The 144,179-nt window shown below is 29.7% G+C and overlaps 12 protein-coding genes across 14 annotated transcripts in view; 5 read left to right on the top strand and 7 right to left on the bottom strand.

Annotated features, from left to right (window-relative positions):
- The window catches only part of gry (trafficking protein particle complex subunit 11 gry), a 35,760-nt gene extending 12,263 nt beyond the window's left edge, over positions 1-23,497 (top strand). Inside the window, exons 12-15 of the mRNA XM_065504079.1 lie at positions 20,350-20,882; positions 20,949-21,818; positions 22,691-22,885; positions 23,013-23,497. Of these exons, the coding sequence (XP_065360151.1) occupies positions 20,350-20,882; positions 20,949-21,818; positions 22,691-22,885; positions 23,013-23,039 (1,625 nt within the window). The 3' untranslated portion in view covers positions 23,040-23,497. The remainder of the gene's footprint in view (positions 1-20,349; positions 20,883-20,948; positions 21,819-22,690; positions 22,886-23,012) is intronic.
- LOC135953751 (seminase-like) lies at positions 202-975 on the bottom strand. Its single transcript, XM_065503736.1, has one exon. The coding sequence runs from the start codon at positions 973-975 to the stop codon at positions 202-204; it is 774 nt and encodes a 257-aa protein (XP_065359808.1).
- On the bottom strand, positions 4,848-6,919 carry LOC135953750 (trypsin Tyr p 3.0101-like). Its single transcript, XM_065503735.1, has 2 exons — positions 6,214-6,919; positions 4,848-5,566 (listed from the first exon to the last, which is right to left on the bottom strand). Exons 1-2 carry the CDS (start codon positions 6,917-6,919, stop codon positions 4,848-4,850), a joined length of 1,425 nt encoding a protein of 474 aa, XP_065359807.1.
- LOC135953748 (trypsin alpha-3-like) lies at positions 9,949-15,331 on the top strand. The gene is made up of 2 exons (XM_065503732.1): positions 9,949-10,042; positions 14,634-15,331. The coding sequence occupies exons 1-2, from the start codon at positions 9,949-9,951 to the stop codon at positions 15,329-15,331; spliced, it is 792 nt and encodes a 263-aa protein (XP_065359804.1).
- Positions 10,477-11,298, bottom strand: LOC135954499 (trypsin beta-like). Its single transcript, XM_065504679.1, has one exon. It carries the CDS (start codon positions 11,263-11,265, stop codon positions 10,477-10,479), a length of 789 nt encoding a protein of 262 aa, XP_065360751.1. The 5' UTR covers positions 11,266-11,298.
- Positions 11,456-12,262, bottom strand: LOC135953749 (trypsin-like). The gene has a single exon (XM_065503734.1). The coding sequence runs from the start codon at positions 12,260-12,262 to the stop codon at positions 11,456-11,458; it is 807 nt and encodes a 268-aa protein (XP_065359806.1).
- A 209-nt stretch (positions 23,498-23,706) lies between the features above and the next one.
- hob (hobbit) lies at positions 23,707-35,808 on the bottom strand. The gene is made up of 11 exons (XM_065504078.1): positions 35,698-35,808; positions 35,441-35,567; positions 34,437-34,832; positions 34,231-34,368; positions 33,835-34,158; positions 32,658-32,801; positions 31,100-32,590; positions 30,895-31,038; positions 28,856-30,821; positions 26,571-28,648; positions 23,707-24,015 (listed from the first exon to the last, which is right to left on the bottom strand). The coding sequence occupies exons 1-11, from the start codon at positions 35,748-35,750 to the stop codon at positions 23,959-23,961; spliced, it is 6,918 nt and encodes a 2,305-aa protein (XP_065360150.1). The 5' UTR covers positions 35,751-35,808; the 3' UTR covers positions 23,707-23,958.
- Positions 35,809-36,119: 311 nt separating this feature from the next.
- Positions 36,120-42,659, top strand: Cdc27 (cell division cycle protein 27). 2 transcript variants are annotated; one of them, XM_065506531.1, is made up of 4 exons: positions 36,120-36,734; positions 36,799-36,874; positions 38,767-40,035; positions 40,106-42,659. In XM_065506531.1, exons 1-4 carry the CDS (start codon positions 36,711-36,713, stop codon positions 41,584-41,586), a joined length of 2,850 nt encoding a protein of 949 aa, XP_065362603.1. In that variant the 5' UTR covers positions 36,120-36,710; the 3' UTR covers positions 41,587-42,659. The 2 variants fall into 2 exon arrangements, with proteins under 2 accessions (XP_065362603.1, XP_065362604.1); XM_065506532.1 differs by lacking the exon at positions 36,799-36,874.
- Positions 42,660-54,945: 12,286 nt separating this feature from the next.
- Positions 54,946-129,784, bottom strand: skd (mediator complex subunit skuld). Of its 2 annotated transcripts, none has more exons than XM_065506528.1 (13): positions 128,626-129,784; positions 118,329-119,040; positions 104,152-104,464; positions 82,480-82,573; positions 82,329-82,412; positions 77,378-77,874; positions 76,526-77,297; positions 69,283-69,487; positions 68,482-69,152; positions 63,432-68,211; positions 63,185-63,335; positions 62,777-62,886; positions 54,946-61,971 (listed from the first exon to the last, which is right to left on the bottom strand). In XM_065506528.1, exons 2-13 carry the CDS (start codon positions 118,395-118,397, stop codon positions 61,588-61,590), a joined length of 8,130 nt encoding a protein of 2,709 aa, XP_065362600.1. In that variant the 5' UTR covers positions 118,398-119,040; positions 128,626-129,784; the 3' UTR covers positions 54,946-61,587. The 2 variants fall into 2 exon arrangements, with proteins under 2 accessions (XP_065362600.1, XP_065362602.1); XM_065506530.1 differs by having other exon boundaries at positions 128,660-129,784.
- A 1,753-nt stretch (positions 129,785-131,537) lies between these two features.
- On the top strand, positions 131,538-132,407 carry mRpL50 (mitochondrial ribosomal protein L50). The gene is made up of 4 exons (XM_065504879.1): positions 131,538-131,662; positions 131,729-131,811; positions 131,873-132,075; positions 132,145-132,407. Exons 1-4 carry the CDS (start codon positions 131,615-131,617, stop codon positions 132,378-132,380), a joined length of 570 nt encoding a protein of 189 aa, XP_065360951.1. The 5' UTR covers positions 131,538-131,614; the 3' UTR covers positions 132,381-132,407.
- Neos (Neosin) lies at positions 132,399-134,233 on the bottom strand. Its single transcript, XM_065504878.1, has 3 exons — positions 133,747-134,233; positions 133,591-133,684; positions 132,399-133,184 (listed from the first exon to the last, which is right to left on the bottom strand). Exons 1-3 carry the CDS (start codon positions 134,172-134,174, stop codon positions 132,480-132,482), a joined length of 1,227 nt encoding a protein of 408 aa, XP_065360950.1. The 5' UTR covers positions 134,175-134,233; the 3' UTR covers positions 132,399-132,479.
- Positions 134,234-141,107: 6,874 nt separating this feature from the next.
- On the top strand, positions 141,108-143,670 carry LOC135955117 (uncharacterized). Its single transcript, XM_065505421.1, has 5 exons — positions 141,108-141,307; positions 141,364-142,378; positions 142,892-143,106; positions 143,176-143,462; positions 143,519-143,670. The coding sequence occupies exons 1-5, from the start codon at positions 141,189-141,191 to the stop codon at positions 143,572-143,574; spliced, it is 1,692 nt and encodes a 563-aa protein (XP_065361493.1). The 5' UTR covers positions 141,108-141,188; the 3' UTR covers positions 143,575-143,670.
- The last annotated feature ends 509 nt before the right edge of the window (positions 143,671-144,179 follow it).

Genomic DNA, 144,179 nt, shown 5'->3' with positions numbered 1-144,179 from the left:
TTGAAATGTAATATATCATTTTCAGTTTGTTTTTTTCTGAATTACTTTTGCAACTGGTGTAGTCAAGCGAAAACCCTCTTTCAAATCTATTTCAAATTTAATTTTACCTAAAGATTTTTGAGTTTTAATAAAAGGCAAAGTGGTATATGATTTTTCATAAATTGAAGTGTTTTTTTTATTATTTACAATATAATTATACACTCAACTCCTTAGAGCTTTATTTATAAAACTCCAAACTTGTTTATCTCGTATAACCGTATAAATACCGGGATATTCTTTGCTAGCACAACCCATACCCAGTGATACAATGCCACACAATTGCTTACGATATACTAAAGGCCCACCAGAATCTCCAGAACAAGCATCTCTCCGACCCGGCACTGAGGCACACATCATAGTAGAAGACATTTTAAATTTACCACGATAATTTCTATGACATTTTTCTTTCGATATAATGCGAACATTAACTGTACGTAATTGCTGTGAAGGACCATAACTTGATTCATTAATGAAACCCCAACCGGATACGGTAACCCAATTGTTGGTCAACACTATACGCGAACATAATGGTATGGTAGCAATATTGCTTCCTTTCAAGGGTTTGTTTAATTTTAATACTGCTACATCCATAGTTCCATTTTTAATACTAAATGTTTTTGGTATCATGATTTTTGTAACAGATCTTTTGACACCGGTTTGTTTTAAATATGTTACACCTCCATGAATGTATAAATCACGGGTTGTTAAACCTTTCACGCAATGGGCTGCTGTTATAACATAACGTGCTTTAACCAAAGATCCCGCACAAAAAAATTTACCAGTTTTGAGTCTTAATGACACTATATATTTGTGGTTAGTAATACTTGTTGTTGAACCACCAACAATACGAAATTTGTCAGAGCTTACTGGAGAGACTAGATTGTGAATTAGTATGAGTATAAATAGTTTAGCAAAGGGTATCCAAATTAGAGCCATTTTCTTAATTTTTAATTTCCGTTAAAAGTAACAAATATTGGGTGGAAGTTTTTATTTTTAAATATTCTTAGTTGTATGACTTTAGTAACATATATACAAATAATAGTTTTTTGTGAATTTTTCTTTATTTAAACAGTTGTTAGTTACAATCAAACTTAAATTTATGTTTTATTATAACCTTGACCAAGAAATGTAAAGTTTATGGAACCTTTTTATGTCAGTTATAATAATTTCAATGTTTTTATAAATTTTATATTACAGCTGACATGTGTAGCTACCAGTGTTTAGTGTTTTTTATACCTACCATCAAAAAATTTGAGGGTATATTGATTTTGTCATTCTGTTTGTAACATATTGAAATATTGCTCGTAAACCAAAAAGTATATATATCAGTATCATCATAAAATTCTAAGACGATCTAGCCATGTCCCTCCGTCTGTCTGTCTGTCTGTCTGTTGAAAACACGAAAAGAGCTAGCTGGCTGAAATTTTCTACAAATACTCTCTGTTAATAAGGTTTGTTTGGTATTTGGTAATGATTTCACCTATGGGGCAATTCTGATAAAAATGTTCAGAAATTATATACTCTGAAATTCCTAGTCCACATACAAGGTCCCCCTCAGAACATGAATTGAACATTCATAATTGTTTTATAATAATTAATATCTTGATGAAATTGTGCATAGCAAAGTTGTATATTAACATAAATCTTTCACCAACTTTTGTATCAGCGATAATACTTTGGAAAATATTTAAAACTTGTTCCAAAATCACTAGTTCTAGAACGACTATTACCAGAACCACTTCAGAATATTTGATAGCATCAATAGAACTATGTATTTAGAACTAGTTCCGAAAGAATTCTTTAATGAAAATTAATAATAACAAGTCAGAGAGCAATATTCGGCTGTGCCGAATCTTATATACCCTTCACCAAATTATACTTCAAAATAAAAATTTTAAATATTTTTAGGTAAACCAAAAATATTTTTTTTTTCAAAGTTGTTTTTTTCATTTTTTGGAAAAAAAAAATTTTCGAATTGTTTTTTTTCAATTTTTTTTTTAATATTTAGCGAAAAAAAACATTTTTTGGAAAAAAATTCGGGTTAAAAAATATTTTTTCCCATTTTGACCCATTGTAAGTCCAACTTACTAGGTCTTATATACGTTGTTGCTATGGTCTTTGAAATATCTATCATTAGATATCCATATTGTCTATATTAATGACTTAGTAATCCAGATATAGGTCAAAAATAGAGGTTGTCCTGGATTTTTGGTTTTATATCTCAGCCATTTGTGGACCGATTTTAAATAGCAACCGAGCCGGAAGAATTCCGGAGATATTGATGTATGAATCGTGTATGTAATTTGTTTGGGGGCTTCGAAAGTTGATTTCAACAGACAGACAGACGGACAGGATCCAGAATATATATACTTTATAGGGTCGGATAATTATATTGTGGAAATTATAAACGGAGTGACAAACTTATATATACCCTTCTCACGAAGGTGAAGGGTAAAAAATGGAAAATATCGTTAGCTTAGTCAACAAACGTGCTAAGTCCACTTGTTATGAAAATTGAGATTTTTATACATAACGTTAGAAAAATACACTGTTGCAATTGTTTATTTGTGGAAAGTGACTTATCACGTTTGCACACTAAGCTAACTATATAATAGTTTTGATCGGATTTGTAATGGATTAATCTAATTCATCCGGTGTTTATCCATACATTTATTAACAGGATGTTATGATGGGCAATTATAAAACCGAATGTAACAAACTCTAAATGGAGTTACGAATCGTTTATCAAGAATGTTTCAATTAATGATTTATATCACTTTGTATGTAATATAATAATAGAAACATTAAAATTTCAATAACTGTTTTTCGGAACATTGATGGAAGAACTACACCATTTCCAATTGTATTTCAGAAGTTTCTAATTGAATTTCAGAAATTTCTAATTATATTTCAGAAAATTCCAATTCAAATTCAGAAATTTCGATTTATATTTCAGAAATTTCCAATTATATTTCAGAAATTTCTAATTATATTTCAGAATTTTCTAATTATATTTCAGAATTTTCCATTTATATTTCAGAAATTTCTAATTGTATTTCAGAAATTTCCAATTGTATTTCAGAATTTTCCAATTGTATTTCAGAAATTTCCATTTGTATTTCAGAATTTTTATTTTATACTTAAAAAGTTTCCAATTGTATTTCAGAATTTTCCAATTGTATTTCAGAAATATCCATTTGTATTTCAGAAAATTCTAATAGCAATACCAATGGATATTTCTGAAATACAAATAGAAAATTCTGAAATACAATTGGAAAATTCTGAAATACAATTAGAAACATTTCAAATATAAATTAAAAATTCTGAAATACAATTGGAAAATTCTGAAATACAATTAGAAACATTTCAAATATAAATTAAAAATTCTGAAATACAAATGGAAACTTCTGAAATACAATTGGAAAATTCTGAAATACAATTAGAAAATTCTGAAATACAATTAGAAAGTTCTGAAATATAATTGGAATATTCTGAAATATAAATGGAAATTTGTGAAATATAAATGGAAATTTCTGAAATATAAATGGAAATTTGTGAAATATAAATGGAAATTTCTGAAATTCAATTGGAAATTTCTGAAATACAATTAGAAACTTCTGAAATACAATTGGAAATGGTGTAGTTATAGAAACGTTCAGAAGGTGAACATTTTAAGGTAAAATCATAGATTAAAGAACTGGTTCGTAACACTGCCTTATTCCGAAGGTGAAAAATTCAAACAAAAATCATTGGTTTCAACGCCAAACTAGAATGATTACTGGATATATAAAATTTTTCCTGGGATAGAAACAAAACATGCATTTTTAATTTAAATTTTAATTTAAGTTAAATTTTTGGCTTTAATCTATACAACTATTAATTTTGAAGATTACACTATGCGACAGATAGTAGGGTCAGTGATCGGCGGGGGTTCTGCCCACTATTTATATGACTTGAAAAGGCCTTAGAGATAGTGACATTTTCTGTAACCAATTTAAATGACTTCTTTCGAAACAAATTTTAAGAAATTCATACGCGTTATGGTTTTGAATTATTTTAGAAGGAACTTTATCAATGCAATGCTACTAGATTGTTAAAATAAAATTGGAGATGTCTTTTATTCCTTTGGTTCCGGAATGAATTACACTAAAGGCAGGTTTTTTATTTGAAGGCCAATTGCCAATTAATAATCAGATCAGTTAATCTAAAAATAAAACTAATCTAACGTTGATCCACTTCCATGCTTTTGGGTTCTTGTTTAAAATTAGTACCTAGTATTGCCACATACAACGTCAGAAAATATCACATTTTCTTATCAAAACAGTGAGTAATTTATGAATTAGAACAAGAAATTTGTAGCTGGCTGTGTGTATTTAGAAAATAAATTGGAATGTATTTTCAAGTTTCTTAAATTTTCCTTAGAATTGGAATGTCCATTTTTTATGTTTTCCATCACAAATATTTTTTCATCAGCTGTTTGTACTTTCGACGACCCAAAGCCAATCAGAAATAACTCTTATTTTCCATAAAACTCGTTTTTTTAATCCCTAAATATTCTAAATTTAAATCAATCACTAATAAAAACATTTTATTTGCATTTTATAATTTAATTTATATTTTATAATTACAGTTAATTATGGTTCACATTACAAATATTTATTTAAACAAAATTTTTTATTCATTTCTCATAATTCAGCTCAACCAGGGGAAAATAAATTAAAATTTATTTTACACTTTTCTTTTTTTCCTTTTTAATGATATTAAAACTTTTTGGTTTTGGGTCTGCTCATGATAGAAACATCAGTTTCTCATAGTTTCATAGCACGATCAATAAAATTTCGAACAGTCTTAACACTTGTATAGACGCCAGGAAAATTAGTTCTCGCACAACCAACACCCCACGAGACAACTCCACACAATTGATTCTGAAATACAGCCGGACCACCGGAATCACCAAAGCAAGCATCTTTTCCTTTTAAGTCTCCAGCACAGAACATTGTCTGAGTTATTCTACTGCCATCAACTTTATACATATCCGAACATTTTTTACGAGTTACTAAGGGAACTCTTACTGTACGTAATTGATTCGATTCACGATTATTGTTTTCGCTCAGTGCACCCCAGCCATAAACATCAATAGAATCTCCTAGTTTCCAATTAGATTTGCACAGTTCAATGGTAGCAATATTATTGCCACTCATATTGCCTGATAATTTGAGTACCGCTATATCCGAATGATAAGTTCTAGGATTATATTCCTTGGGTGTTATAATTTTCTCGACACTACGGCGTACTCCCGATTCTGAAAGGTAGGTGACACCGCCCACCACCGTTAATCGAGCTGGACTAACGTTTTTAACACAATGAGCTGCTGTGACAACAATTTTTGGTGTGACCAAAGAACCGCCACATATAAATTTGCCATTAACTCGTAAATTGACCGTAAATTTGGCTCTGCTTATATTTGTTGTAGAACCACTAACTATGCGGGCACTACTTTCATTTCCCTTAACGTATATTAATGAGACTTTATACGATATTTCACATAGTATTAAAATTGAGAATAACAAGTGTATGGCAGTTGGGGCAAATAAATATTTCGTCATTTATTATGCGATAAACTTTTTTTCTTAAACATTCGAAATTTTGTTTTAACTTTAAGTTTTATATTTTCATGTGAAATTCTTGTATGTCCTTTAATTTTCATATCATTTGCTGAAATATTTATCGTAAAGCGTTTAAATTTATCCGCCGTAGTTGCACAAACGAAGCGTTATTTTTAATTATTTATTTAAACATGGAAATGATTCAGGTTTTCCCGTTAAATGCAATATTTATATACAAACTTGTAAAAATGACAAATACAATTTTCAAGATATTTATCTTTATTTAAAAAAAAAACTATTCACTGTTATTAAAAATATGGAGCATGTGTAAATTAATTAAAATATTTTTTTATATTTATTGTATTTTGTTTGTTATTATGCATTTGAATATTTTTGTTTATTTATTTTATAATATTTTTGCTAAACTATTAAATAAATCAGGTTGTTACAAAACTTATTTGTTTCCACCATTTGAAATGCATTATTTAATGGGATCCTCTCTTATTCATTGTCTTATCAATAAAATTTCTTACAAACACAATATTTGTATAAACCCCTGGGTATTTACTGCGAGCACAACCAATACCCCACGATACCACACCACATAATTGATTTTTAAATACGGCTGGTCCCCCAGAATCGCCAGTACAAGCATCTTTGCCCCTCAAGTTGCCCGCACAAAACATTGAACGTGTTATTTTGCCCTGGCCTTTATACATATCGCTGCATTTGTTCTGCTCTATTACAGGCACACTCACCGTCCTCAATTGATTTGAGCTTTTGTCATTGGTTTCGGTAATTTGACCCCAACCATAAACCGTTATGAAGTCATTAGTATTCCATTTCGATTTACACAATTCAATAGTTGAAATATTGGCTCCTTTCAGGGCACTGGATAATTCCAGTACCGCTATATCCATATCCATATTTCGGTTATTGTATTCTTTTGGTATAATTACTTTTGAGACAGTGCTTTTTACGCCCTTATCCGAAAGATAAGTAGCTCCACCTATTATAGACAGATCCGAGGCTCTTAATCCTTCCACACAATGGGCGGCAGTGATTACAGTTTTTGGTGCCACCAAAGTACCGCCACAAATAAATTTACCATTTTTACGAAGATTCACCACAAATTTAGCTCTGCCAATGTTAGTTACAGTGCCACCCACAATACGGGAACTTTCCTTGGTTTCATTTAAAAGGGAAGCATTTGTTTGTTTTGTGGCCAGGAATAATGCCAAAAGCAAAATGTACAATAGAGCCAAAGTTGCCATTCTTATTGTAACACCGATATTTTCACACTGAACTTTCCTAAGCTGGCTTTATTGTATAAATAATATTTATACCATTTGGAATACAATTGAAAGTATTTTTGCAATACTTTAGACATTTGATAACTTAAAACCTTCAATGAAGGTTTAAAAAGCTTTCGCATACAATTTATTTTAAGGGAAATTTTAACAAATATTGTATTAATACATTTAATATTTTATTAATATTTATTGCATTTGTTATCTGGTATTTAGTAAATGTAAAGCGGTTTATTTTATTTTGACATATGTGGAATGGAATGTCATGCAGGCAACTAGTTTTTTTTTCATTACCAAAATAATTGTGTCAATTTTGCTGTTGAAAAGAGAACAGTCAGAGCAAGGTTTTGTAGAGGCTGAGTTTAGTAGCTTCCAAAACGAATCAAACACAGTAAAGTGCTAAGTAGAACCGTAAATGTTGAAATCGGTGCTCGGCAAGGATGTGTTTTATCACCACTTCTGTTTACTATAGTCCTAGACACAATTCTACGAAGTGCTCTCCAAAACAGCTAGGGAATTACATGGGGACTGCAAGGTCGTCTTAAAGATCTTGACTAAGCAGATGACATTTGCCTTTCGGCTCACAGCTTCTCAGACCTTGCATCAAAACTGCGAAACATAACAACAAAAACAGGTGCGGCTGTTCTTAAGATAAATAGTGCTTAAACAAAAACCTTCCGAGTTAATGCGACATCTCAAGAGAACTTAGCAATACTCAAATAGAAGATGTCAGCCATTTTTGCTACCTTGGAAGCATAATTTCAATAAACGGAGGATCGGGTGAATCCATTGACAAGCGTGTACAAAAAGCGCGACAAACTTCCGGTCGTTTAAGACCTATTTGGAATTCGTCTTCCATTTCCCAGAGTACAAAGCTAACCATTTTTAACACGAATGTAAAATCCACTCTTTTTACGGTTGTGAGAAGTCCCCCTCGAGACATGCCAAAGATCCAGGTGTTTGTGAACCAATCTCCCCTATCGCGAATCAATATTTCACATGAAATATGTTCCCATTTCCCATTTTTCGTTCATAAACTTTGTTCACGTGAAAAATTCCCCATGTTGTGAAATTTTTAGATGGAATTTTGTAAACAATAAACAGCTGTTACGAACAAAATCAACTATTGTGAATGAAAAGTTTAGGGGAATATCACGATATCAATTTTCCCTTCGAGGGAAATGGATATTTCATGGGAACATAAATTTCACAAGTTTTTCACGATAGGGGTGAATGTCTTCGAAGGATCTTGCGAATATTCTGGCCGATGGTAATATCCAATATTATGCTCTAGGAACAATCCAATCAACAGCTCATAGCCTAAGAAATAAAAAGACGTAAATGGTGATGGATTGGACATACATTGAGAAGGCCATGGAATGACTTAGGCTGGGTCGATTTGTATGGACGATCAAAAAGTAAAAAATTGTATAGCAGAAACGTACTTCTACGAAAATTCTAAGAAATTTTCCTCAAGAAACCATAGGTCTAAAATGAAATCCTATCTTGCGCATTTCGTCTTTTATCCAATAAAAAAACTATTAAAAACAAGTAAGAGAGCTATATTCGGCTGTGCCGAATCTTATATACCCTTCACCAAATTCTACTTCAAAATACAAATTTTAAATATTTTTAGGTAAACAAAATTTATTACCTTTTTCCAAAGTATTTTTTTATTTTTTTTTTAAATTTTAAATTTAAAATTTTTTTTTTTTTGGTGAAAAAAAAAATTCGGATTAAAAATATTTTTTCCGAGTATGACCCATTGTAGGTCCAACTTACTATGGTTTTATATACGTCGTTTGAAAGTTCTTTGAAATATCTATCATTAGATATCCATATTGTCTATATTAATGACTTAGTAATCCAGATATAGGTCAAAAATCGAGGTTGTCCTGGTTTTTTCCTCATATCTCAGCCATTTGTGGGCCAATTTTGCTGATTTTAAATAGGAAATTTCTCGAAAGCATGTCTGACAGAATTATTGAAGATTTGGATCCCGAAGATATCTGGGGTCTTCAGAAAATTGATTTCAACAGACAGACCGACAGACAGACAGACGGACATGGCTTAATCGACTCCGCTATCTATCCAGGATCCAGAATATATATACTTTATAAGGTAACGGAATGACAAACTTATATATACCCTTCTCACGAAGGTGAAGGGTATAAAAATATATACTGAAATATCATTGGATAAAAGACGAAATGCGCAAGATAGAATTTGATTTTAGACCTATGGTTTCTTGGGGAAAATTTCTTAGAATTTTTCGTAGAATGCGTTTCTGCTATACGATTTTTTATGAAAAAAACCGATCCACCCTGGGCAAATTCGGTTTAGTAGAAAAATGTTTTGAACCAACATGTTTGATATACATATTTTTCCAAAACAATTTTCAACATTGAAATAAATCTGTCATTTATAATTGGCTAATGCGATTTGCATGAAATTTCACATAGGCGTAGCGAAGGAGTATTCGAGTTTATTGTTGACTGAGATCCCTTGTCCCCTCAGGAGCGGCGCTGTGGGGTTTCAAAGTGGATATATATTCTTAAAGCCCTTAATTAAGCATATAAATTTAATTCAAATTTCATAATTTTACAATACCTTGGCCCAGTTATAATACAATTTTTGAATTTTTCTGAAATTTCAAAAGCTATCGCAAAATCGATGGCACAATATCGACAATTATTTTTCCATACAAATCGGTCCACCCTAATATATATTCAGTATCGCTATAGATAGCGGAGTCGATGTAGTCATATATCCGTTTGTCCGTCTGTGTATTAAAATTAACATTCCGAAGCCCTTAACTTTAATACACAATTGATACGTCTATCATGTATCCGCTATAGTTCAACTTTTGTTACTATTTAAAATCGAGAAAATCGGCTGAGATATAAGCACAAAACAGCGACTACCTCGATTTGTTCAAAAAAATTTATATTTTTTTATAAAAAAAATACACTTGTTGTGTGATGATAAAACTAATGTACTGGCAGACTTTTCACAACCCAAAACAAACAAAATTCCCCAAGAAGTTTCTTGTGTGGCAAGCCATTTGCAGTTGTGGCAAAATAAGCCCAATCATTTGTGACGGAAAAATTGCGGAAACTAGAAAAAAGTCAAATCAAAAAAATACGCAAAATAATCAGTGTTGTTTTTGTATAATTATTGTTTATTTCACTAATACTTTGAGGTTTTGACAACTGAGTTAGTTCTATGACAGCAGAGTTTCCGATCTAGTGACAAATAAATATCACACTCCTTGCTAATAGAAAATTTAATTGTTTCTCTCACTCTGCAAACCACAGCCATTGAAAAGTGGTTGTAGAACGTCAATACAACCATAAGGTTCGATAATACTTTTGTTATTTGTTTCGTATCTGTATAATCTGTGGTTTTTATATATTGAATGGTTTAAGTTCTTTTCTCATTATTTCTAAGGATTTAGGGGGTTTTAAAATGTATATTTATTTAAATAATTTATTTCTATAATAACTTATTTTCCATTCAAGCTACATACAATGCTGGATAACTGTTGTTCTCACAAATGCATTTATTCTAGAACTTGCTACATTTGTATATACTCCAGGAAATTCTCGTCTGCCACAACCAAATCCCCACGAAACAATGCCACAAACTTGACCATTGTAGACCACAGGACCTCCCGAATCGCCAGAACAAGAATCGCGTTCACCTGGCACAGATGCACAAAACATTGTACTTGATATTAATGCCTTACCGGCATATTGGTTTTGGCAATTTTCTCTTGAAATTACTTGCACTCTAACAGTGCGCACTTGATTCGGAGGTATTAGACTGCTTTCACTTGTTACACCCCAACCAGAAACACGTACAAATTGATTGCTGTCTGGACGTTTGGAGCAGAGTGGTATTGTGGCAATGTTAGGACCCATTACAGGTTCATTTAACTTCAGAACAGCTACATCCATGTCAAGTGTGTTGGGGGAATAAGCTGATGATACAAACGATTCCTCCACCTGACGCATTTCTCCGGGATCTGTTAGTTTGGAAGTTCCAGCATTGATGGTTAAACTTGATGCAGGTACTCCATTAACACAGTGGGCAGCTGTAAGAACACATTTTCTGGTGATCAATGAACCGCCACAAGAAAATAGTCCATCTCGTCGTAGATTTATTAAATACGGTACATGACCAATGGTTGTTTCAACACCGCCGACTATACGAGGATCACTAGAGCGACGTGAATTTGCCTCTGGTAGGCATGCTAGAAGTATTGATATTATTACAATCAGATATTTGCAATTCGTGATAACCAACATCTTTGAATTACCAGCGTTAAACTAATACTATCAGTAGATTTTTTTTATAAAATGATCATGTAGTTTTTTGTTAATAAAATCATTAACGCAATTATTATCGTTGCACTCTACTTAGTAAAGGGAAGTAATTTTAAATTAACATTTCAAATGTAAACACGCATAATTTTTAAAATAGATGCATGATTTTATTTCAACAATTATTGTATATTACATATGTTACAAATCTCATTACATTGGCACTACTTAATTTTGTGTATACTCCCGGATATTCGGGAGAGCCACAACGATAACCCCATGAAACAATACCCACCTGCTTGCCCCTACGTATAGCCGGTCCACCACTATCACCCTGGCACGCATCACTGCCCCAACTACCAATAGCACAAAACATATTTTGCGTAATATTATTATGTGGCAGATAGGCTTTTAAACACTCCTCGTAGGAAGTCAAAGAAACTTTCACAGCTTGCAGTTCATTTGAGAGTTTTGCCAAAGGATATTCACTCTTAAGACCCCAACCAGCAATAACTACTTCTTCACTTTCCTGCAGCGGACTATAATCAATCTCTATCGGTCGTACACTTCGGGAATATAATGGTCTATCTAGTTCTACTATGGCCACATCCATATCAACGGTAAAGAAATTAAATTCTAAGGGCACCATCCATTTACGCACTTTTCTTATTAAACCTTTCGTTTCGATATACGTTGTTCCAGCATGAATTTCCCAACTTCCCGGTGATTCCAATATCGAACAGTGTGCCGCGGTTAGCATACATTTTTGTGAAATCATTGTACCGCCACATATAAAATGCTCTTTGTATCGGATACTAACCATGTAAGGATGTTCAGCTATTGAGGTGTTATGGCCACCTACGATACGCATTGTTCTGGCCAGTGGTGAACCATTAATAGTGGATTGGTAATTGCCTCCATTAAAACATTTAACAAATACAAATATTTGTATAAAATAAACGAGCAAATTGCTATTTGTCATTGTTATTTATGTTTTTTTTTTATATTTTTATGAATAAAATGTCACATGAAAAGAAATATACAGGCCTGTCACAGAATTTCATTCCGATCGAAAGTGGAATTAATTCCGTAATTTGCTTCTTCACAAAAAGTAAAACGAAAATTTATTTCGGAATGAAACCACTTACAGTTTTCAAAGTGGAATTGATATTTGTTTGTAATTATTTGTTATCAATTTCTGTATCAAAAACTTCACTTTTGTTTTAATACAAAAACCGCATTCAAATTAAAATCAGAAATACAGAATTATTAAATATTTTTGGAATTAATAAATTACACGGAATCTGAAGAACCTAAAACGAAATCGATCGGAATAAAAACTACGGAATTGAAACCATTCCGAACGAAATGTGTGACAAGCCTGGGGATACGGCGTAACTCAATCCGAAAACGAAAATGTTCGAAAATGTGTGCTAAATACATTGTAATTCGAAAAGATTTCCTTTCGAATCGAATTAGGGAGTAACCCCCCTGATAAACTTTAGTGTTCGGTACATACACAACAACACCAAAAAAAAATCACACGATCGCTGTTTAGGTTTTTACTAATACATCACAGATTATTACAGATATGCAACAAATGACAGTTGTCAAAAAAGTTTTCAATGGTTGTGATTTGCAGAGCGAGACAAAAAATACAATTTTCAATAGGCAACGAGTGTGAAATATATTTGTCCCTCTTTTAAAACCACAACCATTTTGAAATTTTTTAGCAATTTAGTAGATGTGACTATAACATAGGGTTCCTAATTTCCCAGTAAAATATTTCCAAATAAATCTGTAAAATTAGATAATGCATATTTATTGAAAGATTTAAGAGGTTCGAATTATTGTCATTATTTTCTCTAAATATGAATATTCTTAGAAGTATAAATGTTGCACATCTTAGGTTAGGTTGAGAGTAGAGGAGCTCTTAAATAGCCCATAGTCATTCTGGGTATTTCCGCATGTTGTGCGCTCTCAGGAAAGTGTTATTCTCCATATCTATAAGCCTATTGTGAAATAGGAGTCGGCTAGGTCAAAAACTAAGCCCCCTCGATATAGTTTCTCAGTGATTTCCAATTTGTATTCCTAAAATATTACATATGAAAGTTATCGTTTCTAATTCGACTAAATGCAAGACATTGGCACATATAACGTTCCAACGTTTCATCCTCCTCTTCACATGGAAACAACTCCCGCGAATTTTTTATTCATGATTGGACTGTATATAAACAGCCCAATTATGAAAAAAAATTCCCCGGGAATTTTTCCCTTTTTGTTTTTTTAACATAGAATTTGAATAGGAAAAATTAGAAAAAAAAACTCCCGGGGAATTTTTTTTCATAATTGGGTTAAAAGGTACCAATTTCTCTTTTCCCACTTGAAATGTTAAAATAGTCGATTTTGCGGAAAATTTTTGTACCAAACTGTACACCCGGATTAGGCCCACTCTACATCTTCACATTCAAGTTTCAAATGACATCTTGTTAGGTAATTTGGATTTGACTGGATTTTCCCCTTATTGGTACTTTTTTGTTCCCATTGTGGTAATAAAATATTCAAAGTACCAAATAAATACAATTGTTACCCCTTAAGGGTTCGAATTCACAAAAAGTACCAAATTTGGTATTTTTTGATAAATAAAATATTAATTTCTATGTTTATTGATTTATAAGGTGCCAAAAAAATCCAATTATCTGTTTTTTTTCTAATGGAGTATTATTTTAAAAGATGTAAACATTCGAATTTCCAAAAATCCCTTCATAGTGGATCTATATGGGAAGTGAGGAAAATGCGGTTCATATTCCATGCTTCTAGCTTGAGGCGTTGGGGCTGTGCGTTGATAAATCAGTCAGTTAGTAACTTTAAAAAATCTAATCCGGATGTGTTTATAGTATGGAATTCCGTTTGATTCTTTTTTTGACAGCTTATGAAAACTGCCAGGACCGAATGAAGTAATCTCAAAAGCATTATTTTAAAAAAGAATTTCTCTTGGTAAAACATTATACCCAGTTTGAGAACACACCAATAATTATATCCAATCTGAAAATCTACACAAAATATTTATTTTCACTACTAAATGCTTACAACAAACACTTAATCGATATCTTTTAACAATTAACCTTAAAAACACACCTGTTCTTTTCAAATTTAAAGGTCACATCAAAAACCCTAACCTTCTCACAAGATCAAGAATAAGTAACAGAATAAAAAATCTAAGATCTCACACATTTATAAATAAAATACTTCATACTTCTAGTATTCAGTAACAAATATTGTGTCAATAATGATAGTACCAGTTCTATTAATTAGCTCAATTTTCTTACAATTTCGCGGCAGTGTGGTTGAAACACGAACTGCTCGTATTGTAGGAGGCCGAGCGGCGCATGTCCAACACATACCTTATATAGTAAATTTGCGTAAAAAGGGTTCATTTTACTGTGGTGGATCTTTAATAACGCCAAAATGTGTTTTAACGGCTGCCCACTGTGTTCGCAATACTAAACCGCATGATATAACCGTACGAGCCGGCGTTACCTACTTGGATGAGAACTACAATAAAAGAACTGTTAAAAAGATTTTCATGCCAAAATCTTATAATAAGAAAACTTTAGACAACGATGTGGCCATATTCAAATTAAATTCACCTCTTAGTGGTAAATTTATACAAACTATTGAATTATCGAATGAGACACCTCAGGAAGGTGATTTAGTTAAAGTATCCGGTTGGGGTTTAACCCAAGAAAATGGCTCTGTGTCCCAGCAATTAAGATCGGTGTATGTAGAAGTTTTGTCGTATCAAGAATGTCGCGATTCATATCATAACTATCGTAATGTCACGAAAAGTATGTTTTGTGCCTCGATACCAGGCGTAAAGGATGCTTGTGCAGCCGATTCTGGCGGTCCGGCTGTGCTTGATGGTCAATTAGTAGGTATTGTTTCGTGGGGCAGAGGTCGTGAATGTGCGCGGCAAAAATCACCTGGAGTTTATGTAAATATTCAAGCTCTTAGACCGTGGATTGATAAAATTATGCATGATTATTGTTGAAGTAATTGATACATGAAAAATTTTGAATTCACTACTTGTACTGAATAAACTATTGAATTTTAAATATTAATATATTACTAATTTATGAAATTAAAATAATAAAATAAGTTATGATTACGTAGGTTATTGTTAGGTTTTAAGAACAATTTAAAAAATTAAAAGAAATCCAATGATATCTTTAGAGAAATTGAATGAATCATCCGGATCTAAAAACCTATTATACACTGTTAGGTCTGCTTTTTCCATACAAATACTTTATAATACACGGGTGGGTCAATAATTCCGTTACTTTTTGAATTTCCCGCCTCTTAACTGAAAGGGGAACACTGCTCCTGTTAGCAGGCATCTGTCAGTCAAATGAGGATTTGAGAAAAAACGATATCATTTAGCCAAGCAAAAAGTTCTTTTTCACCGGGACAATGCAAGGGAGCAAAAATCCAAACCAACATCAAACTCGAATGTATATGTTATGGAAACTTAGGCCCTCATTTTATAAAACGAAACGACAAACGTTAAACAAATTTTGTATGGAAAATATTCAAGTTTCAAACCCTTTTCCCAGTATTCTTCATAGAAATTGCTTACCTTTCTGAACGCTTCGTTTTATAAAATGAAGCCCTTAATTGAAATCAAAAACTTTCTTTGGTTGAAATTTTGTAATTTTTCATTAAAAAAGTTACTTTGACACAAAATTTTCCTTTGAACACCGTGAGATTGAAGATTTATATCTTCGTATTGTACTTATTGGCTTATTTTAATCAATAATAAGCGGATCAAGAGCCGAAGAATTCACCTCATCGAATTGCTACCTCAAATTACCTCCAATAACAAGTCAACCGAAAGCCAAAGCATTTATCTCGTAGGATTGTATTTATTAGCTTACATTAGTCGATAACCCGAAATTTTACAAAGTGAGCTGAAGAGTTCATCTCGTCAGATTGATAACCGTTTATAATTGCAGACTAAGAACCGACAGACTGTATTCGAATAGGAAATCTGTATTTCCCATTTTTTCCTATTCAAATTTAATGTTAACAAGTAAAAGAGCTATGTATATTCGGCTGCGCCGAATCTTATAAACCCTTCACCAATTATACTTCAAAATAAAAATTTTAAATATTTTTAGATAAACAAAATTTATTTTTTTTGCAGTTTTTTAATTTTTTTAAATTTTACCAATTTTTTTTTTTAATTTAAATTTTTTTTTTTTGTTTCTTAAATTTTTTTTTAATATTTAGCGAAAAAAAAATCGGGTTAAAATTTTTTAAATATCTATCATTAGACATCCATATTGTCTATATTAATGACTTAGTAATCCAGATATAGGTCAAAAATCGAGGTTGTCCTGGCTTTTTCCTCATATCTCAGCCATATGTTGACCGATTTTGTTGATTTAAATAGGAAACTTCTCGAAAGCATGTCTGACAGAATTATTGAAGATTTGGATCCCGAAGATACCTGGGGTCTTCAGAAAAATGATTTCGACTCCGCTATCTATAAGGATCCAGAATATATGTATATACAGTATCGGCCATAACTAAAGCACCCCCTCAGTTAATTTTTTTCATATTATATTTTCTTTTATAAAAACAAAGTTTTAAATTTCGAATATGTATTATTTTCATTTGTTAATATGTTTATTATTGATAAACAAATACTTTTAAAGTTAATCTTTCCATAAGTGGTAACATAAGATCAAAAAATATTTTAAGGTAGAAAATGAAACGGACAAAACTAAAGCACCCCTTGATGGATATAATATAACACTAATTTTAATTACTATTTTTTGCAAATCCTTTGCATTGGATGACACAAGCACATCACTTAGGCATAGAAGATATTAAGTTTTTTATCTTGTCTTGCAATATTCCTTCCCAGGCTATTTTAACGGCTTGGAATAAATCATGAAAATTTCAGATCCTTATTTCGGCAATTTTCACGTTTTATTTTCATATTAACAATATCCCTCAAGTTCTCAATAGGATTGTTATTGGGAGATTCAGGAGTTCAATGAATAACTAGAATTTTAATGCTCTGTAGCCAAGTTTTACAAATTTTGGAGGTGTGTTTAGGATCTTTATCCTGTTGGAAGCTCCCTTTAAGTGGCATCTCTTCACTGCCATAAGGCAACATTACATCTTTCATTATATCACGGTACATGAAATGATCCATAATCCCATTAATTTTATGAATTGGCCCAATTCCTTGACCAGAAAAGACACCCCAGACCATTACATTGCCTCCTCCAAGTTTAGTTGTTCCTTTGCAATACTTAGGATTCAGTCTTTCTCCTTTTGGTCTGCGTACACGCCTTATTCCATCGGAACTTTTTAAGTTGTATTTGGATTAATCAGTGAACAGTACTGTCTTCCATTTTTGGACACTGTAGTCGATGTGCGCTTTGGCAAACTTCAGTCTAGCTTTCTTGTTCTTAGCTGATATAATGGGTTTTTTTTGCTGGTCGTCAACTGAATAATCCGACTTCTACTGCTTTTCAACGGATTGTTCTTTCGCTAACGCATAATCATAAACTTGTTCATACTTGACTAGATTATGCTGTAGGATATTTTTGAATTGCTCTTTTGATCAAGGAATCATAATATCGTGTTTTATTTCGCGGACGTCCTCCAGAATGCACCGTTGATATGCGACCAGTCTGCAAAAACTTTGAAATGAGCTTGAAAAAAACTGATCTGTTAATTGAATATTATTTAATCACTTCATGTCGTGATAAATCCGTCTTCCGGTCTTCAATACCTTTAATCTTAAATTCACTGGAGTACTTTTTCCATCCCATTGTTTTTATTGCAATAAACTGTATAAAACTTAAATTATACACACTACGTCTTTCTTTATTTTCATCTTCTGGAATTTTTAAATCCATTCGTTGTCAGTCCCGTCAATTCACAATGCAAATATACAGTAGCGTAGTCAAATTTTTAAACATCTTATAAGGGGGTGCTTTTGTTTTGTCCGTTGCGTTTTGTGTTTTTATATGATTTATCATTTTAAATTAATTGTTCATAAAATTATCTTTTACTAAATGAATGTTATATGAATATTAACAATATAAGTTAATAAAATATATACAAATCAGAATTCAAAAAAGCATTTTTTATTAAAAAAAATTATGTTTTGAAAAATTCTATTGAGGGGGTGCTTTAGTTATGGCCAATACTGTATGTACTTTATAGGGTCGAAATAAAAAATGTAGAAATTACAAACGGAATGACAAACTTATATATACACTTCTCACGAAGGGAAAAAACTCCCGGAAAAGTTTTTTTCATAATCAGTACCGCAATTCTGTAACTTTTTAACGACAAAATTTTGTTTTTAAGTAATCAAAATTCGTTAGTTGACAATATTTATCGTTAAGAGATATTCCGAATTAAATTTTACTGATTATTTTCGTTAAAAATAGTCGGTAGATAACGAAATTTGTCGGTAGGTTAACGACAAATAAAATGTTCTAGTTAAGCCATAACGATAATTGTTTAGGAGTTAGTTTTGTAACATAAATATTCGAAATACGTTGATTTTTGAAAGCACGGTTGGTCAACTTTTTTGTGTTTGTTAGATATGGACTGATTTGGGTTTTTAATATAAAAATTAACATGCTTTAATTATCTTTTTAAGATAAATTTGGACATATATTTGGTCAATTCACAAGGTCTCTTATCAGTCATATTGTCATAATGTCCTAACATATCTCGTCTCGGCGGCTCGGCTTAACCGACTCTTAGGCATTCGGCGCAGGTCTCTGCTGGCTGGTTACGATAACACAATAAACATAGCATATATAGTAGTATTATTTTAGGACTTTTTTAGCTTGAAAAGCAATAAAAACCACGGAGAAATATTAGGACATTATTGAAAAGCAATACAAAACACAGTGAAATATTAGGACAATATGACATGATAAGATACGTTGTGAATTCACCAATTATATTAATTTTAGAAAATAATATTCGAATTTTAAGAGCAACTTTTATTTGGGGCATAATATCCATAATTAACACATTTCTGGAGTGCATAATGTTTATCCCTATATTCAATTTCCATTTTTGGCGATGTGATACGATTATAAACTTATATAAATGTTATAAAATCGTTTTTAAGACAGTATTCTAAGAAGGAAATTCATCTGAATTTGTCGACTGTCGTTATAACAACACATATCTAAATTCTGAATTAATGATCACTTGTGGTGGCATAGACATATGTATTACACTGGGTTACTTTTATTTTTAGAAAAAAACTCTTGTTCTTTTGTTTTCAGTATGTTTCGCGAACATATTTGGGTGAGCTGATGCTTGATTTTTATATATAAATGCGATTTTTTATTCACACGACTACGAATTTATCTGCAAACACGAAAAAATAGTAAATATTTTTATGATTTTTTAATTTTAAAAATATTTACATTTATATATTTAACTATATTCGTCGTTAAAATTTATTACCGAGAGATATCGTTAACTTCAAATAGTGAATATTAAATTCGTTAAAGCAACCGATAGTTTTCGTTACTTAACGACATCGGTAGGAAAGTATAAAAAGTTACAGAATTGCGGTACAGATCATAATTTAAACTCTCTTGAGATATTTCACTCAAACTCAATTAAGACAAGGCTTCGAAAATCCGATCAAATAATTTTAATTTTATTTACAAGTTTAACACTTGTTAGACAATAGTCAGTCAGAAACTGGCTGGCTTAAATCCGGTTCAAGTTGTGCAACGAATTAAATTTCTTATAATTGAAAATTAACAATATATTGAGAATCGATTGTTTTCAGGATAAAATCAATAAGAGTATTAGGAACTATTAAAACACAGGCTATTATCACTAAATTTTAAGCTGTTTTACCTTGAATATAAACGAAACTAAATATGTACGTACAGTGAAACTCCAAACCATTAAATCCATATCTCAAAAACATGCCTAAACAAAACTCTGTGTAGCTAAGGGAAAATATTTCTTATACATTTATCTTTTCTATTTCTATAATTACAGTATTCCTTACCACAGATATATCTCCAAATAAGCAAAAACTCCACTCTAGTATACAGATCGACATTGGAGAATTATCCATGCAAAGTTCAAACACCGCCTCATTTTACGTATTCAGCCTAATCGAGACAGCGATAACGTTGCAACAAAAAATCTGCTATACAACCGATGTGCTGAAACCGAAAGTAACCACAGCAATAGTGATAAATGATACAACAACACCCAACAGTACGGATGAATCTCCGGAAGCGGCATTAGCAGCCAAAAATATAACATCCAATCAAGCAATTCTAACACCGCTGCCCATAATAACACCAATACATCTCGAATTTTTGGATGAAAATAGTTTGCGTAAAACTCAAGACACCGTGCTAAGTGTAAGATGTGAGGCGGAATTTAAATTTAAAGGACAGTTTTATACGCTTAATAGAATGCCTCTAACGAAAATCTATCGGGGAGAGAATTTCCTATTTCGTGGCGGTATAGTAGTAGAGACCGATGTGGAAGTGGATATATTGGAGACCTATTTTATATGTGTAAGTAGCTAAATTAAATTTACAATATAATTAAATAATTTATGTTATTTTACCTAAATTCAAAAGGATCATAATCTAGTGCAATCAACTTATAGTTTTAAACGTAAAAAATTCACCAACTCTTACCAGCGTGGAGAAAAACTGGAAGATGTTATAGTTTTACGCACGAATAACACCAGCGAAGAATGGATTACGTCTAAAGATTACGAGCGCACTAAGAACGAGCAACAACCCAACATTTTCAATCGCCTGCGAACATCTAGAAGACATTTAATGAAACCAACTGATGTGACGACCCTGAATGCCTTGTCGTCTAATCACATGAATAAAAGTCTAATGGGTAAATTACCAACGAATATGACAATAATAAATAATACTGCCTCTTCGAATGCTCTCATGGTGTCTAGCCAAAATTCCAATATGAGCTCATCCACTATATCCGATGATGGTAAAATGGCCAATGTTTTAGCAGCCAATAATAATAACTATAGTAATACTACGGATGAAAATGTGGCGCTGGCGCCCAAACAACATTTACACACTCGTCTAATATACAACAAAACATTGGATGCTATACAGGCCACGGGCCACTTAAGAGGCTTCCTTAAGGCTTCACTGCTAATGGATACAACAAATCAAAATCTGCAGCCATCATCATCGCCTTTGCCTAGTAATCAAATTGTTTTTGGTTTCTATTGTATAAAATGGCGTCGTTCGGGGTGCAAGGAGGAAAATGAATCTAAATTTATAATAAGCGGTTTGCCAATTGTTGAGCCACCCTTAAATATCTACTGTTCGATCGAGGAGAAAATGTTTGTTAAAATGCCAATGACATTTAAAGTGGTTTTAAAAAATCCTACGCCAAAAGTGGTTCATCTAATAGCTATGCTGAGTATTAGCAATACGGATAATTTTATATGTTCGGGTCATAAACAGGTAAGGGGATTTTTAGATTAATTGTGGAGGGTTTTATAAGAGAGAGACATGGGAATAATGCTGCCATTCGTAGTATAACTGGAGCTATAAATTGAATGGTCGAACTGTCCCTTGTTTTCAAAAAAAATTGGCTATCGTGTTGATCGGCTCCGAAGTAAAAGTTTTCCATTCTAGAAAAATATTTAAAAAATCGGTATATTTCCGGGAATTCCCTAAAAAAAATTAATACAAAATGAGCCAAAATATGTAAAATTTGTCCGACTAGGGTCCGACTAATGGCGCTTTCTTTTCTGGCATAAATGATGTCTTTATTCTACCTTTTACCCTTCTTTGTATTATTTTCTTAAATTTGCCTTAAAGAAATACAGACTTTCTTTTGATCTGATAGTAATATTCTGGATTTGTTTTATTCAAATTGATTAACGGTAAAAAATGCTTTTGATCCGAAATTAAAATCACAGATACGGGATGGTAGGGACAATAATTATATCCTTAACAAACTTTTCTATGACAGAAACACTTAGGTTAGGTTATGAAGGCAGCTAGTATTAACCAGCTCACTTGGGTCCATAAATTGGTCCCTTTGTGATACCCTAAGGATAGGTCCTTCACATGTCAGAATTTGGTTTAGTGCCGAACCAACCTGCCACACGAATGAACAAATCTATATTCCTGACATTCACAGTAGATAGAACAGCTAGGCCGTGCAAAAGGACTGCCTATCGTCGCAATCCGAACCCCCGATAGAGCAGGGCAAAGACAGAGGAGATGTTCAACAAACAGACAGAAATACAGAAATACTTGAGTCAAGAAATCAATTATGTCCTTGTTAGGTAAATTTCAACACATTTTCCTTACTTTTTTCTATGTAGCTCGATATATCCATATTTGCTTTTGGTGAAAAGGAGCTGGTCTACAATTTGTATCCACTGTATGTGGGTTGGCAAAGTTTACCTGAATTAACACTGTCTTACAATACCCAGGCGGATCCCTCGAAAGATGAAACACAAAATAATCTGCTGGGAGAACTAGTACAGCGTTCAATACCCAAAAAAGTATTTGTTTTGGTAAGTTTTCATTTATTTATTTCTACATATATATAAATTTATATTATTTTTAAAATCATGTCTATATTAAATTTGAATTTAAAAACTATTTTCACTTTAATTTATGTTAATTTTTTTTAACTTTTAGCCACCATTAAAGCAACAAATTAAATGAAATGTTTTACAACTTAAAACAACCACAAAGAAATCATCCTGGAAGCTATATTAAAACTAAATTAGCAGCAATATTTGACTTTGTTTTTTAAGGTTTTGTTCATATATAAACACAAATTGTGTAAATTTAAAGATGAAAATTGTTTTTTATTATTAATAACTTAATAAGATAATAATTATCTTGAACAAAAACAAAAATATTTAGCAAGTTTTTACTTCTAAATTAATTTTAGTCTTTAGCTATTAAATTGATTAATTGAATTATATAACTTGTATTGTATATATAATTCATAATTAGAGGCATGTGTTAATTTAGAGCAGTTTTTCCGAAAATTTACTTAAACAATTTTGATTAACATTTGAATTTGTTTTCTAATTTATCTTAATATGTTTGTAGCTAAAAATTATTTACTAATTAAAAAAATTTGTTCGGATTTTATTTAAAAGTTTAAAGCAACTTTCTTTTATTAATTTAAAGTTATTTTTTTTTTTTAGCTAGAATCCATAATTTAGAAATTTTTGTTTTATTTAAGTGTGTTTTCTTCTTCTCATTTATTTTTTTCTTCTTCCTGGTGATTTATTTTTTAACATTTATATTATTATTATTATTGAATTAAATATTTAATTAAGTAGTGTAATAATTAATAACATTGTATGTATTTTAACAAAAAAAAAAACAAAATTATATAGAGAAAAAAGTATAGAGTAATAAATTCAATTTTTATTTCAACTCTTAACACATTAATTAATACACAGCAGAAAGAAACACAAGAAATTGTATTTTTAAATAAAAATTAAAAACAGTTAAGAAAGAGAAATAATAGTTGATAAATAAATGGAAATTAATTTAATAAATTAATATTTTATGTTTGTGTTTATTTACTAACATAATACTATTGCGTGAAATATAACGAATTAAATCATTTGTTGCTTGAAGAAAACTTAAACACACCTTTGCGTTGACTGCGATTTTCACCCTGTAAAGAAAATTTTATTAAAGAAATAATTATTATGATAACTGGTGCTAGTGTTTCAAATTGTATGCAAAAATATCTCTGGGCCAAATTCTTCCAAAATCTACATTTTTCGGAAATTCTCAGAACGAATTCATCAAATTATTCTCTCAGATATCCATAATTAAATCTCAAAAGCAAAGCCTTACACATAGAATAAACGCATATAACGGAAGGAGAGAGTAAATAAAAGCACTGTTTTTAGTGCTTTTAAAAATATTCGACGCGAAAATTTTTCGAGTTAGTGCCTAGTGCTATTTTTAGTGCCTTTTGAAAATCTTTGGTGTCACTAAACTTAACATCGAAACTGTAACTTTTTAATTTTATAATTTTCTAGAAGTTATTAAAACATTTATATACATATATCAGAAATTATCTTATCAATACGTATAATACATTGTCTGTTCCTTAATCTTGAATTTATCGTTTTTTTGTGATGAAAAATTGTTTGGTTTCAATTTTATTTACTTAAGTCTAGTTTGGATGTCTAGTTCGATGTTCTTTAATCGATGATTTTGGTTCAAAATTGTCACATTCGAAACTGCTTCTACGGAAGTTTTAGAGAACACATAAAAGAATTCTTGAACTATGTGATTTTAATTAGAAAACTTAAAGAAAAAATCGTTATACTTGAATGATTAAAAAGAAAAGAAATTTATTAAATTTTTGATTGATTTTTATTTTTTTAAACCGGTTCCAAAAAGTTGTTCCGAAGCTATATATACTATGTGTCCTTGTTATTGATGTAGTGAGGAACTAATGTATAACTATTACCAAAAAACTAGTTCCTTAAAAACTCTTTATTATAAATATTATAGAATCACAACAATATTTCTTGAAAAGGTTCCAGAAGTAATGGATATCACTAGTTCAAGAATCTAAACTGTATCTGATAGTACCGGATCTAGATTTACTTAATTTAGAACAAATTCTTAAATTTTTCCTGGAACGCATTTTCTTTGAAAATTGGAAACTATTTTTCTTAGTGCTTTTTTACGAGAAATACGCGTTTTTTCATGAATTTGGTGCTTTTTGAAATTTTAAAGTATCAATTAGGTTTTTACAACAGACTTAGGTTTTGGGTCTCAGTTACCTATCTATATGTTGTCTATGGCCTTACATTTTTAAATTTCATTTAGCCAAATATACAATAACTTTAATAGAAAGTGGTTTAGAAAACAATACAATTGTAAGGTCATGTTAAGGATCTTGTTTCATAAAAGTTTTGCAAAACATGTCAAAATTTTATTAAAAAAGTAAGAGAGCTGTGCCGAATCTTATATCCCTTTCACCAAAATATACTTTAAGATAAGTATAAAAATCAGTGTTTAAAAAACTAGACTACAAGTAGCAGTAGCAACGAAAAAATACAAGTAGTCTAGTTAAAAAATTTATAAAAACTCGGAGTCAATCAATTACTACTACTACTGCTACCTACACATTTAGCAGTAGCAGTAGTTGTAGTAGTACCAATAAAAGAAAAATTTTAAAGTAGCAGAGTAATTTATTTTCTATTGCTACCTTAAAAAAGAAAAAGTTTTGATGTAGCAGAGTCATTAGTTTTATTTTATTAATTCTGCTACTTTTAAAATTAGGAGTAATAGAAGTAGCAGTTGAGGTAGTAGAAGAAGTAGCAGTTAAGTAGCAGTTGAAGTAGCAGCTAAGTAGCAGTTGAGGTAGCAATAAAATAAGTCATGGTCGTGTTGTAAACAAAAGTTCGGCTTTTTTGTTATACACACAGACAACACCATCTTTCTGTTAGCAACACGAACTACAGTGTTTAATTCTGTCAATTTTGGTGTTATGACTGAAGATTTTCTTTTTTGACTACTTTTATTGCTACCTTAACTGCTGCATCAACTGCTACTTAACTGCTACCTTATTTCTAAATAATAAAAATTAAAACTCGATATAGAGCAATAGCAATGATTTGTATTTTTATGCTACTACTTCATTTACAATTCATGTTTTATTACTACTGCTCTGTTAAGAGTTTTATATTTTGAAGGTAGCAGTAGTTTTAAAAAAAAACAAGAAAACGAAACAAGACAAATGCTACTGCTACCGCTACATACACTATTTTGAAGCAGTAATTGTAGCAACAGTTAAAAATTTGTTAGTTATCGTAGCTTTTTAAACACTGATAAAAATTGTGAAATCAAATTTTTATGAAAAAAAATATTTTGATAAAAAAAAAAATTGTGAAAAAAATATTTTGGGGGTTTTTATGAAAAAAAAATTACATGAAATTTTTTTTTTATGAAAACAAAAGATTTCTTTATGTAAAAAATTTTTGGATGAAAAAAATATTTTGATAAAAAAAATATTGGTGAAAAAAATATTTTGGGGAAAAAAAATGTTTTTATGAACATTTTTTTTATGAAAACAAAAGATTTATTTTTTGTAAAAAAATTTTAGTTGAAAAAAATTCTGATAGAGTTCCTGGCCATAGCTTAAAGATTTTTTTGTTTCCATACAAATATTAAAACACTTAAATAAAGCATAAGAAATCCACTTACCGCTAAACGATTTCCGAACAACATTATCGCTTTGTCCTCTTCGGGCGGTGAAGAAAATTCACTTTGATTTGTGGTTGGTGGCCGCCGGTGTATTTGTAACTTTTGTTTGATCGCTTGAGACAAAATCACCTTACGACTCACCGATTTCATGGCCAACAGCAAATCCAACCAGGTCCAGGTGACATTGTGATATTCCAGTGTGGGTATAACTAAAGAAAAGTCTGTAATATCTTCCAAATTCTTCTCCTTATTACCCTTGTAGCTGACACGCACCGGGACCTCGGGAATTTTAATGTAAATAAATAGTTTATTCTTTTCGGCACGTTCTTTCATTTTCTCCACATCATCCTTTTCGATTTTCACATAGAATTCAGAATCTTTGGAGGATTTTTTCGATTTGGAAGGTTTTTTCGAAGATTTTGCCTGCAAATTAGAGGAAGACGATGAACTGGAAGAGTTTTCTTCAATATCATCAACAGCTTCGGTTTCGGAGGCATCACGATCGGGGAAACAGAATTTCAGCATAGTGGAATAGAATTTCTTAGTAATTGCAATGGTTATGGGGGCCACGTTGATTTCGAAATGTTCTTTAACCGATATGCCACCCACGGGTGGTTTTTCGCGGCAAAACACTCTCAACACACGCTTGTGAGTGTCGACAGGCATGTCCTTTTGTATTTCAGTGGGCACCAAAACTTCTCTATATATTTCACGCGGTATTAAGTTATTCATGCGTATATTGCCCAACTCCAAGAGATGTTCTACGGAGTCATCGCTTTTTGATTTTTTGGTATACAAGAAGCCGCTTAGCACCAAATCTGCTATACCAATTTGACCATCCGTTTCGGTTAGACGCCATTGGGCACGTTTGAAACAAATCTCATTGGCCCTTACAATGCTGACCGTCTTGTCCGAACGCACATTGGAGATTTTACTCAATTGTGAGAGTTGCGTTTCCTTGTAGCACAACAACATCATGTCGAGTTCTTCACTGAGAGTGTTTAACTCTTCTTTGCTTTCTCTTATGTGTTTTTGCACACGATCATATTCCAATTTCCATTCCATGGTGTCACTTTCATCGGCTCTCTGACTTATGAAGTGTATATCTTTCTCCAGTGAACGTATTTTCATGAGTAAACTTCGTATTAGCGTTTGTTTCTGTTGTATGGGACGTTTTTGATCTTCAGTCGAGTGCAACTGCAGTTGGAAACGCATTCTGGCCAATTTCTCCAAAGCCTGTTTTCTTTGTGGCTCCACAAACAGCAATAGATTGTTGACAATATCCAAAATCATGGCATATTGCAGGGAATTAGTGCACACATCTAAATCATGATGCATTAAGGTAAAGGCATCAACCGGATCATCTTGTCTTTCCCAGGGCGATAGAGTTTCTTCGGATGGAGGTGGTGGCATATCGGTTATAGTATTGGGATCTATAGTGTCGCCATAACTAACATAGAAGAACTCACATTTACAGCGAGAAACAATACGTTGCAATTGTATGGGCTGATTTTCACCAGCATTTTCACTTGATGAGGCACCCACCGTTTCGGACACTACACCACCCACACTGCGACCACTGCCCACCAAATGCGGTATATCGGGTAGGTCATGTATAACCGCATCATCTTTGTCTTGTATATTGTCTACAGTTAACCACATTATTTCACGTTCCAATAGAGAATCATGTTCTCCAGCACTAACAGTGGCATAGTACTGCATGCATTCGAGCAAACCTTTCCAAGTAGTTTTCGATACCAAGGAACGATCTCGCCAAACGGGACGATGTACTCGCTGTAATATTTCAGCCTTGGCCGCACTTATAATGACATAACCCGACGTTTCGGAGCCCTTAAGTAAGACTTGCGAGTTTACCAAAGAAATGGACCAATTCTCATGTATAACATCATGAGCCGAACAGGCTTGCAAGCCTTGCAATTGCAGTTCTCTTGACTGAGTATTCTGATCATCGCTGTACACATTGAATTTATGATCTGCTTCGGCTATAAGTTGCTGTAACATGGCGGTAGCATGACTAGCAGGTTGTGGTTTCTTTATTGTTGCATTGGTGTTAGCAACTGAAAGAAAACCAGAAATATTTTCGATATAAATATAATTTTAATGTTTGCTTCCATTTTAATTAATTTTAAAACAATAAATACTGAAAATTGTTGCTTAACTAATCAATTGCAAAAAAATTTGATTAACAATTTTTCCACAAAAAACACATCTAATAATTCTCATTTTAAACACCTACAAATAGTTAAATTTTTCATTTCACTTACGTGGTAACACTTCTCCGGAATTGCTTGTTAGCGCTATTGCACTATCACTGCGTTTATGCTTCATAATATTAGAATTACCCTCCTTGCGATAACTTTTCACAGCCTCAGTGGACAGATTATTTTTCAGCTTTTGTGATTTCATAAACGAATCAAATAAGGCAAAGGCCACATCACGATTATTCTTCGTCCAAGCACCTTTCAAATCATACACAACCAATTTGTGAGTGGGGGTGGTAGATTTCGTTTTATTCGTCTCCTCCTCATTGCCAGTTTGTATGAGAGCCTCACGACCATACGAAACCCGACCAACACTCAAGAAATAAAAACGCACCTTATTGCAGTTGTCAGCATTGGCGATATTCTCCGATGAACTATCGAATTTTTCCGTTTCAACACTTTTTAACCAGATCTCAGCATCATTTAGTTCACAATTCATATAAATGGTGGACCAATCGGCTCGTGGACGATGTATAAGACCATCATCTATGTGTGACAGAGACAGTAGATACTCGGAGCAGAATGACACACGTCCGCCATTAAGTTGAAAACCTTTGTGTCTGGCATGGGACATCCAGTAGAGAACTTGAAAACGATGTAAACTCATTTGTAGATTGGCCTTTTTATAGTGGCGACTTAATTGCTTTTTACGCGGCCTCACATTATTAAATACCGGACCTCTACGTGTGGGTCTTGTCACGCCGGACAGTATTAGTTTTAAACTTTCAAACCATCTCAAAGTACTGCCATACAACACCAAACTTGGTATATCACTTTCAATTTCCATACCCGGTTTGGATTTAGTTTCAAATGATATCCATATATTAAGGTTGATAGAACGAAAAGCTCTAAAGGAATCATGCACCTGATTCGAAGAGTATTCGGGTAATTTGTCTGGAGCACAGGGCATAGCAGCATGATGATCATTTGGATTGGCCAAACACACCCAATTCAATTTAAAGGTTAATTTCAAATGAGGAAAATGTAACAAACGACAATCGTCGTAACGTGATGCCGTACGTACGGTGACATTTAATTCTCCCTTAAACATAATTTTAGCATTTGTCCATACAATGCCGGCATTATTCCAAGTTAATTCCATTTCTTCGGTGGTATTGTAGGGATCTAATGAGGCATGCAATAGCACCGTGAATTGTTTAACAATCATTGTCAAGCGTCCGTGGAATAGAAGACGCATTTTATCCCAGAATGGTAGCGGAGGACTGGGATCTTTGGAGGGGGCTGATATTTTTTCAAAACTCAAATTACATTGAGCCATCACTGGCTCCCAACAGGGTCCAAAGGCATAACTACAAAATTCTAAATCACAGTTGAAATCGTGGTAGAATTTCAAGGCGGTCATACTGCGCTGCACCACATCTGTGCCAAATGGTTCTCCCACCTCTATGAAAACATCACGTTTTGCCCTCTTAGATGCAGCCTGCTCAGCACCACATAGTATGCCAAATAAACTCATCGTCTTCACATAAAACATGGGCTGAGGAAAATCTCTAAGCATAAATTTCCACTCCGAACAGCTGACATGAACATTACGACACCACAGTGTTGTAAATTCCAAATTCTCCTCCGGCCAAGGACTTTCTGAGTCAATTTCTCTCATAATGCGCGTAACATTGTTGGTGCCATGTATTGAGGGATCAGCCATGGCCATGATTTCTACATCAGTCATAATCCAAGCCAACAAACGAGTGCGCACTGGTCCACTTTCACGTATTTTCTTGGAACGTTGTATATAAATTTCCGAATTCTTTTTCACCAATGTGGCATGTAGAGTTTCAATGGTGCCAGCTGGCACCAGCAGAGTTTTCGAACATATTTCGGCAATCTTTTTATCAAAGAGTGTCTTACGCTTAAGGCCCTCCAGATATTCATCCACCAACAGCACATAATTATCACGCAGTTTAACTTCAAAAGGATCATCACTGATTTCCAAAAGAAATTCTTTGATCTGAAATACAAAATTGAAATTAGATTGTTTTTTAGTAAAAAAATCGACAATCTTATATATAAAAAATACTTGCCTGTATTACAATATCACTAGGCAGCGGAGAACTGGCTGTAAAAGGTTTCTTTTTATAATTGTGCACCACTTTCAGCCATTTAAAATGTGACACAAATTGATTTTGCACTGCATCATAAAAGTCATGATCGTAAGGGAATATAGCCTGTAATTAAAACAAAAATATGATAAAACAAGACCACATGTCAAATATCATCTTCACCAACCTTAAATGCCCCAATAGTTGTTACCCACACTTTATTTGTGGGCAAGAGGAAACCCTCGCAATTGGCTCTTTCATGCGTTAACATATCCAGTTTGGCCAACGAATGCACATCTACATCTTTTAGGGTAAATATGTGTTCATCATCTATTTTTATGAAAATATTTTCGGCCGAAATGAAATTTCCCTCTTTGTGACTGAAGAAAAGATTTTCCACAAACCACTGCATGGAATGACGATCGGATAATTTTATCTCAAACACGGTACTACGTTCAGCCGACAATTCTATAATTAATTTCTTGCTATTCGGATCTGTGTGTTGGGAAACGGGCGAAGGTGATTTCTCTTTTTGTGGCAAAGCCAAAGCACATTTTAGTTCTTGCATATCACGGGCCAATGTCAGTATGTGCATATGTAAATTTGAATTCCATATGGCCTCTGTATTGCCCGGTATATATACCGATAATTTAGGTCTTTTATTCTCCAACTTTTCATATTCCAAACGTATCAATTTACAGTTTGCAAATATATCGGTAAAGTCATTCAGACACAAAGATGAAGCCGTCATAGAACGCATTATAGCCATTTGAAATTCTTCCAATTTTAAATGGGAAATTTGATGAGTACGGGTTAGAGTTATTTCGGAGAAACTTAACAGCAAACACGCCCTATGATGATTAACAAAGTAGGCGGTAATGTCTTTGATTTTAGCTGATATCAATAGATTAACCGGTGGTTCCACAGTTTGCAAGGCTTTTTGTTTAACCATATTGCCTTCTGTTTTAAGGCCACCATATTGTTTAATACAATTAACTGTTTTAACAACAAAATTTGCCAAAGTCATACTGTACTCAGTACGTAATGTATGTATAGATACCTCTAGTTTAGTGGCATTTGAATAGGAACTTAATTTCACTAAACTAACACCCAAAAAGAAAGGGGAACCCGGCGAATGGGATTTCTTTAGGTTGTTAGTATCATTTATTGAATTACCCAGCGACCACCATAGTGACTCGATCATAAGTTCCACACTCCAGTGCCGTTGATTCAATAGCAAATTAAATATTTTGGTTTTATAGATAGAACTTCGTTTCTCATCAATTTGTTCGAGCACCAAACGTGTATGACTAACACTCATGCCAGCATGTTCATCGTCATCCAATTTCATTAGCATCGAGACATTAAACAATTCAGCACAACCCTTAACTACAATATGTTTCATTATCGATTCCAGGAAAGTGTTTTTATTTTCACCATTTACACTTTCAGCTGATGCGGCTGTGGCATCACTATATTGTCGGGAACATTGTTTTTGTAAGTTGCCTAAATGATCGGGCAATGATTTTTGTTTGTATTGCAGCAACATTGGTTGCTGTTGTTTTTGTCGTTTACTTGAGAGGAAGTTGTTGTGAACCCAGTCGTAAATCTCACAATGATTGTAGATTATTTGGAAAGTCTTCAATTTAACGTACAAATTTAAAATATCGTCTTGTAGCTGCAATATATTACATATATTTTAAATACCTAATGATTTTTTGCAAAAAATTCAAATATGAACTTACCATTGAGTCTATAGTGAACTGTTCAATAAATAATAATTTTTCATATTTGGTATCAATATCCAAATGCTGTAGTGTCAGTTTAGTACATACTGTGGGCAAATGAGCATTTTCATTAAATGATTTGGAATTAAATTCTCCAGTTATCTGAAACAAATAATAAATTTATATAAAAACAAGTAAGAAAGCTATATTCGTCTGTACCGAACATTATATATCCTTCACCAAAGTATATTTTAAGAGAAAAATTTAAAACAATTTATGTGGAAAACATAAATCGGCTGTGCCGAAAATACTTAAAAATACAAATTTTAAATATAACAAAACAATTTTTTTTTCATTTTTGGGAAACATTTTTTTGAATTGTTATTTTAAAATTAGTTTTTAAATTTAAAATTTTTTTTTTTGGGGAAAAAAAAAATCGGGTTAAAAAATTGATATTGAAAAATATTTATGTGGTCTTCAGAAAATTGATTTCAACAGACAGACAGACAGACGAACGGACAGATGGATATGGCTTAATCGACTCCGCTATCTATAAGGATCCAGAATATATATACTTTATAGGGTCGGAAAATTATATTGTGGAAATTACAAACGGAATGACAAACATATATACCCTTCTCACGAAGGTGAAGGATATAAAAATCGGGTTAAACAGTATTTTTGCCGATTTTGACTTATTGTCGGTCCGAATTTCTGTGGCGTAATTATGCCGTAGAAAGGTAGTTATAATTTTATGAAAAAAAAAAAATTTAATGAAAATAATTTTTTTTTGGCGAAACATTTTATATGGTTCAAAAAAAGGTTTTTGGTCTTAAAAAAATATGAAAAAAATGGTGAACAAAGATAGGGTTCAAAATAGTTTTCCCAATTTTAACCCATTGTCGGTCCGAACTTCTAAGGTGAATTGTTTATCATTAGATATTCATATTGTATATGTTAATGAATCAATATGTTAAATATCAAGGAATACTGTACTTTTGCTTATTTTCCCGAGACTAAAGCGGATATCATATATGAAACTTAGTTGGAGGCTTCAAAAAGTTTATTTCAACATACAGACGGACATGGCTTTATCGACTCCGCTATCTATAACGATCCAGAACAAATACATTATGGGGTCGCAAATGGTGAAGGTTATAAAAATATCATAAAAGCATTTAAAAACCAAACATACGCTAAATAGTTGCATTTTTGCACTGAAATCATTTTGTGAATTCTCTTTAACCGCTGAGAATGTGGCTGCTTGTATTATAAAATTAAAATTCTTTGGTATTATAGGAGCAATTTTTTGATATGATTCGTTATTGTAATTTGGACGAGTGGGCCGTTGAAACGACGGCGTTGAGGATGTATTACATGATGTTGATAACGGATTAAATGTATAAGTATCTTCTTTGGTAGATTCCTGGGGAAGTGTACGTTTTTTAGCTTCTCTTAGAAAATCATAGAGGCCACCATGTATCGTAGATTTGGCATTATTCATGGCCAAAGATAATTTCTGCAAAATATTAAATATATTATATTAGTAGTACATATTTTTATAAATTAAATATAATTAAAAATCTCTTACATCCACTGATAAAGGACCCTGTGCAAATAATGTGGCATCTAGGGCAATATCAAAACTAATTTCTCCCAAACAAGGACGTATTTTATTTAAGTTTTCCAAAGATTGACGTCTTGTTGGGCAATGTCTTAACATTTTTGCCTAAAAATAAAATCAATAATATTGCAAATATACATTTTATAGGTTTTTTTAAAAATATTTAATCCTACCTGAGCCTCATTTAATGCCGCATTTACCAGCAATGTTTTAGCATTGTGCACAATACTACCATCCAAATGTAGTTCTTTGGCCACAGCATGTATATACCAACCAGGATCAAAATCATTATACATTACAAGCACCGATATGTTATTGATATGCACGGCCATAAATTGTGCAAATGTCAAAATACTTGGCGGCACTTTTGCCTGCCTAAAATCCGGTACATTTTCCACACTCGCCTCACGAGATATGCGTGCATAACGCTCTTGTTCTTCCTTGGGTGTTCCTCCATCAGTTTTTGATTTAATATCTTTATTGATTTGTATATCTCGTATGTAAATCGATAATAATTTGGTTACTTCAGTGTTAAAGAAACTGCTACGCAGACATATTTCTTCAATTTGCTAAAATATTGAAAAATTTAGTTTTATTCGTAATGTTTAAGGACATAGAGACGAGATAATTCCTTTTTTCATATTTGATACAACAACAAAATACATACATTGACTAACATGTATTTTGTTGTTGCAAGATAATGATTTTTGACAACATAGATAGGTTTTTGATAATTACGTCTCGTATCTTTGTTACTCTATTTTTAAGGGCCTGATCATAGAAATATTCTCATAGCTTTTTTTACTAATGCATTCTTAGATTTTTGACACACGGGTTATACAGGAGAGTTTCCACTCCATGGATAAATTTTATCCATGCCCTGTTTCAAAGACACGATCGAAAAAATATTTTCAAATTTTTAGATGAAAATCACTGATTTTAAATAATTTTTGAGTTTTTTTATATTAGAATATTTTTGCTAAACTTTGTCTATTTTTTAACACATCGCTATTAGACAATATAAGTTGCATCGATTATAGGTATTATTTTCATTTTTCAAATTGATAAATTAAATTTTAATATCAGTATTTTGAGAAAATGCACGCAACTATGACTAACACTGATTCATTTAAATATAACTAGATATAAAAATTATGTAGCCACAATTCCAACTTACCACCGAAAATCCACTTTTGCTGACGTTCACATTTTTCAAGGCCAAATACGGTAGATTAATACGTCCAATACGTACTTTAACTTTAAACTTCTTAACCAAAATCCAACTAATTGCTTTAGGCAAAATCCTAAATTTTAAATAAAAAAACAATCATGAACACACACAAATAATATTAATCATTATTGACAAACCACAAATCACTAATAGAATGAAAACAACACCCAATTTTCATTAATTATTTATAAATGTTTACTCACCAATAAATTAATACAAAGAGTATTAAACCAAATATAAACAATTTTAGAAACATTTCTATAATAATTTTGTAACCAGTTTAAGGACCAAACATTTTTTTTTTATTTGTTTTTTGTAAAACTTTTATAAAATTTAGCAAATGAAACCAACACAAAAATGAAAAATTAATGAATGGTCTGCTTTCGTACAATATTCTTGAGAAAAACAAGATCAAAACAAAACCAATAAAGTAATTAATGAAAACGAAAATTAACAGTACTTTGGTAATGCCACATTTTTAAATATTGCCACACACTACAACAACAACTACTTCAAATATGCGAGACTCGTTTCAGGGAATTGCCAAATGCAAAACAAAACTTGTCCAATTTGTCAATTTTTTCCAACTGTAAATCATACGCGAATTTGCAACTGTGTACCCCAAACGAAGAAAATATTTTACTTTTTCTCATCAATTAGAGATTTTTTCCATTTTGCCTAAATTTTAAAACATAAATTCTCTAATTAAATGCTTGCGTTTTTATAAAAAACCAAGAAAAATGCCTAAAACAATTGTTAGTAATTAATAAGAAATCAAATTCGGTGTGAAATAATCAAGAAAATTGATCGAAAAATTCGATTAATTAAAGGTGAAATTTTTTCAAAGAGTGGCCTTAGTGCTCACTAAGGTATCACAAAAAAATTGTGTGTAGCAGGCAGCAGTATAGCTTGTTTGTTAATTTTGGTTATTGTTGGTGGCGGTGGTGGTGGTCGTCATCATCATCAGCAGCACAAGCATTGCAAGTCTATTTAATATTACGACCAAAATACAAGAGACGTGCATTGGCTTCGTACATGTACATGTGTGGGGTGTTAAAAAGTTTTTTAATACAATAAAAGTTTAAATTGAAATTAAAAAGGATACGTTTGTTTGCATAAGCAAATAAACACTTACAACAAAGTATAAAAAGACGTGATAAGGGACGAAAAGTTCATACAAACTATTTGCAACATTAACAATATTGTTTAAACAGAAATGATTCTACAAGAACCAGTACAGGTAAGTAATGCCTCGCAATCTTGTGGTTGTTGTTATTGGTACAAAAGGGTTTATTTCTTTTTAGGCTGCCATATGGCATTGTCTCAATCACTATGATCACAAGGATGCGGTATTTCTGGCGGAGCGTTTATGTTCCGAAGGTAAAAAAAAAATATTTTAAAAAAATCGATAATTTGCTATTTATTAATTTTATGATGAGATTTTGGAATTATGTCTTAAGACAACTATAGTTTATAAACAACAATTTTGTCTATCATGTGCAAAGTTCGGTATAAAGTCGTCAATTTTAATATATTATGGTTTAACTTTGAATAATATGTGTTAGGGAATAAAAAAGGAAAAAGTTTTTGGATACAAGCAGGATTAAATTCAGTGCCTTTTTCAAAATGAGAATTAATCTGCTAAAAAATTGGGTTGAAAGAGCTTATTGGGAACAGCCCAAACCTACTTATACTCTACACTTGTAAAATAAAAAAGATCTCACCAAATTTAGAACAAGTTTTGATGATTTAAGTAAGTTAATCATAGAATGTGGTTTTTGGAGTTTCTTAAGGTCAATGCTGTCGTGCTAAACATGTGTTAGAATAAAAAGCATTAGCTAAATACAATTAAAAATATTTGCTAATTTATTTGAATGCGATTTAAAAAAAGTTCTTAGCGAAATTCTTTACATTACAATCGAACAAGGAAAATAATGAATACCGGTTTTAATTAACTTCATACGAAAATCCATGTTTATATTGAACAGACTTTGGAACACTTTATGCAAACAAAATACATATAAGTTTTGTAATTAAAAATATTAGGAAAATTTGCAAAATTGTGAAAGCTCCAACATCTATTTTGTCGATATGCTTCATTCGGAAAGGTATACTAATTTAAATTTGTCGGCCCCTTCGAATTCAATTCAAAGGTCACAATTAGGGTTATATATTAAAAATTATTCGAATAATATTTTATTCGAATGAATAACATTTTTCAATTTAGAATAAAAAATTATTCGATTAATCGACTACTCGAATAAAATTTATTTAAAAAAAAAACAAGTACGAGTGCTATATTCGGAGGTATAGCATGGCTATAGCAGATTTGATATAGCCATGTATGTCTGTTCGTCTATATGTTGAAATCAACTATCCGTAGCCCCCAAATAACTTACATACATGATTCATACATCAACATAATTCTCCCGGCTCGGTTCCTTTAGAGACAATCGGCCTGAGATGTAAGGAAAAAACCACGACAACCTCGATTATTTTTTTTATCTGTATCTGGATTACTAAGTTATTAATATAGACAATATGGATATCCAATAATAGATATTTCAAAGACCTTTGCAACGGCGTATATAAGGCCATAGTAAGTCGTACCTACAATAGGTCAAAATCGGGAAAAATATTTTTTAGCCGAATTTTTTTTTCACCAAAAAAAATTGTTTTTATAAACATTTTTTCACTAATAAATTAAAAAAAAAAACAATTTTTAAATTAAAAAAATTGGTAATTTTTTTAAAAATTTTATTTACCTAAAAATATTTTAAAGTAAATTTTTGTTGAAGGGTACATACATATAGCTCTCTTACTTATTAATTATAAAGGGACATAATTATCTTTCAAATTCACCTTATATCAATTAAATCCAAAATCGACTTCATAAAAAACGTTGTAAATTTTCTTGAATTAAAAAAAAAAATAATTTTTTGTAATTTAATAGTATGCAAATTTTAAAGGATTGTAAAGGGAATGTGTTTACCGAATATTATCAAAATCAGAAGACAAGGCCAAAAACTTATGTTTGCTCTGAGTTGTTTGGAGGAATTTATGATATATTTTCATATATCATGAAATGGTTCTTTGGAACACATACTACTTATTATGTACAAATGGTTTACTATGGGAGTCAACGTGAAAAATTACTTTTCGCAAAAACTATTTTTTTGTTAAAAAAAAATGTGAAAATTATCAGTTTTTATAGAATATATCTAAAATAATTAAATTTATCATTTTTTGTATATATTTTTCTTTATTTCTAGTGGAGACTGATGAAACCATCTTTATCTTAGCCACCAGCTATTATCGTTCAAATCTAATACATCAAACCTATTGGCTGTTACGAGAGAAATCTCGTCGTTCACCACAGTGTCGTTTCTTGCAGGCGAAATGTGCCTACCAACTTAAGAAATATTCCGAGGCTGAATGTGCCCTAACCATCAATGGTTTTGGTGATATGAAGAATTGCTTTGACGACATTGTCAAGGAATTCGGCGAAGTTGCATGTTTTGTACTGCAGTTGATAGCACAAATTTGTGTGAAGACGGAACGTAATAAAATTGCCACCATGGCATTGCGCAAGGCGTTAAAATTAAATCCCTTTATGTGGCAAGCATTTGCCGATCTCTGTCAGTTGGGCGAATATCCCGATGCAAATAATATTTTTCAAATTCCCAATACCGATATATTCAATACATGCCAAGGTAATGTGAATACAAATTCGATGATACTGTTTGGTGGTGGCGGCTGCGCGGCAGGAAATCTTGGCAGCCTAAACGAAAGCGGCTCTATAAATTATTCAAATTTTGGCACAACAAATTCAAATGCTTCTGTGGATGGTGGTTTTATTAGTCAATTGAGTAATAGTTCAAATTATATACTCTCCACACCCATAGAACAGCAAATACAGCCGCCTTCCAATAACAATGGCCTGGGAGCGTTACAAGCATTAACCACACCAAATAATAACAATAACAATTTAAATAGTTCCATATCAATGCTAAGGGGTACGAATGTTGGACAGAGTGTGGGTAGCGGTGGCGTTGTTGGTCAAGGAGTGGGGCAGCAAAACACCAGTATGATGATGTTGGACGACACTCCAGTGGGTTATACAACCAATTCCGAACAAACTAGCATTACGGCACAAGGACAACAACAATTTGATGGTGGTGCTGGTACACCATTTCGCAAACAATTCAAATATCTGTCTGCAATGTCACCCACAACACCCAGTTTCGGTGTACTGCCTATAAACAGTCCGTGTGGTGGAGATTCTTCATTTTTGGGCAGTCTAGGTGCTGGTCACACACAAACTAATCTCAATGTTACGAATTCCCCATTGCCCCAAACACTGGCCGAAGTCAATCAAGAACAAAAAGTAATAGGAAAAAAGATGAAGGGCCACGTTAGTTCCCTAATAAATCGCAAAGAAACATCAACAAATGCTGGCGGCGGCAGTAAACCGTCCGTGTTTACACAAACCGGTAATATAACACCACGTACACCCAACAATAGTGGCAATGTTTCAAATGGTAAGTGAAATGAACCAATCCATTATATTTTAAATGTACTCAGATGATCATTTTTTTTATATTTAAATAGTTCCTAATATTCCTAATGCTGCTGTGAGACGAAGTTCCCGTCTCTTTAGCCACAGTGCTTATTCAGTCAAGGAAAACAACAAGTCGCCCAATATATCAAATAAGTTCGTTCAGCCTCGGTCACCGCCACGTAAAACTAAAACTCGTATGGGCAAAATCTGTCTAAACAATGAACTCATCGAAGACAAATCGAATGCCAATCAAACAAATGCCGACAAGGTTAGCGAAAAGAATATACGCAAAGATAAGGAAAAAGTGGAAACAATCACTTCGGCACAGACTGGCATTAATCGCTCAAACGAGGATGCCAAAGTACAGCTGAACAACAGTTTAAATAGTGCCCAAACTATGACCCATCACCTGCTCGCCCTCAAAAAACAATCGGCCGATGGTCTGATGACCTTAATGCGTGATCTAGGCGAAGGCTTTAAGCAATTAGCACATTTTCAATGTAAAGGCGCCATCAAACACTTAGAGGCTACAATACCAAAACATCATTTTTCTTCCAGTTGGGTGCAGTCATTAATCGGCATGTGCCACTACGAACTGAGAGAATACGAGAATGCGGTGGCGATATTTAAACGTATACATGAACAAGAGCCCTATCGTTTAGATTATATGGAAATATATTCCTCGTCTTTGTGGCACTTGCAAAAAGAGGTAAGTCTGTCGGCCTTGGCCCAGGATCTGATCAATCAAGATAAAACCTCACCCATAACATGGTGTGTAGCGGGCAATTGTTTTTCACTGCATAAAGAGCATGAAACAGCTATAAAGTTCTTTAAGCGGGCCGTACAAGTAGATCCAGAATTTGTATATAGTTACACGCTATTGGGCCATGAGCTCGTACTCACCGAAGAACTAGACCGAGCCATGGACTATTTCCGTTCGGCTGTTGTCAGAGATCCACGCCACTACAATGCCTGGTTTGGCATCGGCACCATCTACTCAAAACAGGAAAAATACGAACTGGCCGAATTGCACTACATTAAGGCGCTGAAAATCAATCCTCAGAATTCCGTTATTCTTGTGCATATTGGTGCTATGCAATACTTTATGCAAAAGAAAGAGCAAGCCCTGCAGACCCTTAATACCGCCGCAACATTAGATCCTAAAAATCCATTGGCACGTTTCCATCGTGGTTCGATATACTTCTCATTGGGTAAACATCAAGAGGCTTTGAAAGAACTTGAAGAGCTCAAGGAAATTGTACCTAAGGAATCGGTCGTGTTCTATTTAATAGGCAAAATTCATAAAACTTTAGGCAATGTTGACTCGGCTCTCATGCACTTTAGTTGGGCCACCGATTTGGATCCCAAGGGTGCCAACAATCAAATAAAAGATGCCTTCGATTCTATGTCACATCCCTGCTGTCCAACCTCAATGAATGATCCAGGTCTAGATGCTGACCTAGAACCCATATCCGAGCGATCGGATGAATCAACACAAGCCCAAGATGTCAACTACGATAGTGACTTTTAAGCTACCACCTATTTGTTTGTGTTTGTCCATTATTTCGACTGATATTAAAACGAAGGTGGTCCAATTCTTATCTTAAATGGCAGTAGAGTGGTAGTAAATTTATAACATTTTGTAATATTTTGTTTATCTTCTTTAGTTTATATTGATTTTTTACTTTTACATTGCTCCATATACCTTTCTACCTACCTCCCTTTCTCCCTCTCTTTCTTCAATTTATGTTTGTAAAGCTGCAAGCTACATAATGTTATTTGTAAACATACAACATTTGGAGTTACATACATACGTTGTTTTTATTTTATTATTATTTTTTCAAATGCTTTAGGGGCGTGTGTGTTTTTGTGTGTGAGTGAGTGTATGTGGTAAATCATTAAAATAAAATAGCTGGAAGAAAAACTTAATAAAAACCACCGATTTTTTATATTGTTTATTAAAAAAAATAAAATTTATTTTTATTTTTTCTTTTGTAATCTTTTTAATAAATAAATTGCTATCATAACAATATTAAATTGCAAAGGAAACGGCAAACTTTTACTTGAGATCGGTAGATTTTTTAAAATTTAATTTCGTTAATAACAGTCATCACAGGCATGTAACTCCATCATCATAATTATTATTTAATTTTAATTTATTTCTCTAAAAAGAAAACATTAATGTTACTATGTTAAACATCAATTAATAAAAAAAAAACTAGAATCATTGAAACAAAATGAATTTACCTTCTCTGCTTGTTGTTCTCTCTCCTCTCTAAATATTACAAATAAAATCATCAAATACAGAATGCAGCCAAAACACTTTAATGTTAAGGACTGTTTATAAAAACAAAACCAACCAACAATAACAAAACATAAATACATAATTTAAGCTTAAATGGACATTTTTTAATTTTAATTTGCAAATAATACACAACAAAATAAGCATAAACATAAAATACAATTTGAATTAGTAGTACGTATAACTTTAAAATTAATGAATGATAAAAGAAGAAACAAACAAAAAAGAAATAATTATTATTATTAGTAATATAAATGCAAAACCTGATGTTTTATTTAATAAAAAGAAAATATGTTTTGAAATGTTTGGAAAACGTTTATTTTTCTTCTTATTTTTTTCAGTATTCGTTCGTTAAAAGGATATTTTTTTTAAATACGAAACCGGAAATAATCTCATGGTTTCAAAATCTGGCAGAAATACTTTTTAGAATATCCATCAATTCAGTCCTTGTAAGGCTAGAAGCAAACCCGTAGATTTGATTACAAGGGATAAGTACTACTCGAAGACCCATAGGATCCATTGACCTAGATGTGAAGAGATGAAAAGATAAGAAACACTTGAGGTGAAATGAAATAATATTACGATCTGAAGGACATAAGTATAGACCGGGGTTCTTCAAAGACTGTCAGTTGAAACAGCCTGCATATTCCCCTAATAAAGCCTAAAAGATTGCCTAGCTCATATCTAGATATATTCCCTAGTTCGTCTATCTTCTAGCCATTTTTGCCCGAGACCCTGTAATCTAGGACAATTACACAAAATGTTTTCTTCTACTTCTAACTCATCAATATCCTCGCACATCCAAGAAAAGTCCTGTATGTCACTATCTCATTTACCAATGAAGACTTCATTGGAGCAGTGACCGATTATCACTCCTACTAAAGACCTGAGACTTCTCCTATCCAATCCAATTAGTATTTTTGTTACTTTTGCATCCAACATATGTACTACTGTTGCAGAGTTGGTTTACAGAGTCACAGACTCTTTCGAAGATCAACCTATAGTAATGACATATGAGGACCCCCGATATCTATTAATAAGTTCCAGATCCGAACGCTGTCTGGCCAGTCCATCTGCTAGCTCATTACCCTGTATGCTCCAGTGCCCTGGTACCAAACACAAAGCGACTCTAGAACTCTCGCAGTCCATCACTATTCTCGAATGTACTAAGTATATGACATTTCAAAGCCTTAAAGCCTGAAGACTACATTTTGACGTACCCTTATCGAGTCCGTGACTTTCCAAATCGCTAAGATCTCTGCCTGTATTAATGTCTATATACTACATAAACTTCGCCCCAATGCCAGGTTCCAACTTGGACCCATTAGTAAAAACTGCACACAATTCAAACAGCTGTCCAGATCCAATCCACTCGTCCCTACTTGGGAACACACAAATCAAACCAAAGAAGACTCAAAGATTCCAAACAAGCCGCCACACTTGCCACATAATTTTTTAATGTGTAGTAAGTTTAGGATAATATTCGAATCCACTTTACCATGCCTGTCGTAGTTCCCAATTCTTACCAATGGAATTCCTGCAAGAACACTTTTTAGCCCTTCCTGAGTATTTTTCTTTCATGATACGAGTAATTAGTTATCATGGAAGGTGCCTAGATACATGGCTCCCTCTGATAAAATCAGCTCAACGTCGTCTATTTTCGTCAAATTAAAACTCTCTACCCTATATTTCCTCGTGAAGAATAGTAACTCTGTTTTCGTTGTGTTTACACTTAACTCATTAGGCTAGGCCCAGATTCAGAGATCACCTATCATGATTGCACTGGTTGTTGAATGAAACTTCCCCTTGATTAGAATCGCATAGGCAAATATATTCCTATCCTTAGATTCAAAGATCCTGAGAATATAATTAACCGATAGTAACCATAACAAGGAGACAACACTACACCATGCGGTGTAGCCCTGATAACTCGTCCTCTAATCCTATCATCCACTAGGGTCCTGCTACCAAGCATTGAAACTATCCAATTTACCAGGAAGTCCTGAACCCAGAGTTCAACTATCGAATCTCTTATTGGCAAACCCGTAAAATCAACAAATTCGCCTTATTCTATTTGGCGCCGTCGATATCGTCGTCAATATTCAGTCAAAAAATGGTACATATATGTTAAGCCGATATCGATAACAATTGGTAACTTTTGACGGCGTTTTGTACTTTAACCCGACTTATAAAAGTATACAATTCTGTCAAAAGTTTCCAATTGTTATCGATATCGGAGAAACATACCATTTTTTGACTCAATATTGAAGACGATCTCGACGACGCCAAATAGAATAAGGGTGATTATTTTCATTTATTTTTCCGGTTAATTTTGGTATTTAAATAAACAAATACACCTCGTCACAAAAATTGAATGCAAATAGCATCAGAAATAACGGTTTTACAAGCAATTGTATAATCAAAAGTTAAATTTTGATAATGCCGTTTCAATTATGTTTTTACCATCCCCTGTAAATTTAAAATTGATTGAGTTAGGGCCTTTATACATGAGAAAAATGATTTAATCAAAATTTTTGAATTTAAAGATATTAATAATACCAAATACTTGGACATAATATTTTTACCTACCGTTAACGTGATTCACAAACCTTGTATTGTTTTGAAATTTCTAACTTTCTACTTAATTATTTACAAAATAAAATATTTTTAAATCACTGTACAATAGTTTAGAAGTTACATATTTATTACCATTTATTTTGCGAACAACTTCATTGTGCAACGGTTTCAAATAATTGATAAACAGTTTTCCAATAATCTTAATATATTTACAAAAAAATGGACTGATTTAAAGCAACGCATTATTTAGAACATTTTTAACATCAGCCTATCAGTCGAAACTTATCACAGATGAAGTCCATGTATACCTCGCATGCTTGCTATAATAATCAATATTAATCATACGCTGAGATGATCAATGCAAAAAAAAACACCATTAGAAGAAAGAAAAAGTACCATTAGTTCTTCCTATGTTTGATTCTAAATTCACTCTGCTGCATATCAGCCAACTTTTATGTCGAAAAGTTTAATAATTTATAATATTAACAAGTAAGAGAGCTATATTCGAATGTGCCGAATCTTATATTAATTATAAATATTTTTAGGTAAACAAAATTTATTGTATACCCTTCACCACCACATGTGGTGGATGAGGGTATATATAAGTTTGTCATTCCGTGTGTAACATTGAGAAATATTCATCTGAGACCCAACAAAGTATATATTTTCTTGATTCTTATAAAATTCTAAGTCGATTGAGCCATGTCCGTCTGTGTATTGTTGTCCTAAGCAGTTTGGTATTGAAAATCAGCAAAATCGGTTCAGTAGAACCAGAGCTATGAACCAAAATGTGAGACAACCTAAAAAAAATTTACAATTTTCACATATTTTTGGTTATTTGTGTAAATATATTGCAATAATACCATAAAACTTTACACACGTTATTTTTATAATAAAAGGACGAACTCTGGTCAAAATTATAAGAATCGGTTCATGATTTCTCCTAGCCCCCATACAAATTTCTTCCCGAAATATGGTTCTATGGTCTATAAATGCCTTCAGAATTGCAGTATCCATACAAAATTCATAAGTTTCGTGCTAAAAGAAATCACAACACTAAATTTTTTGTGGATCGGCAAATATTTGACCACTTCCGAAAATAACTTAAATTAGCATAAATATCTTATAAACATCACTATTAAGTTGAAATTCGTCATAAATAATCCCCATATATACCAAAATCGCTATACCTAATTCTATGATGATCGGCCTATAATTGGTTATAGCTCCCATATATATCAACCTAAAAAATACATATGTATGCAGGTGGAGGATATTTAAGATTCGGCAAAGTCGAATATACCGTTCTAACTTATTTTTTCCAAAGTTTTTTTTTCATTTTTTGTAAAAAAAATGTTTCCGAATTGTTTTTTTTTTTAATTTTACAATTTCTTTTTCATTTTTAGCGAAAAAAAAACTATTGGTGAAAAAAAAATTCGGGTTAATGTATGTCCAACTTACTATGGTGTTATATACGTCGTTGCAAAGGCCTTTGAAATATCTATCATTAGATATCCATATTGTCTATATTAATGACTTAATAATCCAGATATAGGTAAAAAATATAGGTATAAAAGGCTATAAAAAGTACCATTAGGAAAAAAAGTTCCAATTTCCCTTTTCAATGTTGAAGTTCAAGTATGAATTTTCAAAATACTAAATTTTGCGGACATTTTTTGTGATACAAATATAGGCCCAACTATAATATGCATACACTAGCTTAAGTCAGCTTAAGCAAATGTGCGAATACATATAAAACGTATGTGACAAACTATAATGTACTTAAGAGAGTTTCGTCAAGTTTCGTCGAATTTTATTTGCTTAAGCAAAGTGCGAAGCTGGTCGCACATTCCGTACGGAATCAGCTGTTTATTTTATACAAAGAAAATAAAGAAATAAATGAAAAGGATGAAGAAAATTTATATATTTTGATAAAATAATAAGAAATACGTATTTTTTTAATTGCAAGTTGCACATAAATGTTCAAACGGGGCTAAATAGTTTTGAATGCACGTAAGTACATTATAGCCACCTAAAAGTTTCTTTGAATTTCCTTAAGCATTTGACAGACTTTTCGTTCGGTTTTGACATTACCTTAAGCTAGCTTATGCATATTATAGTTGGGCCTTATATCTTAAACGATTTAAATCAGCATTCATATTTTAAATAGCGACCAAGCCGGAAGAATTTCGGAGATATTGATGTATGAATCTTGTATGTAAGTTATTTGGGTATGTAAGTATTCCGGCTTGGTCGCTATTTAAAATCGAGAAAATCGGTTCACAAATGGCTGAGATATAATGAAAAAACCAGGACAACCATATCTGGATTACTAAATCATTAATATAGGCAATATGGATATCTAATGATAGATATTTCAAAGACCTGTGCAACGACGTATATAAGACCATAAGTTGGACCTACAATGGGTCAAAATCAGAAAAAATATTTTTTTATTTTTTTTTATTTTATTTGGTGTCGATGATTTAATACTCAAACCGTAACATGATCAAATTCTCTTACATGTTTTGTTTCAAAATTACCCGAATCAAACAGCAGTTGAAATGTTGGAAAATGTTACTTTTTTTTATTTTCATTTATTCGCTTTCAAAAAATGCTAGCTTAAAACTAAATTTACAATGAAATTATACATATTTTTTTTGCATTTCCTTGTATTGAATATATTTTAATACCATAATTTAAATTAGAATCTTAAATTTATGTAAATGTATGTATGTATGTATGTATAATTTACTAAAACAACATTTTACTTAAATGGGAGTTATTTTCTGTGTCTATTCCTTAATGATGGCAGATGTCATTTTCATTTTTTAAAATTCTATAATTTCAATATAGAGTGTGTTAAGTGAAATGTATATAGTTTATATGGATTTGTCTGTATGTATTTCTGTTTGTTTAAAATACCGATTTTATTACCATTATTTTGATGAAATTTGTTTTATTATGAGCTAATTCTGGTTATTTTGGTAATGACAGTTTTAAATAATTTGGCCTACATAATGAATAAATATGGGGATGTTTATGTATACTTTTTAAAATTAATAGTTATTCATTTATCAATGTTTATGTTACAGTTATTTTATCAGCTTACATATTAATTTTCTTTCTTGATGATAATTTTTATTAAAATTAGAAATTGATTTTTTCCCATTTTTTTTTAATACATTCAAATTAACAATTAAGGTATTTTCAAAACAGTAAATAATCGAATTTTGAATGTTTGTTTTTACTGAAGCCAGGCTTCTTTTTATATACTATTAATGTTAAACAAGATAATATTTTTAATCTGTCATCTCAAAATTAGATGTTTTAATTTATAATTTTAGATTTTTGTGTTTGTTAATTATTACTAAAGTTGTATGTAAGTAAAACCTTGTTTTTTTCTAATATATTATTTTATTTATGTACATTTTTATATTTTTCCTCATTTTTTATAAAAAATTAAAAAAAAATCTGTTCCCTTTTTTATAAATACATATTTATTTTAATTTTATTTTACATTTTAATATACAAACAACACCTCAAAAGATTTGAAAAGTTTAAATTGACCATAAATTATTCAATGTAATCCGTTTTCGTATTAAAAACGAATTCACATATTTTCGTATTTTGGAAATCGAAACCTCATGATTTACTCGTTTTACTTTTGTGTAAAACAAACCAGTTTCAATGTACAAAATCGTGCAATTTTCAAAATATAAATTTTTCCTTTTTGAAAATCAACCGTTTTTGAAACAGCTTTAATTGACAAAAAAAAAGTTTTTATGGTGGGGGTGTCACATCTATTTGTTTCATAGTTATTTGATCTTGTTTGAATTTTTAATACAAATTTAAATGATCTTAACTAGCTCATTAAACTTACTTTAATTTAAATTCCTACACGAATGTCAGTTAACATACAAACCTAATAATTTAGTCGAATCTCAGTAAATGCACCAACTTAGAAAGATGTGATATTTGTTCTATGAGCCCATAATAGTTAGTGAACATGGCCGAAAAACAAAGAGGAACTATTTCTATTTCGATCATTTCTTAAATGTAAAATATAAAACCTATTTACTATATAAACATTGAGGTCGTCTTAAAAAGTATGTTAATAAGTGACCACAAAACAGGAACGAATAATTTTAAAATTAAATTGAATTAATTTTATGATGTTGATCACATTAGTCCACATTGATCCACATGGTCAGCCCATTTCCATAAAATATTAATAAGATAATAGTAAACTTGATAATCCACACGGATTTAAAAATTTGCCTTATATTTTATTTGGAATGGTTTCAGTTCCGTAAATATTATTCCGACCGATTTTGTTCACTGAGAGAAACATTTGCCGAACGAATAATTTCAAGAAATGGACCTGTTAACTGGCCACCATTAGATTGTTTTCTCTAGGGAGATGCAGATAAACCAGAAACGACCAAGCACTTGGAACCGATATTTATTTATTTGCAATAAAACGTTATTTTTTAAACTAAGCTCACTTATGGAATAAATTCCAAAATTATTTTCTGACCGGATTTTCAAATAGCAAATGCTGTAACTTAGGTTTCCAAAAAAAACAAATTTTTAACATTAAAACAATTTAAACCAGAAATGTGATAAAAAAATAAAATTAAGTATTAAACATAAACTTAATAAGTACATTACATGCTTTTACGTTTTCAAATCATTTTGGAAATCGATTTTCATCACAAAATTAATAGATAAGAATGTTGATATATCGATGTCTGTCTGTTGGTTGAAGTCAACTTACCGAAGGCCACAAATATATTACGCGACTCGGAGCGACTCTAAAAAGTCCAATATTGTTGTCAAATTGAGGTTCTGCAAATCGCACGATTTTGTATATTGAAAAAGATTTGGTTACTCGAAACTAAAACGAGTAAAACAAGTGTATTTGATTTACTGAACACTAAAATATGTGAACCCGTTTAAAAACGAAAACGTTACTCGGATTCGATTTACAGAACAGGAAGTGTATGTATATCAAAAGGTCTTTCAAATGCTATTGACATTTTCCACCAAGATATAAGATTCGACCATCACATCCACTCGGAGACTCCTAGGGTCCATTGTGATTCCATTCGAGAATGATATGAAAAATTAAGAGAAAAAGCTCCCACAAAATCACATTCGCTACTGTCAGTAAGGCACCTTATTCCCCTAACGAACAAGAGGATATTTCACAGTTTACAACCAATAATGTCCTCCAGTCAATAGGTCAATGACAGATGATATGTTCCATCATCTCAATCTCCTCGACATCCTACAAAAATCCGGAGTGCTATTGTCCCATTTACTAATTCTAGCTTTTATCGAATCGTTTGGATCCTCAAACTACCCCTATCTAACACTCAATAGTTCGTTCTGTTCCTCCAGGATTAGTTGATGATATTCAAGAGGTTTTACCTCCATTTAACCCACTTCCAAACCAAGTCTAGAGCCGTGTCTGGCAAGTTCATCCGTGACCCCATTACAGTGCCCCGGTACCCAGCACAACCAACAGCATACACACCCAGCCACCCACTATCTTGGATTTGACCAAATGGCCTTGAATGGCTTGACTGTTAACAATTCCAATATTTCAATATTTTATACAAGGCTTTTTCGTGAACCACCAAAAAGATGATTTTGTCATTCCGTTTGTAACATATCGAAATATTGGTCGTAAAACCAAAATGTATACATATTTTGGGTCCTTATAAAAGTTTGAGACGCTCTAGTTATATCCATCCGTCTGTTGATGGCACCATTGGACCTAGACTGAATGATATAGGGGAATACAATTTTCCTCAAATATTCTTTCTTGATCAGAAAAGTTTAATAATGGGAATAATTGGTAAAGTTGAACCAGAGTTATAGATCAAAATATGAGATAACCTCAAAAAAAAAGTTAATATTTTTCAAAAATGTTTTGTTATTTTCTATAAAAATATTGCAGAAAATACCATAATACACGTTGTTCCTATGATGAAAGACGTAGCTCTAATGAAAATGGTAACAATCGGTGCGTGATTTCTCTCAGCCCGCATACAAATTTCTTCCCGGAATATGGCTCTATGGTACCTAAATGTCTATATAATACCAGTATCCATACAAAATTCAGCAAAAATAAGTTCCATGTAAAAAGATCGGATCGGTACCTATTTGACCATAGCTTCCATAGAAAGTCCACTTCCGATAATCAATTAAATATGTATAAATCTCTTAAAAATATCGTTCATAGGTTGAAATTCGATATATATATATAGCTCCCATAGAAGTACCAGATTCTAAAAACAAATTAATATACATAAGTATCAATTTCGATCCAAAATTTTACACAGATAAGTAATATTAATGAAAAATCAAATTTCTGGATTTGGTGAATATCGGTTCATATTTGATTATAGCCACCATATTAGGTCCCCTTTCTAAAATCATTTAAATAAGGTGAAATTTACCACTAATATTTTCTAGTAATATAAAATATTAAACTAAAAAAAAATTATATTTAAAATATAATAAAAAAATATCGTAGTACGCACCAAATCCACTTTAGGAACCACTTCCGATGCTTGTCACGATGAGGTAGCATAGACTCTGTCATTTTGTTTGTTGAAAAACTCCTCCACTGTAGAAACGTTTTCATTTGTAAACGGAATTCTCCTATGGGCGTTACTTGCGTACTGGATAAGCAGTGCTTCTGATTTTTACTTGTGTTTCCGCTTCAGTGTCGCCGCAAGTAGATGTACGGTATGTCTCTGACATCGCATCAAATAATATTTAATGAAGCTAAAAATGGATACCTTTGCTATATTCATTTCCCGCGACATTATTTGCTAATTTCGGTTCCCCGCAGCTTTAATTGTTTGGAGGTTCGCAAGCTACGCTGACGACATAGTCTAGGACGGTCAACCACTTTTCCAGGGGGGTTATTATGTAACATCTTTCGAAAAGAAATTCGTTCGAATTTATATGCTTTATACATTCATACCAATTATGAATAAAAATTCCCGGGAGTTTTTCCAATTTTTTTTACATAATACCAGTCTTCAAACAATTTAACAGCACGATTCACAAAAGTACGTGTAACACCGTTCGCAAAATGTCGCCTGTTTCCGTTCCACATTTTTATAAAACAAAAATAACAATACGGTTTTGTAAATCAGCCCAATTATGAAAAAAATCCCCGAGAGTTTTTTCCCTTTCTTTTTTTAACATAGAATTTGAATAGGAACAAGTAAACATTTTTTTTCGAATTGTTATTTTAAAATTATTTTTTTTTTAAATTTTTTAATTTTTTTTTTTTTTTTTTGAAATTTTTTTTAATTTAAAAAATAAAATTTTGAGGTTAAAATTTTCTATCATTAGATATCCATATTGTATATATTAATGACTTAGTAATCCAGATATAGATCAAAAATCGAGGTTGTCCTGGTTTTTTCCTCATATCTCAGCCATTTGTGGACCGATTTTGCTGATTTTAAATAGGAAACTTCTCGATTTTGCTGATTTTAAATAGGAAACATGTCTGACAGAATTATTGAAGATTTGGATCCCGAAGATATCTGGGGTCTTCAGAAAATTGATTGCAACAGACAGACCGACAGACAGACGGGCATGGCTTAATCGACTCCGCTATCTATAAGGATCCAGAATATATATACTTTATACGGTCGGAAAATTATATTGTGGAGATTACAAACGGAATGACAATGAGAAAAGGGAAAAAACTCCCGGGGAATTTTATTCATAATTGGGCTGAATAACACAAGTCAAACAATTTTAATGTGTAAATAGAGTACAAATGTCAATTATCAAAAACTGTAAAGATTATCAGGGGGCTTTACTGCGTAACTCAATCCCAATACGAAAATGTTCGAAAATGTGTGTTAAATGCATTGTAATTCGAAAAGATTTTCTTTCGAATCGAATTAGGGAGTAACCCCCAAGTATACATATTTCTTACAGTAGGGGCAGCACAACAGCAATTTGTTTAAACTAAAATAATGTATTAGGGCATTATGACAAGATGACTTAATAGCAGACCATTTGAATCCCCCAAATGTATTTTCAGCAAATCTTAGTTGTTATCATGAGAAAATTGACCTGAAAACTGGAAATATATTCATACCCTTCACCTTCTTGAGAAAAAAATTTAAAAAAAAAACAAATCGAAAATTTTTTTTTCAAAAAAAAATAAAAAACTGCAAAACAAAAATAAATTTTTGTTCACCTAAAATTATTTAAAATTTTTATTTTGAAGTATAATTTGGTGAAGGGTATATAAGATTCGGCACAGCCGAATATAACTTGTTTTTCTTGTTCTTGTTACTTTTAATAACATTTTTTCTATAGTATTTATTATTCACATATTTATGTCAAGATTGCACACATCTTATGAAATTGTTTTATCAACAACAAAAATAAATAATTAAAAGAGGCCGAACAAAGCTTGATTATCAGGCCTGTCACACATTTTGTTCGGAATGGTTTCAATTCCGTAGTTTTTATTCCGATCTATTTCGTTTTAGGTTTAGGCTTCAGATTCCGTGTAATTTATTAATTCCAAAAATATTTAATATTTCTGTATTTCCGATTTTAATTTGACAGCGTATTTTATATTAAAACAAAGGTGAAGTTTTTGGTACAAAAATTTATTAAAAATTTTCGAAAAAGAAATAATTACAATGAAATACCAATTCCAATTTTTATAACTCAAAGTGGTTTCATTCCGAACGAAATTTTCGTTTTACTTTTTCTGAAGAAGTGAAATATGGAAATATTAATTTCACTTTCGATTGGAATGGAATTCTGTGACAGGACTGTATATACTATTTTTGTACCTATAACGTACGAATCAGGTGGCTGAACATTTTAATTCAAATCAAAATTAAGTGGCTTTAACTGATCGTAAGTGTATGTATTTTCAAAAACTAATGTTTTCATTATTTTATCACGAATATTTAGATGCGTAAACCGTGCGCCGTAAGGAGAGAATCAACGATGGGATACTCAGATAAAATTAATATAGATAGAAGAAGTTGAAAGAAAAATTATGCTAATGACAAATAGAAGTTTGAGCCTTATACCTGCAAGAAAACATTGGAAATAGCTGTAAAAAAAGTCAGCAGATATTGAATTAGTATGTCGAACCATAAATAATCACTCCTATCGCGAATCAATATCTCACATGAAATGTGTTCCCTTTTCCCATTTTTCGTTCATCAACTTTGTTCACGTGAAAAAATTCCCCATGTTGTGAAATTTTGTAAGCAATGAACGAACACAATCAACTATTGTGAATGAAAAGTTCATGGGAATATCACGATAGCAATTTTCCCTTCGAGGGAAATGGATATTTCATGGGAACAAAATTTCACATATGATGAATAAATATGTATTAAAGCAAAGCTTTTATTGAAATTAATTGAACTAATCCTTATTACAAAAAATATGTAGCGTTACAAATGTCACATGGTAAATCATACAACAGATTATTCCATTTTTTTAATAAAAAAAATAGGTTTAAAAAATTATGTTCTATTCTAATTCACTGAAATCATTCGTTTCAAAATGAAATAAGTTATTCAAATTAATTAATGAGGTGATGAATTTCAAACAATAACTTCTTGTAATTTGTTTAACAAAATACATATCAGTAGGTAAATAAAAAGCAATCTTAGTTAATTTAAATAAGAAATTAATATAAGAATAACAAAATAGAATTTTATGATACAAAAATAAAAAGATTTATTTGAAGCCAAATGTGAAGCTAATTGCTGTTGATTTTTAAAGGTCATGTATTGGAAAACTTATGTCCAAAAACAATAAATTACAAAAAAAAATATTACTTTCTATGCAAAGTAGTATACCTGTACATTCCTCTATCTTTTCCTTTTTTTGTGCAGTTTCAAACCTATCCTGAAGTTGTAGACTACATTTTAAATATAAATAATATTGTTTAAAAAAAAAAGAAAACCAAGTAACATACATGATATATTTTTGTTTTTTTTTTTTATTTTGTAATTAATACAATTATATTTCTTTAAATGTGCTGTGGTATAGTATAAATGAAGACTATGAATGTAATTTAATGAATATGAGAAGAGAGAGTGTGTATAACCATATTGTATATGTATACATACAGTATTTATGTATATTATGTACAAAATTTCAATAATATAATTACTATGTTTAGTATATTACTATTAACTTGTGGTTTTTATTTTCAAGAATTTGGATGTTGTGGTATTTTTTTTATTGATTTATATATAATTAAATACTTAAACATAAATTTAAAAAGAAAAACAAATCATTTGTTTTATTATGTTTTAAATTTTAATACATTAATATTAATTAATTACTTAATATTTTGTTTGTTTCTTTCTTTACTTTTTGCTAGCTGGCTTATAATAATAGTTAAACGACAATGTGTTTTTTTTCATTTCATTTTTTTTAATTTATTTCTTTTAAAAATATATAAATTGTATATTAAATATACTAGGCTTGGCTTATATAGAAAAAATAATAGTTAATAATTATAATAATAATAATGATTGTTAATAAAATAAAAAATTTGCTAAAAATGAATTTAAATAAAAAAAAACCATAATAGTAGAGTTATGTTTAAAAGAAAATAATAATAAAACAAATGTAAAATGTAATACATATACAATTTATAATTAAAATAATTTAAATTAAAATATTTAATAATGTATGAGAAGAGTAGTGGTAATAGTTTAATTTAAAATGAATGTTCTTTTTTTAGGTTATAAAAATTATACTTAATTTTCTTGTTTATTGAATTTTATTTGTTTGTTTGTTGTTGTTTTTATTAAGTATTTCCTTTTTTTAAATATGTATATAAAAAACTTACAACTATTTTTTTTGTTTTCATAATAATAATATATGTATATATAAAAAAAAACAAGAATGGTAGAATAGTGTTTCAATTTAATTTAGGCTGTTATTTAATAAAACTATTACTTGTTTTGTTGTTAGTTTATTTTGTTTCTTTATAGCGAACTTGTTTTTTATCTTCTTTTTTTAATTAATTTATGTTTTAAACTATTTTCAAAATAAGTTTTTTTTATAACTTAAAATTATACTAAACTTGTTTTGTTTATTAGTTAAAATGTTAACAATTATTGTTAGCATTATAATATGTATTTATGTATAATTAATGTATAATGTATATATTTATAATTGTTGTTAAGTTATAATTTATCTTTTTTTTTTTTAATTTGTAGTTTACAATTGTGGTATTTTCAATTTTTTTTTTAATTTTATTTTTATGCTTTTATAAAATTGTGTTGTTTGTTTTACTTAATTGTACTAAATTTAATATTAATCGCTTATTAATTTTGTAAGTTTTTTACGTTTATTTTTTTTTTGTAGATAATTGCATTTTTTTATATTTATATATGTATGTTTACTTTTTTTATTTAAAAAAATGTTATTTTTGAACATATATTTTTTTAAATTTCTTTTGTTTGCATTGAAACTTTTTTATATCAAATATATTAAATTTAAATTTTGTTTATTTTTAATATTTTATGTATGTATTTATAATATAGTGGACATAAGATATATAATTTTGTTTTATTTTAAAGTAGGGATTTTGTTCTTGTTTTCTGTTTACATTGTTTTTTAACTTATTTTAGTATGTATATTTACAAAATTTCCGGTTAATTACAAAGATTTAAAACCAAAAAATATTTGTAAAAATAACAAGATTTCAAAATGTTTAACGAATAAATACATGCATTAGAATTTTATATGAAAATCTCTCAAACATTTTTTTAAAGCTGAGTAGTTGAAGCCAGCTATACCCAATAATATGGTTTAATTGCAGATTGTTTTTTTGTATCATAATTTTTGCCTTAATTCTTCTACGTTATTTCCTATTTGTCATCTGTGTTTTATTTTCATTTAATTTATTGTAATATTTATTTTGCAAGAAAACAATAAACCATTGGTTAACAAATTATTCTCAAAATCTATCACACCTTTCTAAATTTATAAATTTTTATTATATATCGCACTGGTTCCTCTAAAGAGCGTCAACTCAAAATTTTAAAATGTTCAGTAGAAGCAAAAAACTATTTTGTTTTTCAATACATTGCAATGAAACAACTGTACGGATACAAATGAATTTTTTGGCGAAAGAGTAGAGAAAATGATAGCTGATTTTTACAGTAGGTAGATATGACCACTGCATATCGATTTCTTGCAAAAAGTGAAAATTGGAAAATTATGAGTTGACGCTCTTTAGAGGAACTGCACTGGTTCATCAAAAATCATGTTTTATTTTTCTACAAATACTTTCGTATCTAAAAATAAATGTTGTCCTGTTACATGGTATCGTTGTTAAAATATTGTTCTTGGCCTTACAAAATTGTACTACTTTCATGATCAGAACAGAAAAAAATTCCATTTTTAGCACTTATTTTTGTATATGTTAACCATTTTTAATAAATTTACACTAAGTTCATTTGTTTTTGGACAAACCGAAAACAAAAACTCTTTCTCTTTTTTAAAAATAAATTGATCATGCGGCAAAATTATTAATATTGCATTTTAGAAACAGGACAACATATTTTCCATAAACAACGTCATGACAGATATTTTTTAGCTTTTTAAAGATGACATTTTACACATCGCCCTTTTCAGAAAAGAACTAAAAAAAAACAAAGGACAAGAAGGATGTTAGAAATTGATTTACTTTTCTTAGGTTGGCATTTACACCCTTACATTTGCATGTTTTTCTTGCTCAGAAAATATCTCAAAAATGGAAATCAATGGGAAAAGGCAACATTTTTGCCAGAGAAGAAATCGTGATTGGTTTTTACGGATACAATACGTTATTTGGAACTCTTCTGGAACCAGTTCTTTAAACAAAGATTTTTTTTTAAATTGTCACATTCTTACAATTCTAGATTCTTTCATCAGTGATTTTTGTCACGCTTGAAACTAGTTTCGAAAAGCAAATGAGAAATATTTTTTGTTTCTTTGGTTCATTTATTGCGAATTTTTATATGGCGATAATATGATTAATATATTATTGAATTCATTCACCGCCCGAGCATAATTCACTAAAATCTTAATTCGAAATTAAAAAGCGTCAGCCATTTATTCCATGAATCCATTCCAAACATATAATTCTTTAGCTTCATTCGAAGACTTTTATTTAAATAGAATTAATCATAACAGATTTCATTTAACCATTGAATCTAATACAAATTGAATTAAAATATTTGTTCTTCATTGAATTTTGTTTTGAATCATTTACAAAATAAAATTAAAAAAATTGACTTGGGCTTTTTTGTAATAGATTTGAATTGAAGAAAAATTTAATCATTCAATACATTTTTAAAACTATTTTGTAATGGATTTGAATTCAATATTAATGATTTAATAAGGAATTAATTCTATAAAGAATGAATTATCAATGGAATGAATTCAAAGCAATTATGCCTACAAATTAATGAATGAATTTAAATTCATTAAAAATTTATCAAAAAAGAAGAAATTAAAGGGAAAAGGCAACATTTTGTCAGAAAAGAAATAGTGATTAGTTATTTTACGAGAAACAAATTTTAAACCATAGAGAAAATATACATAGAGCGGAAACTAGAAAAAAATTACTCAAAAAAGTTACATATACGAGTGTTGTTTTTGTTTTCACATAGTTTTTTTTATTAATACATTCTCACCACTTAGGTTTTTGACAACTGAGTTACGCCTTTGACAGCAGAGTTTCCGCTCTATGTGTTCTCTATGTTTTAAACATTTACCGAGTTATTAAGTAATATACGAATTAAAAAGCTCATTCTTCCTAAAGTATGAAAACATTTTCTAATTGCTATTGTATTTTTCCTAAATTTCATTATTTTTTTTGATATTCAAAAAAGAATCTGAAAAAACTAAAACAAAATTGATTGCAAAGCAACTCTGGAATGGAAAACTGTAGTCACAGATTAGTACAGATATGCACCAAATGACAGTTTTTCAATGGTTGTGGCCATAGCTAGATGAGAGCAATGACAACTGAGAGCCAAAACCCAACCAATTTTAATTAATACTAGGATCGCCTGGTGGCCGAAATACGACCACTTTTAAAACGCTTTTTACCACTTTTATGGAAAGAATTTTTAAATATTTTTTTATATTACGCACATCTAGAGAAAATAATCTTTTAAACCATATAGGTTTCATCAATATTGGTGGACAATAACATACTTAAAAGTGTACCACAAAAAAACGTGTGGCCTATTTATATATAAGATTTGGATCTAACTAATAACAAAATTATATTTACTTGAGTATACGCAAAAATATTTTTCACGTTTGTGTACAAATACACGTGTATTTAGATGTGCATAAACATGTTGTTGTTGTTTTTCAATCAAATTTAAAACGCTTTTTTTTTATGGAAAGAATTTTTAAAAAAAAATTTATATTGTGCACATTTAGAGAAAATAATCTTTTAAACCATATATATGTTTCATCAATATTGGTGGACAATAACATACTTAAAAGTGTACCACAAAAAAACGTGTGGCCCTATTTATATATAAGAAATGCTATATATTGCCATATTCCCGAAATCAGATTATTCATATCTGTATATCTGTGACAGTAGTGCTGGTTTCATTCCAATTATGAATTTATTTTTTCTGTGTATTTTGTTGTTGTATCAGACATATTATTTGTGTTATGTTTGTTTGCAAAACGGACTGCCTTGTCTCTATGTATAATTCTCTATCATTTAACGAATCTATCAGGCCTATCAGAATTTCTGTTTGTAATAGTTTTGATTCCGTAGTAACTATTGAGCTCGATTTTGTTTTAGCTTCTTCAGATTCCGTTCAAGGCGTAAGACGTTTACGCCAACCACGATAAGGTAAATTATCAAAAATTGTAATCATTCAGATTTTGCAGCTTCAATTTATCAAAGTTTTAAATAATAAAACCAAACAAATTTTAAAAAAAATAACTCGAGAAAAACCAAAAAATACAACCAACTTCCACTTAGAGAACTAAATGTGATTTCATTCGTTTTACTCTTTCTGAAAAAGCAAATTAATTCCACTTTCGATACGAATGAAATGTTGAGTCAAGGCGATATATATAGTTGCTATTGTATCTCATAACATTAAACACAGCTTGCTCAGAATTTATTTTTTATTATGAATAAGACTGATAGAGTTTAGAGTTGTGAATGTATTGAATATATGTTTGGATACAGAGTTAAATTCTTCCTATTGTATATTACAGTTCAAAACTACGGCATAGTTCTGTAAACAAAATACGAGTAACCTTTCCGTTTTCAACAAAGAATTCACATATTTTGGTGTTCTGTAAATCGAATAAACATGATTTAGTCATTTACTTTCGAGTAAAAAAAGCTGTATTCAATTTGCAAAAAATCAATTTGTCAATTACCACTCAATTTACAGCACATGTTATTGTTTCTCTGCTGTAAATGTGATTTCGTAAAATTTAGATTTGTTTAAAAAAAACCCTGAATATAAAAAGTTTGTGAGTTTTAGTTATTTGTTATATTTATTAATACATACATTTATTTATTTAATCTCACTTAAATAGAGCCCAATATTCAGGTATGTTACGTCATAAATAAAATAATGAATTAAAGGATTCAAAACAAGATATTGGCGACTTTATAGTGGATTCTCATTATTTATACATGTATGTATGTGTATGTACACTTAATTTTGTATATCTATTTATATTTTGTTAAACATTTTCTAGTTTTAAATCTTGGTATTTTAAAGAAAATACTTAAACCCTTTAAAATTTCTTATACTGTTAAATTTTCTTATTTTTTGTGTGTTTCTCATTAAATATATTTTCATTTACATAATTTTTAAGTTTTTAAAGTTTTATACAAAATATATAATTTACAATTTTTTTAACAAACAACAGAAATATGTTTTAAATTATTAAATATAAAAAAATAATAAAATAAACTGAATTAAAATAGAAAACATTAAAAATCATTTACAAATTAGCAATTAAAAAAGATTTTTTTAAATGTCACGTCACGTCATATACATCTTGGCTAAATGTTCAAATGTTTTTTTGTTTTTAATGTTGAAATAATTTGTTTGACTGCAAAAGCCTCGCTTGGAAGTCCGAAAAATAACGGAAGCATACATTTTTGTTTTACATAAAAAATGTGTTTTTTAAATGTATTTGTGTGTGTGTGTGTAAATGTTCAATAAGTATAATATAATTTTTAAATACAAAACAATTAAAATAATCAATAATATCGGGAGTAAGGATGAAGGAGCAGTATAGAAGGAGGAGCACTTTTTTTTGTTAAACAATCATTAGTTTTTCTGAATATCACAGAAATGAAATTTAAAAAAATATATAAAAATATTAGAGAATATAATATAATTATGTATTGAAAAATAAACCTTAAATAAACAAGAACATGCTCTCTTAATTTAATGCACATGATGTGTGTTGTTGTGTAAAAAAAAATTAACCAAAAATATTAAATAAATTAAATCATAATAGATCGAATAAAAACAAATATTTAAATACAAACTGTAATATTTATATAGATTTTTCACTATGTTTCCTTTTATGTTTTGTTTGTGTTTTCTATGTTTAAGTAATTGCAGCTGTCAAGTAATAGAGATCCATTAGGGTCTGTACATTGATGGGTAGACATGATAAACGATCATGGGTATTCGAGTCCAATGCCAACCACGACAAGGCATTATAACCCTCAAGTACATAACGTAAAACATCGGCGGTCAGAATTGAGTCCAACGGATGATCTGTAGCCGACGAATGGGCATTTGTTGAGTTGAGTATGTCATCGGTGGTTTGTATGTTCGGTACATGTATGTGCAGTGCAGTTTTCAAAAATACCGGACACACATCTTCCAAATGTGGACAGGCTGACCAAAACCACGAAGGCATACGGCCTGTAGGAGCAGTTGATACCATATAACCAACTGCCAGCGGTTGTTGATTTATTTGACCGACCTGTAACAAAAGTAATTGCAAACATACATTTAATATTCTAATAACTTTATTAAATTAATAAAAATGTAATTCCAGAAAAAAATCCTCTACAAAAGTCAAAGTTGTTGGTGAAAAAAAAAATATATTGTTCCCGATTTTTACCCATTGTCGGTAAGAATTTCTATGGCGTTATATACGTCGTTGGAAAGGTTTTTGAAATGTCTATCAATTGATTATTCATATTGACTTAGTGATGCAGATATCGATAAAAAAAAATCTAGGTAGTTGTGGTTTTTTGCTTGTTCTGTAAATCGAATCCACATTATTTACTCGATTTGCTTTCGAATAAACAAATCTGTTGAAATGTACAAAATCGTGCGATTTACAGAACATCAAGTTGTCAATTATTCGTTTTTGAAAATCGTTCGTGTTTAAAATAACTCGATTTATAGAACAGAGGCGATACGCTCATGGTGAAAGGTATAACAAGAAAGCTATTTGTATAAGGAATACTGGAAATATATTGAATTTTTTCGAATCCACATTATTTACTCGATTTGCTTTCGAATAAACAAATCTGTTGAAATTTACAAAATCGTGCGATTTACAGAACATCAAGTTGTCAATTATTCGTTTTTGAAAATCGTTCGTGTTTAAAATAACTCGATTTATAGAACAGAGGCGATACGCTCATGGTGAAAGGTATAACAAGAAAGCTATTTGTATAAGGAATACTGGAAATATATTGAATTTTTTCAATACAATTTGTGTTAAATGGTTGTAGTTTTTACATACTAAGTTAAAATGTATAATATACCAAACTTACCTCTTCAATATCCTGATGTTGTGTTGAATTGAAATTATTACCACCAACACTTTGCCAACTTCGATTGTCCTCTATGCGATCAGGACTATTGTGATTGGACATTCCGCGACCTAAAAAAACACACAATACAACAATTTTTAAATAAAAATTTCAATCATATACAATAAAAATCGGATATGACAAACTCCGTGAGACTAGGAAAAGTTTCTAATAAGATTTTTCCTATCTGTAATTTTGTCTGGGTATTTCGATTTTTTCAAGTTTTTTTATTTTTTTTTATGAACTGCCGTCATTACAAATAAGAAAAAATAGGAAAATGTAAACCATAGGAACTTTAAAAATATTTATCATAACCGAGAATTTATTATAATAAGGTATGTATTTATTTGTAATAAATAGCACACTCACCTGTACCTCCACCATTATCCCATTGTCCTAATAAATCATCCATTAGATCGGCATCTTTGAAAACGTCATTTTCGTCTTCGTCGTTGCCGAAATTAATAAAATCTTCATCAAGATCAACTTGTGTTTCATTTTGGAATTGACGTGTAAATGACTGAAAAATTAAAAAAAAAAAATACGAAGAGATTTATTAAAGCAATAAATAAAAAAACCAAAGCCTCCTTCCTCACTCCTCAGGAATACAACTTACCAAACATACAGCACTTGTGGGAAATACTAATATATGTGTACAAGTAACATCCTGTGGTGTTGATAGTGGATTTTGTATGGATATCTGTGAGAAACGTTCATCAGGTGTAAATTGATCCGGCATAACACGCAATTTGGCATCTGGCTCTAATGTTACCAAACAAGCACTCAGTATCGTGGGTGGATACATCAGTTGACACTGTTTGCACATGTCTTTTAGTTGTTTGGTGGCCTTTTGTAAATTCGATTTTCCCAACAGATATGACCATGACTTGAGTTCATTGTGGCCGATGCGCCCGATACGACCCACCACCAGACGCCATGTTTGTGTTGTCTGTGAAATGAGGCCCAATATGTAGTCCATGAGTTTATTAAGACCTATTCGTCGGGCTGGCGCTCGTCGTCGTCTCGTACGATTTGGTACATCGATGTTGATGCACACTTTCTCCAGCATTTCACCGCGATCATCAGTGACGGTGGCCAGTAGCCAAGACTGATCTTCACTTAGGCAATAATTGCAATACATAACGGAGTATTTTTGATCATTTGGATTACCGCGCATACCGCCCCATGCAGCCCGAGAGAAATCCGTTTTATCGTTTTTCTCATGCATTGGTGCGAGTATATAAGGTGGTGTATACATTTTATAGGGCCTTCTATTCTTTTCGTCTTTGGTCTTCAGGAAGGCTTCCACATTGGCTGCTGTGCCAAAGCCAGTAAGACTTTTGACCGCCTGCGCATGTACCATGTGTCGTTTGCATTGCGAGAAAATGTTCAAAGCCAAACACTTGATTTCATCCGAAAACCTTTTGCGGTTGCGTGAACGTCCCACTTCCAGTATGGACTCCAATGAAATGATCTGAATATTTATATGAGATCTCACCGTTTCTGGTATGGATTTCAAAAGTTCTGAATACATTCGTAGCAGGGCGATACAAGCAAGTCTTTCTAATTCGGGAGAATCTGAACCGTAAGTGAAAGGTTCAACTACATAAAGTACTATAGCCGTGGGATTGACTTCTTCCAAGCATTCCGCAACTCCTAGAGGATCTCCCAATATAAGTGGTGGCTTAACTTCTGGTTTCTCCGTAGTAGGCTTGTTTTCATTTAGATTTCCTTGACCATCTTGGCCGGATTGTGTGGAGTGTTGGGAATGGTCGCCGCTACTATGATCCATGCTGGTAGGATGATCTGATGCTCCCATGTTTCCACGTTGCTCACTGTTGTCCTGGCCGGGGTTGGAGCCACCACCGTTACCCGATAATGAAGAAGACGATGAGGACCCTGTCGAATTACTGCACGCTGAATTTCGTGAATTATTATCTAGAGGACTGAGTAGAGTCTTATCGTTTGGTACTCGATTGAGGTATGGAGCCAGCTGATGTTGGAAGGCATATGCATAAAGGCGTAATTTTTCAGCCAGTGCGGTATCTTCTATGGAGCGTAACCAGTTGTCGATGGTCGTTGTGAATGGTTTTTCCGTGGGCGGTCTTTGTTGTACAGTTAACAAACCATTCCAGCCGCAGATGGGTGTATGTTTGCCCAGTTTGCACATCTCATAAGTGGTGCTTAATTCCTTGAAATAGGTTTTGGTTTTACTCAAGACATAATCGTTGTCTGGCGCCATTACCAAATAGACCACATCTCTGGCATATGAGTAGGGTTCGAGCAGAAATTTATCCCAATAATGTATCGCTAGTGGCGCTACCGAAATCCAGTCTTTATCGTGACCCACTATAACCGAGGGTATGGGCTGAGGCTCACACTGTCCCGAAGCTCGGCCAGCGAGACGATGAAATTGCCGCCATGTTAACGGACCACTTACAATGTATGTAGCATCTTTGGCGCCGGCAGCATTGCGAGATTTTGAATGGAATGCATTTTGTAGCATGGGTTGCACGGATTTCATGGTCGAAACAATGTCTTTGTTGCTGCGTGAAAAACCCACCGAAATATAAGGCCATTTGTGAACGTTTATGCGTCCCGTTAACGCCAAAGCCAACTGGTTGTTGCCTGTTTGTTTGCGGTGCGTTGAGAACGGCACGATTTGTTGTTCCATAATATCCATGCGGGAACTGTCGAATGCCAAACGGGCTTGTTCCAAGGCCAATGCAATAATATCATTGGCATCGATGTACTCCAGAACATTGGCAATGGCCGCAACCGATTGGGGTTTCTGTGCCTTTTTTGCCAGCCTTCGCCGATGGCGTTGTAACGAGCGATGGACAGCACTACTAGACGTTTGTATAATGGAACACTGTTCCAGCAGCAAATCGAATATGGAAAAAGCCACCTGTTCCACTGACTTGTCAATAACACCGTTGCTATTGTTATTGTTATTATTAATGGCCTTCGATGTGAGCGTTGTTATTAAGGTCAGCAGGGAATGTTTTTTGTGGCGGCCGGGATCTTCGGCAATGCCGGTAATTTCCATCTCATCTTCGTAGAATAGACCGGCCTTACAGGCCAGACGTCGATTGATGACGGCACTGAAACCACAAGAGCACTCAACAGCATCATCGTCCACATAGCCGGTGATATATTGTTGTGCATTATTGGCTGGCGTTGTTGTAGATGGAGTTGTGGAAGAACTGGAGCCTGCTCCAGCCATCGAGGCAGGTGAATCTAAGGAATTCACAATGCCTCCACCTAAACCTCCGCCCAATCCCACCGAACCAAAGGCACTTAGAGCACGTAATGCATTCGACGTTGTCAGAGATGATGATGATGTAGGATTGAAGGTAGTACCTGGCAGCGGCACGTATACCCCCGAATCCGAGCCACGTATATTACCGAAATGTTGATTATCTGCATTACAAACACACACTGTACTGCTGTCAAAGTTGTGGTCACGAAAAACATTCAGTGCCGTATCGTACAGTAGAATATTGACAATGACAGAACTCACTTCGGGCAGTTCTTGCGTAATCGAGTTGCTGTTGCTATTACTGTTGCTATTACCACCACCACCGGCGTAATATCCCATGCTGGAGGTCTCGCGATTGCCGCCTGGAACACTGGGTGGACCACCAATCGTCTGCATGTGGTTGTTAACACTTTGCGGTGTCTGTGGCGGTTCTTGTGAATGATACGGTCTGTTGAGATATGCTGGAGTCGAAGAAGCAGTGGATAAGGCAGGACTGGAGACGGCAACTTCGTATGGCGGTGGCGGATGTATGGGTGTATGTCTTTGTTGTTGCTGCTGCATCATGGGACTCGTGTGGGGGAACGGCACATGCGTGGCTGGCGAAATAGGCGACATACCAGTACGTTGCATCAGTTGTTGCATTGTTGGTGGGGTATTGGTGAGAGCAGCCTGCGGACAATTGAGTTGATTCAACAATAAGCTACCGCCACCGCCACCACTGTTCAGTGGTGTGGGTACGGTATTGTGCATAGGTGACGAAGACATAGGACCCAATGGTGTACGAGGTTGTTGTAATGGTGTTCTAGGAGCTGTCGATAACAGTTCTTGCAATTGCTGATGTTGTTGCTGCTGCTGCTGTTGTTGTTGTTGATGATGATGTTGTAACTGTTGCTGCTGCAATTGGTGTTGCTGTTGTTGTTGCTGCTGCTGCTGTTGCTGCTGTTGTTGTTGGTGGGTATTTCTTGGTTGTTGCCACGAAGGTTTGTATCGACAATTTGGCGGCATTACCAAAGGTGGCATTGTGAGACTGGGCAAATTTGTTAGCGGCGCATATTTCGAAGATCCCACAAATTTAGATTGTTGGGGTGGCCGAAAAACATATGACCAATCTTCTATAGGCTCCTCCACTGGACTTCCCAGTTCAATGGAATATTCCTGCTTGATCTTCGACATTCCGCTTATACCCAAGCCGGTATCTAGGGTTTGGCCCATCATGGCCGACGATGTATTGACACTTAAGTCGGTCATTTGTATATCCATTTGACAGGGACTGGAATTCGGATGGTGCTGTTCGTGGGAGGGCGGTGTAGGAAACATTTTCGTCAAGTCTTCAGCCTGTATGGTGTTTGCACCACCAACACTACTGCCTAAGCCCGACAAGTTACCCCCACTATTGTTGAGAGACGTCACAACTGATGATGATGTATTGGTGTTATTACAATTTTGTAGAGCCACCATAACGGCGGCATTGGCTGAAGCGCTACTATTTCCCTGAACACCTGTACCCACTAGAGAGGCATTTGTGGTACGTTTCAATTCATCAATGGTGTTGGTGGTGATGGCACAACCATTTGATGGATTGTTAGAATCTGGCGGCGTGTGTATCTGTACGCTGCCACATTCATCGTTTGACGATGTCTCAAACAATTGCTCCAAGTCATTGGGTGAAGGATTGAGGCCCTCCACCGTGAAGAGATTGCCACCTATGCCACTCTTTGAATCTTTACACGGTGACGTCGATGATGTACCCATACCAGACATGATTTCCGTTTTTATATCAAGTTCTTCAAAGAAATTTCCAGATGCTGTTGCATTTCCACCACTGCCAGCCATCATACCACCTCCCATTGAACTCTCAGTGTTTTTACAATCCATTTGATTGTTGCCCAAAGAATTAGCAGCAGCTATACCCACCAATCCTGTACCCATATTGACGTTTGCGTCAAGATTTCCCGCATTGCAAGCCAGTGAAGCTGAAGGATCTATGGACAGCAATTGGGATCCGTAAACTGAACGAGGAGAAGGCATTCGAGGTTTTGTGTGCGTATGACCTTCATAGAGCTTTTTTGTGCACATTACTCGACATTGTTTTGAGATTTCGTTGGGTTTAAAACGTTTAACAGGATGATTGGCCCTAAAATAAAATTTTGCATTAAATTGGAATATGGAATATGAAGACTGCTTCAAAGATGCGACTAATTTAATATTAATTGTTGATTTAATTTAACTACATACACATAAATATCTCTTAGCATGTATAATAGCAAGTTTAATTTAAATCACAAAACAATTTGTTATTCTAAGAACCCAAGATGATATTAACTAAAGTATCCATAGAAAATATCCCTTTAAAAGTTCTACATTGTTTTAGGAATATAAAAATGATCGAATAATTAAAACTTACCAAGCATCCTGTACGGTGAAATCATAGAGTACATCTAACTTGAGGCAATCTTCATTAGCGAACGTATCAATATCTTTCACATTGATTTTTGGCGGTTTATATAAATTCAAAAAATCTTGCATTGCATTTGTGGCTGAAGACAGTGGGGATTCATTTATATTCAAGTTGTTATTGGGCAACACCGAACTGTTCATGATGCAGTTGGGATTATTGTTATTTGTTGTGGACTCTAATTTAATATCAATTGAATTGGTAGTTGGACAATTGCTATTGGTATTTCCTGACATATGCAGGTTAGCATTGTTGAGGGGAGTTAAAGATGCAGGTTGTAAATCAAATTTCTTAACAGATATGGAACCACATTGCTGTTGTTGTTGCTGCTGTTGTTGTTGGGGCGTAGGTGTACAACGACCAACACTTGGGGGTGGAGGTACACTGCCGGGGCCCATACTACCGCCACCACCAATGGTATTATGCATTCCTTCCACTGATGGCGGTGGCTCAACACTTGGCGTAGGATGTACATATGGTGATGCTGTTATACTTTTATTATCATGCTGATCAGTGGGAGTGGGAGCTGGAGTATTTTTATCCAATAAATGATCTATTGGTGTGGGGGGTTGTTGCAAATTCGATACTGATGTGGGAGCACGTGGACTCATTGATAAAAGCTGTAAGAAGAAAATAAAAATTAAGAATATTTTTGGAAATTTATTTAAATTTTCTTAGAAACAAATATTTCTATATCTTTAAAATATGTCAGAGCAAATTTGTATGCCAATTTTATATACTCAAACTTACTTGATCTGCTGGTGGTACTGATGTTGGCTGAGATAATGCTGAATTTGGATGAGGGGAAGCCGCTGGAGTTCCTGGTGAGCCCACTGATGGTATTGGCATACAATCAATTAATGAATTGCGGGAATAACTTGATATACCACCTTGTAAAGGTGTACCATGACCAGGTGTTTGCCCAGAAGACGGCGTTTGTGATGATGTCAATGACCTGCAAATTATATTGTTATATTTGTTATATATTATATTCAGTTCCAAACAGTTTCAAAAGTATTTATTTTTAATGTTGTAAAATAAAATATGCATAAATTTCATAAAATATTACAAATATTATGTGCTGAGCCGTTGTTGATGGATATTGTAAATATTGAATAATAATTCAAATGTTATAAATAATATCTAAAATGCTCTAACTACCAAACATGTACAATTTTTTTTTTTAATTTAACCACATCCAATATAAAAAATATAAATTAGAGAACAAAAGAAATTATATGTACATATAGAACAGTGTTCAACCATGCAACTTTTAAGTTCCATAACCTTTAAATATTTTAAAAATACTTTTCATTTTAGAAAGATTGATTATTATTTTTTAAATAGATTCTGAAAGCAATTAATACCTTTACAACGATTTATTATAAAGCTTAGTAATAATTTAATATTTTGCGTTAACTGGTCCAGAAGTTTTAAGCTTCTATATTAAAATATCCCCCCTGTTCTTTAAACCGATACGTTTGATATTGTTATTCGAAGTGATGTTGTTATTAAAGTCAGCAGGGAATGTTTTGTTGTCAACCGGGATCTTCGGAAATGCTAGTTATTTCTATCTCATCTTTTGATTTACAGAACATCATTTCATTTTAAAAACAAAAACGTTACTCTAATTCGAATATTCAAAGATAGAATAAAGTAAATATTTAAAAGTATAGTTATTGCCACGTCTATATTTGTATAGATTTTGGATACAAATTAGAAAGAAGTAAAGCTAATAAAGGATTCTTTTTTTTTTGGAATCTAAAGTTAGTTGGCGGAGTAACAAGACTCTCAAATAGCCAGGTTAACCCACATCGATTTAAGTTAGTGCCTAGTCGACCTATATCTTCATATAGGAAGCTGGAACGCTTAAACCTTGTTATTAAAATTAAGAGTGATAATGGTACTCCACCAGTTGATGCTTTGAGTTTTGAATGGTACTCCACCAGAATAATGATATGAGTTTTAAATGGTACTCCAACAGTTCACTATATGAGATTTGAATGGTACTTCACCAGTATCGACATAAATTAAAAGACACGCGGTTGGTGCTAAAGACATAGGACAGGAACCGTTATACGAAGTCTTACATCACACACGTGCCAGAGTGAGACGCAAAATTATCGAAGGCAAAAGAACTAAAAAGGGCTTGATTGCATTAAAAAAAATAATTACAATGACGCGCGACTTGTTAATCAACCCAGACTTGCTTTGCGACTGAACATAATGATTCAATCAATGTTTTTTATTACTATGTCACATTATTTTCTCACATATGTAAAATAACGAACAAATTAGCAATCCCATTTTAACAAGGGGTTCACCATGAAACACCGCAGGGAGGTGTACTATCACCACTTCTGTGGAATATGGCTATGTTCAAAATGGATAGCAGAATAATCAAAACAATCGCGTATGCCGGTGATGTTGCGGTATTAATATCTGGTAAGTTTCGTCATCTGTATGAAATCGTCATTAAGTACTCTGAGTGAGTGGTGTTTCGAGTGAACTTAGTGTGAACCCCCAAAATACAGAGCTGGTACTCTTCACTAGGAGGTACAAGATCGATGACTTTAGAACACTTGGACTGAATGAAATTGGTCTTGAGATCAGGGATAATGCAAAGTACCTTGGCATCATTCTAGATAAAAGATTATCCTGGAATCAGAACATGATTAATAAGGCCATGTGGACATTTACTCTTGCAAAAGGTTAATTGGTACTAATTGGGGTATTATGCCGAAGGTTATCAATTGGAATAAGGGTAATTAGTTTCCTTTATTAGAGGACACTTTATAATTGGGATACATACAAGAAGACTGGGCCTACGGTACAACGACTACTGTAGAAGCTGTCATAATGAAGAAGAGAGGGAGACTGTGTCCCAACTATTCTGTCAATGTCCGGCTCTGACAAACTTGAGGGAATGTATCCTCGGAATCCAATTCCTACGTGTTTAAATGACCTATAAAGGATGAATTTAAGACGCATCCACTCCTTCATCAGAGAATCTGGTTGGTTCACCTCGAAGACAACGGACGTATTATAAATACCCTGTTTGCCTCTTGGGTATCACAATCGGATCAGTTTTTAATGGAGCCTAGTGAACTGCTTGAGTGGCTGCCAATTGAACCTAGCCTAAAGGGGTTAATTTCTCTACTAGCGATTGTAAATCAAGATCTCAGTATGATTGTCAAAAAAAAGTTTTGCAATTGTTTCGAAATGGTTGTCAATTACGCAATTTTTATGCTTCTTGAGAGAAATATTAAAAAAATCCACTCCAAAAAGAAATTTTAATTTATTCTAGGGAAGAAAATATTGATCCGTCGCACTTTTTTGATAACATTTCATATTCAAATGTAAGCATTGTGGCTAAGCAATAATGATCTATAGAAAATGTTGAGTATAATGGTATTTTCTATAGCAAATTTTCAATATAACAGTATTTCATTGAAGAAAATCTTAAAAAAATGTTCCGAAAAAAAAATAAACTGGCTGTAATTACTGAATTACAAATAATAACGATTTTTTCAAAATTATATTAATATCGAGATTTTCGCTGGTACGGAAATGAGGAATTAATTAATTTTTTCGGGTTTTTTCATATTCTATAAATCAAAACATATCGTTTGAGAGGTATTTCTACAAAATATAGTTGGAACAACATTATTCTGACCAAAAACAATTTCTGGTTCATAAATATTATTAAAATTTATTGAGTTTAAAATTTAAAGAGTTTTCGTGATTTATTTTACGAATAAAACACGAAATTTACTAATTCCGTAAAATATCAAAATTATACACAAATAATAAACAAATTTGCCTTAAATAGTATAAATAAAATTTTAAAATTTAATTGCGCTATAAAAAAAAAACATGCAAGCAAGCATTAAGAGCTATTTTCAGTTAAGGCATTTTTCATTAACCCATAAATCGCATAATTTATATGATAAATATAGATAATAAATGTAAAATACAACAAAAAGCTTAATTTTATAAGTTTAGATTAAATTTAATAAAATATACAAAAAATTAAACGAAAACGTTGTTATTTAAGTTTATTTTAATTCTCATAAACCTTTTCCGTTTCGTTCTTGTTGTGTTTGTACATTTATAAAAAGACTACTGGAAAAAAAAAGAAATCCAAATACCCATGTATACCAAAGTAAAACTATATAAAATACCAATATTCCGACTATAATTTAAAAAAGTTTTATACAACAGAAGAAGAAGAATAGAAAAGTATGTACTAAAATCTACTCTACTAATATGTTCGATTTTGGTGTAGTGAATTTTATGTTATAGGGTTTAATTGCTGTTTGGCGATACGTTTGGTGAATATACATTGTTGCTGTTGTAATGACTTTTTTTTGGTGGAATTATACACATGTTGATGTTTTCAAGACCCATTAACTCAGTTTAGTAAATAAATCTAATTTGCATTGGCAACCTTTTTACAAATTATAGAAACAAAGGTGAAATTAGTTGAGTTGAAAAGATGTATTTAAGGAGGGGTTGGTTGGTTTTATTTAATATACAATGGTGAAAAAGTACACAACGATTTGACTGATATTTGAATTGATTGATTGGCTGACTGATGTGTGACTGATTTGTTTAGACCAGAACACATGTAGAGAATTAGAGTAGAAGATAAGAAATAAGACAACACAAACCTTTGTTTTGGTATAGTGTCTGAAGAGCAAGAACTTTGATAAAATGATGCTGAATAACAAGCGGCAGGATTATTGGATTTGTTTGAAGAAGTGGTGGTAGTAGAAGTTGTATTAGTAGTGAATTGAGAGGAGGAATTCTTAGAATTTGTACTACTATTATTATTATTTTGGCTGGTTGTGCTGACAGTGGTGGCGGTGCTTGTTGATGATGTTATAGCTGCATTAAAAAGGCGCGAAGGGGAGCGATGATGTTGTAACCAGTCCATATTGTCCACATCATCAACACCCTCATGATCATTAACATCCAAATGCCGTTTATGAAATGGTATTTTTTGTATACGCAATGAGTTGCTTTTTGTATTATCGCCAGGATGGCTTGAGGGGGTAGAAGGTCGTGGATGATGACTGCCGGCTCCTAAATTACTGCTAAATGGGTGTTGTTGTGTAAGATTGTGATGCATATTAGGCGAACCAAATGAATGTGTTTTAGTTAGGGCCATTGCCATGGAACTACTGCCTAAACGCATTGCTATAGCAGCTGCCAAAGAAGATGTTGAAGATGGACTTAATGCTGAGACTCCAGTAGTTGGTGAGAATCCCATATTACCACTAGAGGCAACGTTTACACATCCTGATGAAGACGACGAAGAGCTGATTGCTGATTTTGAGCTAAATTGAAAACTAAAAATTGTTTTGTATTTGTTTTCATTGCTTTGAACACCAAAGAATTTTATATACTCTTTCCTGTTACATATTATTATTATAATTTTTGTTTCTATTTTATTACAACCTCATTTAACAAAAAAAAAATATATAGATATTGAGAAAAGAAATTTAGCATCTAAAGCACTTAGAGCATTTTGAATTATATTGCAACTGTTTTGATATTAAGGTTTTCAAACTACAAATAATTATGTATATGTATGTATTTTTTTAAGATTTAAACAAAGACAAATGTGACATGCATTAAAATTTTAACTAAAAATAAAGGTCTTTAATTAAACATAGAATCAGTTTTCTTTGAATTTCTTTGTTTTTGCATGCCTTAAACAAAGTTATGAAAAAATTTGTATTCATATTCAAATTAAATAAACATTGAAGAAAGAAAAATTTTTACTACGTGTTTGAAAAAATGCTTAGTAATAAGAAAAAGATGGTTGAGACATAAATATTTTGAGAAAAAGTTAAAAATAATAATAAAAAAGCATGTTGAAGGCAGTGTCAAATTCGTTCAAATTCATTAATTTTTCACTTCTCAAGAGTGAGAGAATTATTTGTGAATATCAAAAGATGATGTACATAATCCTAAAATGTATATAAGTGATGTTATTAAAGGTGACTTTAGAAGATTCAACTTTACGCACGACTTAATGAAAAAAATCTTAAATTATTCGAATAATTCGATTAATTTTAAACATGTAATAAAATTATTCGAACAAGTTTCAACTTTCTAATTCAAATTATTCGTTAAGAGAACTAATTTTATATACTTTAAGATAAAGATTAAAAACCATTTGAAAGTAAATTTAATTTGAAAGAGTTTCCATGTCAGTGTTGTATTAAAACAATTATGAATTCGCTCGAATTTGCCACCGTCTTGTATAAATGCGTCTTGGACTAATTTTAATTTATTAAATAATTAAAATTTTTAATTTTGAAAAATTTATTACGGAAAATTTTAGAACATTTTTGTTTAAAGCATGAACCAATATATTGGTAGCTTGTTTACAGTGAAATTCAAAGTTTTTGCCACTTGCAAATGCTTTGGAGATTTAAATCAAAAATATTTTTTTTATATTTGTAAATACAACAGTTTCGTTGTCTTATTAATGTGTTTGTAATAGAGATTGAAAATAACTTGTCTATTTAGAAAAAACAATCTGTTCCTAGGAATCCTTTGGCCTGAAACTTGAGGAATTTGGTAGAATTCAAGTAAATTTAGTACGGCTAAATTATTTAATTAATAACGACCACTCCCACTAAAATGTAGATACATGTTCTGTCAGTTACTCCGTAACTCGTTTTGAAAAAATAAATTTGTATGCTTAATACTACAGATATGAATCAGCTAGTTCCAGTAATATGGCAATAGAAAATAAACAAAAGAAAATGTCAAAATGGTTGCGGTTTGGAAAGACGGAGCAATATATATCACACTCGTTGCCTTTTGAAAATTAGCTTTCTGTTTTGAAATAAAATCGACTTTTTTTAACTTTAAAATTTCTTTTGTGGTTAGGCTGTATGTTTCTAGATATATTATATGGAATTTAATGATTGTTTTTAATTTAAAGTAATTTATAAATGTTTCTCATAAAAAAATATACATAGAGCTGAAACTCTCCTGTCAAAGACCAAACTCAATTGTCAAAAACCTAGGTAATGAGAATGTATCAGTAAAAATATATACGTGAAAACAATAACAACAATCGTACATGTGATTATTTTGAATAATTGTTTTGTTTTAGTATTTTTCTAGTTTCCGCTCTATGTTCTTAATTTTGTTTAAAATTTTCTCAACTTAAAATTTAAATTCTTTAGAATTTTCTCAAGTTTGTATGTTAAATACAATGTAATTCGAAAGTGTTTGGTTACGAATCGAATTACGGAGTAACTCGACGGAATGAAATGGCTAAAAGGTTCGAAAGAATTAATTAATAATTCATAAGCTATTTACCTAGTACTTCAAACGTATTGAATTAATTTATTTGAGAATTCGTTCTTAATGGAATAAATTCCTTATTACATCAGCTAAATTTTTTAATTCAAACTCATTAAAATCTATTACAAATATAAGACAATTTTTTCGCAATTCATTTTGTAAATGATTAAAGCAAAACAAAAACAAATTAAATAAGGAAAAAATGTGTTTATTCAACTTGAATAAGATTTGAATTAACAAACATTTAACCCTTCAAAGATTTTATGGAATTTTATTATGAATGAATTATTTTCAAATTAAGATAAAGACTTTGAATGAAGCCAAAGATATTGTTTTCTTGGGAATGGTTTTATGGAATGAACTGTTGACATTTTTTAATTCGGAATTAAGCTTAAGCTAATTAATTCGAAAAGGTTTGGATCAGGAAACCCGAAAACTGATTTAAAAAAACACTATTTCTTGGGCCGTTGAACATTCAGTTGGAATTGTAAGTGCATACATCATTTTAAAGATTTCTCAAATATTTATGTTTCAAATAGTACAACCTACATATTTTAGAGCTCTTTAAAAATAAACAAGGCAATACGTAATGTGTTTTAAATGAAAACAACAACAATAAAAAATTAAGATGAATAGCAGCTGATTTATAAATGTTACTTACTTTGTGCATATACATGGAGCTTTTTGTGTAGGATCCACAAAACCCCATATTTGTTGTTGCTGTTGCTTTTGAGATAAAGTTGTAGTATTTGGTTTAATGTCAACACTATTTGAAACATTATCCGTTTGATCCATTCCTTCATTTGACGCCGCATTTTCATTGCTATTAATGCCAGACGACGACGACATCGACGTCGATAATGACGTCGTTGTTGACGTATTTGAGGAAGTTGCATTAGAGGTGGATGAGTTGGTGGTGGTGTTGAAGTTGGAGTATGAAGCAGTAGAGTGAAGGTTGCCATTTAGATTATGTTGCACATGCAGAACATTTGTGACACAATCTTGCCAAGCTCTTTCAGGCATTTCACATGCAGCCTGTGGCGGGGCATGTATGTTTGTTGTATTGCAGGTGAAATTCCGTGTTTGTGTGTCGTAGTACGGTTGAACTTTAGTACGATCTATTTTTAAATGTTCGACCATATGAGCCAAAGATGACTTTGTTCCATTTATAGTTGGTGCTGTCGCTGTTGGTAATTTGTTATTGGAGAAATTTTCCATTAGAGGTTTTCTGGAGTCATTGTAATTGTGGTGATTTGTGTTGTTACCACCACCAGCCGTTTGATTGGCCGATGATAGTGCTGCCAAGGCAGCAGCTTCCGCTGATGAAGATGTACCCAGAGGACATTTTTGTGAGGCAGCTGCTTCCATTTCTTCAATATCATCCAAATCAGTGACTAGTACATAAATTGAGGGATGATACATTTTATGACCGCCTAAAACATAGAAAGTTTATATTGTTTGGTTAATTTTGCAAAAAAAAAAAATACTCATTATTAGAAAATGGAAAACATACCTGCTATTACTTCTACAACCGGTGGCACATCACTGTTCTCTTTATTGCACAATGGGAAAAATGAAGCCCAGTCATCAAGTATTTTCTCAGCCATTGGATCATTTGTTTTATAACTGTTGCCCGTAAGTGTGGCTGCCATACCAAATGGTGCCAATATAACTTTACGAGGTTTTGGATTAACGCTATTGCTGTTGTTGGAGTTGCTATTGTTGTTATTATTATTGTTGCTGCTATTATTATTATTATTGTTTGCATTCGCTGAGGCTGAGAAATTTTCATTTTTAATGCCCTCGCCTGCAGCAGCATTGGGTGAATTTGGTGATGTTTGTTGTTCAGGTGAATTTGCATTAGAGGCAGCGGCTGCAAATGCAGCGGCAGCTTCGGTTAAATGTTCTTTGGTTAATGGACGCACTGCTGGATGTTCTCTCAAGTCAATAGATGCACATACAGTATCACCATGTACAAAGAATGTAAATGAGAATGACAAATGCTGAGAGCTGCAAAGGCATAAGAAATATTTTTTTTAACAAATTTATGAATTTTTTAAATTAAACAAAAATATTATTAAAATTTTAACGATACATAAAGAAATTTATACATTCACAATTAATTTATTATTTATTTAAACTCAGTTTAATTAATCAAACTCTTAAATTTAATTTAATCTCAAATTTTCCAGTCAAAAAACCGCCCTTAATAACAGTGTTGCATTTATGACACTATTTGATTTTTTTTCTTTAATTATTAAATAAAGTGTAACAAGTATTACTATGAATATATTTAAATCTTTATAATTTACTCACAGAAATAGATCTTGTTGTTTAATCAAGGACTTATTAATTTAAATAATAAATCCAAGATTAAACAATTTAATTAAACTCTAAATAAATGATTTAATTTTGAAATAATCATCCAATTTTCAATATTTCGTTTACAACTATTTGATATATTGCAATTTAACCATAATGTTACATGTTGAACGATGAATAAATTTATACCTTAACAAATTATTCACAGAGAACTTGTTGTTTAATATAGGATTTATTATTTAAACTCAGTTTATTTAATTAAACTCTAAATAACTGATTTAATTTTGAAATAATTATCCAATTTTAAATATTTCGCTTACAACTATTTGATTTTTTTATCAATCTAAAAGAAAATGTTACAAGTTGAACGATGAAAAAATGTATATCTTCACATTAATTCACAGAGAACTTGTTGTTTCATCTAGGATTAAATATTTAAATTCAGTTTATTTAATTAAACTCTAAATAACTGAGTTCATTTTCACATAATCATCCAATTTTCAATATTACACTTAAATCTACTTATTTGATTCAATATAAAAGATAATGTCACATGTTGAACGATGAATAAATTTATACCTTCACAATTTATTCACAGAGAACTTGTTGTTTACTCTAGGATTTGTTATGTAAACCCAGTTATTTAACTGATTAATTAAAATCTAAATAACTGTGTTGATTTTGAGATAAAAATCCAAATTTAAAAATTTCATTTAGCTAATTTAATTTTTATGTTAAATTTTAAAGATAATGTTACATGTTGAACGATGAATAAATTTATACCTTCACAATTTATTCACAGAGAACTTGTTGTTTACTCTAGGATTTATTATTTAAACTCAGTTTATTTTATTTTTAACTACTGAGTTAAATTAAGGTCATAATCCAATTTGAAAATACTTAAATACTATTCTAAACACATACAGTGGTTGACATGCAATGGCAAATTTTCGAAATACATACAAAATAGAAAAATTAATACATTTTTATTTGTTAGTATTTCATTAATTGAAAAAAGATATCAAAAAGGTCATTGAATTGATGTTCATACAGATACAGTTAACAGTTGTTTTAAAAATTCTAGAATTCAATGGTGAATAGCCAGAAAAAACCGTTCATTAGTTCCAGCAATAAAAATAAACATAACTACAGGATCCATTTGATTGCCGCTCGTATATGACAGAGATGCCATCAATTCCGGATACAGTATGAACGTAGTACTTGGAGGTCGCCCACCATCACCTATACCTATGAGAAGATTCTGCCGCGTAAAACAAGAGTCGTTCTGACACAACTAAATCAGGATGAAGCAACAGACTTCATGCCTTTTGGTCCCGCATAGACCGTGCCGTCCTCAACACCCGTACCCTATACATATTCAACTGTTCAGCCAACAATACTTCACTGCGTCCTATGGATTTTTTAGGGGCCATCAGTTGAAGTAGCACAATTCCTTGCAATTAAACATGTTGTTTGAATATTGTAAAATTATTTATGCTGCTACAACAACAAAAACATTTTGACTATGTTAATCAGTCCAAAGATTTGCATTTAAATTATCCTATGTTTTGAGAAAGGGTTATTTTTACAGACAAATGATAGTTTAACCATTTAGGAAACGACGGCCACGCAAGAGTTTGGAGATAGCGAGGTACTGCCTTAGATCGTATGTAGAGTTTTGTGAATAAGTGTATATGAAGTCTTAAATGATAAATGTAACCACTCGGTTACACCCTAGGTGTTTGTGTGTAAAAAAAACTCCAAACTAGGAACATATTTTCCCCAGCGATTGGATAAATAAAATCCATTGAAATTGATCTGTATCCAATTCCAGTCATTAATTATATGAATTGGAGCCACATCTTGCACTGAAAGTAAGCCCCACACCATAATTGACTTGTTTATTTGTGTACTTGGAGTCCACTCTCTTTCCTTTCGGTCGTCTAAAAATATTGGTCTCCCAACACTGCTTCATAAATTTTATTTAGATTCATCCGAGAAGAGAACAGTATTCGATTTGCGTCTAGCAGTTTAAATGTTCTTGTCAAATTGTATTTTTATACCATTCACCTTCGTGAGAAGGGTATATATAAGTTTGTCATTCCGTTTGTAATTTCCACAATATAATTTTCCGACCCTATAAAGTATATATATTCTGGATCTTTATAGAAGCGGAGTCGATTAAGCCATGTCCGTCTGTCTGTCGGTTGAAATCAACTTTCCGGAGCCCCCAAATAAGTTACATAAACGATTCATAAATCAATATCTCTGGAATTCTTCCGACTCGGTTGCTATTTAAAATCGAGAAAATCGGTCCACAAATGGCTGAGATATAATTTTACTACTAAGTCATTAATATAGACAATATGGATATCTAACAAGTAAGAGAGCTATATTCGGCTGTACCGAATCTTATATACCCTTCACCAAATTATACTTCAAAATACAAATTTTAAATATTTTTGGGTAAACAAAAAATTTTTTTTTTTTTTTGAAATGTTGATTTTTAATTTTTTGTAAAAATTTATATTCTTTTTTTCTAAATTTAAAATTTTTTTTTGATAAAATTAAAATTTTTTTTTTTTAATTTTAAAAATAAATTTTTTTGGATTTTTAATTTTTTGGTGAAAAAAAAAATCGGTTTAAATTTTTTTTTTTGACCCATTGTAGGTCCAACTTACTATGGTCTTATAAACGTCGTTGCAAAGGTTTTTGAAATATCTATCATTATATATCCATATTGTCTATATTAATGACTTAGTAATCCAGATATATGTAGGTCAAAAATCGAGGTTGTCCAGGTTTTTTCCTCATATCTCAGCCATTTCTCGAAAGCATGTCTGACAGAATTATTGAAGATTTGGATCTGGAAGATATCTGGGGTCTTCAGAAAATTGATTTCCATAGACAGACGGACAAACAGACCGACAGACGGACATGGCTTAATCGACTCGGCTATCTATAAGGATCCAGAATATATATATATATATACTTTATAGTGTCGGAAAATTATATTGTGGAAATTGCAAACGGAATGACAAACTTATACATATATACCCTTCTCACAAAGGTGAAGGGTATAATGACAGATATTTGAAAGACCTTTGCAACGACGTATATAAGACCATAGTAAATTTTAAATCTAAAAAAAAAATTTAAAATTAAAAAAAAATTCGAAAAAAAAATTTTTACAAAAAATTTAAAAAACAACTTTGAAAAAAAAAACAACTAATTTTGTTTACCAAAAATATTTAAAATTTTTATTTTGAAGTATAATTTGGTGAAGGGTATATTAGATTTGGCACAGCCGAATATAGCTCTCTTACTTGTTAAAAAAGAGATTTTTCGCTGGGCAATAGCAATCAAGACCATCCTGCGGCCAACAGTACGAAAACTAATTTAAAATTTTAGATTATTTTGGTAATTTCTTAAACTCTCTTGCTATTAAATTATCTTGCCTTGGTGTGGTATTATGAGATCTTCCTCCCAAATGTTGAGTTTCAATCCAGCAATAAAATCGTTTATTATTTTAATTTTTAAATTTTCGCAAAAAAAAAATTATCAAAATAAAATAAATATTGAAATAATGACGGTTAAATATAATGCTTTCTACATATTATGTTTGTTTTATCGAATCGAACTTCGATTGTCAGTTGCCAAAATGGTATAATACTATTTAGCAGCTATCATTTCTGTTGTCCAATTGGCAACCAGAAATTTGTGGTTGCCCTCTGGTAACGCAACTGATGTTCGGTTGCCATCCATAATCGACCCATTAGTCTTCTTTTTTGCAGAAATTTAAAAGTTTCCATTGTTTTGCCAATTCTAAGAAGTATAAACACATTCAATAAATGTGTTTTTCTTAAAAACGCTGAAATTGACTATGGTTTAAAGAAAATCTTGTAAATTTGAATTTTATCTTAGAACTATACATTTAAATTTTGGTAAAGGTAATGATTTTTTTATAAACTGACAATACTTATAATAAATGAAATATTTTTCCAAAAAAGTTTCCATTGATTTGTCACACACTGTATGTACTATATTTTAATTATACTGTATTTTATTTAAGAGTTGGTTTATGTATCCTATTTTCTACCAATAAAATTAATTTTTTATACATATATTTAATTTATACTAACCTTCTTCCAAATATTCGTTCATTTGAAGTACAAGGTTGGACAAACCATTTACCAAAACGTACAATATCTTTTGTAAGCACAAATCTGTAAGAAAACCATAAAATAATTAATATTTATAGAATGTTTTTGATTAGTACTGTTGAGACTTTACCTTTCAATAAGATTATGCAGGGCTTTAAAAAGTAATGAACGGCATTCATAAGTAAGACCTCTTTCCCAAGTGCCATTCCACATCATTTGATTGCCTAAAAATAAGAGAAGTTACAACAAAAAAAAAATGGTCAACAAATTTTTCGATTTGGATATTGTAATTTTTTTTTATATAGAAATATAATTTATAAAAAAATATCTTTGAAATTTTGCTAAAAATTAAGATTTGGAATAATTATCTGGCCACTTTAATACGTCGAGAAGATTATAATTAAAATTTTATAAATTATTCTTAATTAATTTCATCTCACAATTTCGTTAGAAACCTTACTTTTTAAATCCTTTCTCTATGGGGATTTTTGGGGATGACGTGAGACATTATTTGGCATTTAACAAATTCACAAAACTCCTAAAATAATGACAAAAATGAGAGAACGTAGAAAATATAAAAACAGCGCTTCTCTTTAAAATAAACACTATTATTAATGACGTTGAATAGCAAAAGTATGCAATACTGCGTGTGTTTGCCGATGACAAGCAGCGGCGCCCGCCTCTGTTTACACATAACAAAAAACAAGAATAATGACGACATATAATGCCTCAGCAAAAATTAAATAAACCCAAAAAGTTTTCAAAATATTTCTTGGTTTTTAGATTGCATTCTATAAGAGAGTGAGAGATTATTATTATCACTACACTAACGTTTTTAACTCTCACACACACACAGTTTATTCAGTGTTACCAATTTAGTATAATTTGTGTTATATTTAGTAAAATGAAATGGTAAACTCGAGAATTATTAAAAAAAAACCTATTTCCAAAAAATTATTTCCACGATAACCATCAGTACAGACATGTAAATTAATCAGTCACATTTATTCATTTTCATAGTCTGCAACTCGTCTATTATCTATTATGGAATCATTTGCCTAGCCATTTAAGTCTAAGACATTGTAACATAAAATAAGCTATGTATACGGTTCTCAGCTCTTCTAAATCCTCGCACATCCTACAGATGTTCAAGACGGTCTCTGATCCTAGCTTTTAACAAACACTGATAAAGATCGGTGGTTTTTCAGACCTCTTTCAAGTCAAGCATACACTTTACAGTGTCCAGGTTCCCAAAATACTTCGAACTGTTCTTAGTGATAATCTGGGATCCAATATAGATGTCGGTTATCAGAATCTCCATTGAGGATGTCTTACCTTATTTTTCGATACGATAGTTCATTCGATCACTAGTGCGGTAATTCGGCCCCTGACCATGAGTAGCAAAATATAAGGAAATTTGTCACTTTTCACGTGTGAACCTCTTTCCTCAGAAAAACCCAATGGCAAGATTTACATATGGTGAGAGGATCACAATGCAGGCAATATAATTATTGAACGCACAGTTCCCATTAGCTGCTTTGCCTTAATTTGCCCTGATCATAAGGAGCCGATAGTTGCGACATATGAGGCAATTTGTCACTTCTCACATATGAATCTCATTCCTCAGAAAATCCTAATGGCGAGGTTTTAAGAAGCTCCTTCCCTTGCACGATAAAGATCCGGTTGGTCCAGTTTTCTTCTTCAGACAAAATTTGCTAAAGCTATCCGTAGGATTTAACTCTTCACCTCCAAGCTTCCACACTTTGGCCCAAGAAGGAAGTTCGCAAAGCGCTGCCGGCATGAAATTAATGATTAACGTATGAACTGCAAGACAAGAAAACCACACTTGTCTTGCAGTTTATTTCTTGGGTATCACAATGACATCAGTTGAGAATGGACTCAAGTGAGGTGGTTTAAGAGGGGCTGTGCACGGAACCTAACCCCGACTTTTATTTACTTTAAAAACGGACTTCGCCCAGTAAATATTTCTTTACAGCAGATATATATGTTTCGAAATACTTCAGAAAACCTTTTCGGCCGGTACTGCAACAATTCATTACTAAGCGAAGTTGGTTTTTGATACACCCCAGATGAGTGTAATAAGTCCCAACGCAACGGAAGTTATTTCATAATGGAATAAGTCCCAAGTTGTATGGAAAATTCTATGGGGGTTATTTAATTTTTCCTGAGGAATTATTTCATGGTACCGACTCGAACTGATAACACTGCTTCTAAGCATGCCAATTATATACCTATTCACTCCTATATAAATATTTTTATGGGCCAATTTAGAATACAACAGAAGATTTCTGGCAACACTATTTACAATATTAATTCTCAAAACAACAAACTAGAGAATTTTTCTGAAAATTAGGTGATTGCTAAAAAAAAAAATTAAAAATTAATCTTGTTTTTTATTATTAATTTTAATGTTGTTGTTTTGAAAAATATTTTCTCGCTGAAATGCTTAAGTACAAACCAACATACATACATACATATTGAATTTAATAGCCAAAAGCAAAAAACAACCAACTGAGAGCCAGCAGCTCGTATTAAATGAGAAATAAGAAGAGCAAAAAACAAAAAACCATACGTTGGAGCTTTCAAAAGGTGTGGGGAGGAAAGAGTATACAAAACTAGCAAGACGACAACTTACTTGGTCAACAACAAAATAATATTATTGTTGAAAAAACAATACATATATAGAGAAAAACGTATAATAAAGTTAATCATCATATCATAATTAAGGTAGAAAAAATTCAAATGAAAATGGAAATTCAACAACAACAACAGCAAAAAACTTATGATGTGTAAAACAAAATATTTTTTCTACTGATCATTTAGATATTAAATGCACAGCTGAGGGTCAAGCAAAATATAACAAATAAAGCACGTACTAGACAGTAGGAAAAAAAATTGTTAATTTAATATGAAAATAAGTTTTCATCATTTCTATACAAACACTAATATTATATTATATTATATTATATTATATTATATTATATTATATTATATTATATTATATTATATTATATTATATTATATTATATTATATTATATTATATTATATTATATTATATTATATTATATTATATTATATTATATTATATTATATTATATTATATTATATTATATTATATTATATTATATTATATTATATTATATTATATTATATTATATTATATTATATTATATTATATTATATTATATTATATTATATTATATTATATTATATTATATTATATTATATTATATTATATTATATTATATTATATTATATTATATTATATTATATTATATTATATTATATTATATTATATTATATTATATTATATTATATTATATTATATTATATTATATTATATTATATTATATTATATTATATTATATTATATTATATTATATTATATTATATTATATTATATTATATTATATTATATTATATTATATTATATTATATTATATTATATTATATTATATTATATTATATTATATTATATTATATTATATTATATTATATTATATTATATTATATTATATTATATTATATTATATTATATTATATTATATTATATTATATTATATTATATTATATTATATTATATTATATTATATTATATTATATTATATTATATTATATTATATTATATTATATTATATTATATTATATTATATTATATTATATTATATTATATTATATTATATTATATTATATTATATTATATTATATTATATTATATTATATTATATTATATTATATTATATTATATTATATTATATTATATTATATTATATTATATTATATTATATTATATTATATTATATTATATTATATTATATTATATTATATTATATTATATTATATTATATTATATTATATTATATTATATTATATTATATTATATTATATTATATTATATTATATTATATTATATTATATTATATTATATTATATTATATTATATTATATTATATTATATTATATTATATTATATTATATTATATTATATTATATTATATTATATTATATTATATTATATTATATTATATTATATTATATTATATTATATTATATTATATTATATTATATTATATTATATTATATTATATTATATTATATTATATTATATTATATTATATTATATTATATTATATTATATTATATTATATTATATTATATTATATTATATTATATTATATTATATTATATTATATTATATTATATTATATTATATTATATTATATTATATTATATTATATTATATTATATTATATTATATTATATTATATTATATTATATTATATTATATTATATTATATTATATTATATTATATTATATTATATTATATTATATTATATTATATTATATTATATTATATTATATTATATTATATTATATTATATTATATTATATTATATTATATTATATTATATTATATTATATTATATTATATTATATTATATTATATTATATTATATTATATTATATTATATTATATTATATTATATTATATTATATTATATTATATTATATTATATTATATTATATTATATTATATTATATTATATTATATTATATTATATTATATTATATTATATTATATTATATTATATTATATTATATTATATTATATTATATTATATTATATTATATTATATTATATTATATTATATTATATTATATTATATTATATTATATTATATTATATTATATTATATTATATTATATTATATTATATTATATTATATTATATTATATTATATTATATTATATTATATTATATTATATTATATTATATTATATTATATTATATTATATTATATTATATTATATTATATTATATTATATTATATTATATTATATTATATTATATTATATTATATTATATTATATTATATTATATTATATTATATTATATTATATTATATTATATTATATTATATTATATTATATTATATTATATTATATTATATTATATTATATTATATTATATTATATTATATTATATTATATTATATTATATTATATTATATTATATTATATTATATTATATTATATTATATTATATTATATTATATTATATTATATTATATTATATTATATTATATTATATTATATTATATTATATTATATTATATTATATTATATTATATTATATTATATTATATTATATTATATTATATTATATTATATTATATTATATTATATTATATTATATTATATTATATTATATTATATTATATTATATTATATTATATTATATTATATTATATTATATTATATTATATTATATTATATTATATTATATTATATTATATTATATTATATTATATTATATTATATTATATTATATTATATTATATTATATTATATTATATTATATTATATTATATTATATTATATTATATTATATTATATTATATTATATTATATTATATTATATTATATTATATTATATTATATTATATTATATTATATTATATTATATTATATTATATTATATTATATTATATTATATTATATTATATTATATTATATTATATTATATTATATTATATTATATTATATTATATTATATTATATTATATTATATTATATTATATTATATTATATTATATTATATTATATTATATTATATTATATTATATTATATTATATTATATTATATTATATTATATTATATTATATTATATTATATTATATTATATTATATTATATTATATTATATTATATTATATTATATTATATTATATTATATTATATTATATTATATTATATTATATTATATTATATTATATTATATTATATTATATTATATTATATTATATTATATTATATTATATTATATTATATTATATTATATTATATTATATTATATTATATTATATTATATTATATTATATTATATTATATTATATTATATTATATTATATTATATTATATTATATTATATTATATTATATTATATTATATTATATTATATTATATTATATTATATTATATTATATTATATTATATTATATTATATTATATTATATTATATTATATTATATTATATTATATTATATTATATTATATTATATTATATTATATTATATTATATTATATTATATTATATTATATTATATTATATTATATTATATTATATTATATTATATTATATTATATTATATTATATTATATTATATTATATTATATTATATTATATTATATTATATTATATTATATTATATTATATTATATTATATTATATTATATTATATTATATTATATTATATTATATTATATTATATTATATTATATTATATTATATTATATTATATTATATTATATTATATTATATTATATTATATTATATTATATTATATTATATTATATTATATTATATTATATTATATTATATTATATTATATTATATTATATTATATTATATTATATTATATTATATTATATTATATTATATTATATTATATTATATTATATTATATTATATTATATTATATTATATTATATTATATTATATTATATTATATTATATTATATTATATTATATTATATTATATTATATTATATTATATTATATTATATTATATTATATTATATTATATTATATTATATTATATTATATTATATTATATTATATTATATTATATTATATTATATTATATTATATTATATTATATTATATTATATTATATTATATTATATTATATTATATTATATTATATTATATTATATTATATTATATTATATTATATTATATTATATTATATTATATTATATTATATTATATTATATTATATTATATTATATTATATTATATTATATTATATTATATTATATTATATTATATTATATTATATTATATTATATTATATTATATTATATTATATTATATTATATTATATTATATTATATTATATTATATTATATTATATTATATTATATTATATTATATTATATTATATTATATTATATTATATTATATTATATTATATTATATTATATTATATTATATTATATTATATTATATTATATTATATTATATTATATTATATTATATTATATTATATTATATTATATTATATTATATTATATTATATTATATTATATTATATTATATTATATTATATTATATTATATTATATTATATTATATTATATTATATTATATTATATTATATTATATTATATTATATTATATTATATTATATTATATTATATTATATTATATTATATTATATTATATTATATTATATTATATTATATTATATTATATTATATTATATTATATTATATTATATTATATTATATTATATTATATTATATTATATTATATTATATTATATTATATTATATTATATTATATTATATTATATTATATTATATTATATTATATTATATTATATTATATTATATTATATTATATTATATTATATTATATTATATTATATTATATTATATTATATTATATTATATTATATTATATTATATTATATTATATTATATTATATTATATTATATTATATTATATTATATTATATTATATTATATTATATTATATTATATTATATTATATTATATTATATTATATTATATTATATTATATTATATTATATTATATTATATTATATTATATTATATTATATTATATTATATTATATTATATTATATTATATTATATTATATTATATTATATTATATTATATTATATTATATTATATTATATTATATTATATTATATTATATTATATTATATTATATTATATTATATTATATTATATTATATTATATTATATTATATTATATTATATTATATTATATTATATTATATTATATTATATTATATTATATTATATTATATTATATTATATTATATTATATTATATTATATTATATTATATTATATTATATTATATTATATTATATTATATTATATTATATTATATTATATTATATTATATTATATTATATTATATTATATTATATTATATTATATTATATTATATTATATTATATTATATTATATTATATTATATTATATTATATTATATTATATTATATTATATTATATTATATTATATTATATTATATTATATTATATTATATTATATTATATTATATTATATTATATTATATTATATTATATTATATTATATTATATTATATTATATTATATTATATTATATTATATTATATTATATTATATTATATTATATTATATTATATTATATTATATTATATTATATTATATTATATTATATTATATTATATTATATTATATTATATTATATTATATTATATTATATTATATTATATTATATTATATTATATTATATTATATTATATTATATTATATTATATTATATTATATTATATTATATTATATTATATTATATTATATTATATTATATTATATTATATTATATTATATTATATTATATTATATTATATTATATTATATTATATTATATTATATTATATTATATTATATTATATTATATTATATTATATTATATTATATTATATTATATTATATTATATTATATTATATTATATTATATTATATTATATTATATTATATTATATTATATTATATTATATTATATTATATTATATTATATTATATTATATTATATTATATTATATTATATTATATTATATTATATTATATTATATTATATTATATTATATTATATTATATTATATTATATTATATTATATTATATTATATTATATTATATTATATTATATTATATTATATTATATTATATTATATTATATTATATTATATTATATTATATTATATTATATTATATTATATTATATTATATTATATTATATTATATTATATTATATTATATTATATTATATTATATTATATTATATTATATTATATTATATTATATTATATTATATTATATTATATTATATTATATTATATTATATTATATTATATTATATTATATTATATTATATTATATTATATTATATTATATTATATTATATTATATTATATTATATTATATTATATTATATTATATTATATTATATTATATTATATTATATTATATTATATTATATTATATTATATTATATTATATTATATTATATTATATTATATTATATTATATTATATTATATTATATTATATTATATTATATTATATTATATTATATTATATTATATTATATTATATTATATTATATTATATTATATTATATTATATTATATTATATTATATTATATTATATTATATTATATTATATTATATTATATTATATTATATTATATTATATTATATTATATTATATTATATTATATTATATTATATTATATTATATTATATTATATTATATTATATTATATTATATTATATTATATTATATTATATTATATTATATTATATTATATTATATTATATTATATTATATTATATTATATTATATTATATTATATTATATTATATTATATTATATTATATTATATTATATTATATTATATTATATTATATTATATTATATTATATTATATTATATTATATTATATTATATTATATTATATTATATTATATTATATTATATTATATTATATTATATTATATTATATTATATTATATTATATTATATTATATTATATTATATTATATTATATTATATTATATTATATTATATTATATTATATTATATTATATTATATTATATTATATTATATTATATTATATTATATTATATTATATTATATTATATTATATTATATTATATTATATTATATTATATTATATTATATTATATTATATTATATTATATTATATTATATTATATTATATTATATTATATTATATTATATTATATTATATTATATTATATTATATTATATTATATTATATTATATTATATTATATTATATTATATTATATTATATTATATTATATTATATTATATTATATTATATTATATTATATTATATTATATTATATTATATTATATTATATTATATTATATTATATTATATTATATTATATTATATTATATTATATTATATTATATTATATTATATTATATTATATTATATTATATTATATTATATTATATTATATTATATTATATTATATTATATTATATTATATTATATTATATTATATTATATTATATTATATTATATTATATTATATTATATTATATTATATTATATTATATTATATTATATTATATTATATTATATTATATTATATTATATTATATTATATTATATTATATTATATTATATTATATTATATTATATTATATTATATTATATTATATTATATTATATTATATTATATTATATTATATTATATTATATTATATTATATTATATTATATTATATTATATTATATTATATTATATTATATTATATTATATTATATTATATTATATTATATTATATTATATTATATTATATTATATTATATTATATTATATTATATTATATTATATTATATTATATTATATTATTTGTCAATGAAGATTTTAAAAGAATAATAATATGTATAAACATACAACTAACAACAATAAATTAGAATAGGGGGAAAAGATATCATAACAAAACAAGAAAAATAAAAACATGAATGATTTACAACAAGGTCATTGAGAGAGAGAGCGAGGTAAGAAATGAGGAAAAACAAATATAATGTGGGGAAATACAAAGAGCAAATACAAAAAGAACTATTAAAACTTAATTAACTGTATTTTAAAAATGCCGTTAGGAATTTACTTTAAATATAGTTCAAAATTCTTGTATTTGAGAGATACAAAATACATAAAATGAGAAACAAAAACAAAATTATATAGAAATTTATACATTTAATTAAGTTTAAGAATAGAAAATTATGAATTTTTCTGCAGTTTTTTTTTAAATTTCCCATAGAATGAAAGGTTTCTCACTGAAGTTGAAGGAGTTAGTTGCTGGTAGATTTTGCTAAACTAACAAACAAACAAAAATTGATAAAGTGAATTTTTAGACATTTTTCATAAAACCTTTTTATTTACCAAAGCTGAGACTGAAATATGACCAATTTAATAAACGAGTTGCTAACTGGATACATTCTCTCTCGCTTTCAAATGGAAGACAAAACAACACACACAAAAAAGTTCATACATGAAACAGCTGCACGTATTATTGGAAACTCCAAAATCGAAATTAAACCAGCACTAAAATAACAAAAAGGGGTTTCTTTCGTTGCAAAAAAAAAAAGAGAAAAAATAAGACAAATGAACACACCAAGCTAAGTAAAATGCTAAATGCAAAAAAATAATACAATAATGAAAAATATAATAACATAAGGTAACAAACACACCACCAGCAGGCCAGACCAGGCCAGGCATACAACAAAAAAACACACACCAACCAACCACAAAAACACAACAGACAGACGGACAAAATACAAATATGTACCAAAGAAGAAATAACTAAAAACAAGAAAATAAATAACAAAAAACAATTCAGCAAAAAAAAAAATACAAAAAAATTCAATGCAATGCGCAATGAAAGCCGACAACAACAAACACACACATATAATAATTATATCCATTGGATATTATCCAATGATGGAGCAGTAGCTGCAGAGCAGCAGCAGCGTTAAAAACAGCAAACATTTTTATATCAAACCAAATAACAAAAATAATTCACAATCATCATACCAGACTGTGCAACTTGTCATAGCTGCCAGATGTAAAATATATATATTTTTTTAAAATTCTTCAAACAACTCAAATTCCTAATGAATTGAACATTTAAAAATTGTTATAATAAGCTTGGACATCGGATTTATCATAATGGTATCATGCCATCGGAAAAACTTTGGTCCTTCGATACATTTATTTGTCTGCAGGACTTATTTCTTATTTTTGGCCTAATCCGAAATCGAATAATCAGTTTGACTCTGCAAAATTTCCAGAAAGCTCTGGGTGATAACTATAGAAATAGATAATACTAGAAGATGACGCTGAATATATAAATAGTAACAGTAAGTTGCTGAGGAGTATATCGTAAGCACTGTTTGAGTTTACATCAAAAGAGAGTAACATTTAGTTCTTGTGTAAATCTGAATAAAAAGTTGTTAAAATTGTAAAACTACTTGGCGCTTTTGTTTGCAATTTACGAAAATCCGGTTTAAAGGAAATAAACCACCATTTTTAAAAGGTAAAAATGTAATATTTTTAACTTATTAGTAATAAATCCTGCAGAATTTCAATTGCAGTTTTGAAAATGCTATAAAAATGTTTGACCGATTTTTGACATTCAATATAGTTTACGAATCCGTTAGAATTAAATAATAAAGAGAATATCAAACAATTTTGCAAAAACTGAAAAATTCGAATTTCGATACGATTTATTGGATTAGGCTTAAATCTCTACGTTGTATTTTCATTTAATTTTTCTATAGAAAAAACGTTTCCCATCAATTTCAGAATAACTTTTACCATAAAAACTTGAAATTTGTCTTTGTGATTTTTCACGAAAAAAAAAAAATAAAACTCGAATTAGGGTAAAATTTTAACGCATATTGTAATCAAATTTGGAACTTAAGTACATATATATATTAACTTTTGCTAATGTCTTTTATTTTATTCCAAAAATTTCTTTTTTTATAGGCCTAGGTGAGGACATACTAAAACCGTATTCAAATATTTTGAAACACCCTCAAAATTTTGAGTTATTTTGAAAAATCTGGTTCAGGGTAGGTCTTAATACTTTAGTACCTCTAACTCACACATTTTTAGGCCGATTTCCAAATTTTAAACAATTATGCAATAGGCAAAGAATAAGCTTTCATAAAATGTATGCATAAAATATTTCAAGAAATTGTGTAATTTTTTTTTCGTAATTTTTCAAATTCAACAATAGCTATTTTAATTTTTTTCTATGAAAACCTATTTTATTTTTGGCATGTATTTATTATTGAGTATACTTGTTATGATTGACCAATATTACTAATACGCCTACATGGATTATGCAAAAGATGCAATTGTAAATGAGGAAAAAACATTAATCAAACGAAATTTTTACTGGTTCTTTCTTGAAAATAAGTTAAAAGAAAAATCTTATTAATTAAATTGAAAGGAAGATGATTAACAAAGACAATAGTTTTCTAAAATTATAAAATGCTACATTAAATAGAATTCGACAGTACAATTTTTATAATTAAAACGTTAAATGTAAGCAAATGGCAACACTGTTATGAATATCTACAAGACTCCAACGATTTCACATCTATACCATCATACAATGTAATACAACCTAAAACGAACCGAATCAAAATGACTAAATATAACGAATGATGATACAACATTTAAGCTGTGTGAGACATTTTTTAAATGTTAATAATGATAATGGAGGTGTTGATAGTGATGGCGATTTCCCCTACACACAAAAACAACACTCACCCTCTTTAATTGCACCTCTCAGACGCACACACATTCTCTCCTTTCTCAATACATATTTTCATATAAAATGTGTGTATTTTATTTTACTGTTGCTTTTTATATCAGCTTCCTGAACAAGCATAAAAATAAATAAAAACAAAACGGCAACAACACAACAACACAAAAATAACAACACTAACAAGCAGCAGCACTTTTTTTATTATTGAATTATCGTATTTTGTGTAGCACGTGTGGTCGTGCACATGTTGCTGTAAATATCATACATAGAAACAAGAGAGATATAAAAGACTGAACAAAAGAAAGAGCAAAAGAAAGAGCAAACTAATGAGAAACAGAGTTAAATGACCAGAAAATGAGAGAATAATACTGTTAAGGTCATGCTTACTTAAAAAACAAGAAACAGAACTACCATTTTGATATTTTATTATGGAATAAAATAAAAATTGAAAGGAATTAAAAGTTGAGAGCTGTGTTTTTATTAAAATGCAGTTAAAGTAAACATAATCCAATTGGAAATATTGCTACCCTTATAACTCTTCATACACTTGCTGCAATGTCAGCAGGACAAAGCAGCATATTGTCAATAGTAAAATTGCTATTTTAGTAGAGAAATGGTAACACTGTGTTTATAAATCCAAAGAGCACAGATGCATACGCGCGTGTGTTTGTGTAAGAGAAGTTGTTTGTTTGTTATTTATATCTCACTCAAAATAGTGGGGCATTACTCATATTCTTGTTTTCTTTCTGAAAAGCACAATATAGAAAATTTTGCAAAGGTTTTATTTTCATGATGATTTTGTGAGTGTATGTTTGCTGTGTTGATTATTTTTTTTTGTTTTGTTGTTTTTTCATTATGTATTTGTTTCATATTCCGTAGTTGTTTTTGTATGTGATAAAAAAATGTACAAAGTAGATATAATAGAAAAGATATGTTTTATACAAAAAAAAAAATGTATTAAAAGCAATGAATACCAGTGGTTTCTTTTGAATATCAATGCGGTTAATGAACTTAAGAAGGAAAAACTTTTGTTAGTGGGAATATGTGTTTTTTTTTAATTTTTATATTATTTAAATCAAATACAAATTTTAGATTTTTAAATATTAAATAAGCAGTTTTAAAATATTTTTTTTTAATTGCATTTATATTTTTCAAAAAATTAAAAAAAAATTATTATTTAACCAACTGGTTACTCAGACAAAGTTGCAAATTCGCTCTAATGACAAAATTTTAAAAATATATGCAAATAACATGTGTACCTATCTATCTATCTATTTCTATAGGTAGCTATTGTATATAAAATGTGTATATTTTAGAGATAATAAAAATGCAAAACAAGAAACTGAAAACAAAAAACAATGAATGAATGGAATGTAATCCAAACTAAATGTTTAAAAATGGTGTCACACACACGCCGAGCAACAAAAAAAAACACAAACTATACCACAAAATTATGTTAAAAACAAAATTACAAAAACATTATTATAATTTATAAAATTTTGTTGGTACTGTAAAACATAATGAGAGATTTCTTAGAAATAATTCTCTTGAATTTACATTTTATACCTATCTCTGGCTATTTCAGAGAGATACTACATATTTCCAAATATAGTTTTGAGAAATTTTCGCACAAAGAAAATAACAAAACATGAAAACAAAACAAAATGACAGCTGTGTTTGCGGTGCAGATACACACGAGTGATGCCAATTTTGTCTATTTACAGAAAGTTTTTACAACGTTTTAATTTTCTTAAAGAGACAATTGACAGAGAAGTTTAATTTGTAAAACATTGAAAAAAAGAAATATGTAAATGTAGTCAATAAAAAAGAAAAAAAAAGGTAAACAAAATTTTAAAAATTTTATGACAAACAAATTTTTGTTTAAAAAAAATTTAGGGGGGAAAATTGTTGGTAAAAAAAGAAATCCGGTTAAAAAATATTTGTTCCAATTTTGATGCATTGTCGGTCCGAGTTTTTATGGCAATATAGGTATACGTCGTTGGAAAGAAAGTTAGAAAAAGATCTATATTATAAAAACCTATCAACCGATAAAAAACACCACACCAACATGTCAAATTATTAGAATATAAACAAATAATATATTCGGATGTATCGAACCTTATAAACCCTTCAACAAATTATGCTATAAAATAAAAATTTCAAATATTTTTTTAGAAATTTTTATTATTTTAGAAATTTTTATTTCAAAATTTAAAAAAAAAATAATTTTGTTTAAATTTGTTAATGAAAAAACAATTATGACAAACCATTTTTATTTGGCGAAAAAATTTTGATTCGAAAATATTCGATTTATTAAAAATTCTAGCGTTGACCCACTTTTGGATACAAAATAAGCTACATTTTCGAAACTCCAAATTTCAAATTCTTCAGGATTATTTATAGAATATTTGCGTATCGGTATTTTAGAGCTAATAGTGATTGCAGGTTTTTCATTAACGGTACTTTAGCGATAACGGTAGTTGAGCTGAAAAGTTATTTTAGGTTTAACGATAAGAGTTAAGTACATAATAGATATTTAAAAATCATTCGGAAAAACTGTACCTCAAAACTTTTCTGTTAAGGATGAAAATAGGCAGGGCATAAAAAGTTTTGGTTTTTGCGGATCAGGAAGAATAATGATTTTTTAGACGAATATTAAGTTTTACCGTTTTTCTTTGCCATAATGATTTGTAAGTCTTGGTCAGACTGATGTTTTAGCATTCATATATAAGAGAAGAATGTAGTTACCCAGCAGTTCTGGATGACTGTCCCGTACTTATGTACATGACCACTACTAATATTGACCCTACATTTATTACAAAGATATTGTCCGATAGCTGGATCAAAGAAGTCAACGCATTGGATTCACATACCGGTTATATGGAGATATGTAACTTTCTAGCTAACTAATTCGTTACTTTATTATCTACATAACTAGTTATTTTAACATGTACGGGTGCTAAGCAGATTGTCCGTAAATAGTCAGTCAGTGAAGGCTAGAGGCTTTTAAATTCATGTGAAGTCTCTTGATTTCTATATGACGATCGGAGACCTGTGTCGACTAAATTTCACGGCGGCGGCGGCTGACTCCAAAAATGGTCGGCGGCGGCTCAAAGCCGTGTGTCAGCCGACTAAAGTATAACTACTCAAATTCTAAATAACTAAAAATTTAAAAAGTGAAATTCCGAAAATTTTATAAAATTACTATTGAACTTTTTTCAAAACGGCGGCTATTTTCAAGCTTACTTAAGCCGAACAAATTTTCGGCGACTCGGCTCAGCCGGCTTATAGCCGTTCGGCGCAGGTCTCTGATGACGACCCCTAGTAAAGTCGTATATTTAAGTGGGACAGATGGACATATTTTACTCATTCTCCCGTATTTTCCAGTTTCTTAACGATTTCTCAACACAAAAAATGAGGTAGCCTACAGTTGTCTGGAGGCTATGTGTGGGTTTTCATGCGAGCTGATAAAGCCGGTATCATCAGGAAATGTAGATCACTTCCTTGTGCAACGCCGGCTCTAAACATATAATCTCTGCTCACGTAATCGTTGTACTTAAATGTAAACAAATTAGACTCCAGTGACGATATTCTTATCTTTCCAGTTATACGATTAAATGGTTCAATAGTTCCATGGAGTCGCGGAATCCATATTGATGAACTGGGATAATGTTTTTCTCATTTAAAAATGGAACGATTTTCTGTTGGAATAATTGGTCTATGACACAGTCAAATCTTTATCTTTGGTATCATTATTATCTGAGAAGTTTTCCAATTTGCAGTACAAAATAAACGTTTCTAGATAGCTTAGAGACACTTAATTAACAATTGACTTCACGCTAGATTACCAGGGATATATTAAGTAACCAATTGACTTCACTCTGCACTACAAAGAGCAAATGTGTGTCAAATGACCCAAAATATATAAATTGAAGTCAGAAAATTGATCAAGGCTACATTGACTACTTGTAAAACTGCCGGATAGTAGCAACAACATCACAACAACATAAAGCTTAACAAAAACAATCATTATAATGATTATGTTGAAAACAACAACTACGATTAAAACGTACACGCAACAGCTGCCATGTTGCCACTTTTCTTTTCTAATATACTAAATATACATTTTGCAGCAAATACAGTTATTTATTACATTATAAATTTTTTTTTAGACAATACGGAGTTATATCTCTCAAAACTTTTGAAATCCATAATTGTTTTTTAATTAATTCTTTATATTTTTCTAAGAGCAAAAATTAGAAATGTAATTGAACTAAAATTCCCCAAAATTCACCTAAAAAGCATCTAAAAATTACCATAGAAATTGGCCACTTTCAGCAAAATTTTTACTCAATATGTCTCAACCTCATAAAGTACAAATATAAACTTTCTGAGAAAATTCCCTAATACCCTTTTGCATCTTCAGTGATCGTCAATTCATAAGCAGAAGCAAATTTCCCAACTTTGAAAACACTTCCCACTCGTACGAGTAATCCTTAAAGATATTTTTTTTTTGTTATTATGTATAAAATTTCAATTGACTCTGATCTAAAGTATGTAATTGTATTTTAATTTTTGTTTTTACTTCTCTCATGAATTGTCTGCCATTTTAACTTTAATGTTTAATACAACATCAGGTATAAAATAAAAACAATGCAAAACAGGTTGAATAACCTCAAAAATATATACACTACAGAGACGAGACAGACTTGCATATATATTGGCAAAAAAGCTTCATACTATATTATGCGAATATTATTAGCCATCGTGCACAATTCCTCATATACATATAAACACTATGTGAATTTACTAAAAAAAAAGTTAATTATTATTTTATAATTTTCAAGGTAATTACAAGTTGTATGACTACTTAAAAATATGTATATTTTATACATATACATAAATTGTTCAATTCAAAACCTATCATCTGATATTATAATTTCGTTATTTTTTTCTATTTGAAAATTTAGTCTAGCACATCCAACATTATTAATGCATCAGGGATAAAAAAGTTTATACATCTTTTTCTGAACTATAACTGTTTTATTTTTCCAATAATATTAATGAGCAACTGAAATAGACTGAAATACTTCAAGCTCATTAATCTGTTGTGGTTCCACTTAAAGACTTTGAAAAGTATAACCGATATGTATCTTCGCTAGTAGATAGGCTGGAAGCAGGTATTTTGCGAATCAAACTTATTAACCAAATCCTCTTAAAACCTTTGCAACGGATAATCGATATGTATCTCCTCTAGTACATAGTCCCAGTTAAAACTGCACAAGATTCTTTCGTCGGATATGAGAAGAGAACTACAAGAACATAGAAGGGAATATCAAGAATTTAAAACCGGATTATAACGGCTCGGAAGGGACTAGGTATTAATCACTCGGTTATTTGCTTCACATGCAGACTTCTGAAAAACAAGGTCATATTCACCACTAAAAGTACTGTTGCTATTTATAAAGTAACTTATTTGGAAGTTAATGGAACTTGAATCCTTGATGTGTAAAACGGTTGCATATTCGTGTCTGTTTCTGTGAAACACTTGGAACACATGAAATCAAGGGATTACTAGACATACCGAATATCCCTGATAATGTTGCCTACAACACATTCCCTTCCTTGGCTGTATCGACCACGAACAAGTATCCGTGACAGGCGATGCGTCTTCTCGGGTATGATATCTGTAGCAACAATAATGAAGTAAATTTCAAGATGCCAAACAATTGCAACATTATTCAGGCTGAGCTCTGGGCGAGTAAACCGTCCGAAATTCTACTGGATATACAATGAGGATATCCGAATATGTATCGAGGCCATTGAGCCCTTTGAAATGTTCACATGTGCTGTGTGTTAAACACGAGAAATTAATAATCGCCCTCCCTAATCTCGAAAACTTTGAAACTCCTGTGGTCACCGTGAGAACTCTTATATTCGTCCCTGTAGTTTGACAGTCACACAAAAGTTGATGCAACGATTATATCTCTTTTTCATCTAAACGAATTCTGCAGTAATTGTTACGAGTACCTGGAAAACACATACGTTCCGACATATGCCCAATCATATAGTGCCCCGTAATTACACCCGTAAAAAGCCTAATCAACTTCCTACCAAGAGGCAATAGTCTTGGTCTATTCTCTCCCAGAGAAGGCTAGAGCCATAGAGAATTATACATAGAGACGAGACACTCCGATTTGTCAAACAAAAATACAACAAATCATATGTCTGATACAAAAACAAAATACATTGACTAGCATGTATTTTGTTGTTGCCAGAGATAGGTTTTTGACAACAGACTTAGGTTTCTGACAATTACGTCTCGTCTCTATGTTACCCTATGGCCAGAACATTCAGGATATTGTACAATATCTTTCATTGACCATTTGTCGATCTAATACGATATCGCAGCCAAGGGATTGTGAACATCCCTTTGTGCAGCGATGGAACACATATTCGTGAGATGAATAAATTATATGGAAAACACATTTCGACATTGTAGGACATATGTAGGAGTTGAGAATCGTGATTGATGCAAATCTCTCCACGAAAATATTTATGGTTGAATTTTCGTGATGAATTCTTCTCGCAGCTGTTTCGACAATCAGTCTGCGATTAAAACTATTTCAGCTTCAAATGATCGTGAGCTACATATTGGCTATTTTGATAACAAGAGAAAGAACGCGAAGTGATTGAATATTCCTTATAACGATTACCGCCTGCAATATTGGGAAGTTAATTTTTGCACTACATAGCGAATCGAAGGCGGTTGAATATTGGGAGATTGGAAAATTCCAATATGTTTTTCTTTCAGATACTAGAACACGTTGATGGTGTTCGACAACAGATATTGCAGAATTCGCTGGACGTAGTGAAGTAGGGTTGACTGGACAGTTAAATATGTGGTCGGTGCCATGACTACCCTGACCACATGCTGGGCATACGTTGGGAACGGCACAGTCTATGTGGGACCAGAAGCCATTAAGCGTTTTGCTTAATATCTATAAGATATTGTGCTACCGCAGAATTAATGGCGTCTATGATTAAATGTCGTTCAAAGCCATCATATACCAACTCTATCAAAAATATCCTGCACATACCTCTGTAGGCTCTCCTCTTATATGTGTAATGTTGAAGTTCGGATGTCACCGAAGGTAGGGACATCTCAGAAGGAACTTTTTCGTGAACATGACATTGAACACTCATGAACACTGTGTTCGGAGGTTATTTGAAGATAGCTTTGAAAATGTCTCCACGTTGTTGACCATACTGGCGCAGTATACTTGACTACTGACCTACCAATCGTTTTGTAGTTAGCTCGGTTTCGTTATCCATTCTCCAAGTTCTGCCGGCTAGTGTCTTGAGGAACATGTCCCTCTAACGAAATTTGTACGTGATTGTATTAGGGTGTACTGATGAGCTTAAAAGGCCATCAAAAATAAAACCCAAGATATTCGATTTTCACCTTTGCTTAGAGTTCTTCTGAAAATTCTGCTTTCGCATGCCTTTAATAAATCAATATACATATTTAAAGCAAAAATATAAAAATAGAAAATTGTATTTAACTTATCAGGCAAAACGTAGATAAAGTTAATTCAAACAACTGGGTTATTTACTTGGCATAAACTTTTTAACTATCAATATGTATTTCTAGACCTCCGCATACATAAAAATTTTTTCAGCAGTTTGATGTTTGTTTTGCAAAATACAAAATGAAAACAAACAGAACTCTTTTATTTCATCACGGAAAAAATATCGATATATGCATGTATGTACTAGGAAACCCGCAATAGATGTAAGTACATATACAATTACTCTCTCAAATGTTGAATTTCTTCTTTGCATTCCTTTATGTTGCTTCTCTTCTTTTCAATCAATAGAGAAATCAAAACAAACTAGCAGTTAGTCTGTTTCTTAAGCTTTGACAACAACAAATATAAATAAATGAAAAATAAAACGTGAATGCATAACAAGAAAAATTAATAAAAAGAAAATAAATAAATAAAATAACAAATTTATAAGAAAAAAAACATGACCAAGAGAGCAAGCAGCAGCATGAGGATGCATGAGTGTGGTGGTTGGTTGAAGGTGGTGATGATGGTGGTGGTGGTGGTAGAAAACGCAAGTCGTTCCTCATCATTGAGTAGAAGAAAAATATAAAAAATAATAAAAATACAAAAAGCCGGTGGGTTGAGTACCCATACACACGCATTTAAAACTCTATGTGCGTTTGTATTTGTATTTTAAATTCCTCCTGCATGGCCTTGAAATTAAGCGAAATTTTCATCGTCCCACTAAATAATCTACCCACGATATTATTTTTTTTAAAAATACTAATAACTAAAGATAATTTTCTTAAACATGTTTTTACTTACCAGCCACTTTTAATAATTCAGCATCCACCAAATCGGTTAGATCGGGCTCTTCGCCATACCAAAATATCCATAATTCTTTGGCGGCCGCTAGTGACAGAGGTGGATGCACTTTTGATGTGTTAACCACATCAAACATTGCACTTGGATCCGAGTTGTCTTGTCTGGTAGACTGAACACGTCTCCAAACGCATAGAATGTCAGCTTGCATGCATCGTGAATAGGAGCGTAATATGGGATCATCCAGTGGATCACTGGATGCATTAGGTCGCTCATTGTTAACAAATTTGCGCCATTTTATACCGCATAAATCAGTCTGAAATGTAAAAGAAAACGAAAACAAGTTATTAATATAAGTAAAATAAGGTTAATTTTAAGAGGATCATAGGTATATTGTTTGATGAAAAAAAAAATCGAGTTAAAAAATGTCTCTCATTAGATATCCATATTTTCTTCATTAAGGACTTAGTAATCCAGATATAAATTATAAATAGGTCAAAAGTAGGAACAAAAATAGAAGTAGTCGTGGTTTTCTGCTTATATCTAAGGCATTAGTGGGTCGATATACAGTGGTTGACAAAACAATGGAAACTTTTCCAAATATTCCATGTTTAAAATATTTTTTTTAAAATAAATTTTTTTTTTTAGTATTTTACTTGTAGGTATAGTTTTATTTATATAAATTAACTGAAAAACAAACATAACTAATTATATTCTGAAAATAAGGAACAAAATTAAAAATATCCACTATTTCGCTACTGACAAAACAATGGAAAATTTTAAACTTCCGCAAGAAAGAAGTGTAAAACGAAAATAATATTTAAAAGAACGATGTAAAAAGCATCCTGTTTACAGTTATTTTATTTTTAAATTCAGGTAATTTTTCACAATTTCTTTTTCTAAGTTTTTCGCATAATTGCTTTTTTTCAAAGTTAACGAATATGACTAAAGTTAAGATTTGTAAAGACTTAAAAAATAAAATAATTGACGATTTTAAAGCTGGTTTAAAACAAAAAAGTATCTGTGACAAATATTCAATAAATAAATCAGCAGTTTCAAAAATTATTAAGAAATTTCGTGAGACCGGTTCTGTAGAAACTCAACATTTAGGTGGAAGACCTCGTAAGACTACTCCTAGACAAGATAATTTAATAGCGAGAGAGTTCATGAAATTTCCAAAAGTAACTCCTCGAAAGGTTGTTAATAGCCTAAAATTAGAAAAAAGTACCCGAACAGTTAGTCGCAGGGCAAATGAGGCTGGTCTTGGTTGCTATCGTCCTGTGACAAAAAACCACTCATTTCTAAAAAGAACCGTTCTGCTCGTCTACAATTTGCCAGGGATCATTTAAACTGGTCGATACAGAAATGGAATACTGTTCTCTTTTCGGATGAATCCAAATACAATTTAAGATGCAGTGATGGGAGAACATTTAAAAGACGACCAAAGGGAAAAAGATTAGATCCAAAGTACACAAATAAGACTGTAAAGTTTGGTGGTGGCAATATTATGGTATGGGGATGTTTTTCAGGGCAAGGTATGGGCCCAATTCATATTATAAAAGATACCATGACAGGTATAGGATACAGAACCATATTAAACGATGTTATGTATCCATACGCTGTGGAAAATATGCCCCTAGTTTGGAGATTCCAACACGACAACGACCCGAAACACACCTCTAGGGTTGTAACCGAGTGGTTAAAATCCAACGAGGTACGTGTTTTGAAGTGGCCTGCCCAATCGCCAGATCTCAATCCCATAGAAAATCTATGGGAAATTGTAGATCGTAAAATAAGGACCCAAAATTACACCAGGAAGGAAGATTTATCGGAGGCGGTTATAAGGGAATGGCAAAATATTTCAAAGGAGACCATTGACTCTTTACTTGGTTCAATGCATTGTCGATGTGTAGCAGTTATAAAAAATAAGGGATACCCAACAAAATATTGAGTTATTGCAAAGTTTAGACCATATTTGTTAAAATAATACCGTAATAAAGAAAACTGTTAATTTTGTTTTCTCATTTTTAGAATTTAATTATGTCCTTTTTGTAATACTACAAAAATGTTAAAATTTTTTAAAAAATTATAACGATCGTTTCTTTAAAATTAGCCCATCTATCGAAATTACCAATTATTTATCGTTCCCATGAGAATTGGTTCTTCGCTTCTGAAGACTCGTATATTGTCAATTCGGCCACAGCAATATCAACCGGAATTTGTTTACTCAAGGCCTTCCCTGGCTTGACGACAGCAGACCGGTTACCATAGCAACCAATTATTTATAATTTATTCAATATTTCCCAAGGTATACTTTTTATTTATTCAACGCCTCCCACCACGACGCGTCGTGGCACACTTTCACAGAGGGCATGCCATCTCAAAGAAACAATTAAATTTCAAGTCTACTATAACTTTATTACATTTGTTAAGGTTTTAAACGATCACTGTACCGACAAGTTTCCTTCGTCAACTGATTTTGACTTACTATTTCGGTAAAATAGCAACAAAGCTTAGCCAACCACCTTTCATGATCGTAAACCATTCAAACGAGCTTATAGTGTACGTCGCGCAAGCAGCATTTTGTAGCCTAAGCATGCGTGCGTGGATTTTGAAAAATGCCCATGACTGATTTAATTGTGTAAGAAAGTCAGAGGCTACTATTAACTGTATTTATAGGAGCATGGGGAAAGGTCAGCACGGTTCATGCTAAATTCTATAATCGTAACAACCACGTAGATCAACAGAATTATTGACGACTATATGTACTATAGAATAGAGTCTTCCACAGACATTATTCCATAGAATAGAGTCATCCACAGACACTATTCTATAGAATACAGTCATCCACAGATACTATTCTATAGAATAGATTCTTCCACAGACACTATTCTACAGAATAGTCTTCCACAGATACAATTCTATAGAATAGTCTTTCATGCCTTTAAGATACGATATGATTATAGGTATCCAAAGAAAATAATATGCCTCTAAATTTGTATAACTCCATACCTATTCATTTTTGTACATAATACAAAAATTAATCATTATTTTGTTATCTTAACTTTTATTTCCACATCTTTGATATTTCATTCACTTCTGTATTTTTGTTTTTATTTTTCATTTCTGCCATTCCTTCCTGCTCTATATTAACGAATATCTCAACTCTCTAACTTAAATTCTCTCTTCTCTTGGTTTATCAAAATAAGGGGAGCAACAAACTAAGGTATGGCAAAAATGTTTAATAAAAACAACAACAACAAAAGAAAACCTACAGAAATATTATACCAGTTTAAAATTTATTTAAAAAAAAAAAACAAAATTCATACTCATATATGCACAGATACTAATGCCCCTGATAAGTAACTGTGACGTTGACTGGGACTCATATGAGTATTCTGCTCATAAACTCTACTCTATTGGGATGCAACAAACATACAGATACACAAACACATATAAATACCAACATCCAAACATATATGTATGTACAAACATATAAACTATAAATAAAAGGTAAAAACAAAAAGAATAAGAACAAACACACCACTGTAAAGAAAAGTGAAAAGAGTACAACTTTAAAACGGCATATCATTGATAACACAATAAAAACAACAAACAAAAAACACTACACATATAGATATTTTTTTTACAATAATATTGAGTTTGAGAAACGTAGCAAAATGTCAATATTTTTTTTTTTTGTTTTGAAATTGTTAAGTAGAAATTCAAAGGTATAATTATGTTTGACTTTATATGCATTTAAAAAATAACAAGTTCACACTGTGGAAGAGAATGTGGAAACTAATTAAAAATGTTGTTTATCAATATGTACAATATACATTGTACATAATATGATCTTATAGTTAACCCAATAAACATAATACCATTAAGAGAATTAATGCAATTATTATTCTCGTACCAGCATAATAAAAACCGACCACACCACTTCATAATAACCAGATAGCGTAACGATTTTACTTAAACATTTTTTTAAATTATTATTTTGGCTTAAACAAGTAAAATTTTTGTGGTGAAACATGTCATGACATGTCTTATTAGCAGGTAACCAAAAATATGCAATCATACTTTTTACTATGCGTCGTATAAACATAATTTTAAGAATTTTATCTTCGATTTGTTAGTGCATATTTTACCATATTTTGCATATTTAACTTATAACTGCATATTTTTGGTTGCCCTCATTAGTATAATAATTGTTATGGGCACGAATTCCCAATTTGAAACAAAGTTTATGATTTTGTCAAAAAGTCAAAAATTGTATGTCATGAGTTACAAAATATTTATTTTGGTATATATACCACTCACATCCCACTAAGCGTCCAAAAATATCTTCAAGGAAAATACCTAAGCTTTTTTTGAGAAATAAAATGGACCATTTTGAAAAAAAGGTCAAACAAATTTTTGATTTTGGAAAATCAATTTTTTTTCGAAAGATTGGAAAAATAGCTATCTAAACTAATTGGGACATATTTTGATAAGAATAATAGTTAATACTTAAGCGACCTACATTACGCAGACGATATTTGTGTTATGACACACAGCTTCAACGATATGACATGCAAGCTGCAGAAACTAACACATATTATGGAAGAAGCTGGTCTGCGGATAAATGTTAGCAAAACAAAGACATTACGTGTTAATGAATCAAGGCATGAAAACTTCTTCATTAAAAACCATCAACTGGACGGTGTTGACTCCTTCAGCTACTTGGGTAGCATAATAACAAAGACTGGTGGCTCTAAGGAGGATATTGAGAACCGCGACACAAAAGCCAAACAATCATTTGGTATGCTGAAATCCGTCTGGAGTTCTTGAATTCTTTCTTGCCGATTGAAGCTTAAAATATTCAACACCAACTTGAAGTCAATCCTTCTCTATGGCTGTGAAACATGGAATGCTGCATCTCGAGATATCCATAAGCTGCAGGTGTTTGTGAACCAATGCCTCCGCAGAATCATTCGAATCTTCTGGCCAAATGTTATCACTAATGTCAGTTTGTGGACCCAAACTAATCAACTGCCACTTGCAACGGAAATGAGGAAACGCAAGTGGAACTGGATCGGCCACATTCTGCATAGACCAGCTAACGACATCACCAGAAACGCCATCGACTGGAATCCTCAGGGCAACCGTAGAATTGGAAGACCGCACACACATGGAGGCGACAAATTGACATCGAAGTTGCTGCCATGTACAAAAGTTGGGGGTGAAATTAAGTTACTTGCCCATGATAAATCACGTTGGAACGTGTTTGTTGAGGCCCTATGCTCCTTATAGGAACGATATATAATAGTTAATACTACGATATCGATTTCAAAAGTTGGTTCATTTAAAATGAAATCCGCAATATGTTTTTTGGAATTCCTTTATAACCGCATCTGATAAAGCTCAAGTCAATATTTTGGGATCTACAATTTCCCATAGGTTTTCTATTGTATTAAGAGACCTGGAGGCAAATTCTCGCACTAGTAATCGAAATAAATTTCAAACGCTTATTAGCGTTCGAATAAAAACTCATTTGTTATCGAGCACAATCAAAAAAACTCGCACGTTGGAATAAGTATTCGATCGTCCCCGGTAATTGGGTAGGCCACTCCAAAACATATTGTATTTTAAACCCCGGTTACAATCCTAGAGCAGTCTTTGGGGTTATTGTCGTGCTGGAATCTTCAAACTATCCTTTTGAATCGTTTAAAATCTATCTACATACAGTTGTTGGAAACTTTTCAAAATATTTCATTAGTGGCCTAAAATCTGAAATAATTTTTTAAAAAATTTTAACATTTTTGTAGTATTTTATTTGTAAACTTTTATTAGCTTAATTTACCAAGAAACAAAGGACATAATTAATTAAATTCTAAAAATGAGAAAACAAAATTAAAAGATTTCTTTATTACGGCATTGACAAAACAATGGAAACTTAGGTATTATTTTAACAAATTTGGTCTAAACTTTGCAATAACTCAATATTTTGTTGGGTATCCCTTATTTTTTATAACTGCTACACATTGACGATGCATTGAACTATTGAAATATTTGGAAAAGTTTCTATTGTTTTGTCAACCACTGTATATACGACATCATTCATAGTATTTTTATGATATGAATTGAATCCATATCTTGCCCTAAAAACAGTCCTACATCATAATATTGCCATTGAAAAACTTAACTCTTATTTGTGTACTTGAAGTCCAGTTCTTTCCCTTCGGAAGTCTTACAAATGCTCTCTCATCAGTAACTGGTAAACTGTGTTTGGCTTCATATATCTTGATCAGTTAAAATGTTATTTGTTTTTGGTTTTTCGCAGGGCGATAACGCATTTTCCCCTTAGACAATTTGTGTACTTGAAGTCCAGTTTCTTATCCTTCGGCCGTCTTGCAAATGTTCTCCCATTAGTAACTCTTAAACATTCATACACCTACAGTATTGGCCATAACTAAAGCAACCCCTCAATGCTTTTTTTTTGTATAAAATCATAGTTTTAAATATCTATTATGTATTATTTTCATTTGTTAATATGTTTAGTATTGATAAATACTTTCAAAGTTAACCTTTCTATAAGAGGTAACTTAAAATCAAAAAATATTTTAAGGTAGAAAATGAAACGGACAATACTAAAGCACACCTTCAAGGATATACTATAAAAAAAAAATTTTGTTAATTTTTTGTTGCAAATCCTTTGTTTTGGATGGCACAAGAACATCTCTTGGCATAGAAGATAATATGTTTTTATGGCGTTTTTCGATATTCCTTCCCAGGCTATTTTAACGGCATGAAATAAATCGTGAAAATTTCCAATCCTTATTTCAACAATTTTCACGATTTATTTTCATATTAACAATGTGCCACAAGTTCTCAATAGGATTGAGATCGGGAGATTGACCAGGCCAATGAAGAACTAGAATCTTATTGCTGTGAAGCCAAGTCTTACAAACTTTGGAGGGGTGCTTAGGATCGTTATCCTGTTGGATGCTCCCTATAATTGACATCTCTTCACTGGCATAAGGCAACATTACAGCTTTCAATACATCACGGGATCCATAATCCCATAAATTTTATGATTTGGCCCAAATTCTTGACCAGAAAAGCAACCCCAGACCATTACATTGCCTCCTCCATGTTTAATTGTTCCTTTGCAATACCTAGGATTCAGGCTTCCTCCTTTTTGTCAGCGTACATGCCTTATTCCAGCGGAACTTTTTAAGTTGTATTTGGATTCGGTAGGGAACAGTACTGTCTTTAATTTTTGGACACTCCAGTCGATGTGGGCTTTGGCAAATTTCAGTCTAGCTTTCTTGTTCTTAGCTGATAGAAATGTTTTTTTTTGCTGGACGTCAGCTGAATAATCGGGCTTCTACTACTCTTCTACGCATAATCTTAAACTTGTTCGTACTTGAATAGCTGATGCTGTAGGATCTTTTTGTATTGCTCTTTTGATCAAGAAATCGCGAACGACCTCCAGAATGCACCGGAGATTATCGACCAGTCTTAAAAAATTTTGAAACGAGCCTGGAAATAACTGATCTGTTAATTGAATATTTTTTACTAAATTCATGTAGTGATAAGCCCGTCTTCCAGTCTTCAATAACTTTAATTGAAATTTACTGGAGTACTTGTTCCTTGTCATGGTTTTTTTGCAATAAACTCTATAAAACTTAAATTTTGCACACTACGGCTTCCTATATTTTTATCTTTTGGAATTTTTAAGTCCATTCATTGTGATTCCCGATAACTCACATTGCAAATATGCAGTACCGAGTCAAATTTTTAAACATCTTATAAGAGGGTGCTTTTGTTTTGTCCGTTGAGTTTTGAGTTTTTATATGATTTATCATTTTAAATTAATTTTTAATAAAATTATCTTTTACTAAATGAATATTAAATGAACATTAACAATATTAGTTAATAAAATATATACAAAATACATCCCAAAAAAGCTGTTTTTATCAAAAAAAAATTATGACTTCAAAAAATCCATTGAGGGGGTGCTTAAGTTATGGCCAATACTGTATCTCGATCAAATGCCATGTTTTTGAAAACTGATATTACGGAACATAGGTTTTCCAAAAAAGTTTCCATTATTTTGTCAATCATTGTCACTCATACTTTTCTGTTCAGTTAATTTATTGTTCTCGTAAAAGCAGATACCTACGCCGACTAAATTACACGGCAGCAGCGGCTGACTTCAAAAAAGGTCACCTGCGGCCGCTAGCTGACTATAGAATAACTACACAACTTCTAAATAAGTAAAAATTTGTAAAGTGAAATTCAGTCGTTCGTAAAATGAACTCAAAAAGAATGAAATATTTCGATAATTGGAGAAAAAACAGCAGAAACAAATTTATAAACAATAAAAACGCAGTACATATCAATAATATTTTTATCTTAAATTCGCACATTCATAAACGTCAACACTCGCGGTTTTAATTAGTTGACGTTCTATTTTTAAAAAATACCTAATTCATCAGAAAAAATGTTTGTTGGGAAACACCCAATTAGTGTTGAATTAAATATTACGGAAATTACACTTCCTTGAAATACATAAAATGTATGTGATTTAGGATGGCCTCATTTGTATTAATGAAGATTCAAACTAAAATAACTGTATAAATATCAATATTTTAAAAGTCAATACAATTAATTATGTAGCTATTTAAAGAAAGAAACCCACCCTCAATAGAAAAACAATTTCATGATCAAGCCCACTAAAAAGTGTTAAAATAAATAAATAAATGTTTAAATTTAATAACTAGTGTACACTTGAAGAGTATTTATTATGTATGATTAAGGAGGAGGTCAATATCACACACACATTACTCGAAAAAAAAATGAAATCTACCAACAAACAAACACAAAAGCACTGCAGCAAACCAACAGAAATTCAACACCTGTTATTATAGGTGTTATTGTTGTTGTTTCTCTGTTTTATTTTCTTTTCTTTTTTTTTGTTGTTTTGTGCAACAGTTATTGTATTTATTTATATATTATTTGACAAACTCATTCACATGTACGTACAATAAGAAAGAAAAATACATACAAATACAAACATAACAGCGTTTAATAGTGTATTTGTTGTTGTTGTTTGCTTCTTATTCCAAACTAGACAAACAAGTTTAAAACAAGTTGTATGATACTTAAAAATTATAAAATTTATAAAACGCAAACATATAAAAACTACATCTAACATAAAAAGAAAATAGAAATACATAGAGAGAGAGAGTATGGGGTTGCCAGAAGTGATTTCACAAAATACCAAAAGTCGCTAAAGATATAGTCAGCGAGAATTTAAAAAAATCGGTTCAATTTCAGATATATAAGTAAAAAACTACGACTAACACGATTGTGCTGGGACTTATTGGTGGGAAACATATCTACACCATTTTCAATTGTATTTCAGAAGTTTCTAATTGTATTTCAGAAATTTTCAATTCAATTTCAGAAATTTCTAATTATATTTCAGAAAATTCCAATTCAATTTCAGAAATTTCCATTTATATTTCAGAAATTTCCATTTATATTTCAGAAATTTCTAATTATATTTCAGAAATTTCTAATTATATTTCAAAATTTTCTAATTATATTTCAGAATATTCCAATTATATTTCAGAACTTTCTAATTGTATTTCAGAATTTTCTAATTGTATTTCAGAATTTTCCAATTGTATTTCAGAATTTTCTATTTGTATTTCAGAAATATCCATTGGTATTGCTATTAGAATTTTCTGAAATACAAATGGATATTTCTGAAATACAATTGGAAAATTCTGAAATACAATTAGAAACTTTTTAAGTATAAATTAAAAATTCTGAAATACAAATGGAAATTTCTGAAATACAATTGGAAAATTCTGAAATACAATTGGAAATTTCTGAAATATAATTGGAATATTCTGAAATATAAATGGAAAATTCTGAAATATAATTGGAATATTCTAAAATTCAATTAGAAAATTCTGAAATATAATTGGAAATTTCTGAAATATAATTGGAATATTCTGAAATATAAATGGAAAATTCTGAAATATAATTGGAATATTCTGAAATTCAATTGGAATTTTCTGAAATATAATTAGAAATTTCTGAAATACAATTAGAAATTTCTGAAATACAATTGGAAATGGTGTAGTTAAAAAAAGTTAGAAACATAAATAGTTAATCAACTACCGTGCCTAGCACTTCTCAAAATTATAATGGAAACTTTTGGATGCCAGTATTGCTTAATTTCAGTTTTCAAAAACATGGCCTTTTACACACATGTATGTATACATATTTGGTCAATTCACAAGGTCTCTTATCATGTCATATTGTCCTAATGTCCTCATATATCACAATGGTTTTTATTGTTTTTCAAGCAAAAAATGTCCTAAAATAATACTACTCTGTATGCTATGTTTATTGTGTTATCGTAACCAACCAGCAGAGACCTGCACCGAATGCCTAAGAGTCGGTTAAGCCGAGCTGTCGAGTCGTGATATATTAGGACATTACGACAATTGGTCAATTCACAAGGTCTCTTATCATGTCATATTGTGTTAATGTTCTAATATTTCACAATGGTTTAAAAATGTTATTGTTGCCATTCAAGCAAAAAATGTCCTAAACTATTACTACTCTGTTAGCTATGTTTATTGTGCTGTCGTAACCAACCAGCAGAGACCTGCGCCGAACCCTAATAGCCGCATACGCCGAGTCGCTGATAATATTCGGGAGCCGACACTGAGAATCGCAGTCAAAAAGTTATAGTCTGGAAAAATTATGCAAAGCCGCCATACCATTTTTCACAAGCCGCCGCCACCGATAAAAGTGTTCGACACAGGTCTCTGATAATCAGCTGTTTTTGTTTACAATTATTTTTTGAACAAAATTTGTTTTCGTAAAAGTGTAAAAGTGGTTGCAGAATAATATGCAAACAAATTTAAGATAATCTTTATTTACTTGAGTCAGCCATTACCACCTCGAAAATGTATTTTTCACACAAACCGGATATTATTTTAGATTTCTCACTTGGCATTGTTAAAGAAAATTTTTGTTATTGTTTTATTTTGTATCTGTCTTTTATATCAGCTGATTTAGATTTGAAATAGCACACTTAGTTATGAGGGGTTGTTCACAACAGTCGTATTTTTTCTTGTTATTATTTTAGTACTTCTGAAATTAGGACACCTTGTGAATTAGCTTAATATGATTCATAAGAGACCTTGTGAATTGACCAATTATGTGTATTTCTAAGATAAATTTAAATGTTTAAAATAACATTTACTGAAAGCATTTTTTCAAATTTAGAAATACTTTGGATTTGGAATCTATCAACAATTGTTGCATAAAATAATTAAAGAGACTTTATATAATTAAACTGCTCTAATTTATTATTATTTCCATTTATATCCCAGCAGTTATAGGAGACAGTACCGAACTTGTGATTTTTATCCATCATTTAGGGTGGGAGCTAGTTACTTCAATAGCCACCTGACTAGTAATTTTAATACGGGCATGTCCTAGATCTTTTGATTACAATGGGACTGTCTAATAGCTGTTCCAGTAGGCAACGCAATGGATTCACATACTGGTTACTACAAGCTAGCAAGATAACTAGCTTTGTAACTGGTTACTTGATAAGATACATGACTAGTTATTTTAACACGTGCATGTCCTAAGCAGGGGGCCAATTGACCCTTTTGATTACATTGTGACTATCTGATAGCTGATCGAAAGTAGTCAACGCTTCTGGTTGGTATAATAAAGTGCAGTAAAAAAAAGTGACTTCACCATAGGTTACTAAGAGACACTAAAGTGACTATTGACTTCATGCTTTGTTACATGGGATACCAGATACTTAGTCCCCTTTTACAAAGCAGAAATTGAAAGGCAGACAGACGAAGTTTGTGTGCGAGGGGTTGAAGAGGTAAATTGTGTATTACACAGGTTTAGGTTAGTTCAAAAGAGAATGAGAAAAATGTCTGCCTTTCAATTTCTGCATTGTAAAAGGGGACTTAAGCAAAAACAAAAAAAAAACTGTATGAGAATTATATCAACACAATTCGTATAAAACCAGTTTGTACGAATTACTCACAAGACGTTTAAAGCGACTACACTCCTGATTACTTAGAGACACTTAAGCGTCAATTGTCTTCACACTACATTACTTGGGATGTAAAGTAACCAATTGTCCTCTCTCTGCACTACAAAGTGCACACAAGTGTCAAATGACCAAAACATATAAATTGGAGTCCGCCAAGTGATAATACATTTGTGACAATTACTATCTTTAAGGGATACATTGACTACTTGCTTAACTGCAGGATATATTATTAACTTTGCATTTTTATTCAAAACAACAAAATAATATTCAGGTTTTAAATATATTTTATTAAATTATTCGAATAATATTTTTTACTCGTAATTCCTTTAAATAATCGAGGAAATTTTAAAAATTAATAGATTAAAAAATATGATCTTTTATTCGATTATTCGAATAATTGAAAACCCTAGTACGGATGGAGTAAAATATTATATTTTTCATATTAATCATAGGAATATTCTTACAAATCAATTTACGAATTTTTTGTGAGGAGACAATAATTTGTTTGCATCATTTGAAATACTAAAATATTGTGTATTGTTGGCTTCGATTACTAAGTCATGTACATAGTCAATATGGATACCAAATGAAATTAATTTGAAAGACCTCTCCAATATTTAATATAACCCTATAGAAATTAGGAAATTGCAGCGAAAAAACTTGTTTTTTCCATCTTCATCTTAATGTGTACATTGGTAAAGCGTATTCGGCCGAATATAGCAGTCTTTAGTTTAGTTCGGAAGGTGTGTGCACTATGTGACCATAAGGTCCATTGTGATTCCCTTCAAGGGTCCTATAAAAAGAAAAAGTATGTCTTTCCTGAAAAAGGAGGACATGAAGAAAATAAAGAAGAAGAAAGGTAGTGTCTTAGAGATAGCAAAAGGAGAAAACAAGAGGAAAAATTGGTTACGGAATAAAATTCTCTGTAGAATATACTACTTTAAATAGCCAACCTAATCCCCTGATAAAACCTAGTATGTTACTCAATTTACTGCCAGCAACACTCCCAAGATCATCTAGAAATCTGTTACCTAGCCATTTAAATCTATAACTCTGTAGTCTCGGGCAGTTGCAAATAATGTGCTCGACTGTCTCCAACTCCTCTATATCCCCCACATAAACACTTACCTATGAAGCAGTGACCGGAATTCTGAGACTACACTTATCCAACCCAATTAGTGTTTTGGTTGCCTTGGCATCCAGTTTTGTCCAAAAGGCCTTGTACACTTGGCAATCCGTCCTGCTATTGCAGGATTGGTTGGTGGTGTCACACAATCTTTCAAATATTAGCCTGTACTCGTGACAACTGGGAAGTCTTACTCTCCGTTCCCTCCTTACCCTGGTCTAGATCTAAGCCATATCTTGCCAGTTCATCTGCTACCTCATTTCCCAGTATGTTACATTGCCCAGGTACCCAACACAATATAATTGACTAGTGTACCAATAACTCGTCAAGAGGTCTCCTGCAGTCTTCCACTAAGCTAAAATGGCATTAAGTGACATTTCAAAGCCTTAAGTGTCGCCTTACTAAATAGTCACTACAGACCCCTCAGTGACGTGTACTTTTATCAACTCTATGGCTTTCTAGATCTCTGCCTTATTTGGACTGCATATTTGGTTTAATGAAAATAACATCAGCGTTATTATTAATAATAATTTTTAGCACAAAGTTGTTTGACGTGTTTACTCTTACAAGTGTTTTGTAAGATCAAACAGCGTCAAATAAAATAAAACTAAATTGTTTTGAATCATCCAAAGTATTCAAATATATTTTATTTAGTGGTTACGTATTTTTCGTCAAATATTTGTCATGTGTGACCCTACCTTAAGTCTATTGAAATCAACTTTCCGAAGACCCCAAATTTTTTTTTTCACCAAAAATATTTACATAATTGTTACCAACTTTTTAAAACCTTCAGATTAATGGGTGTAATTAAAGTTTTTTCTTTGATTATAAAATAAAAATTCCGAGAAAAATGTAGTACATTTCAAAATTAAAATTTCCGTTACTGCTGTCAACACTGTTAATCTAATGAAAGTATAGAAAATAACGAGAAAAAAATGTAAACATACTACTCACCAAGGCAAAAAAGTTTGTATGGCAATCCTCCAAACTAGCGCCGTTAGTCTGATGTGATTGATGCGTCATAGTTCATAGATTTTGTTTGCTATACAACAGCTCCTCATTTTCTCAATTGTTGGTCTTAAATATTGTAGTTGTTGTTGTTGTTGTTTTTTGTTGTTATTATTGTATGATAATGATGGATGATTGACAAAGATAACAAACAACAATGGTATTGTTTTTTATATTTGTGTGTGTTTCTTTTTTTATTGTTGTTTAATCTGTTACGTTTTAATACGAACGTTTAGGCGTTTAATTTGTTTTTTATTTGTTTGTTCCGAGTGTTAATTGTTTAGGTGGCAAATTTTGTATAAAATTCTTCTTGTGTTTTTAATTTTCTTGTAACAATTGGAAGAAGAAGGCGATTTTGTAATACATTGATATTTTGTACTTATTCTTGTGGTATTATTTCTTATTTGCTGTTATTTATTTTTTTATTTTATTTAACAGTATTATAAAACACACACACAAACACTGTGATACAATTTGAATTAAACTGTAAAGATACTCTCACCAGAGAGCCTATGTAGATATAAGAGACATCTATTGCAAGAGAGATAGATGGAGGGAGGGGAGAGTTGTTATAATTCAAATACAAGTTGATCACTTTATTTTTTCATTTAATTTTGTTTATTTTTGTTGTTGATGATGATGTTGCTTTTATCTTTGGCTGTAGGTAAAAGAATTTTGTTTTTATTTATTTGTTGTTGTTAAATTACTTGGGATTTTTTATTTGCGGTAGCTGTTAATTGCTTGCTTGCTTTTTATTTATTTTACACTGAATTAGCACCAACACTGAATTAAATAGATATTTTTTTTAAACAACAAAAAATAATCGTCAAATATAATATTATCAAAACAAATGACCACAACAACAATATTTTTATTATACGTAGGTCGTTGGCTGTTTTGCTCTTTTCTTTTTATGTGGTTTTATTTGCCAAAACGAAAATACCTACTACTACATACTTGTGCAAAATATTGTACGAAAAAAGTGAATAATATTATTTACTTTTTTTAATACATCTCTCACACGCGCATGTTAATGACATTTTCACTTTGTTTTTTTAACTAGGTAGGTAGGCATGTATAAATAACGAAACGTCCCCGAATGAACAACGCGTTTTAATATGATTATACCTATAGATATGACTGTAAAATGTAATTTTTTTTTTTTTTAAATACAATTTCTTATTGTGATGCTGTTGTTGTGGTATTTGTTTTTAATACATTTGTTTATTATTGTTATTTATATTATTTATGTTTTTGTTTTGCTCATTTTCATCATCACTTTTTTTGTATGCATTTATTACTACCAACATGGCAAAAAAAAAAAACAACACAAATTGTGTGTAAGAGGAAAATGTAAATAAGGGTACTAAAATGTTATTTTTTTTTTTGAAGAGAGGTGTAGCAAAAAGAAGAGAGCAATTTGAGTACGAAATAAAAGCTCAGAAAAATATTTTTTTTTGTTATAAGTTTGGTATCGTTAAATTCATCGACGTAGACAGCAAAAATATCAAAAAATAACAATAACAAAAAGAAAAAATTCACAATATTACACTCTTGTGTTTTAATAAGTTGAGTTTGTTTGTGTGTACAGTGGAACATTATGTTGTGTACATATTTAGTTTAGCTACACTTTATACAATAGGTACATTGTTGTTTTTGTTTTTCCTTTATTTTTGTGTTTTTTTTCCCCGATTTATGTTCATACATGTATGAAGCAGCAGCAACCAACCGTAGACGACGACTGTGTGTAATATATGGATGGCATGATGACGACAAAAAATATATTTATGAAATCAATGCTTCTTCTTTTCGTTATTGTTGAATCTTTTTTTTTATAAAGATTTTATGGGTATTTTCACTTTTTTTGTTTTTTGCATTTTTTTAATGTACAAATTTTTTGTGAGCATGAAAAGTATTTCAATATTTTTTAACACTTTAATATTTTTTTTTTTTTAATTTTTACCAATATCTTTTTATTATTTCTTGAATACAAAATTACTCAATGTAGAAATTTTCTTTATTTTTTGCAAGACAAAAAAAAATAATGTAGAAAGAGTATTAAAAGCAAAATGTTAACAACCGTATACGACTACTGCCCAACGAATGAACAACGACGACATCGATTGTCTACACAATGGAAATTTTGCTTGTTTTGCTTTATTGTATTTTTTGTTGTTGTTGTTTTTTTACTTATTGTTTCAGTGTTGCCATGTTGCGAGGTGAATAATACCAACACAAATGAAAAAATACGTTGAATCATTAATGAAGAGAATTTATTTGCATACAGGAGAATGGCTAATTGTCATTTACATTTAATTAGGTAGGTATGTGTTTGTGTTTTTAATAAAAATAATTTCAAATTCATTCAGATCTATTCAAATTTATTTAGGAAATTAAATACCTAGTTATTTAAATTAGTTTCCAAAAAACTGAAAAATTTCCAAACAAAACAAAACAAAAAAAATAAAGTTATTAAATACATATTAAGATAAAGAACCAAAATCATTTGATTTACGATCTGATTTAGAAACAGGAAAGCAAAACAATTTTAAAATTTTTGTATGCAACTTTGTTGTAGCAACAGTGATTACTGAGTTGACCGCCCTTGGCCGAGTGAACTCGGGTAATACCGAGTTCAACTCATCAATCAGCAGCAGTGATTGCTGAGTTGATAGCCCTTGGCCGAGTGAACTCGGGTCATACGGATTTCATTCTTTTTGATTCTATTGATAGATCTATTTATATTCTTTAAATTGTACTGTTTGCTTTGTGTTTGTCAAGGTAAAACAATATTTACCAAATATCCATTTTTCAATATTTCATAACATTGATGGAAAATAAAAAACCTATAAATTTCTTTGCCATATTTTCAAAATAAGGTCTTTGATTATTCCTTTATCTAATGCAAAAATGTCCAGCTACCCGCCCTTGCCCCATTTTCTACTAGATGTAAAATTTTGAAAAAAGCCGGGGTTCTAAAAATTTTTAAAAAATTTAAAAATTAACTTAAAAAAAAAAATTTTTTAATATTTTTTTGAATATTTTAAAAAAAAAATTTTTAATCTTTTCTGGAATAATTTTAAATAATAAATAAAAGCCTTTAAAAATAAATTTAAAAAATCGAAAAAAAAATTTTAAAAAGCTAAAGCTTTGTGATTGAAAATTTTTAATTACAGTGAGACCTCGATTATCCGTAATGGTCGGGACCAGGAGCATTCTGGATAATCAATTTTCCCGGTTAATTGAATAACAATTTTAAGTAGTTTTTTTAATACATAGTTTTTCGATAATGACATTTACGGCTCTATATTGCTCTGATCCATCAGTTGGATCAATATCGTCCAATTTGGTGGACAAACTTTCACAATAACGTTTTCAGCATTAAGGCAAACTGCTCTCAGGTAAACAATTTCAAAAAAATTCTGTTTAATCTCCATTATCTCATTGGTGAGTTTTTTCATTGATATAAATTCATTTAATTTTTCCACGAAAATTGTAGCAGCATTAAGTTTGTGAATACAATGTCGCTTTTTTATTTAATTTTGAGTGAAATATTTTAGCCTTTTCTTCGCTGTTAATCCAGAAATTGGAGTTCCTTTAAATCTTTCCTTCCGGAACCATTCATAAACAGAAAATGCAATAGAGGGAATTCCCCTTTTTCGTTTTATTCACATTGTTCAAATTGATTGTTCAAAGATAATCGAAAAAAAAATGCTTATAATCCCGGATAATAGAGGTAAATACGGTTAATCGATGCAAAAAAATTAAATCGATCCAAAAATATTTAAATTTTCTTTCCCTGTTAATTGATGTTACTTGTGATTTTGTGCGCGCACAGCTCCATTAACAAGTCGAACACGAACAAATCGCACTCACAAATCAGCCGTGTGTGGGGAGCTTAACCCATAAGTAGGCACCTAAAAGGCGGTGAACCCTTTCCAAAAACTCATTTCACAGGTTGATCAATTATCTATCATATGTCTTTTAAATTTTTAAAAAGTAAGAACTCAAATGGCACCACTATGCGTCGTAGCCGGTAAAGGCAAATTCAATCTCGGAATAACTCCAAAAGCATATCCTTCTGGGATATAATCGGAGTAGACATCTTAATGACGTCATACAATACAGAAATGCCTCGGTGTAGAGGCAAAATACAGCCTATGATATATGATAAAACGAACGTTCTTATGATGTAGGAACAGATCATTCTGGGATTACAGAAATATCTGGGGGAAGAGGTTAAATGAAGTACCCTGAGTAAACGAATTTTCATTCTTTGTAGGAAATCAAAGATATGTCAATTTCATCGGAGTATATCGGAGAAGCAGTTTAGAACAATATTCATTGAATCATCGTTTATTTAGAAGTAATAAGATAAGATTTCTCAAATGTTTGTCTTTTAATATCCAATAAGAAAACCATCGTGGTAATATTGGTGAACACTGAACATTTTTAGCTGCGGTCTAACATTTTGGTTTCCATTTTGGCCAATGGCATGGGATTAACCAAATTGTTACGCTTTCAAAATGTAACATGAAGATGACCACATATTGATGGTTAATTGAAACCAATTGATATCCAATAAGAAGACTATCATTCGTTAGATAGGTACATATTGTGTTTACTTGATAATAGTGACCGAACACTGGATATTTTTTTGCCACGTTTCAAGCTTTTCTTTCATTTTTATTCAACAATGGAGATGGAGGCTATCTCGGTCTATATGTGTTTATTAGCTGATACAAAAAAATTTCTTGGAAGTGTTTTAAAAAATTACAGAGATTTCAGACAAACAGATTGTGGTTAACAAACAACTAAAATAGTAATGAAATTGTATAAAGCCAAAGAAAGTGTGTCACACTCGGCGAAGTATTACAAATTTAGCAAACTTTGGCATAAGTTAAACTAGTTAAAAGAAAATGTTCATTCCCTGTATATACCTATTATAAATAATTTTTTTTTCGCCACATATTGTTAGTGTCCAAATTCTACGAAAATTGGCAACTCTTAGGGTAACTCATGGGATATTCTCTTACTTTAAATAAAACTAATAACAAAATTATAAAAAGAGCAAAATTATTAACAAAATATCGAACCAAAATTAGAAGGTGCGAATTTGATAGCAAGACCGACACAACAGATACATTATAAAAAAAAGTTTTTCAATTGCTAATGTTATGTTTTTGTTTAAAATTTTCAATTCCAGTTAATATAAATTATTTATTTACGTAGGTTTAATTTAGCATGATAAACTTTTTATACTAAACTTTATTTATTTGCTTGTTTTTCTCTAGATTTGTGTAATTACAAAGTGTTTTTATTTACTGTCTGTATGTATACAATACTTTTTTTTTCTTTTATTTTACACAAGTTATTTAGGTTTCTTTTGTCTATTGTTGCTTTGTATGAGAACTTAAAATCAAGTCGAGGGCGATGCACGCACACAAGAGTTCGCTTCAAATACACACAACCAAAGAGGAACCAACAAAAAAAAGATGAAAACACTTTACACTGAATATAAGAAAAAAAAAAACAATATAAAAAAATTTGTAATAACACAAATATTACTCTGCTTCGTTATTCAGTGAGAGAGATATTGGAAGAAAAGTCTCACACATAAAAAAAACAACAATAGTTCATACATAACTATATATTTATTTTTTTGTTGTGTTTATGTTTTTGTTTTCATCAACTATTAATGGGAGGAATGGAGACGATGACAACACACTGCAAAAGGAGAGAGGGTGTTGTTGTTTATTTCTCATATGACTCTTGCTTGGTAGAGCCGCAATTATCGAGCAAGTAACCAAGCAAATATCAAACGAAGCATCAGAATAGCTTAAATACGTATACAATTCAAAATATAAAAACATTTATTTATTATGGTTTCACTTTAATTTCTAAAAATTGTTTAATAATTCAAAAATTTTATGAAAATAATGATTAAAGGCCTTATTCATAACTAATTTTTAAATTTATCAAAGGTTAATAAAACTAATTTTGTATGGAAATTTTGTTTTATAAGTTAAGTTTTTAATATGACTAAAAGCCAATAAGAAAAAAAATGTAGTAAATGCAATTATTTAGCAATTTATCACCGAAATCTAAATTTTCTGACAAATAGGTATGAAGGACAAATTTTATAAACTTTTTTTCTTAAAAATTTCAGTTTTGTTAGAATTCAAAAGCAAGTTTCGAAAGAATTAATTCTTAATTCAATTTTCAAAATCAAATTATATATTATAATCATTCACTATGAATGAATTGGATGTCTTAATTCCTTAGTTCTACAAATTAATTAATTGAATTCATTCCTTTCGAGAATTCATTCTTTATAGAATGAAGAAGTCGATTTTGTGAATGGATTTATGAAATGAATGGTTGAAATTTGTTTATTCCGATTTAAGATTTTAGTGAATTAGCTCAAATTTAAATAATTCGAAGCTTTGTTCATAAGTCTTAATGTTGACATTAAAACCAAAAGTATATTAACAATAAACAATATGCTGTGCTAATGATTAAAAACACTCATGGTAGCCTGAATTTGTGATTGTCATTAAGTCTAGATAACGAAGTCAAAGTGCGTAACAGAGTTTTGAGATTTTTTTTTACATAAAAGAGCAAAGAAATTACTGAACTGGGAGCCAATATCATTTATGTTTGCAACTTTCACTGCTGTTGAAATGTTATTATGTGACAAATAAGTATTCAAATTAACCTCTAAAGAACTGAAAATAAACCGAAAAATTAAAATCTGTCTAATTGGAAATAAAAAAAAATTGTTCCAACTGTAGCGGCAGTGCAAACTATTGATATTTTAAACAACATTAGCTTATATAGGGCAAGAAACGAAAGTTATTGCGACATAAAAAAATAATGTGACAGTTTTTTTTCAAAATTGAAAATTGTTCAAAAAAAAATATATAAAATAAAATGTTCGATGCTCATTCTACTATTCTGTTCTATTTCAAATTGTGTCTTCTTTTCAAAAATTAATTATTAAAAAATTCATAGAAGAATTTTGGCAAAAAATAAAGAAAAAACAAGTAAGAGAGCTATATTCTGCTGTGCCGAATCTTATATACCCTTTGCCATTACTTATTTTTATATTTTTAGATAAACAAAATTTTTTTTCCAATGTTTGTTTTTTTTTTTGATTTTTTGGAAAAAAAAATTTTCGAATTGTTTTTAAAAATTTTTTTTTAAATGTAAAATTTTTTTTTTTAAATATTTAGCAAAAAAAAAATTTGTGGAAAAAAAATTCGGGTTAAATTTTTTTTTTCGATTTTGATCCATTGTAGGTCCAACCTACTATATACAAATCGTTGTAAAGGTCTTTGAAATATCTATCTTTAGATATCCCTATTGTATATATTAATGACTTGGTAATCCAGATATGTATAGTTCAAAAATAGGTACAAAATCGAGGTTGTCCTGGTTTTTTTCTTATATCTCAGCAGAATTCCGGAGATATTGATGTATGAATCGTTTTCAGTCAGACAGACGGACGTGGCTTAATCGACTCCGCTATCTATAAGGATCCAGAATATATATACTTTATAGGGTCGGACAAACTTATATACACCCTTCACACAAAGGTGAATGAAGGGTATACATTTTAGCTGATTTTTTTGGAAAATTAAAATTTTTGTAATGCATTAAAATTTTAGTTCATGCTTCTTTTTTAATGAAATTTTACAGTTACAGTGCACTCGCGGTAACGTGAACACCGCCTAAAGCGAACAAGCTTTTGTTTACATTGACTACTCTGTAACGTGAACAAACTCAGAAAGCTCTATAACGTGAACAATTTTTGCCACTGCATTTGATTTCTAAGCTGGCTAAACTACTGAAATACATACATTAAATTCGATTTTTAAAGTTTTGGGAATCCTCTTATATAAAAAATATGTTTGTATCCGCTAAATTTGTTTTTGTATGGCAACGAATGAATAGTTTTATTTGCTATGTAATTTTATATCAATGGATATTTTCTCGTGATCTCGTTGTATTTTAAACAATAATTTTTGTTTTATATTTTAATACTGAAAATAATAATAAAAGAATTTCACGTTCAAACGAGTAAATTTTATAATTTTTCCATGAAATTCTACAATCGCCAACGTGAACAATTTCACTAACATGAACTTCCTTGGTTTTAATTAGTTCACGTTACCGCGAGTGCACTGTATATAGACATCTGTGATTTAAAAATGAAAAGACCGGCGCGAGTTTCTAATTTTTTTTAAAGCATCTAATCATTAAGAGAAATTTAAACTTAAAAATTTATTTACATTAAAATTAGTCCTATTTGGGAATGGTCTTGACCTCGCAGTAATTTTTAAATACATATTTTTCTTTTATAATATTTTCTTAAATATTACCTTTCTGATAAATTTTTTATTTTCGGTACAACTAAAAATTAATTTTGAAACAAATTTTCGACTGCACATAACTTTTGACTCAGAAAAAAATTAAAAAAAAATTCTTACAATTGATAATTTGTTGTTGAATAAAAATAATTTATTTGCAAAAAAACATGGAACCGCTATTAGCAAAAAAGAGTAAGTGATTTAAAACAAACTAAAATTTTTATTTTCAAATGCAAATATGTAAATCCTTCTAATGGATTTCATTAAGGTACCTATACCTATTAAAAACTTTCCAGAACCATCATTTGGCATCGTTTTCAAATTTTTATATACCCTGGGTCGTAAAGTTCAGATTCAAAACTTAACTCAATAACATTTCATCTATAGCTATGGGATCGGGCTATCCGTATAGATATGACAAAGGGGTGTCTGCTTAACAATCATTGCTGTTAGATCAATAAAGATCTTAGCTAAAATATATCACTTTTAAAAACACAAACTTTTATAGGTACTTTAAAAATTATATATTATTTTAAATCAGTCAATCTTATTCGATTATGCCAAGTAAGTCTGAAAAAAAATCACAATACGTTTGTTATTTATTGAAAAGGTTACGAAAATGAATTCCAATTAGAATCATAAAATTTCAGTATGCCGTATTTCTTAATGAGAGCGACCAAGATTAAGATTTGAGAATCATATGGCTAGTAGGGACCCAAAAAAAACAGAATTAATTCATATCATAGTTTTCACAATGTTGTAATTATTTGTAGATACTAACTTAAGGGAAAAAATATGTCATTAACCTCTCCATTTTGAAATTTTAATAATTTTTCGCAAAGAAACAATATTCAAAGTTCCCTGATAAAAATTGATTATAATAACTTTTCTTGAACAGAGAAATTCTAAATATTTTTGCTCATTTCTATTATCATGATATGATACATAGTTGTTTTTGTTTTTAATGAAAATTATGATGGCAAAGTATTTTGTAGTTTCAATATTTTTGTGCTGCTCTCATCTTGCTTTTGGGGCTTTTTTTTCTTGTTTTTCTTCTGTTTAATAATATACAAAGAAAAAAGAAGAATAAAACGAACGTATACTTTACTAGTGATATTACTGACTCTGTTGGTGGTGTAAAGGAGCTCGTTTGCTGGTTTTATACGTATTTTTTCTTATTTTTTTTTTAGTTATTTTTGCCAACTTATTGTACAAAGTTAATAATGTATGTGCTCCATCCATCCATACAATCAACCAGCTCACGAATGAACGAACGAAATGACAAACAACCGCACACACAAAACAAAATAATAAAAAAAAAAAACACAAAAATAAAAGAAAGACAGAAAACACAAATGAACTTCTACTTCACGTTGAATTGCTGCTGCTACTGCTTTGCTGTAGTTGTTGTTTTACTTTTTTTTTGCTTTTTGTCGTTGCCGTACTCAAAGTAGTCTTCTTTCTGCTGTTTTTATATGTTTTTCTTCCCTTTTAACGGAAATAGCAAAAGAGAACATAATAATAAAAAAAAAATTGCAAAATTACGCGTCATATAGGAATTTTTTCCTTTTGATATTTAAAATCGATCGAATATTTTTTTCTTATTTGCAACTTTGCATTTTTTATAAACATCTTAAATTTTTTTTGCTATTATTTACTTATTTCTCATATATGCACCTTGTATAAAAGATAGCAAGCAATATTATTTTGATTTTTTTTTTTGAGTGTATTATAGTTTGCTCATTAACAATTTTTGCTCCACTTTCCATTCACTTGTGATTTTTCTAATCGATATTTTTTTTAATATCTCTTAAAACACTTTTTTGTAACACTATTTGAAACACTTTTATATAAAAAATTATTATAAACACCTTAAGCGGATATGCCATTTGATTTGTTAATTACCGTAATAAATTATTTCATTTAATATTAAATAAAACGAAGGGGACACAATTTTTCTTTAAAACGCGTTAGAGCAACATTGACGACGACATGACGTTTGCGACTGCGACGACTATAGAATTGAAAATGGCGTTGGCGAGCAGAAATATACAGATTTTTTTGTCTTCTATTATACAGCCACACATGGTTGCATTTTTCAGTACTTGTAACTTTTAAAGAGTTAAAAACAAATTCAATTAAAATTTCTTATTGTTATTTATGCCATAAATTTAATAAATCAATAATTTATTTGCAGTAAATTGCTTTTGGTTTATTGTTAAAAACTGTTTTTTAACGACATTTTCTTACGTTTTGCAACCCTGCATTATCATTGTTGCCATTTCTTTCAAACACATATACAGCAGTCACTCACGCACACTACGACATATTCCTAGTAAAGCCGTATATATTTACACATACACTATGACAAAAATAATTGATTTTCTCTCACTGCAATAACAAAACAAGTAAAACTTTCCCTTAATTTACATGACACTTTGTTCTTTCGTTAATCAATATTATTGAATTTTCTTTTTATTCACACGTTTGTTTATAGTTTTTAACGATATTTTCTTAATTTTTAAAACTTTTAAAGCAACAATTAGCTTATAAAATTGCGTTTTTTCTTGTTAACAATTTTTTTATTCTTTTTTTATGTCAATACACCATCGTACTCTTTTTCTCTTGAATCTTTTTGCAGCTAAAGCACTATAGTTTTGTCACTTTCTTTCATGTTGTCGGCAAAAATTCACCCACACACACACACTTTTACGAGAAAAAAAGAGACTTACATCTATACACACACACACATTCGCACTAGCAACAATGCCAAATATCTGTGTGTAACCTTGTCATAAAACACAAATTACTTTTTTTAACTTTGTTTTTCTTCTTAAGAAACTGTTTTAAAAAAAATACTTTTTAACTTTTCAGTATATTTAAAAAAATGTGCAAATTCTTTGTAGACTTTATTTGTTCTCAACGAATGCAATTTGTTTTCAAGTTCACAGAAGTTTGTCTGCTGCAAAGAAGTAAAAACGAAACTGATTCGATTGCTCTTCTTTAATAAAGTTGAGCTGCCTCATCAAGACAAAAAAGTAACAAAAAAAAAAGAGAAAAATAATCCAATTATTTGTAAACGTACGTTCAGTGAAGGCTTTCAGAGTTGCTACTATAAGTACTGAATAACAATTCGGCAGCTGTGTAGAGTAATGCATTGAGCACATTGAAGACAGCAGGCTACACGACTACACGAACACAAATTCTGCTGGCTGGAGTTGTAGTCGCTACTGAATTATTTTAAAGACGACAGACAGCTAGCTACAAAGTAAACAGCTGATTTATAATTCAGTGGTGCCACTTCAATAAAAAATAACCGTACAAAATTCCAAAGTAATTAAGATTTAAACAATTATTTTGAGTAAACATATATATATATGGTTATAATTAATTATGTACCTGTTATTAATTTACATCAATCAATATGGTTATCAAAAACTTCTCTTAATTAAGTAAAAAAAATATATTTTTTTTAAGCACTCATTTTTTTATTTACGTTTTTTATTATATTAGCAACACTATTTCTGCTTTGTAGTAAGTAGTTGACAGAAATAGAAATTAGTTTATTAATTCGGCTACAGCGGCAAAAGCAATCGTGTGGTCGTGTAGCTGTGCTGTCGTCAAAAGAATCGTCTTCATATAAACGTGTGTATGTATGTATTCTAATTTTGACAGATTGTAGTTGGTAGCCTGCTGTCTTCAATGTGTTCGTTCGTTCCATGCATAAGTAGTGAAAGAAAAAGAAGCTTGACGACAGCAGTAAAGTAATTTTGTCGACTTTCAAGAAAAGCCCCGGCTCACAAAAAGCATTTTTTTATAATTTTAGTTAGCTGAGTGAGACACACAAACAAACGTGAACAAATTATTGTGGGTCGAATTTTGACCACAGCGCTGATCCTAGATAATAATAATTTATTTTTCTTCCTCTTCCTTCTCATTATTATTATTATGAGATGTTGTTTGTGTGTGTGTTTGTTTTCTTGTCGTCACTTGCTTGATTGATTGATGATGATCCTTCTGGACTTGGAAGGACGACGACACCCACTACCTTTCTTCTAATTCAACAACCTCAGCAAAAAAATGTAAAAAAAAAGCACATTGCCTACTTTTAGGATGACAAATTTGCAATGACCTTGAAAAATTTGACAACGGTATTTGTGGTGAATTTCTGAAAACTCACCACGATTTTTTTATTCACCACGAATTTTATTCACCACGATTTTTATTCACCACGATTTTTATTCACCACGATTTTTATTCACCACGATTTTTATTCACCACGAATTTTATTCACCACGATTTTTATTCACCTCGATTTTTATTCACCACGATTTTTATTCACCACAAATTTTATTCACCACGAATTTTATTCACCACAAAAAATTTAGTGGTCGAGGGGAGGAGAAGAAAGAGGTTGCTTTTTTTTCTCCCCGCACGCACCCCCCGGTTTTTTTTCGTCCACAGTGTGTCCCAAGCTAGCGCGGTCGCCGCCGTCGTCCCCGCCTCGCTGTGTCGCTTCCGCTGTCCGTCGTTCTGTCGCCGTATCCCGGCTCTCTCTTTGCCGCACGCAGCAAGCAGCACCGATGCTTTTTCTAGAAAAAACCGGGTTCGTGGTATTTATGCGAACTTTAAAAAAAAAGAATATGGTAATTTTTTGAAGAAATTTCGTTCGTTTTGTCATCTCTAAAAAAGTGCTGCCAAATTTAGTTTGCACAAACATTCCCAAAAACTACATTATCGTCGGCCTTTAACAGCTGTTTTTATATTCTAACGCCGCTAGATATTTTATCAACGTTGAGTTCTGCTTCCTCAACCAACCGCATTAAGTAAAAAAAAATATTAAAATCGAAAATTATAAAAATGCAAGCAAATTTAAGTAAAACTTTATGCAATTTATTACAAAAAAGTGTAAGTACTACTTAACTAAATACCAGTTATATTAAAACTTAAACTATTTTGTAAATTTTCATTTAGAACACCTGGTCCAGATGTTATTCAACCAAGGCAAAAACAGTCGGCCAAGTTGAGTCAATGGCGCAATCCATAAGTGATAAAGGGTAAAAATTAATACAAAATAGAGTTATACATATTTAACATTATTTATGAATTTTCTTGTAGATTCCTAAGACCTCACAAAGCTTATGAGGCTCCCTCCAATGTCGCCGAAAAGGTACAGGCCATATGCGCCACTTTGCAAATGTCCAACAAACAGGATTACAGTCTTAAAAGTCTAGAGGAGAAATTTAAATTTTTACAGGCCTGTTTCAACGATTTCCAACACAGTGTACCCAACTCTCAAGTGCATGAAGTGAAGACTGTGGGTAAGTACTTTGAATTTTAATAAAATTTTTAATAAAGTGATAGATTAATAAAATTGTGTTTTTGAATAGGTGATGTTATTAAGTTTTATGAAACTTCTGTTAATACTACTGTGCCATACGATGCTCTGAAACAAATGCAACTACCCGAAAATTTGCATATCCAATATGATTATGTGAGATTCAATCCCGAAAAGGATACCAAGTTTAATGGACAAACTGCATTCCCCAAGAGTTCTACTCTGGTGACCGGTCTTAAATATCGCGGCAAATATGACGGTCATGAAGCTAAACGTTCATGGCCTTAAGAGAAAAATACAACATAATTTGCGTTATTAATTATTTACTTTTGTTTTAATTTATAAAATACGTTAAAAGAGAATATTCATTTATTACATGTTATTCAATTAAAATTTCATTAAGTTTTCCACGGTGGACACCAAATTGGAATCCATCAACGAATCTAAAGCCTTTTGTACTCGCACATCACTGAGTAAGTCCAAAATACGTTCATCTTGCTGTACGGCCTCCAATGTTGGATACAGTAACTCGTAATGAGTTTCAGCAACAGAAGGTTTATTAAGAATATTAAGAATTTTCTTTTGTAGCTCAATTTCTGGATCAGGGGTAGATTTTATCATGTCCTCAGCAGCATCACCCAGCTCTACCTTAAGTTGTAGCTCGCGTCTCTGTTGCAGATATTTAATAATACGATCGTATTGCAAAACTGTTAGAGGCATATTGGAGGCTAATAGATTTAGCAACATTTGTATTGCATCTGGATGACGTTCTTTTAATGGTGGTGCCATGTAATTAGATGGATTGGCTGGTATAATGGGTACAGAATTGGGTAAATGTTGTTGCACATTCATTGGGATCTGTGCTACATTACGCATCTGTTGCTGTTGTGGATTTACTATACCGGCTGCTTTTTCTCGCATAATTTTCTTGCGCATATCATCATTTATCAATTGTATGGCATCGTCAACGGGCATATTACGATGTTCGGCCGGTTGGCCATATAATATGTTGACGGTTATGCTGTTATGTTCCTCATGCTGATTCGTGACGAGGATGGCGTACGAGCAGTCACGTGAAGCAATATTAGAAAGCTGAAAGTACAAAAATAATAAAAAGAAAAAAATTAAGATATGTAACTACAGTCGGCTGTGCCGAATCTTAAGATAAAGATTCAAAATTATTTTTTTTTTCCAGAAAAATGTTAGGGTGATAAAAAAATTTGACTTTAAAATATTTTTCAAGATTTGACGAATTGTCTGTCCGCATTTCTATGGCATTATATACGTTTTTGGAAAGGTCTTTGAAATATTTATCATTAGATATATATCAAAAATCTAGATAGTCGTGATATTTTCCTTGGATCTTGTGGGCCGATTTTCCCGAATTTAAATAGCGACCGAAGCGGACTATATCGGATATATTGATGTATCCATCATGTATGTAAATTACTTGGGGGCTTCGGAAAGTTGCATTTGTGTAAAAATATTTTCAACTTACCACTTTACCCAACGGAACATCAGCATTGGGAAATAAAACATCAACCCTTAAATTTAAACGCTTTAAACGATCTTCAATCATTTCGGCATATTTTCTAAAATAATAAAAAAATCAATATTTTAGTCATCAATAATAACAAGATTTTCAATTACTTACGTATTTTTACGATCGACTACAATGATTTCACAATCATTAAAATTTGAATTATCCGCATTGTCCATACCACCCACTGCTGCCTGAGGCATTACTCCGACGCCACCTTGAACCGCTTGTTGCCAATTGTTGGAACCTGTATTTGTATTCTGTTGGTTCTTCTTAGATGTGCCAGCATTGCGTACCGTAATGGTATTTCCTTTGAAAGTGGATTTTGTCAGAGCAGCGGCAACTTTGTTGGCCATCTCTTCCGATTCGAATTGCACAAAACCGAAATTTTTCTGCACCAACGAGGCTAGAACTTTGCCATAAGGTAAACAGATACTTTCCAACTCCTCACGGGTGCATTGTGGTAAATTGCCAATAAAAATGCGATGGTTCGCCTTATTGGGATCTCTGATAATTGCTAGATTTGGTTTATCATCAGCCATGTTACTTTTTGTTTTTACTTTTGTTTTATTTTCAGAAAATTAAAAATTTTGCGGATGAAATTTTTTGTAAACAAATCGAATTTTTCACAAATAAGAAGTCTTCATCTTTTTTGGAAAAATTCACTGTGGTGTGGTAACACAAAATATAAATGGCTGATTAGAGTAACAGTCGATAATAGCGTTCAAAAATGTAAACATTCAAAGATTGCAATGTTGTCAATTCATGTGTAATTTCACGCAATTCCCTCTACTTAACAGAAATTTAGATATCGACCCTTTGAACGAAATTATCGTATGTAACAAAACCAAATTTTACTGGCGATCGTTATTATTATTAAATTTCTTTGCTTTGGCTGGTATCATAATACCAAATTTTAAATGCGATACAATACCGATTTATTAAATTTCACATACGATAAAATTAACTTAGTAATATTTCCATAAATATAGCGAATATAAGTATAATATATGACTATAAGAAAATGTAACATATGGTAATTACGCGCATTTTCAAATCTTAGGTAAAAGATAGGGAACTTTTTAATTTATATCGTAGGTTCAAAAATTTGAAAATTAATTTACATGAAGACAGCCATCATTGTCATCACAGTTATCATAAGATCGAATAATTATTTCAGGAGATATTTAAGATTCTAGTAAGTTAGTGATGTAAATGAGTTTCTAATATATTCGCCTTCATCCCCACGGAATATAAAAATACAACCCGTAAAATTAATATTCCATTAATATTTTGCGACATCGAACGTTAGTGCTGTTTAAACAAAATTAGATATTGGTGACCTTGTGTAATTCAGAAGTGCAACTTATACCATGTTCACACGACGGCATTATTCGTCATTCAAGCTCTCATTCGTCATTCAACCCCCAATTACGAACTGAATTACAGTTACCTTATGAATTATGAACGAATGACTGTCATCTCTAATTTTTTATCGTTTATTTATCTATCAAAATCAGCAGTCCAAACAAAAATGTCAAAACAAAATAAAGAAAAAGATTTTTGTATTAAATAAATAAATTAAAAGAAATAAAAAGTCTGATTAAAGTTAAAATCATTTGTAGAAGTAGCAGCTCTGCCATTCTTTCAGCCCATACCTCTAATAAAGCCCGCTCGCTGCCCTGGTCCCACTTGCTTGCACTTTTTCTTTTTTCTAATAATGAAAATAATAATTAAATTATATTTGTTTAATTAATAATGCTACAATTTTATGTTTTTACTTACCTTTTTTATCCATTGCCAAATTACAAATTTAAAATTCGCACCAAACAAACAAAATAAACAAAACATGTAAACAGAAGAAAAACAAGTAAGAGTGCTATATTTTTTAAATTTTAAAAAAATTTTTTTTTAGATTTCAAAATTTTTTTTTTAAATTTTAAAATTTTTTTTTTTTAAATTTTAAATTTTTTTTACCGAATTTGACCCATTGTAGGTCCAACTTACTATGGTCTTATATACGTCGTTGAAATATCTATTTTTGAAATATCTATCATTAGATATCCATATTGTCTATATTAATGTCTTAGTAATCCAGATATAGGTAAAAAATAGGTCAAAAATCGAGGTTCTCTTGGTTTTTTCCTCATATCTCAGCCATTTGTGGACCAATTTTGCTGATTTTAAATAGCAAAATTCTTGAAAGCATGTCTGACAGAATTATTGAAGATTTGGATCCCGAAGATATCTGGGGTCTTCAGAAAACTGATTTCAACAGACAGACAGACAGACAGACGGACATGGCTTAATCGACTCCGCTATCTATAAGGATCCAGAATATATATACTTTATAGGGTCGGAAATGAAAAATGTAGAAATTACAAACGGAATGACAAACTTATATATACCCTTCTCACGAAGGTGAAGGGTATAAAAACAAGAAGAAGAAATAAATAAATGTCAAACTGAATTACGAATGTTGTCGTGTAAACAGGTTGATTCGCAATCGTAATTCAAAACGCGAATTAAGTAATTCAGACTGCCGTGGAAACATGGCATTACAATAATCCAGGCGACAACACTGAGACATTGTCAAAAATAGTATGTATTAAAAATAAATATATAAAAAAATTATAAAGAGGTTCACTACAATTATTATGCTTGTGATACATTAATGTATCATTTTAACTTAATTAAATTTTAAAATTTTTAACGGTTTCTAAATCAATTAGAGCAGAGAAATTATTTGTCGATCTCTCGATAGCAAATTAGTCTCTAATTGATTTAAGTTATCGAAATTGTTTTAAAGCGATAACATAAACAAAACATTTACAGTTACTTTACTTACAACTTTTTAGCAGAGTCACGAAATCATTATTTAGTTTCTTTAAAAAAATTATAAATAAATATGTGTTCAATTAATGATAGTGATGCTACGTACTGTTCTGAAGTAGAAGAATTAATAAAAGGTGAATATATTTTAAACATAATTTTATGCAATAATATAATTTTTGTCCAACAATATCAAGCAACTTCTAAACTGGAGAAGTCTAGTAAAAATGTGCCATTACGACGATCTGAACGTCTGTCACAGAAACTTAATGCGTCACAAGCATTTTCCTGGAATAATGTGCGCATTACCAGAACTGGCAGGGTATTTAAAACGGGATGTATACATTGTCCAAGTCAGCGTACACAGGATGTTGCAAATAATGAGACGGCAAAAGTAAATAATAAATGTACTCAAGACATTTTTAGCAGCCAAGATCTAAGAGAAGACCAAGAGATTTTACATTCTGAATTTTACTGCAATCAATATAATATTTCTTTAAATAATAATCTGAGTTGCAATAGTAAAAGTGTTAAGCTTATAAAAGCAAAAAGAGACGTACTACCTTTAGATTTGTCAAATAAATCAAAAGTGTCAATGAGAGAAACGTCTCAGGTGGAACTTGATATTTTAAATGCGGCAAATGACTTGGAATATAGCAAAGTTAAAAATAATATAGAAGTGGCTAAACATAATGTTAAAGGTAAGAACATTGCAATTTTAGTTACCTTCCATATTTATAAATGAGAGTTTTGTAGAAATGTTGGAACTTTATAATGTATATTTATACCCTTCACCATGAGTGGTAAGGGTGTAACATTATGTTTGTAATGTAAAAATTTTACACTGTATCTTGGTTTATCATCCATACATTTTTTCACCAACAATTAAAAAATATTTTTTTTAATCTTTTTTAAACAAAAATTTGTTTTCGTCAAAAAAATGTTTATCTTAAAATATGGTCACTATCGGAAGACTTAAACTATTCCTATAGTGACCATATTCGGAGATATTTAAATTTTTATTCTTTTAAATCTCGAAAAAACTCGCGATTTTATTCACGACTTTTTTTTAAAAAACATGTACATAGTCGAATTTTATTGATTTAAGGTGCATTCGAAACATAATTTTGTCCACTCAAAAATGCAAAAATGCAATTTTCAGGTACCATTGTTTATATTTTTTTTTTTTTAATTTAAATAGGCAAAATAAAACGTGGACGAAATCCGGGAAGACACACACAAATATGTAATAAGGAAAATATCAAAGAATATTTAAAAAAATCTACGATTGATAATTTAAAACCTAAAAAAACAGACGTAAAACTAGGTCAACCATTTACAACTATCCAACTTATTCCAGAAGGCAACAACAAAGACTTGGAAAATCATTCCAACATAAATAACTTTAACTCCCTTATATTACCAGATATTCAACACAAAACTAGCAAAGTAACTCGTTCTAAAATAATATCAAGAAAAACCTGCCATAAATCTATTAATTCAGCTATAAAATCCGATGTAATTGGAGTTACAACCAAGGAATTTTCTGATGTACAACTAAACAAAAATTCTAACATAGAACAAAGCAAAATAATATCTGTAAAAAGTGTGAAAAATATTAACTCAATGGAGTCGCAACCAAGTCAATTGATTTTAAAATCAAAAGTTGCTTCAAAAAGAAAACCAAGAAAAGCTGCCAATAAAACTATTAATTCAGCTGTAAAATCCAATGTGATTGTGACTAAAACCAAGGAATTTTCTGATGTGCAACAAAAATCTATTAAAAAAAATTCTAACATCGAAACAAACAAACCCTTAATTTCCTTGCCAAACAGTGCCTCAATGGAGTCACAACCAAGTGAATTGGTTTCAAAATCTATTAAAAGAACTTTTAACACCCATATATTACCAGACATTCAACTCAAAACTAGCAAAGTTAATCACACTAAAAGAAAACCAAGAAAAGCCTCTAATAAAAATATTAATTCAGCTGTAAAATCCGATGTGATTGTGGCTACAAAAAATGAATTTTCTGATGTAAAACAAAACTCTTCTAATAACACAAATTCTAACATACAATCAAGCAATAAACCTGCAATTAGCCAGAAAATTAAAAGTTTGGAAAAGTTGGAAAGTAAAGCAGAAGTTAATAAATCTAAAATACCTAATTACCAAGATATCTTAGAGAACACTTTAAATGAAACTAAATCCATCAAAATATCACAAAAAATGCCAATTAACGAAAAAAGGAAATTACAAGATTTCATACAACATATTAAGTCTGAACCGTTTACTTCATCTTGGGACATGTACACGAAATCGTTTGATGAACAAAAACCAATAAAAACAATACAAACATCTTTAAATAATAGCAATAGTAACACAAATTTCACTGAATATATAAATGCAATGGAAACTTTAACAAATAAATTGCATAATAAAGCTCCACATATAAATTCTGTAAACTTCAAATCATTGGACAACTATCCGATATCTTGCGGTAATGTGAAATCACAAAGCACAACCGCAAAGAATAATACTGAAATTAAAAAAGATATAAATGATAATTTAAAATCAAAAGGTAACCCTCAAAAATCTTCTAATGCAACACAGCAAATTAAAACATCTCAAAAATTAAGGCTTACTAGAAACAGTCAGAAACATTTTAAAGAACACACTCAAAACTCTGATATTAAAACAAATGAATTGAAAAATCCGTTCCAATATGGTAAAGCTAAATCTTCTAATGAAACAAAAAACCCTAAAACCTTCAACTCTAGCGAAAGAAACCAAAAATTAGATACAAATATTAAAACAAAAGTAAATAAAAAGTATTTGAAATCTTTTGATAAAACACTGTTTCTGGACACAATACAAAGTTCTAAAAATTATTCGCAAACACTTTTAACACAAGATTGTAACTATGACAAATCTAATCTTTTGCATATACCACCAACACCTGCCGAATCAACACAACAAGATTTATTGAAAAAGTCTATTTTACCCGATGTTTATCCTCCACATTTCAAATATCAACTAACACCCGGAGCAGTACTAAAACGTTCGTTGGATGCCCAAGTGATAACACCTGATGACTCAATTACCTCAGAATTGCTAGACTCATCATCTAGTTCTCCTTCATTGCCGGAATCTCTGTGTGAACTATTTCAGACCAAAGACATAAAGGATATTTTAAATGTTGAAAAGGTCTCGTATCGTCTTTACGATTATCATGTACAAGCCTTAGCTTTAATTCTAAATCTACGCATTGATTATTTGCGCAAAATGTTAGATAAATTAATGAAAATAAGACCCAATGTTTTGAAAAACATTGGCAAAGCTGTAAAAATGCCATTTGTACCAGATTGTGATGTATTTGCAACGTCACCGGTTGAATCGTGGGCCGGCAGTGGCGATGTTGTGTTTAACAGTCAAAGCCCGAAGCAACGAAGAATGTCAACAATTGGAGACGGTATTAGATGTTAAAAGGTGGTAAGTTTAAGTTAAATTCTTTAAAATAAACTGTAAACATATTTATTTATTATATACATACATATTTATATATTTAAATATAAGTTTGTCATTCCGTGTGTAATATTGAGAAATATTCATCTGAGACACAACAAAGTATATATAAACTCGATCCATATGAAATTCTAAGTCGATTGAGCTATGCCCGTGTGACTGTAAATCACTCTCACGTCCAAACTACACAACCCATGTACACAACCGAAATTATTGAAATTTACGCCAAAATATTTAAAAAAATTTCTAGATAGTTTGGTATTGAAAATCGGCAAAATCGGACTTGAAACAACCTGATTTTTTTTTTTAATTTTCACATATTTTTTGTTATTTTGTGTAAATATATTGTAGATAATATCATGAAATTTTGCACTCGTCACTATTATGAAAAAAAACAGAGTCTGTTAATAATGTTAAGAATATGCCCATAAAAATAATGGCCATATACATATGTATATAAAAATTGCTGTACCGAATTTTGTGAAGATCGTCCCATAATTGTATATAGCTAACATATAAGGACCAATTAAGCTATCAATTAAAAACACTTAGATCGTCACAAATATCTAAAAATATAGATATTTAACCATAGCTCCCGTATATAGTCCAATTTCGAGAATAAATATAGTACCAATAAAACTCTTCTAACGTTAAGATAAGATAAAACTCAAACAAAATAGGCATCAAATACATATAAATCACGTTACAATAATCACGTTAATATAATTTCAATTCCGGTAAGCTTAACTAAACTTTTATTTTATTATGTTAATTCTCTATCTCTAACGGTTTCTATGCTTCGGTTTCGTAAATTTAACAATTTTAAAAAGATAAATTAACATGAGAAATTTAAATTAATTTTCATAATTTAGATTCAAATAATCATATAAGACATTAGTTTCTCATTGAATTATTTTTTTTGTTAAACAATCCGCTTAAAAAAAGGTAAAGTTTTCAATTTCTGTTAGTGTTTAAAATAGCCATTTTCCGTATATCTATCTGGTAGCACTATTGCTAAATGTCAAGTTACAGCCAACAGCTGTTATTGTTTACATATTTTTCTCATAAAATTTATTTAACAGTATCTGTTAATCGTACATTCGCTAACATTCAATAAATAACATTGCAGCGGCTGCACGTGTTATAATTTGTTTATTGTTTTGTTAAATTAAAAAACGAAAAAAAACATAAAAAATAAAATGTTTTTAGACAGCAATGATGCTGAAGAAGATTTCTTCAATGAAGATTTCACGGAAGGCAACAAAACATGCAATGAAAGTGTTAAACGTCGTACTGTAGTGGGACCCTGGAAGAATGTGTAAGTACATGCTTGATAAACTATTAATTAAACTAATATGTTACTTTAATTTTTAGCTCCGAATTTAATAAAGTGTATGAATGGCTATTTGGTAAACAGTATTCCCAGCAGACACGACAAAAAGCCCTAAGCCAAATACGTGTATGGAATCTAAGACGCAGCACTTTATGCCCAGCCGCCGTTTTAGCCACCAGTGTTATTATAGATGTTCAGCTAAAAGATTCAAATGAAAATAAATTCAGTGACGAGGAATTGCAGACACTATATTCCAATGCCTTTACCAGGTTCTTCAATTTCATGTCATCCATAATGCAAACACACAATATGCGCACCATGTATCAAACAGCCAAAGAGCTAGGACTACAATCATTTGTAGTGGATTTAAGACACATTTGTGCTCATGGTCAAGTCTTGCCACCACTGCAGGTTCTGCGTAATACCGCAGAATATTGCGTATCATGGCTGCATGACTACTATTGGGTCTCTCAAGGCAACACTATGTGTGACATTGATGCAGCCCATATTAGACGCAAAGATAAAACTGAGTTTGATATGAATGTCTCAGAATTGTTTCAAATCTATGATTCTGCCTTGGAGGGTCACATGAAGGGAGCTACTAATCTAAAAACTCTTAAGAGACACTTACACGGCAAACGTTTCAATTCACTTAAGGAATTTTATGGCCAAAATAAACTTAACTCTTTGCAAAGCGCTTTTGATGTTATTGTGCAACAACTTTGTGGTTTGGTTAAACGTGATGTAGCCATTAAGGATTTGTCTGAAATTTATGTAGAAGCTTTTTTGAAAATGAGTTATTTCTTTAAAGTGAACGTATCTCATAGTTCCGATGAAGATTTTATATCTTTATTAAGTGTCACACAAACACTGTTTCGTATGTTGGCCGTTTATGGATTTGTGGAGGATTTATTTTTGTCTTTAATCGAAATCACCGAAAATCCTATAGCCGAGGCAAGTAAACGTTCGGGTGCCAGTTTTTGGGCTGTTGAAATGGCTAAAGGTTTTCTGGCGTTTCGTCAATGCAAGAAAATGTTTAAAGCTGAATTGGATGCGGTAAGTATAATTGTTTTGAAATGGTTTTATTGTGGGTATTATGATAGACAATGATTGATATTTTCAAATCGGTATTTTGCTGTATATATATAGGTATTTATAGGTACTGACTTGTCCGAGACCCTTCCTAATTTTAAAACTATTTTCCATGTTTTGTAAAAAGTCAGCCTGATTTTTTCGCTATGGGGAGTCGATATAGCCACGACAGTCTGTCTGTTGAAATCATCTTTCCGAAGCCCCCAAATTAACTCCATATATTATTGATATATCCGCTATAGACCTGGTTTGGTTGCAATTTAAATTCGAAAAAATCGGCCCACAAATGGCTGAGATATAAGCTAAAACCACTACTATCTCGATTTTTTATCTATATCTGGATTACTATTAACATAGACAATATGGATATCTAATGTTAGACACTTTAAAGACCTTTCGGACTGACAATGGGTTTGGATTTAATTGAAATAATTACAACTAACTTTGGAGTGAACTTTATTTGTTATATTATTTTAGGACGCCACCATTAAAGAGGCACCTTACACCAAATCAGATTTAACGCAAATATCAGAGGGCACCAGGGAATTACTCATCTACAGTGGTGTCGACATGAAAAGAACAATAATATTTGGAGATCATTTTCGTCGGCCTTGGGTATGGGTATTTGAGCGCAACTTTATAGAAGATCGTTTAGAAGCCGCCAATGAATACACTGCACCCATACTAAAGAGGTATTATTAAATTAAAAAAACAAAAACTGAATAGATTAACTTAAAAAAAATATGTTTAAATTCCTACAGTTTATTACCTCTAATTGAGCCGGAATTAAATAAAACTGAAATCAACACATTTACCTCACTCATCGATTGCCTATTTGAGGCAAATAACGAAATGGAAGTGAAAGAGAAATCATCTAAAGATTCAAATAAAATCTATACAGTTTCTGATCTATTAAAGAAATTAAATAAAAATAATGAACTGGAAATGGAAGTGGAGGAGCAAATGAATGGTGACAATGATAAGGTAACTGGAGAGCTGCTGGGGGATGATGTTGAAGTTAAATACGGTATATGGACTTTAATGCCAGGTAAATATATGCATATATTTGTTATTCATTAAATTATATCATTTAATTTTTTATAGATGATGAAACACATGATTGGAAAACATGTCCTTTGGGCCGTTTACCTTGGGAGTAAATAATTAAAACTTAGCATGTAAATAAAGACTGTTTATAAATTTTTTTGACAAAAAAAATAAAGTTTGTTACCATTTTGTCGACAATTAAAAAATAACTGGCTTTACTTTGTTCAAATATTTGAGGAAATAAGCAGAAACTCTAAATCGGAATTTCGCTCTACATTGAGTAAATATTGATTTCAAATTTTCATTTACAATATAAAAACTCACGATCATTATTATATTATTTGACTTTTACTGCTTTTACTGCATAAATATTTGCTGTGTTTACGATTATTTCATAACCTATTTAACCCGTCAATTCCCATACCCTCGCCAAAGGGAGAAACAATTTGTTTTTATTAAAAATAGTAAAAATACGTCTAGTTTACACTATAAATTAGTTTAAAATAAAAAAAATATAGCTAGTTGCGATTTTATAGCGGGGGTCACCAATAGGTGACACTGGGCAGAGAAAAAATAATTTTCTAAAAATACTTGCTGATATTGTTAGCCTGAATATCTAGCAGTATTTATTAAAAAAATTATTGTGATACTTTACCGTTTGGCATTTTTATAACAACTTATTTATCATAAAACACACATCAGTATGTTAAAATCAAAA

This window comes from Calliphora vicina, chromosome 3, assembly GCF_958450345.1.
Source record: "Calliphora vicina chromosome 3, idCalVici1.1, whole genome shotgun sequence".
NCBI lineage: Eukaryota > Metazoa > Arthropoda > Insecta > Diptera > Calliphoridae > Calliphora > Calliphora vicina.
This window is presented reverse-complemented; position numbering and strand designations above follow the sequence as displayed.

Excerpts from the sequence above, each read along its gene's own strand:
- LOC135953751 (XM_065503736.1), bottom strand. The coding sequence starts at position 975 with ATGGCTCTAATTTGGATACCCTTTGCTAAACTATTTATACTCATACTA.
- LOC135953750 (XM_065503735.1), bottom strand. The coding sequence starts at position 6,919 with ATGGCAACTTTGGCTCTATTGTACATTTTGCTTTTGGCATTATTCCTG. Across the intron at positions 5,567-6,213 it reads GGGTATTGGTTGTGCTCGCA|TCTCATTAATATACGTTAAG; the intron begins GTAAATACCCAG and ends TATCGTATAAAG.
- LOC135953748 (XM_065503732.1), top strand. The coding sequence starts at position 9,949 with ATGTACTGGCAGACTTTTCACAACCCAAAACAAACAAAATTCCCCAAG. Across the intron at positions 10,043-14,633 it reads CAGTTGTGGCAAAATAAGCC|CACGAACTGCTCGTATTGTA; the intron begins CAATCATTTGTG and ends GTGTGGTTGAAA.
- LOC135954499 (XM_065504679.1), bottom strand. The coding sequence starts at position 11,265 with ATGTTGGTTATCACGAATTGCAAATATCTGATTGTAATAATATCAATA.
- LOC135953749 (XM_065503734.1), bottom strand. The coding sequence starts at position 12,262 with ATGACAAATAGCAATTTGCTCGTTTATTTTATACAAATATTTGTATTT.
- hob (XM_065504078.1), bottom strand. The coding sequence starts at position 35,750 with ATGTTTCTAAAATTGTTTATATTTGGTTTAATACTCTTTGTATTAATT. Across the intron at positions 34,833-35,440 it reads GCAAAAGTGGATTTTCGGTG|CAAATTGAAGAAATATGTCT; the intron begins GTAAGTTGGAAT and ends TCAATATTTTAG. Across the intron at positions 31,039-31,099 it reads CAACTATTGGGGCATTTAAG|GCTATATTCCCTTACGATCA; the intron begins GTTGGTGAAGAT and ends TTTTAATTACAG.
- Cdc27 (XM_065506531.1), top strand. The coding sequence starts at position 36,711 with ATGATTCTACAAGAACCAGTACAG. Across the intron at positions 36,875-38,766 it reads GGAGCGTTTATGTTCCGAAG|TGGAGACTGATGAAACCATC; the intron begins GTAAAAAAAAAA and ends CTTTATTTCTAG. Across the intron at positions 40,036-40,105 it reads TAGTGGCAATGTTTCAAATG|TTCCTAATATTCCTAATGCT; the intron begins GTAAGTGAAATG and ends ATATTTAAATAG.
- skd (XM_065506528.1), bottom strand. The coding sequence starts at position 118,397 with ATGACGCATCAATCACATCAGACTAACGGCGCTAGTTTGGAGGATTGC. Across the intron at positions 69,488-76,525 it reads GCTCCATGTATATGCACAAA|GTCATTGACATCATCACAAA; the intron begins GTAAGTAACATT and ends TATAATTTGCAG. Across the intron at positions 68,212-68,481 it reads TTCACCGTACAGGATGCTTG|GGCCAATCATCCTGTTAAAC; the intron begins GTAAGTTTTAAT and ends ATTTTATTTTAG.
- mRpL50 (XM_065504879.1), top strand. The coding sequence starts at position 131,615 with ATGCAAGCAAATTTAAGTAAAACTTTATGCAATTTATTACAAAAAAGT. Across the intron at positions 131,663-131,728 it reads GCAATTTATTACAAAAAAGT|AACACCTGGTCCAGATGTTA; the intron begins GTAAGTACTACT and ends ATTTTCATTTAG. Across the intron at positions 131,812-131,872 it reads CAATCCATAAGTGATAAAGG|ATTCCTAAGACCTCACAAAG; the intron begins GTAAAAATTAAT and ends ATTTTCTTGTAG.
- Neos (XM_065504878.1), bottom strand. The coding sequence starts at position 134,174 with ATGGCTGATGATAAACCAAATCTAGCAATTATCAGAGATCCCAATAAG. Across the intron at positions 133,685-133,746 it reads GTAGTCGATCGTAAAAATAC|AAAATATGCCGAAATGATTG; the intron begins GTAAGTAATTGA and ends TTATTATTTTAG. Across the intron at positions 133,185-133,590 it reads ATGTTCCGTTGGGTAAAGTG|CTTTCTAATATTGCTTCACG; the intron begins GTAAGTTGAAAA and ends TTGTACTTTCAG.
- LOC135955117 (XM_065505421.1), top strand. The coding sequence starts at position 141,189 with ATGTTTTTAGACAGCAATGATGCTGAAGAAGATTTCTTCAATGAAGAT. Across the intron at positions 141,308-141,363 it reads GTGGGACCCTGGAAGAATGT|CTCCGAATTTAATAAAGTGT; the intron begins GTAAGTACATGC and ends TTTAATTTTTAG. Across the intron at positions 143,463-143,518 it reads TATATGGACTTTAATGCCAG|ATGATGAAACACATGATTGG; the intron begins GTAAATATATGC and ends AATTTTTTATAG.